At 36.6% G+C, this 129,195-nt stretch overlaps 3 protein-coding genes, 1 long non-coding RNA gene and 1 other non-coding gene across 5 annotated transcripts; 2 read left to right on the plus strand and 3 right to left on the minus strand.

Annotated features, from left to right (window-relative positions):
• Positions 1-14,203: 14,203 nt before the first annotated feature.
• Positions 14,204-106,107, minus strand: LOC140167576 (polyamine-transporting ATPase 13A3-like). The gene is given in 31 exon segments (XM_072190876.1): positions 14,204-14,417; positions 15,235-15,419; positions 29,027-29,208; positions 32,000-32,150; positions 33,864-33,936; positions 35,064-35,160; positions 37,017-37,169; positions 38,907-38,986; positions 41,051-41,094; positions 41,097-41,154; positions 41,448-41,617; positions 42,782-42,906; positions 43,469-43,589; positions 45,132-45,285; positions 48,982-49,059; positions 50,962-51,063; positions 66,727-66,933; positions 67,519-67,707; positions 69,706-69,755; positions 71,078-71,188; positions 73,131-73,304; positions 73,986-74,117; positions 74,955-75,021; positions 87,038-87,172; positions 91,724-91,793; positions 92,483-92,655; positions 93,620-93,812; positions 95,184-95,266; positions 101,789-101,956; positions 103,136-103,236; positions 105,969-106,107. Coding segments are annotated over 31 exon segments (3,834 nt in total). The 5' UTR covers positions 105,988-106,107; the 3' UTR covers positions 14,204-14,228.
• On the plus strand, positions 25,305-28,424 carry LOC140168228 (complement C1q tumor necrosis factor-related protein 1-like). The gene has a single exon (XM_072191565.1). The coding sequence runs from the start codon at positions 25,396-25,398 to the stop codon at positions 26,170-26,172; it is 777 nt and encodes a 258-aa protein (XP_072047666.1). The 5' UTR covers positions 25,305-25,395; the 3' UTR covers positions 26,173-28,424.
• On the plus strand, positions 77,285-80,062 carry LOC140168230 (uncharacterized). The gene is made up of 3 exons (XR_011861163.1): positions 77,285-77,318; positions 79,292-79,367; positions 79,849-80,062. It is a non-coding gene; the product is annotated as an uncharacterized lncRNA (long non-coding RNA).
• On the minus strand, positions 105,771-105,844 carry Trnat-ggu (transfer RNA threonine (anticodon GGU)). The gene has a single exon. It is a non-coding gene; the product is annotated as a tRNA-Thr (tRNA).
• Positions 106,108-128,106: 21,999 nt separating the features above from the next.
• Positions 128,107-128,790, minus strand: LOC140167577 (uncharacterized). The gene has a single exon (XM_072190877.1). It carries the CDS (start codon positions 128,788-128,790, stop codon positions 128,107-128,109), a length of 684 nt encoding a protein of 227 aa, XP_072046978.1.
• Between the last annotated feature and the right edge of the window lie 405 nt (positions 128,791-129,195).

A 129,195-nucleotide genomic window follows, 5' to 3' on the forward strand; every position in this document is an offset into this window, starting at 1 on the left:
GTGGTACTACACCCTCTGATAAATTTTGTGACTAATTTTGCATGTTTCTCAAAAAATAACTACACACTGGTAACAAAAGTTATGTATATTATAGGGGTAAGAAATCCAATTACTTCACTGAAATTTCAGTGATTCAAGACAATTGGTTCATATGTTAAGTAATGATGTACATTCTAGCAGTACCTCTTTTCTTAATATCATAAATAACATACCACTTGTCTTGATCAAGTCACTGAAATTACAGTGTAGTAACTGGATTCCTTGCCCCTATAATATACATAACTTTTGTTATTTGAACTGACTGAACTCCCAGAAGAGGCAAAGTTCTCAAAACAAGATCAAACTAATAAATTGAGGCTATATGGTCATTTTCACAGTAAAGGGTGTAACTTTTGATTTTTTGGGTCAAAATTTCAAACCACTAAAATATGTTTCTGTTTACTGAAATCATGCATAGAAGCAACTTAAATTCCAGTAAAATAATGTTTCAAGGCTTAAACCTTTTGATTTCTAATAAAAAATTTGACATTTCCATAACATTTTGGTTAAAATCTAAGAAAAAATGTATTTTACATAACCTCAGAAAATTATGACATGAAAGCTGGAATACATGTGAAATCCCATTCCAAAGTAAGTCAACAGATACAAGTTAAATTTTATACCATGTTTTGCTATGTTTGTAATTGCAGTTTTGAAAATTTTTAACATCAAGTGTCATTTACAATGGAAATTTCCAAACCTTAAACATATTTTTTAAGTTTTAATTGGGTTCCTAAAATAATTTGAATGTCTAACTTCATGTACAAATACTACTTGATGAAAGGAACCTCCCAGCCAAGTTTCACAGAAATTGGAGTTATTTTTTAGAATTGGCAATTCAATCGATTTGTGTTTCGGAGGCTTCAGTTAACAACACAGGTGATCATAAAAGTAAAATATTTGGCTAACCACTACAAGTTGACATAAAAAAAATAGGTAAAAAATATCACAATTACCAACTTTCATGCTTTGCTTCTAAGTATTGAATTTCAGTTGTGACAAAAATTAAATTATCACAGCAAGTCATTTTTTTGTTTCGAGGCTTCATGTTAACAATTGTTAAACATTGCAGAAGTAGTTTTTTGAAAACAACAGTGTTGGGATCATCTAAGCTGTTATTTTCTTGTGTATATTGAATCAATGATTCTATGCGGCAGATATTGTAGATTTATCACATGTTAATTTTTTCACCCATTTGTTAAGTATGGTGTTTTTTGCATGTGAAGCCTCCGAAACAGGCTTTTTTGGATATCAGTATATTTTTCAAACATTAACCATAATGTCAAATTTTTTTTTAATTTATGACATTCTGCATATATCAAGTAATAATTACAATGCAGATATCAGTATGAAACACACCAATTTAGATATGCATAGATGATAATTAATCTTATTGTTGTTTCGGAGGCTTCATTTGTTTCGGAGGCTTCAATTGTTAACGGAAAGTTTGTATTGGGTCCCATTTTCAAACGGTGATATATATCTCCACGATTTAAAAACATGTGACTTGAGGATCTACTTTGCTACATTTTGATAAATAGATTGGATGAGCTCTTTTATTTATATTTGCACAAGCTTGCTGAACAGTTTGTTTCGGAGGCTTCAAAAAAAATAAAAAAAAAACGGCTCTTTGAAGTCAAGATTTTATAAAAATTTTAAAAGCTTGCAAATCGACTAATTTTTGTTACCCATTTCAAGTTAAGATAACAACTGTTATGAATCAAGAAGAAGTGAAGAAATAACCAAGAATTATGAACCAAAGCTACACCCACAAAGTTTGTTAACAATTGTTAACGGAAAATGAAGCCTCGAAACGACAAATATTGAAGTCCGGTTCTCAAAAATACAGGGCTGTTCACAATTAAATCTAATGTGGCAGTGTTTACTGAACATATGACTGTACTTTCAGGATAAGAAAAATTATCCATGAACTAACTGCAGAAAACACCGGGTTTTACAAAAATTTTACTGTTTTTTATAGTTTTTCAAAATGGCAATATTAAGTACATTTAAGCCTGCTAAAACTGAACGCAGTAACTCTCAAAGCTGATTATGCTACCCAAGGTAGCTGCTAACTAGATGACTTATGTGGCCAAAAATCATGGAATTCTATGGCTTTATTAGAACACTACGGATTAAAATGTTAAAAATCCAAAGTTACACCCTTTACCTTGAAAATGACCATATAGCAATAGCTGTACCCCCCTGAATAGGCAAAGGTCTTGTTATGTTTCCAGGGTCAAATTTTGGACAGGCAGTTTTGCTAGAAATGAGCTAAGACCCTGATGACCAAGTATGACCCTTTGCATTGCCATCTCTAAACAGGGTTCTAGTTGCAAAGTGTTGCTTGCTTGTATGCCTGTCATATGCATGCATTAATGACCAATGACCGTGCAAGCCATAACATCTAATTTGGGCGTAAGTCTCACGCCCTCTGCTTACCTATCCAAATATAACAATTTAGCTTACATTGTATTTTGACCAAATTATTTCATGCAACCTTATTTTATTGCACAATTTTGATGAAATTAAATTGTAAAAAAGCCTTTTCTGCCCCAACTACTTGCTTTGACAAGAATCCTGAAGAAATTATTAAGATCTCATGCTTTGCTTATATTTGCTCAAAAGTAAACTACCTGTATCCTGGGAATTTTTATAAACTTGTTTATTTATGTTATAATACTTCTGATATAAATATGTTAAAATGAAATTTATTATGTAGAAAACAATCCATTTATACTAAAGAAGTGACAAATAAAAGACCTAACATAGAGGATATGTAATGTTAGCTCTAATATTGCAATTATCAACCCCCAATTTATGTAAAATAAATAAAAATAAATGATGTACTGAAAATGTTTTATATTCTTTGTGTACAATCCCATAAAATATGTAGATCTTTATAGGCAAAGAGCCAAATTGGTTTGATCTTTTGATCAAGCATCGATGCAGGTCGATCCTTGTTATTTATGAAATCAATTAAGTGACTGTTGTTCATACATACTCACGATATAACGACGTTTCTGATTGGATTTGGGCCCTTTTTGCTGGTCATGACCAGTACGCAGGGCATAAACAAGCTGCGTCACGCAGCGTTGGAAACCCAATTAACACGACCCACGATTTGCTAGTGTTGCGTACACGCGCATGTCACCGCGCCTATCTCACGCGGAGCGCAAAAGATAACGCGTATCACACGTTGACTCCCGGCCGTTGACCTCATGAGCCGAGCTGCTTCCTGCAAGTAGGCCTACTCATTTTCTTCCAATTTATGAAGGAAAGCGGTATGGAAATGTTATTTAAACTTGTAAACCCTTATTATTTTCATCTGTATTGAATTGCTAAGAATGTTGGGTATGTATGTAACGGGGTTCATTCATAGGATTTCGGGCATGATCGCTGTTTATGCCCTCAATCTTATGAATGAACCCCTAATTAATTGTGATAACATGAATCTTTGCATAGTGATATTGACTAATACAAATTTACCATGTAATTATTTGATAGTTCATTTAAGGTTTTACCGTCGTCAGCCGAATCGACTTGACTATTGCGCCTGTTTACAAGGCGTGCGTACGCCGCGTCGTGTTCTGCGTTGCGTTGCAGAGATCGCAGAGAACGATGCGTGTTGGACGTGCCAATGCTATTTTTGCGCACCGGCGATAGCTAGGGCCAAAAAATAAAGAAAACAATGTTTGAAGAGAAAAAAAAAAGTGGTCGATCGCTTCTAATATATTAAATACAACATGTACAAACCAAATCTTGCCAGCGTGCTTCCAGTCAAACCGGACCTGGACCCCCTCCCCACAGTAGGCCTATACGACAGTAGGGTCCAATAGATGGTATGAAGTTATAGGCCTACCAAACAAACACAGAATCAGGTTTTTTTAACATTAGGCCTAAACGAGTGTTGGGTAAATTGGTTAATTCGTTTTAATAATATTTTGGTCTAAATGTTGGGTAAGCACTACGGTATATTGGCGTATTAAAGGTTTAGAACGTTTCATAATGAAACACGCTACAACAAAATTAAAAACATGTGAAAATGTTATTGTAGACATATTATTTTGGCAACATTGTTCCAACTAAGAATATGTTTTGCAGCAAGTGTTCAATGTTTTTGATTGTTATTTTCATAATGCATGCGATATAGACAACACCATCAAAACTATTCAGTTTAAAAAAAATGTGTCATACATTTACAAAAATGATATCATAATTGGCCAAACGTTTTTCTACAGCTTTTGGCAACCCAGCGTTTAACTTTGCTTTAAATTGAACTGCAACAATTTATGATATGAATCCACCTCGAGATAATTCCGAAGGCCTATAGTTTTGTGACCAAAAGTTTTCCTCTCGGTAAAGGCACTAAGCATGCTAAGTAGGCATATGCCTATAATAATTGTAGGCCTATTATAGTCAAACACTTCCGCGCATGGTGTCAAACGCTTCGCTTTAATGATGTTTAATAAATCCTCTTTTTGGTCATTCGAGTCAGGTGAACATAAAGCTGAAAATAACTCACTTTGTGTAACTTGATAACTCTTTGGCCCAATATCTTTGCAGAATGGGAGTCTTTCTTACACCCGCTTGTGACCAAAATACACCAAATTAGAATTAGGCTAAGATTTTTTTGATATTCTTAGCCTTAATAGTCGACATCATTATAATAGTTCCTAGGCCTATCTTAGGTAACTTTTTTTTACAGTGAAAAATTTCCTGCGTAAACAGACAATTCCGTTTTGTGGCCATATCGTAAATGAACGCTGATCCGGCATCAGATCGCGCTTCATACCAGCTGCGTTGATGCGCACCAAAATATCCATGTACGCAATTAACTACGCATGGTGTCGCAGAAAAAATGCATTTTGACCTATTTTGGTCAATTTACTGCGAAAACTAGGTCCGGTACCCCAATTTTTTTTCTGCGCGATTTTACAGAGCTTTTTCTTTTTCATAACATATATAAAATTAAAAAATTTTACATAAAAGGTGATATATTTTGGGCAAATTGCTGATTTTGCCATTGAAGTGTACAGAGATTTTGGAAATGTCCACCTCTTTTAAAACGGCTGTAGCTCAAAAGTGAGGTCCGGCACCCCTGTTTTTTTTTTTCCTGATTTATTATCTACACATATTAATGTACAAAATATGTCAATTTAAAAAAATTTCGTCGATAGGTTTAGTAACGACGGTAAAACCTTAAATAACAAGCATCGAAGCAGCATCAAAGGTTGATCCAAAGATTGAAAAAATTTGGCTCTGGTGCTGTACTCATATTTTTAATAACGTCTCACCACTACATGTATAATACTAGTGGCATCTTCAGCCTGGCAACCCATCACATTTGATCACATAATAATTAGAATACATGTAGTGATGAGATTTCTTGTATCATGCTTTAGTGATGAGGGAGAAGCTCTTACATGGGGGATATATGTGGGGAACACTTGCTATTTTTAGGGATTGCAGAAACATCTGAATCTAAGGTCAAGTGCAGCTGGTTTGAGTCGAAATTGATGTTGAAATAGGTTTGAAATCAGGATGGAAAATTGGTTGATTTTGCCTCCCCTGAAATTCACTTTGCCTCCCCAATGCTCCCCTCCGAACAAGAATTCCTGGCACCGCCACTGCGTGCCCATAGCCAGGATGTATTGGGGAGGGGGTGGTGGTTGGTGGGTGTTGTGGGTTGGTGGTGTGCACAGCTTCCAAATGTGGTTACTTTTTGGAAATAATCTGCTAGCATTTTTGTGGATTTTCAGTTTTTTTACAAACATTTTTTTTTAAAAACATTTTTACTCATGTTGAATTTTTCATCCAAATTATGACCTTTTTGGGCATATTTTAACATTGTTCACAAATTGTGCACCACTTGGATACTGGCCTGGAATATGGTATTTTTGGGATGCTTCAGTGAGCCCTACCAATAAACAATTTGCTGTCTGTTTCACATAATGATCTATCGTCTTTGAAATGGATCAGGTGGTGGTCGCATTGCATTCTCTAAATTCAGTAAATTTTCATCGTCAACCGTGTAATTGAATGGGATTATTTTGAAATTTTAAAACGCTTGAAATATCACAAACAAATAGGCCAATGTTGATAAATAATATAAATACAAGCTAAAACCGTTGGGGTTTGATAATGAACCCCACAAAACTAAACGAGTATATGGAAAATGCCATACGGCCGGGCGGTTTCACAAGTTGCCGGCTCGATCATGCCATTCGCCGCCTGAAACGGATGACAAATTTGACAATGTGTCCATGCCAATTGCATCAAGCAATATGTTCACCAGCTATATTTTTGAGTTCATTTGTCAAGACAAAATGAAAACTTTTCTTTCTACTGACAGTTTCGTTAGAAACATTCTGGCTTTCTCAAAGCATTGATGATGTTATTGATCCATCTGCTTGGAGTGGGAACCTCATTGATGGGAAGTTTTGATTTGGTCTCTGCTCAAGACCAATGTTGGAGACAGGAGTACTTCCAGTAAAACAACAACATCCGGCTGGGATTCCCACTCCAAGCAGATGGATCAATAACAACATCAATCGCTTTGAGAAAGCCAGAAGGTTTCAGGCGATACTGTCAGCAGAAAAACATAAGTTTTTCCTTTGGTCTTGGCAAAGAACTTTTATTGGCTATATATCATTTGACTTCAAACGATATCCAGAAGCGGAGTTATGGCTTGTTAAACTTTGCTCCTTCAGTAAAAGGGTACATTATTTTGGTGCTACATTATTTCTCTTTTTCCACATTGCTGGTATTACATATCAAATGGTCATAATTGGCGGTCACTTCAAATCATCCCCAAGTCAACGAGGTTCAGGAATGTCCTTTCATTGTTAATTGTTGGTTAACCCACCACTTGAACAGGATTTAGCCAAAGCAAACAATGACTAAAGCTATTTACTAATTCTATACATAAGTATAAGCCTGTTATCCTCTTCAACAATAGGATTAAAGATTGGTGTTTGACTGGACTAAAATGAGAAACATGTAGGATAAACATTAGGTGCATATAAATACAACCTTTATGCAAATTTTGCACTGTAACTCGAAATACAATTTGCCGACTTTACGAGCGGTTTGTGATGGACGGTCACATATGTGACTTAAAAAGAATGTGTTCTTGTTGTTCATGGTTTTCCTGACAAATGAACTCAAAAATAGCTGGTTTATTAACAGACCTGATGAACCTCTTCAACAGGCCTGCTCTTCAATCAATATTTTCACCACATCGCCCATGTGTTTGAGGGCATACCCACATCACTATGCATGTCAGTATATCAGTCAATAATATTTTTAATATTGCTAGATTATTTCAAATGCTTACTATTGAGCGCTTTTGAAAACATGAAATTGTACCAAAGTCTGGCACTTTACCAACTGAACTAATGGGGTTGAGACACACATTTGCAGGTTTACTTGTTCGTATAAAACTATTGATGATTTGCTCAAAACCCTTTACATTTTTGTGGATGGCTCTTCATGTTTTAAAAGCGCTCGGTAGTAAGCACATACATGCTATCAAGTTTTTACGGTAATAAGCAAATAAGTGTTCTGTTAATGTTATACAGTAAATATTGTATTGATGTTATTTATTTCATGAGATAATTTATAATAAATCACAATTTATATTTCAATGGAGTGATATATTTGTGTTTATTGTTGCTTGGTTATAGTACATTTATTGCCAGAAAATGACAAATTTCCTTAAGTTTATTCAGAGGGAAATTTGAAGACATTGTTTTGTATTGTATCTTTAAAAGTAATGATGATAAATACATAAAAGTATACATTTTCAGAAAGGAACTGATGGACGGAATCCAACTGGCATGGCAGATTTCTGAAAAAATTATCAGTGCCAAATTTGATTTTCCATTCCAATTTTCACCACCATAACAACTTGTAATTGATCCAGATCGATGAAATTGCATATTTATGTTCTAAAAACACAAAACTAGAAACAGTTTTTTGTTTCTGAAATTCTGAATGAGAACATTTTAAAATAAAAATGCAGTGACTATAATGATCGCAACCACTGTATAACCCAAGAACCGCAAAATTCTAGTTTGAATTTTGTACAAACTTTTCAATTTATTTTAAGGGCTCGGATAGCAACATTTTCACATATTTTTGTGGGTCCTGAGAGCACATCAGACATCGAATAGCATTATGAATACGAGGAATGTCCTGATACCAAATAATTTTTGATTTTTTGAAATTTGTGATACAATAAAAATTTTAGGGCAAATTATTAAAAAATTGATATTTTTGACATTTTTAACAGTCCTCAAAGTAAACTTTATAAATCTAATGATATGTACTTGAAAGTATCATCAATTGAAAATTTTGACCTTTCATATTGAAGATATACATTTTTTTCCCAATGTGTTTTTGGGAAAAAATCTTCAATACGAAAGGTCAAAATTTTCATATGATGGACGACTTCATCCCAGCTACATACACTTTAAGTACATAACATTAGATTTTATACAATTTACTTTGAGGGCTGTTAAATATGACAAAAATATAAATTTATAATCATTTGCCATAAAATTTGTATTATATAGCGAATTTCAAAAAATCAAATCATTTGATATCATCAGGACATTCCTCGTATTCAAAATGCAGTTCGATATGTATTCAAAATGCAGTTCGATATGTTTGATGTGCTCTCAGGTCCGGTCCCACAAAAAATACTGTGCAAAGGTGAGTGACCCGCCCCTTAAAAAGGCTTAGGGGGAACACACTTGTGTCAAATGAGGTGAGTCCAAGGTAATCTAGCAACTTCAATCACACAAATTGCACAACAAACAATTCCATATTTTGTTAAAGACAATTCATTGTCATAATTCTAAGATTTATTAAATTCATTGTTAAAATCATAAGATTTCTTAGTTAAATACAGAGTCAACTAAAAGCCTTAGACCTATTCAATTCATATCTTAAATGTGACACGACCTAATCCATGGGGGCCAAACAAATTAAAGGAGGCATTTTTTATTACTGAGTTACTATAATTATTACCTGATTTAAACATTAGGCTATCATATACTGAAAACATGCACCAACAGTCTAGCATAATTGGTTCTTAAGTTATAAAGGTTTGTGATGTGTATTTTATTATGTAGTTTATTGTTTTTTACTCCATATTTTCATACCTGCCAACATTGAAAACCTAGAAAACAGTCCATGAGCGAACGGAGGCGCTTGCGCCAAGTAGTATTACCTCTGAACATGACTGATAGGACACTGATATGATGCACAATACAAAGTTGAAAATTCAGAAGAAAAAAATCTAAGTTTTGGTGACTTTGGAGAACCACTAGGCGTATTCTGAAGTGCTAGGATCATTCACAGTTAATTTGAAAATAATTGGAAAAAAGTTACAAAAATATTACAGATTATAAATGCATGGAAAACCAATGCATGTATAATATATGTGATAGAAGAAGAGGTAAACATTAGTTAGTGGTTTGCATATTAAGGATAACAAACTGTAATTTTTTTCCAATTAACTGTGAATGATCCTAGCACTTCAGAATAGGTCCAGTGGTTCTCCAAAGTCGCCGAAAACTTTGGAAAAGAAATAAAATAAAAAATAAAAAAATTTTTTCCCCAGAAAATCGGAGTACTCCGATTTTCGGGGGTTTAAAACTCGGGAAATCGGAGTGACTCCGCGAAAATCGGAGTAGTTGGCAGGTATGTATTTTTGCCTTTTATCAATTTCAAATTTGCTGCCTTTGGCCCCATGGACCAGATCATGTCACAAATTGTTTGAATCCTCTCCACGCGGGGGTTGACTGAAGATGATTTTTTTTTTTAAAAAATTTCAGAATTGTAAATTTTCATGACCACATTTGGAATCAGTATGAAAAATGCATTAAAATGAGTACAAACGAGCTTATATTGGTTCAGTGGTTCTTAAGATAGCTCTTGATATTTTGAGAAAATATCTCTGGAACTTGTTGTGGTGAAGCCTACGGCTAGCATGCAGAGCATTAATACCCATGCTCAGGATAGGAAGTGTGTAGAAAACAAGGCGACAACTCTCTAGTCTGAAGGTTCCCTAGTCTGAAGGCTCCTTAGTCCGAAGGTTCGCTAGTCCGAACACATAATTTACCATTCGCTAGTCCAAATTCTGAAACAGGTTTGCTAGTCCGAATAATAAATATGGTTCTCTAGTCCGAATATACAATAAGGCTCGCTAACCTAAACCCTAACCCTTATTCTATATTCGAACCTTCGGATTAGTGAACTTAATTTGGTTTTCGGACTAGCGACCCTTCGGATTAGCGAACCTTTGGACTAGTGACCCTTCTAACTAGAGAGAAGTCACAGAAAACAAACAGTAACTAACTTATTCATGCAATACAAGGGGAAGCACAATGTGAAACAAGACATTTCAGTAGTGGCTCATATCAGGATACTCAAGCAGAAGCACTGGCATCACGGTAGCTGCTGGGCAGCTGGGGGATGGCACACACTGAAGAAAATTGGCCATTAAGGCCATCCCCTTAATGCAGTTACAGACCTGTTTCTGTGTACTTCTTCAGCTAAAATGTGGGTGAATACGTATATTGTTATCTGAAAACAGATGACGACTTACATTGGCCATGCAGCCACCTGTACATGTATATGAAATGTTTATACCGTAAAAACTCAATAGTTAGCATAATTATGTGCTTACTTTGAGCACTTTTAAAACATGCAAACATGAAGTGCCCCATCCACAAAAGTGCAAAGGGTTTTGAGCAAATCATCGATACATGTAGTTATATACTAACAAGTAGACCTGCAAATGTGTACCCCAACCCCATTTGCTCTGATGGTAGAGCGCCAGACTTCAGTACAATTTCATGTTTTCAAAAGCACTTTATTGTAACTTATGCTAACTATCCAGTTTTTACGGTATTTCATTGAGGTGTAGGAATACGTGAAATTGGATTCATCAATAAATAAAAAAACATATTTCACACATTTGTCTGTGGTAGTGGTGTTGCTTGCCCACGAAAAGCGCAAAATTAATGTGCCGCAAAGAATTCCACATTTACAATATATGAATGTACAGTAGTACTGTATTCGTTCCTTTAACCACCCAGGGCGCTTAACAGTCATAGGGGGTGCTTATTTTTATATACTGTTAACATAATTGCATATGCAAAAAAAGCTCGTAAATATTGGTCATTGCAAGTATGGATCATGTGTAGTTGAATCTTGCACATAATGGAGAATCACGTGTAGTTTTATTTTGCACATAATCATGGAGGATCATGTGTAAAGTCACTGGGTGGGCGCTTATAGGGGTATGAGTGGTTAATGGAATGAATACGGTAATTGTTAATCGGTCAAAAGCACCAATAAACACTTCATTCCCGCTTTTAAGTATAAACAAAAAATCAACCTCACATACATATGTAACACTTTGTCGCCTGGTTCACTTAATGTTGTAATGCTATTAACATACACAAATATGTTGTTACATTACAAATTACATTGATTGTCCATGCAGTCATCTGTATATAAAACCTAAACATTTACACACAGATTGGTCCGCAAAATTGGCCAACAGTATTCCAAAAATATGCTTTATGTAAAATAAATAAATTGTTGATAATCAATTTTACCTGATATTCCTTTTAAATAATCAGGCTGATAATTGTTACATCTTACATAACCATGTATACATAAAGTTTATAAATCCACTAAAAAAATATTCATACTGTTCACACAGAGAGGATTTCTTACCTTCCCAGAATTCTTTGCATCATGATGATGCATCACCTCATTTTATCAAAAGACACTCCGAATACTTTGAAAATAGACTGGCTAAACATGGGTTGATGATCAAGAAATAAACATACTTTGCAAGATTTGGATGTGCTCTGAGGTACATACATTTCGTCATTATCAACCAATGTTGCACTAGATAGCAAATTAGTACAGAAAATTGAAATGAAAGAAATGCATTATGGGAAGTGTATGATATCTCCTCTGCTGTTCACCTGTTTACACCTACAAGACAGGTGATATAATATGTACACAATTTGTGCTTTCAACCAAATAAATATAATTCAAAACCACTTAAATGTGTCCAATATATACACTCTCTTTGGTCTAACATTGCTCACTTAAAGGTACATGTACATTATTCAAATAAGGCCGAGATAAAAATATTGGGATGTCCTCCACAGTTGAAATCCAAACACCCCCTATGGATGACATGACTTAAAATCTCCCACACATGGGGTGTAGATTTCAAATGGAGCCACCCATTCAGGTAACCTTATTTGAAATTCACACTCCGTGTGTGGAAGAATAATTTCATGTCTTCCATAGAATTTTAACTGAGTAGCCCAATGTCAAAAGATTCAATGTAAGTTTTTACAGCAGTTTTGAGCCCTTAAAACTGCTGTTTGGTTGAAAGTTGAATTCTGAATTCTGATTACCAAATAACATGTGATTTATTCGAAACAAAAGAATTTGAGCACCTTTTTTGCTAGTAACTCAAAATCAATAATTAATATTAGTGACATTACATGTGGACTCATTGTCCTGTGCATTCAATTTTGACATTTTGGAGCAAGCATAAAATGTGCTAATGATAAATGTTTGATTTTATCATTAGTCAGTAGAATATGATAAAAATACACTTTACAAAAATAAGCCTCATTTTGGTGCCTTCTATACATAAGTCAATTGGAGTTTGACACATCATATATATAACTATAGAGGCCGTCAGCCTTTCGCCATCTTGTGGGTACAAATGATTTGTGTGTTCATGCGTCAGACACTACGCGCAGGGCACAGCTTGCCACGCAGCGGTTATCGCGCATTAACGCGGTGATTTGGCTGTTCACGCATGGAGATCGAACGACCATCACAGCGTGTACCCACAAGATGGCGGCATATGACATCACGCTGATGGCCTCTATATTGTATTGGGGTCAGCTATTGTCAGCACCCTGAACCTTCTACATACAGCATTGACACTTCCTCTAATACCGACAGAATTCTGTGCTGTTGCAATGGTTCCAACTAGCAGCCAGTAAGGATCCAATTGCATCTCATTACCTATAATAATCTTGTAAAAATTCTTGGGGTCAGCACTCTCACCTGTCTACAGCTGTGGCACTACAGGTAAATTCTTGGCCAATATCAAACATTATGAACGCAGTGGCCCTGTGATAAACATACGCGCACATAGCACGGTACAGAAGAAAGCATACACACGCCTTACATTGCATTGCGTACATGCTTAGTATGCTACATGGATGCAACGCAAATGTTCCAGCTTGGCCAAGAATGACTTAATTTACCTGTAATACTGATAGAATTCGGTTTTGTTGTGACAGTAATCATTATATTTTTGACCTGAGTGTGCAGATGCAAGTTGGGAGTTTTGAGACGTTCCAACTGTTGTTGAGTTGGTGTTCTTTGCTTGAAGACGCATGTACTGGCAGTGGTATGTCCTTTGTGAATGGGGACAGAATTGAATATAGAGTACAGCATAAAACATGAGTAAAATTCTGGACTTGAACAACATAATCTGATATTTAATTTAATCATATCAGTCCTGATGAACTCATTCAAAGAGCATATTATGTCTCCCCATTCACAAAGGACATACCACCGACTATACAGGTGTTTTCAAACAAAGAACACCAACTCAAAAATTGGAATATCTTGAAACTCCCAACTTCCCACTTTACGCTCATTTCATGGGAGCAGGTCACTTACGAGTGCAAGAAAGTTGTATGAGAAATAGCTGCCTTTTGTAATTTAAAATATGTAGCACTGCTAAGGTGTTCAGTTTGAAAGCTGTACGTGTGACTTGATATGCTTCCAGGAGCTCAACCTCAAAACTGAAGACTGATGACAATGGGATAAACATGGTCAGTTCTGACTTCTTGGATTCATCTGCAAATGCAATTTCAAATTCTAACATCAGGCAGCTATATTAATTGCACCATGGAAATATAGATTTCCATGATTGCACATACAGCTTTCTTTCAATCACATGATGAGGTCCAACTGGCTGTCAGTGAGGATCCAACTGGCTGCCAGTGATGATCCAACTGACTGCCAGTGATGATCCAACTGACTGCCAGTGAAGATCCAACTGGCTGCGAGTGAGGATCCAACTCCATCGATAATACTGGGGTCCTCTAATGTCAGCATCATGACCCATCGACAGCATTGATACTAAAAATTATAGAATTTTGTGTTGTTGTAACAGATCCAACTGGTGGCCAGTGAGGATCATTCTGCATCTCCTTATCTATAATCTTGTACACATTCTTGGGTCGTTTCTTACAACGGAGAGAATTGATGAATGAACGGAAGGCTTGGCTGTCTACTACGCATGTCTGAAAGATAGAACATAGGAAACAGATTTCATGATAAGGAATGTATTTAATCGCCCCCGACTCAGACTCGGTCAAAAATATATATACAGTCTTCTTTTTCATTAATAATAATAATAAAACAGCCAGTGGTGATGCCACTGGGATGCCACTGGGGGGAATGGGGGGAATGGGGGGAAATGGCACCTGCCAGTCAGAATTCTTGCCTCCTGTTTCCCCCCAGTAAAAACCCAAAATTACCAAAAATTTCCACTTTTTGCCGCAATTTTGCGCAAAATTTGTTGATTTTGCCCCCCCAAAAAATTCCTTTCGCCGTCACTGAAAACAGCATTTATCCATGCTTTCTGGATTATTGCATCCCTCAAAGCCCGTAAGGGCAGTGCAAGTTGACCTCAATGCTGAGTGTGACAAACAAGAGGCCCAGCTCGTCTGGTACAAGGGACCACCATTTTACATGCATGACTCTCTGAACCACAGTGGTGTCTGCACGTTTAGGGTCACAATGAGTGGGATAGAGGAGAAATGGGAAAGCTTCTGACCGATAGCCTAGCGCACAAACTACATCACCACCCTCTAGCACTATGCACGTCACACATGAAATATTTTCACTAACGCATTCTTCCAACACATGCCTTTCAAATATAATCAACTGGACTCACAGGTCAATGACCTTTTTGCTGCCAGATCATCATCATGCAGATGGACTGAAGATGCACCCATAGCCCCTCAAAATAAAAGTGAGTCCAATTGATAAATTTTATGATTCCAATCTAATGTTCTGGTCAACCTTCATAAAGGTATGCTACTAATTAATACCCACCTCCAACAAAAACGAAATAAGGAAATTGCCAGCAATGATGGCTCCGATGATCAACGTATAATGCATGTGATCGATAGCAATCTGCACAAGCTCCATAAAACTGGTGAGGAACCCCCATGGCACTGGGAAAAACATCATGAATGCTGTAGCAGCTGCTAGACCAAGCATGGAACACAGGAATATAACTAGAAAGAAAAAAACCATAAAAAATAACATAGATTAATCATAGTCAACAAGGAATATTTTAACCAAACATCCCAGCAAAACATTCAGAAAATGTTAGAAAAGATTGCCAGGAAACTGTTGGGTAATACATGTGTAAAAGGGTGTATACGGATTTAAAAAAGGATTCAAAAATATTTTTAGAACAAAATATATTATATAAGAGTTGACAATATTTTTTGCAAACATATTTTACCCGGGAGTGGCACCATAAGAGATGCCAGTGGTTGATAACAAAATTCTGAAATGGTTGAAAATTTACTTTTGTGTATACTTTAATTGCACATAAACATCTGAGCAAAATTTCCTGAAGTTTGTTATATACTGAGTGATGCAGTAATCCTGCTCGGAATGAGTCCTCCATTCAGAAAAGCATCAAAATGTCTGCTGCAAAAAAATCTGTTTTTGTCAAAAGTAAGCAAACTAATAGTAGAACATTTGCAAAGGATTTTCAATTATTATTATTATTATTATTTGGAGGGGGAACTGAAAAAATAACTAACTTAACATTGATATCACCAGGAAAAAGAATCATCTCTTTGTCTTTCACATTAGTTGATTGATATTATAACAAAGTCAGGTTACATTCACTGCTAAAATATATGAAGGATATAGGATACACATGTATGTACAGGGTGAGTCAAAAAAAGTGCAATGGAACAAAGAATCGATAATTATGCAAGAGTCAAGTTGAACTTTCCCATTATTGAAATTTTTATAAATGCCACACTCAATAGTCACCTTCTGTGAAAATATGAAGTGAATCACGACTACTGTTTGATTTTTATGAGTCCTTTTGCTGCGATACCCAATTTCATTATTTGTCCACGAGGTACCATGTATTTTGAATGAGAGCACACAATGCACGATAAAGGCACCCGGTCTGAAACTAACTTTAACTTAAATAAGATTGATTTTTGCGTTATTTTAATTTCTGTTTTCTTTTCAAACAAATTTTCTAACATTACTTTAAGTCCTTCATACCTCACTCGACTCCAACTCAAGTTTCTTTTTTAATCCCAATATGTCCAACTTGCTGGATTTGCGCCCATTTCATTTTGACATTTGAAAAACCCGCCTACAAATTTGTATGTTTTTGATAGAGAACAAGCATCTTCAAAGTAAAGGTAAAATGAAAATAACAACAAATAATGTTTCTTCTCCTTTAACTAGACCAAGGGCAATAACACTTTGGGTGCTCCTTTTTATTTCAATGCCAATGAGGTTAAGAAAATGGCAGTTGTTCCAAATGTACCTTACACTGAGTGCGCTGACATTCAAATTTTAGATGTCTCTTGGACAAACATTAAAATTGGGTATCGCTATAAAATGTTTCATAAAAACAAAACAGTAAATGCTAATTTCTTGATTTTTTCACACAAGGTCACTGATGGATATATAAGATTCAACTCGGTTCTTAGATTCTTTTCTCTATTGCACTTTTTTGCTGAACCATGAAATGGTATCAGCCTATATGAGTGAATGTTACTAGCTTACTTACTTACTAGCTTACTTACTTACTAGCTTACTAACTGACTAACCATTTGGTCTGAAATGGACATATCTCTAAATGCCACGAAGGTATGACCCCATGAGTGGTGTCATATGAAAGAGGAAAACATAAAGAATATAATAAAAATATTTCCAAACGTCAGAGGTCATCCTGGGGTCACAGGGGTCAAAAAGGTCATTTTAACCGGAAATGCTCGATTGAGCTCAAATTTAAATGCAATGATCCTTATGACATTCTAAGCATGTTTAAAACATTTAAACATTTATTTAAGGTCATTAAGGGGTCATAAAGGGGTCAAAGGTCAAGGTTTTCAAAATGCTCCAATTGAGCTGAAATTTAAATGCAATGATCCTTATGACATTGTAAACATTTAAAAATATTTTAAAATTCATTTAAGGTCATTAAGGGGTCATAAAGGGGTCAAAGGTCAAGTTTTTCAAAATGCTCCAATCGAGCTGAAATTTATATGCAATGATCCTTATGACATTCTAAACATTTTAAAAACATTTTAAGATTCATTTAAGGTCATTAAGGGGTCATAAAGGGGTCAAAGGTCAAGTTTTCCAAAATGCTCCGATTGAGCTGAAATTTAAACATGCAATGATCCTTATGACATTCTAAACATGTTTAAAATATTTTAAAATTCATTTAAGGTCATTAAGGGGCAATAAAGGGGTCAAATGTCAAGTTTTCAAAATGCTTCAATTGAGCTGAAAATTAAATGCAATGATGACAGTGGTATAGGCCTACCACAATATACTGCCGAAGCCACATGGTTCAGCTATGGTGCGGTTATCGCTCTTGTTTTACTCACCCTGTACTATCAAAGGTTTTACACAATGAATTGTTATAATTTGTCAAGTTTGAACCGTTTCACTTGCTTTAAAATTTTAAGCTCCTTACATTTACTTATACACAAAAGGAATATATTAGTGTGTTGTTATTTTCACGGTAGTAACTTGGAACGGAAAACCTTGAAAATGCAGCACAAAAATATCCACTTTTACAGTGTCTGTGCATCTTTCACAAGTAAAGACTGTAGCAATTTTTCATGAAAAATGTAATTTTGCCTCATTGTCTATTATAAAGCCAATTTGCCAACTTTAATAAAAGTGTTTCATAGAGATTTAAAAATGTTCAGTCTATTAACAATTATTGGAAGTGCTATCTTACCAAATTGGGTGATTCCTTGAATTATTCTTTGGTGATTACTGAATTAACTAAAATACCTCAATTTAGACAATACTGGGTGCTTTTAAGGGATCTAAAATGAGCGTTTATTGCGTTTCGACAGTATTTTTTGTGCGACATGAGAGCACCTCAAACCTATCGAATTGCATTCTGAATACGAAGCATGTCTTTCTGATATCAAATAATTTTCATTTTTTGAAAGTCACAATATAATACAAATTTTATGACAAATTATAAAAATGTGATATTTTTCAAATGTTTGATATATAACAGTCCTCGAAGTAAATTACATAAATCTAATGATATATTCTTAAAGTGTATGTAGCAGGGAGGAAAAGCCGACGGTCAATTGAAAATTTTGACCTTTCATATTGAAGATATGGATTTTTCCCAAAAAGACCTAATTTTTTTGGTGTTTTGGGAAAAAAAATCCATATCTTCAATACGAAAAGGTCAAAATTTTCAATTGATCGTCGGCTTTTCATCCCACCTACATACACTTTAAGTATAAATCATCAGATTTATAAAGTTCACTTCAAGTACTGTTAAATATCAAAAATATCAATTTTAATGATTTGCCATAAAATGTGTATTAAATTGCAATTTCAAAAATCAAAATTATTTGATATCAGAATGACATTCTTCGTATTCAGAATGCAATTCGATATGTCTGATGTGCTCTAATGTCCCAAAATAAATACCGTCCAAACGTTCATACCCCAGCCCTTAATGAACACCTTATAAATCAGGCAACTGAATTATTAAGAGACACAAAATGTTGTAGTTTGGCAGGCTGATATTTATTGCTCCTTAACACTGATTTGGCAACACTGATGATGCATGACAGGGGAGATGTTTTTTTTGGCTGGGAGTATAATTTAACATTTCAACACGTATATATGACAAGTTTATATGTAGGACAAATTCATGTATCGCAATTTCATGGAACTTTAATGCAATGTGATACAGCAGCATGTAGAAAGTATCATTGTCACACAACCCTGGATGATTATCAAAGACACTTAAAGGGGGTATTCTTCACTTTATGAATGTCTCAATGGTTGTAATTCACACCAGGAATTCACAACAACATTCCTATAATAAATGTCAATGCCTCCGCAATTCATATAAATAATTATACCGAGTATACTGAGGATATTATTGTCAGTTGATACAGTTTATTTTTACTCAATTTCACACAAAATGTGCAAATAAAAGGAGGGGGACTTTTAAAAGGGACATTAAGAGATTTTGACAAATTACAAATTTTGTACAATTTGATGGTGATTTTTAATAGGGCCTACATATATACATTTCAAAAGCTAAATTTTAGGAAAAATCATTTTATGCCTTTCAAGACCATTGTTTGGATCTCACAATATTGCAATTATACATTTTATTGGGTTTAATTGTGTGGCTTTATAATGAAGGATGCTTGTATTCACTGTATTAATGGACCTGTTGCTTTCATAACCACTAAAACGAACTCTAAAAAGGCTTTTTCCCCATCATTTTCAAGTCCATATACCTCTGGACATTTTCATTTGTCACTTCATATTAACCTTGGGATATTTACCTAGTAATGGAGCACATAATGAAGTGAAAATAAATACTTTTGAAACATTTCTGTCAATCACATTTCTGTCAACCACCGGTACAAAATCTGAGAAATGTGCCTTTAAAACAGTTGGGTGGTATGTACAGTACATGTATGTAAATAGTAACTAATGTTACCAATAGAAGTACAAGCTATGTCTGCAATTTAATGTATCATATCAAAGCTATAGTATGTCATTCTGTTTATGATCAGGCTCTATAGGTTATATACCCAGGGGGGCACTGGTCATTGACAAGTTGGTATCCGAGGCTCCAAAAGATTTTTAATATACATATGGGGGGCATCAATGAGGCCTTCTCCGAGGCATGAAACACTGAGGGGGCAGGTGCAGGTGCCCAAAAGCTTTTGAAATGCATGCATTTTACATAAATTGCTCCTTAAATGATGAATCATACCTTAAAATTATGAATTTTACCCTAAATGTATGAATTGTACCATAATATTATGACTTTCATCTTAACTTATGTGGGGGGAGGGTCCAAGGGTACTTGCCCCCCCCCCCCAATCATTGGGAGTGCCGGGCCTCCAGGCCCACCGGTTCGGTAGCCACTGGGTATTATCCATGAACAAAGATTCATGTAAAAATGGTCATTTTCAGTATTAAAGCATTATTTATACGTAACATGAATAGAAGGGTATCTCAAACAAGCAAATTTGAGAAAAGAGTGGCTAAAAAATCATACATATTTAGGATCCTTTGAAAACAAAGTTGTATGAAATCATTATTTATTTATTTATTAAGTCATATTTTACCAGGGTAGCCCAGTCAGTGCATAGCACATGATATACATAGGGGCCCTGGAGAACATATACACAATATAAAATTAGATTGTTAAAATTACACAATTATAATTATACAAAGCTCAATTTAAATACATAAAAACTACATAACAATTTAAAACACAACAATAATATTATTATATACAATTATTGTTATATGAGTATTGATAAAAACTAAAATGGCAAAAGAATAATAAAATATTATCATAGCACACACGAAGGAGATACATAAAACATAAAATACATTAATAATAAAAGATTAAGAAGTAAAAGTATCACAGACAGCTATACAGTGCTCGATACCAATAAATGGTAGAGCTATTTTAAAAATATAGACACAGATATTAATACATTTCACAACACTGTGTTTCACGCCAAAGCGATCTTCAGGTGAATAAATTAAAATGAAAAACACGATAAAAGACATATAATCTGAATTGCCATTATTAACTGAGATGTTCAAATATTGTTGATTTAAATGAATATAACTTATTTATTGCACGAATATGATGTGGTAATTTGTTCCATTCTATTGCACCTTGGTATTGAAACGAGCGCACATGACTTTCATTGACGGCATAAAGTTTATCATTGAACTCTCTGACATAACAAGTTGAACTCTCTGACATAACAAGTTTTTGTGCTTTTCCCCTTGCTTTATAATGCAGAGTTTAGAGTAAAGAAAATTTACTTGATTTTAAGTAGATTATGCCAATGCTTGTTTAGGGTATAGAAATGAAATGTTTACTAGGGATGTATTTTCAGTTCAATGCTTATAGATGTTTAGGGTGCTTTTGAAAGTCCATATTCACAGATGGTACCACATTGTCTGTGTTAGGTGACCCCCTGGGTTACATACATGTGTAATAGTATTTAATGTTAAAAGTAAAAGTTCAGTATTTGCATATGGCTATACTATAACTACATCATGTGAATTCTGTTTACGATAACAGAGGAAAGCTTCTCTTGCCTTTTATGGTTGCATTGCTTGTTCACCAAATCATATTGCTTGCTTGCTTTGGCTCCTCAGTTATCAAGTGAAGGAGAGTATTTCTCTCCTTTTATGGCTGCATTGCCTGCGCAATCGGCAAATCATATTGCAGCTTTGGCTTCTGGATTTTTTAAGTATAAACTATACAACACATCCTGAACTTGCAGCAACTTGAATCATTGTAGAGCCAAGTCACGCTGTATGTCAGATTGTCTTAGAACTTTGTTACCTAACTTTGTGTGAACTGGAACAGAATTTACAGAAACTTTCATATTGTGTATTTAACGGAATAATATTTTTGGTGAGAGATCTTACAAGCATAAAACTGGGCAACATTTACTTTTGCTGTTTCACTTGAACTTGGAAACCAACTTTAATTTCATCTAGGCAAACTACAACTCAAGTGCATAGTAATAGGGGTATACAAAAGTATACTAGCTGAGTAAACTGAAGTGGAATTGACAACTTTACTTCACCATCACATCTATAGCTCATTTCTACAAAACTGAACAAGAACTTTGCAAACTTAAATCAGCAGCAGCAAAATCACCAATCTTGTTAAGATTTTTTCTTCAGTGCAAACAGGAATAATGAGAGGTAAGTCTTAGGTTTGTATGCACAAAACAAGTTGGACTATATCTAACTTTAGACATGGTCTAACTATGGAGAGAGTCCTACAGAGAAGGAACTTTTTCGTATTTACATTACCTTTTTCTATATTATTGCAGATACTGTTAAGGGCAAATACATGTAGCTTAATATTAGATGGCTGCAGGTTAACTTTAGGACTTTGCTAGGAGTAAATGAGGAACAGAAAAGATTTCTTAAGTCTAACCTCTACAAAAATGTATAGTTAGACTTCTCTAGTTTGACATGTTCTAATTTGTTTTATGCATATGATTCTTACAGTGTTCCACAAGTATTGTTACAATTTTAAAGTTTTATATAAACCTCACAAAAAGTACATTACAACCACGCCTTTAACTTTAAGGGAGAGTATATGGGAGAGAACATGGACCTTTTCCGACTTCATTATTTCTAAAGTTTAAATCCAAAGTAGGCTATATAAAACTTCAGTCCAACGTTCTTGAAAAAATTACAAAAATACCCTTTTTTACCCCAAAATTGTTGTGACAACGCACACAAAAAAATCAGTTCTGAGTAGGATTTTTCTGCTAGCTTTTCATAAGGCCAAAACAAATATTGTTGTGTTGCCCTCAAGTGGGAAAAATGGGAAAGTTAGGTCGATCGGTCGGATTTCTTTAAGACTAGTATTTCAATAAAATATTAATTTTAAGTGAAAAAAAATTGATTTAAAAACAATTGCGACCCTGATTTTTCAGGATTTAGGGACGGTCGATTGAGGGCAACACAACAATTTTTTTGCCCTCAAGTAGAGACACAAATTAATAAGGAGGTTTTTTTTTTAATTTCTTTTTTTTATTCGCCTCATTTTTTGAAATATTAAAAAAAAAGATGTGTAAAAAGCAAATTTTGTCACTATATTCGGGAAAAAATTGCACATAATGGTGTATATTTTTGTTTAAAAAAATAAATTTTGAAAAAATGAGAAATCCTTCCCTAGACTTTGATGTGCTCTGAACAATAGTGCAAAAAATTAACCTTTTGCTTGCATATTTTTTGAGTTATCATGTCACAAAAATTGTGCAATGTTGTCAAAAGTGAACTCTGAGAAATCAATGTTTTAGTAAAAAAATGCTAAAATTATGCATAAAACGTCCTTATATTTTAAAACGGTAAGACTTTCATGCTTATAAAAGCTGCATCTGGTGCATGGTCTAAATTTACATCTTTTTGCACCAATGAATCCATAATGTGTAATTTTAATGCGCCAAAATCTGAGTGGCCTTTTGACTGCAAATTTGTTTACGGTTTACACACCTTGCTGGCGTTAACAACATACCCAATGCAATTTGATTGCGTTGAACTTACATGCAGGTTTGCGCAGTGTCCACGTGCATGTCACGCGACAAGTATCGCACCTGTAATCACAATAAGTTTGCATATAATTTTCATATGTTTATGTTTGTAAGGCCAAAAAGAAAGAGGTTTGTCTCAAAGCTTGTGCACACATTTGTAAAATCGTATGCGACTTGAAAAAAAAAAATTAAATTTTTCCGAAAATACCATAAAAATACCAAGTCGGGAAAAAAAAAAGCACATTTCGCATTTGTTTTCAAACCACTCATGAGCTTTGAGACAAACCTTTATTTTTTTGTCCTAATATGACATGGAAATAAATTTGATTTTTTATAGTTTGTGTTTGTTTTATTGCTCTTCTCTTTTTGTTCATTCTTTCTTTCACTTTGTGTATGCTTTTTCTTTCAATTTTTGTTGATATGAAGCTCATATGGCATTCCCTTTTTGAGATGCGAGATAACAACAAAATTTAGATGGCATATTATGGATCGGCTCAAAAAAAAAAAAAAAAAATAGTTAGCACATGTTGACAATATGTTGGAACTCTTTACTACAGCTCTGATAGTTCAGTGAAATTAGTATAGCCATGTTTGATGAGAAGTACAAACCTTCCCCTTTCCCCTTCCCTCCCCCATTCCCCTAAATCAATGTTGGGGAGACTGGAGAGCCCAATGGCAAAAGTGTTTTCATCAACATTAAACTCATTTTACTAGATGTCCTCACATGTTTACTTTTAATTTGTTAACTGTTTTGTTTACTCCTAATTAACATATGAATGAAAAAAAGTACAGAAATTAAATCAAATACTGGAAATTACCTTTCACTAACACAACGTTTCGTCCGAAACCATCGGACAACATCAGGTGACCGATTTAGGTCACCTGATGATGTCCGATGCTTTCAGATGAAATGCTGTGTTAATGAAATGTAAGTTCCAGTATTTGATTAATTTCTGTACTTTTGTCTTACCAACTGGATAAATAATCTACACCTAGATATGAATGAAAAGTTTGTTGGAATAGTCCATTCAACTTACAGGGCGATGTGGATTTCTCTGTGTAAGCACGTTTACATTAGTATTGGTTACAGGTCCATAAACCAAAGGACCATTAGCCCAAAAACCCAGTAACTTATAGTTATAAAACCTAACCCATAGCCAAACCCTTGCCCCAAATTTCACCCTAATGGGCATTTAATACAAACAATACAGTATTGTGGATGCAAATGTTTTGCAATGGTCTACAGACACATTTTTTTCAGAAAAGGATGAGAACAATGCATCTGTAAGGAGGACACATTATTTTAAAATGTTACAGGGAACACTATTGTGATCACAAATGCATGCCCCAAGGGTGATGGTCTCACATGGTCCCCATGCAACGTTTCCAGCAGGGTCTAAGCTAGAAATTGAGGTTTGCCCATCATTTGAATAAAATTGCCTGCCCTTATTTGACCTTTAAAACATTTACCAGACTTCTACAGCCCATTCAGGGTTCAAAGAGTTAAAAATATGTGTTGCTATGGCCTTGTTTTGCCAACCTGGTCTACTAAAAATGTCAACAGCCTTTCTCAACACCTACAATTATAATGTAGTATCTGTCAAGTAGCATACTCTCCGTGTAAATGACGGGCAAACAGGTGGCTAGCTAAGACACTGGTTTCCAGGTCTCATATGGGTATCTCTTCAAACAGGTGGTTCTATATTATTTTACCCTTTCCCCCTTGGATTATTTACCTGAGCACTTGTGCAAGTTGCTCCACTGTCCATTGTTTATTAACTTTTATTTTGTTTTGTTTTTCTGCCTTGCAGGTTTAACACCATTACTGATCTTACTTCTCATAACATTGGCATGTGTGTACAACACAAGAGCCACAGTGACTGTCTCACCTGAAGGTCAACAACCAATGCCATGCAACAGTTGCTGTCAAGGGCCAGCAGGGAGCCAAGGGACGCCTGGGATACCTGGTGTACCGGGAAGCAATGGGATAAATGGCATTGCTGGCTCAAAGGGAGATCGAGGAGAGAGTATCAAGGGAGAAGCTGGACCAGGCGGAGAAAAAGGGGACGTTGGAAATCCCGGGTTGAAAGGAGAAAGTGGCCTGACTGGTTTAAGAGGTGTCCCAGGAAAGGTAGGGCCTGCAGGATTTGCTGGACCAGTTGGATCTACTGGTCCTGCAGGAATTGCTGGACCAGTTGGAGGTCCTGGTCCTGCAGGAACAGCTGGTCCAATTGGAGCTTCTGGTACACCTGGCATAAAAGGCCAAAAAGGTGAGATGGGACAGAGTCGTCTGTCAGCATTTTCAGCTGCAAGAAGCAGCAGCTTCACACCATCTTCAGCTGGACAAGCTTTACCTTTTGATGTAATTCAAACCAATGTTGGAGATGACTTTGACACAACATCAGGGCGATTCACCTGTGAGATCCCTGGCATCTATCTGTTTACATACAATATTATGACTTATAGGAATCAACCTCATATTCATCTGATGAAAAATGAAGCTATCATCAACACTGTGTTTAGATCTGATGAAGATCGCCATGACATAGCCAGTAATACAGCTGTGTTGCAGCTTGATGCTGGGGATCAAATGTGGTTAAAGTGCGTATATCCAGGTCATAAAATTTATAGTGATTCTTGGGATTACACAACATTTTCTGGTGTGCTTATACATGAGGTATAATAACAAGAATTAATGCACAAGTCAATTGAACCATGCGTTGAAAGTGCAAATGAATGAATGATTCAAATAACGATGCACTGCGTGCCAACAAACCACCTCTGTACGCGTGCATATACACTCGGCGCGTTTAACTTGACTGATTGATTGATTGATTTTATTTGGTTCCATAATACAAAATACAAAAATATATTATATTGCACAGATTAAAATACATTACATATATATAACACTTGACAAAATAAGAAATTAATAGATATACAATGTGAAGATAAAAATACACTAGGAACCGGGATAACCCATAAAGCCAATGTTTCAGGCTTATTTCCAATGGGGTCCTTTACGCACGACTCAATGCTGCGGCGAGCAAAATACACACATACATAGTGGTGTTATCGATAGAGATTTTGTGTATCGCCATGTCGGAAGAAAATACTTCCGACAATCGACATGTATCGACAGTCAACAACCTGACAGCATGGGAAATATCTTAACTTGCCCATTGAGCACCAACCTCCAATTAAGCTTACCCAATTCATCAAAACAAATACTCTGTGATTAAGATCATTACCTCTACCTCACCTGATCTGCACAGTAGTGAACATTATGTCATGATATTCCAAAGCTGTAATTGGTTGGAAGGTGCCCATGTCACTGACATGATATTTACATATATGTGTTTGTCCATTTATTATGTTATTATTCACATCACTGTGATGACTTCTTTTGCATGTCACATAATTTGTGAATTCTATGCTCCTGGTTGAGGGGGTATGTCTTAATATAATGGTGTATAATTTTTCTTGAACTGTGAACTTAAGGTCAACAAACTTAATCAGCGGCTAGTGGCTTTTGATGTTGTGACGGTACATCGTTTGTGTATCGATACTACCATTGAGTGTTCCAACATGTCGGAAGTCTGTGAATTTTCCGACTATCAACACTTTCGACAGTCGATAACAGGCCTACACATACATCATTACCGAACTTGAGGTGACCCAAATTATAGTTTTCACTTCACTTGAAAAATGAAAAAACAATTATATTTCACTGTGTCAGTGCAATAATGGGCTATTCCAGTTGAAATCCATGCACCCCTGTGTGGAAGACATGACCTTAATCTCCCACACAGGGAGTGGGAATTTCAAATGGGAGTCATCCATTCAAGAAGCCCCATTTGAAATCCACACCCCCTGTGTGGGAGATTAAGGTTATGTCTTCCATAGGGGGTGTATGGATTTCAACTGGAATAGGCCAAGAAGTGACTTTTCAGTGGTTTTGCAGAAGATTGTTTGTGTTTCAATTTGTTTACTTATCTATTCTTTTTTTAACATTTTTCATAATCAATTGAATACCTGAGTGGAAGAAGGGCCCACCTCCATCAAAACTGTTTTTGAGATAGTAAGAAAAAACTTAATATTTGGAAAAGTTTTATAGACAGAATGTTTTCATCTTCAGGGGACCTTTAATACATGAACATATAATATTACATACATTCGAAATTATATATGATGTTTCCATGGCAACGGTACATGTCTTAATACGAGCTGGAGTTGGGCCCTTCTTCCACTAATATACTTGCAAGTGCCAGTTCCGTAAGCAGATGTGTTATAAATAGCTACAGAAATTAGGTAATCATCCATTAATTGCACAAGTAGAAGCATGTAATATGTTAACAAGAAAGTTTATTGTAGTGAAAAGCAGATTTCATGGATGAACAAAATTCCTCTTTAATCCAATATTTGTGGAAGAAGGGCCCAACTCCATGGAGTTGGGCCTTTCTTCCATGAAAACCATGATTAAGTTTACGTGGAAGACTATTTAGAGAGTGAATTTTGGCTCATCTTTCACACACAAGGAAGAACAGTCTGCTGGCAATAAAATGCTGGGTCTAACTCATTTTTGTAAAAAATTGGAGTTGGGCCCTTCTTCCACTCAGGTATTCAATTAATAACTTCATTTTGCCTAAAATGTCACTTACAAGGTTCTGGCACTGACACAAAGATTTGAAACTGTTATTTTGTTCATCTACTCTTCATTAGCAATTTTCAAATTGAACAAATGTCAAATTCCTAATAACAGATTTATATACCAACTCACCGATGATGTTGACTTTTGACCCCTTGTATGGTTATCTCAAAATATGGTTAACTACTTTAGAAGTGTGTGTTGCTTGTGCGAGCCTCTGTCATGATTTCATGAGTGCAAAAATGCTTTATAAAATCATTCTGATGCGTTGTGTACAAGCATGCAAGGACACACACACAAAACACTATTGTGCCTGTGTTTGCATGTGGAGTCTAAATTGGTAGCAAGAGGGGGGGGGGGGGGTCAGGCAAAAATGGCAAAGGGTCAATATTAATTTTAGATGAAAGAGGTTAAGAAGAAAAAAACAAGATCAACTGACTATCAAGAGAAGTCCAAGCTAATTACCATCCATTGCGCTATTCCATTTAAAATCCACACTACCCCTGTGGAAGATTTTGGAAATATCTGTCACAGGGGGAGTATGAATTTCAAATGGAATGAACACATTAGGCAGCTCCATTTGAATTCCATACACCCTATGAGAAAGATTCAATCTGAATCTTCCCCTGAGGGAAAGTGAGATTCAAATGGAGCTGCCTATTAAATGGGTTTCCATTTGAAATTCATACTCCCTTGTGGCAGATATTTCCAAAATCTTCCACAGGGGTAGTGTGGATTTTAAATGGAATAGCCCAATTTATGCACATGAATAGAGTGTAATCAAAATCATCAGTGCAAATTTGACGAGCAAAATCTAGTTAAAACAAATCAATATTTAACCAGGAGTGCTGAGCAATTATAGGTCTCTTTGAGTCTTCCAGAAACTTACCATTGGTCCATATCGGTTGCCTGTATGGTTTCCCCTTGGAGAATGCACCTGCTAGGATTATATACTGGAAGCATGACACAAAGAATACCACGGTGTTCTCATAACACTGGATGTTTTCTGAGTAGAGTGTAGTGTTAGAAAAGTTGACTACATCTTCACCGGTATAGTGTATTGGTGTAAACCTAAACACAGGAAAAAGGTAAAAAATATAAACAGTCAAGTGAGGTTGGTAATGCACTAAAGCTGAATTTATACTCGATCGCCAGATTTTACGATGCATTGCTCATCGCTTTTGCAGTCATACTTATCACGGCGATTGCGATTGCAGACGACAATTAAATTATTCTAAATGCCACAAAATACATTTTTAGAACATCCATTGCTGTCAATAATTATTGCTTTGAATTAATTCATCATCGAAAGTTAATAATCGAGAAAGCTAAATTAATTAGCAAAATAATAGATCCAGTTGGTTGTGATGCATTCAAGTGTCAAGCGATATCACTCAAAAGTTCTCTTCACCTCGCAAAAGTGACGACATTTTTGTCTTGGCGATTTGTATCAATTGGTCGGCTTGACGCTCTAAAATGGAAGTAAACTTTGAGCATGTGAGCGATCGAGTATAAATTCACCTTAATAGATTCCAGTATTTGTGAATGTCTAATGTTTGCTAATCTGACAATAAGGTTTGCTAGTGCCACACCATTTGGCCTGATGACGAGTCTCAGATGAGACGTGATACGAGGGCCGGTCAAAAAGTTCGTAGAACTCGGTATGTTACTTTGAATTTGGTCTCATTTGAAAGCTTGTTCCTTCAAAACATGACTACAAAGATATTATATTTTTGCATCACTGTATATGGGCAGGACACCCTTCAGAGGAAGCCTACCTCCATGAATTCACAGGTACTACCAGAAGTGAATACAGGGTCATCATGGAATTTTCTCCCGACGGTGGTGAAAACTCAAATAAACTTTAACATTGTACAGTTGTTGTAAATGGTAATGAAGTCCTTGGTATTCAACAGCAACGAAATGGTTCTTAGAGTTCAAGCATGGAATAAGCGTACTTGAAGATCATCCAAGGTCCAAAAGACTTGCTGACGTCACCACTAATGATATACGCGCTGGTACAGTGGCATTGATAATGAATAAAGAGCCAAATAAGAAAGATGAGATAGCCATAAAATATGACAACTCTGATGAATGTGTTTTCAATATTAATCCATTAACATTTGGGTATCCCAGGGTGTATTCTAAATGGGGTCCCAGAATCTTCATGTACAACATTGATACCAGTTGTCATATTCAGGTCCACACCTTCTATACACTTAGAATGAGGACCAAGGCAAGTTTAATCTATATGTGGCTAAAGGTGATAAGGCATACATTAATCACTGGAAATATAGGTGAATTTAGTGGAGGCACCTGGATCTCACACCCCTAAGAAGATCATCACTCGGTCACCGTAGTGCAAGGTCTTCATCGTTGTTTCTGAGATCCAGGGATAGTCTTGATGACAGATCATTTGCCAAATGAAAGTACAATTATAGGCTTATATCATACAATTTTTATAGCAAAATTGAGGCAAGCCATTGTGTGAAAAAAGTGATGGTAGGAATGTGGCTGTTCTCGGATTGTGTCCTGTACGCTATTCTTAGTTTGTCAAGCTGCCATTCACGACAGAGGGGTCGGTTAATTAAACTAACCATATTGTGGTTCAGGTATGGCCTTCAGTTAGTGAATCCTATTTTAGAATTTTAAGTCCTACCTTCATAATACCAGGTTTGCTGGTGATCAATGCTGGTGAGCCTTCACTGAAGAGTGGCTCAAGGAGCTATCGGAAGACTTCCATTTTGTTGACATAGAAGGTTTCAAGAAAAATTGCGACGGGTACATTAAGGTATGTATTTACCATGCTCAAGGGAGAGATTGAATGAAATTGGCTAGTACTCTTTCAAGTACCTTGTTCTACGAACTTATTGACCGCCCCTCGTACCTTAGCTATCAAAAATAGTAAGGCAAGTCGAATGAAGCCTTTCACTAGGACACAAGTATTCATGCACCAATTACTGGGTTGATTCCAATTCAGTGATTCTTTTTGCTTCTCATACAAAGGTCTTTATGTATGTTGAGTATTGAGGATGGTAATGACATTTTCATTAAATCTAACTGAAGATTTTGCCAATTATCATAACCCCATGAGAACTATCTGCCGATCGGCCAAAAAGAAGTTTTCAATATCAATTGGCCCAATCAGCAACATTGTTTGAATAATTTCACCACACAAAAAATTGGGGTGAATTATTTGCAAAGCTCGATTCTGATTGGTCATTAAAGTGAAGATATCATGTAATTGACCAATCAGAGGCAATGTTAGATCGGCAGGTAGTGCTAAGGGGTTTAAAGGCAAGGGATTAAAATCATTGCATCTGATCCAAAGCCTTGTGTATCAAAAGGGAACTGCCAAATGCTGGTTGCATACTGCATGCTGCTTACCGCTAGCAGCGTGATGCTTTATCATGCTACTTGCATTTATCAGCAAGTGGTAGTCACCTAGCTGCATGCTGCTGAGCGGCAGCACATGACTCTGAAAGCCAATGTTGCTGCTCTCTGCTTGTGGCCAAAATTTTTTTATCCTCATATGTCATAGCGGCACCACTCCCAAGTTGACTTGAGTTCAACTCCTAGCAATCTGCCATTTTGCCAGTGGTGGACTGTTCAATATATCGGCTTGCCGCAGGTCATCGCTAGCGTTTCTGGTGCGAAGCAAGATCATTTATCAGAGTGATGGCAAAGGGGAAAGCGGCAGGAAATTATGACACCAGATTAAGTCCTGATGAGCAGCTTTAACATTTTGTTTACTTTGTGTTTGAGAATTGTACATAAAGAACTGTTATTACTATGGCCTCATTTCCTTTGAAGATTTATGCATAATATCATCATAAATTTCTTACTTGCATGATTAACTTACCATGACTGGGTATAAAGTGAGAAGTATGCCACCAGTTGGACTATCGTTACTAGGACAACTTGAACGAGAATGGAAAATAGGATTGTGGGTGATACCAAACTCCCAGGGGGTCGCCGCCTCACTAGTTTTGGATATGCTGCATTTTTACCCACTGTAGAAAAAGATCAAGATACAAGATGTTCTTTAATGGATATGTTTCATCTTCCGAGTGCAAGATTTCATCAATAAGGGGGAAAAATTGTTTGCTTGCCCTCCACCAACCGACCAAAATTGGCCAAAATCAGGGTTGGCCCTTTTCAAATTTTGTTAATAATTTGTTTATAATTTTAATATTTTTTTATTACTTTTTCTGTGTGCAAAATTTCATTTCAAAGCTAAATTTGACAACCAACATTTTGTTAAAAAGAAAATCATTACAGTAAACTCATAAAACATTTCATAACTGTCCATTCCTGCAGCCATGCATCTTATGCCTTTAACTATTTAGTCACCCTAATTGAATCTATTTCTATGGTGTGTCATGGGTATTGATGGTCTTAAGTATTGATTTATCTTTCCACATGACCGACGCTCATTGCCTAGGCCTATACAGTAGTGAGTCATTAAAAAATATTTTTCAAACCTACTGACCCACCCCAAAAATCCCACTGGAGGGCAAGCAAACAATATTTTGTCTAATGCACCGATCTAGCCGTTGCACCTGCTCTGACAATTGACCTTTTCGGTAAATCCCATAAGCCTTTGCGAGTACACCTGAGATGCCGTCATTTGACGTCACGCCGTACTGCAATGCGCAATAACGATGTTTGATAAACAATGTGTGCTTCGGCCCAGATTAGGCCTATAGAAAAATTATTTAATTTGTGTAAATGTGGGAACATACTCTTTGTGTGGCTGTGCGTAGTAAGCTGTTGTACGCAGATAACCTCGCTAATATGGACGCGCAGAGTAGCGTTGTATGCTCGTGTATTAGCATGATTAGTCGTGGAGTAACAGGCGTAGTTGAATGTTCCACGATGTACACAAATTAAATAATTTTTCTACAGTGATGGTCAGTAAGGCCCCTGCACTGTCACCTGGCTTGGTCACGGGTCTTGTCAGGTCAGTTAACTGCTCATTGCCACAAGGATGATTATTGTTGAATTAGTGGTCACACTTCCAAGACCTTGTTGACAGTTTATCAGTAGGGATCAGCATGGGTACAATTTTATTTCCTTATTCGTAGAGCAACTGGACTATAGGTGCCCAGTTCCGTCTGATTTTGACAGAATGGGTCACAAATGTCCTCCTACCTCAATATAAAGAATTAAACAAAGAACTTGAATTGATATGAAACTTAATTGTTTCATATGTGACATGATCAAGGGGAATGAGTCGCATGTCGACCCTGGTCGAAAATGAGTTTTACATACATACATTTCTAAAGAGGACGTTTAGAGCTTTCAGAAATTGAAAACCCCATGTTGATACAACTTTTCTTTGCGAAGTTACATCAATTTATCAATCGCTGAAAACAATATAAAACAAAAGAATTTTAACACTTTCTTTGCCAATATCTCAAAATCAATATTAGCGACATGCGACTCATTTCCCTTGATCGTGTCACATATTACCTGTTAGGGGTAGTCACAGTCATTACTGATGGACCCTGCGCCACTTGTAGGCTGCAAACGTGGTTCCGACATATTCTAATGACGGCGGAATAAATGTAAAGCGCTTTGAGGCTGTTTAAGGCATAAAGCGCTGTATAAATATCTACATTTATTTTTTTTAAATTTTTAATTGAGATGTAGTATCTCAATTAAGTTTCATATCAATCAATATATCAATCAATAATTAAAATATTCCTTTGAAGTTTACTTACTAAATACTGCTGCTGTAGTTGTAATAACCAAGTCTATGTAAAGAAACTGAAAATCACCCAGATTGGAATCAAGCTGGGGAAGAAAATAATAAATATTGATACGAGCTCATAATTCATGATAGATTTGAAGTCATCAGATCTTGGTCAATATTACCATGCAATTAATTATCTTTGTTTTATTATAATAATTAATAACAATCAACACCTTTCAAGGGAACAATCAACCTATGCAATGGGCTATTTCAGTTGATATCCATACACCCTCTGTGGAAGACATGACCTTAATCTTCCACACAGGTACTGTGAATTTCAAATTGGGTTACCTGAATGTGTGACCACATTTGAAATCTACACCCTTGTGCAGGATATTAAGGTCATGTCTTCCATAGAGGGTGTATGGATTTCAACTGGAATAGCCCAATTTTAATTTGTACCAATTATCAATGACACAAATTTACTTTGGTCATAACTACCTAAAGGAGCGTATCCAGGATCTGAACCCCGGATACAATCCTGGCCTGTTGGCTTGTTCAGCGCTACTCCTTCTACTCAGTTTGTCAATTATTTGATTTACCTTCTGTTTGCTCTTGCAATTTAACATCTACAAGAGCAAACCGAAGGTAAAAATATATTGTAATCTGTATCAGGCTTTCCTTATTATCCCTCAAACTTGAATTTAAATTGGCTATTCCAGCTGAAAGACATATACCCCCTATGGAAGATATGATCTTAGTCTCCCAAACAGGGGGTGTAAATGTGTAAATTTCAAATGGAATCACCCAATCAGTAACCCCATTTGAAATTCACACTCCATGTGTTGGAGATTAAAGTCATGTCTTCCATAGGGGGTGTATGGATTTCAACTGGAATAGCCCAATGACCCTATAATTTACTTATATTATTTATTCATTTATCTCTGAATTCCCTTATGATGAGCATACTGTAAAACAATATTTTTGCAGCACAAAATGTTCACAATTTAAAAAAAAACATAATTTTGTGTCACATAAATATCGCAAAACTAACACATATTCTAAAAGGCTATATGAAAAAAAAATGCGTATTCTAAAAGGCTATATGAAAAAAAAAATTGCGAGCATGAAAATTTCACGAACCTATGTCACACACACAAAAAAAGCAATGAAATTTTCATCCACGTGAACATATCATGCTTTACAGTATAAGAAATAGGATCCTTACCCAGTATAAAATGACGACAGTAACAAATTGAATAACGCTATACAATGCCATGTATTTGAATACACCAAATGAGGAGACAAGTGCTGCTCTGCCCTCTCTGAATAAAAGAAGACGAAATCATAAAAAAAGACATGCAATTATAAAGTGTACATTATAAATGTTCTTGAAGATTTTCATCAGGACTGTTCATAGTAAAAAACATCATCAGCTGTACACAGATTGTCATTGCAACAATTAGCCTTTTCGATGTATGGCGTACACAAAAGGAGGGCAGTCTTCAATCTGGGTAAAACCCGGCAAATTCAAAAGACTTTACCCACTTCGTACAGCGCCATCCTATTGTGTCCGCCATATCTTGAAAAGGCTAATAGCATTGATAAAGAAACTGTTAGTTTTCAAATGTCTGCATGTAAGTGGAATTTCATTGGACTAGCATGGATTTACTAATGTGACTAGATCTGATCGAATCAGGCTAAAGTCAGCAATATTGAAACTGAGGTATAGGCAAAAAGAGAGAAGAAAAAACATAAGAAAATGGACATATAAAAGGTTCATAACTTTGCAACCAATTATTCAAGAGACCTGGGGATTCAACATCAGTAATTGTAGGTACTGATCAAGTTAGTAATGGTAGTAACTCAATTGTCAACTTTTCTGACTTTGGCCGGAGTGGACCAGATTGGGTCACAAATAACAATATATTATAAATTGCAATGGGGGAGGAGGAGGAGGGGGTATTTCCCTCAGACTTTTTAAAACTTTTTCCTAGTTGCCCCAACCCAGTAAGAACCAAAAATCATTAAAATCCCACTGGGGGAGGGGGGCAAAATATGCATATATTTTAGATTTTATGTTTTTGGTTTCATTTTGTAACCCTGTTGCCCTGAAAACCAAAGAAATCTGGAACTAAAAAATACTTTGAGAAAACCACATTAAACAAAGCAAATCTAATAACCATACCTAAATAATACAAACCACATTGCTGAGCAACCAGCATCTGTAGTGACAAGTAGATTGTCCCAAAAACAATAGTGTAGAGAAAGGGACAAACAATTTTTCGAATTTTTTTTTATTAGTTAGGAAGTACTATGAGTAACTACTATCTTACATCCTTCCAGCAATTTGTCCTTTTGTCCTGCCTTTGAAATTTGTTTGGTGAGGGCAAGAAACTTGTAAGTGCCATTTTTTGTTGAAATTTAGTTGCCTTCAGATCAAAATATCAGGTCTTTCTATATATCATGGAATATTTGAACGCATATATTTTTCAGATTTTGTACGTGTTTGACTTTGGACTTGTAATTTGAAGGGGTACGCAAAGTGTGCTACTAAAGAAAAATGCTGACACAAACACCGATTACGCTTATTAAAATTAGCAAAGATGACTTCCCTTTAACTTACCTAATAACTGTAGGTACACATGATATATTGGGTGTCTTTGATGTGAAGGGTGATGCTACGGATGCTTCAGCCTCTGACAGGGAGATACCAGCATGAGCCGTCTTGACTTACCTAATTACTGTAGGTACACATGATATATTGGGTGTCTTTGATGTGAAGGGTGATGCTACTGATGCTTCAGCCTCTGATAGGGAGATACCAGCATGAGCCGTCTTGACTTACCTAATTACTGTAGGTACACATGATATATTGGGTGTCTTCGATGTGAAGGGTGATGCTACCGATGCTTCAGCCTCTGATAGGGAGATACCAGCATGAGCCGTCTTGACTTACCTAATTACTGTAGGTACACATGATATATTGGGTGTCTTTGATGTGAAGGGTGATGCTACTGATGCTTCAGCCTCTGACAGGGAGATACCAGCGTGAGCCGTCTTGACTTACCTAATTACTGCAGGTACACACGATATATTGGGTGTCTTTGATGTGAAGGGTGATGCTACTGATGCTTCAGCCTCTGATAGGGAGATACCAGCGTGAGCCGTCTTCACTTACCTAATTACTGTAGGTACACACGATATATTGGGTGTCTTTGATGTGAAGGGTGATGCTACGGATGCTTCGGCCTCTGACAGGGAGATACCAGCGTGAGCTGTCTTCAATGCTCCGCAGTCATTTGCACCATCACCACACATACCAACACAGTAACTAGAAAAGTAAATGTATCGAAAATTATTCAAGACCTGTTGGTACACCACCATGGGGGATGAGACAACTACTCCCCATTCCAGAAAAATACAAATGAAACATCTCTCAATCCTAATTATTCATTTAGTCCTAACTGGAGATAAAAGAAAAAGTTCACTATTTTACTAATTTCTTGAAAAAAGAGCCAAAAACATGCATTTTCGGCATGTTTTCTGACAATTGAGTCACAAAAATCACAGACTTGGAACAAGTCTAAGCATTCAAAATCTTGAGTATATGCCGAAATTTTGCTATAATTTTCACTTTTTTGTGTTACTTTAATTAAATGGTTGGTTATAAGAATGAAACATGTCTTTTCAAAAAATTAGAATGTATAAACTGAAATTAGTCTTAGTACAAGTCTTTGGGCTTGATTGTCACAGCATACGAAAAACACCCTTAAAATGTTTTTAGCCCTTATTTCCAAAAATAAAACTTTTATTGCTAGTTAGAACTAAAGGATTAGGATTTAGCTATGTTGTATTTGGCAAAACAGGATAATATTTTTTTAATCCCAAACAATTACTGCTGTATTTTTCTGGAATAGGGATTACATTTAGGCCTATACCATCAAAACAAAATACATCTCTAGGCCTAATTTGTTTACTGAGGTCGTGAGCAAAAGGCAACCTTTTTTCGGATACTAAAATCTCAATATTTATGGAATAAAGTGTGGAATAAGTCTGTCACTTGGGTCACCCATCTTTAAATAAACACAAACAGTGATAATAATGTCAAAGAGAAAAACATATATGAGAAGATTTTGACTGTTTCGAAAATGGAAGCAATTTGTCATTTTATTAATTTTAAAATGCAATAAAATTATGACTTCTCATCACTTCACTTCAGGCAACAACAAAAAAGTTTTGTTTCCTGTAGGCTGGGCACATTTTTCCAGCCTAATTGTTAGAGGAACTGTACTTTATTTGTCTGCTTTATTTAAAACATCCAATGTAATTTATTTTCATGAAAAAATAATAATGAAAAACATAAAAAAACTATAAAAAAATACAAAATCAACCTTCAGAGGTGCACTAAATTGTTTTCATATTAAACCTATTTAACTAAATCAAACAACATAAAACCTCAATTCACAAAGCATCTACAAGCACAGGTATCATATGTGCCCATCCACCACAAACTGGTCGTAAAGTCGGCATTTTCCATTTTGAGATACAATCAAAAACAGTAATGGATTTCTATGTAAACTATATTAGGAATTTGACCTTTGATGAACCCTAACTTCACTTCCAGATGTCTGATGAAGCTTGTTGAGGTGTCATTTTAAAGCTGAAAGTGAATTCTTCCACAATCTGCAATAAACAGAAAATGACCTAGAGCCGACTTTACTACCACTTCGTGGTGGATGGTCACATATGTGTTGCCATTGCATCACATGCGAACAGACCTATGGGCACGGAAAGCTTGGCTGACCAAAGTAGACCCCAGTGGCAAGGTATTGTCGTGCATGTGTCTGGCACCGGGGTATCCTTTCCCAAAGTTTTCTCTTTTTCTTCTAGCCTTCCCCCTTGCCAAAATAGGCCTAGGTCATTTAGGGTTAATAATGGACTTGGCCGTCAATTTGTGCAATTTGAGGCCTATTTTAGGATAAATCCTGATCTAAAAAATAAATACAAAAAAAAATGCATTTTGCATTTCAGACAACAAGAAACACATTTTTTTGCCTTATCCCCTTACCCTAATTCCTGCAATGATTCCACTAAATGTGTCTTCTGATCTGGTGACATGCGAGCAAAAACAGTTCCCTTCTGTACAATCTGAAATGAAAAATAGTGAACCAGTTAGTACGTTGATGTGTGTTGGTTGAGAATGTTTTTCAAATTCTTTTTAAAAAAGCTCACTGTTTGTTTGAGGTGCAATCCAAGAATCATACAAGGTATTACTAGCAGGAGTGAAAATTATAGCTTTTTACCAGGACTCAGTTGGGGAAAAAGTTAGTACTGGCTACCTGAATAGTTCTAGTCCAACTAAAACAACACTTGCTATGGATGTTTCAAAATCTGTCAGAAATTTTTATCAACACTGATGTTGTTGCGATGACCTTCTGTTTACAGGTTGCCAGTTGGTTTCTTCTTCAGAATGATGCTGAGCAACTTGTTGTAAACAGAAGGTCGTCACAACAACATGAGTGTTGATAAAGAAATCTGGAATTTTGAAAAATCCACAGTAGGTGCTGTTTTAGAAGAACTATAGAACTATGAATTTTGTCTCTATTTATCATCATTATGTATATCTGATGCTGCATTTTGATGTACCTAATTGTTACAGGTTCTGTAAAATTGCACCCCTTAAACTTCTTCATTTCATACAAAATTACTGCAAATGCCCATATCATACTAGCAAACGCAACATGCGATAAAACAATTGCTATAGAAAAAGCATTTTATTTGTGTATATTGTGGAACATCGCTTGTTACTCCATGACTAAACAAGCAAAGGCCAAAAAAAAAATTGTTTGTTTGTCCTCCACAGCTTTGAAAGAGGATGTGTGGGCGGGCAGATTTTGTTTTTATTATTTTTTTTTTTCAGATTTGGCGTATTCCTGGACCTTGCTAGAGCTAAATGATACAATCATTCATGGTGACTTAAAAAAAACAAAATTTTCTTTCTTTAATATGCAGTTAAAGTTATATACTCCAGATCTGAAAAAAAAATTGAATTTTACTAATTTTTATATAAAAAAAAATAGAAAAAAAAAATATTGGTCAGGCCTTAATCTGAGGAGCGGGCGGTGGAGGACAAACAAACAACTTTTTTTTGGCCTAATACACGAGCGTACAACACTACTCTACGCATCCATGTATGCAAGGTTATCTGCATACAACAGCTTACTACGCACAGCCACGCAAAGAAGTATGTTCCACGATGTACACAAATTAAATAATTAGAGAATAAAGGTATTGTTTTTAGCCGCTGGAGTGCATCTATCGTCTCATATAACATGGGCGACATCATTATTTTTAGCGTAAAACAACTCGGCGGAAAAATAATGATGTCGCCTGTGTTATATGAGATGATAGATGCACTCCAGCAGCTAAAAACAATACCTTTATTCTCATTCTGAAACACTTCAATTCAAAATAAATAAAAATATCATAAGTATTACAAATTTTAATCAAATTAAATTCTACATTTTACAAGGAATTACCTAGGGCTTAAAATCGACCAGTCCCGTTGTTGCAGTGCGCCTCCCATTGGTTCAAAAAGTGAGTACGCGTATCGTGTTGATGCACACGCGCTGACCCGTGTGATATCGTGTCATATCACATGGGTAAGAACAAATAAGATTGCAGGAACATTCTCAAGTGTTTAAGAATTTTTCTGTAAAGATCACACGCCTGTAATAATCACTAAACCAGCATTCAGTCATGACTGTCAAAGTTAATTGCTTTGAAGTCAACTGGCTGCGATTTAATGCTATAATGACAGATAGAGATAAAAAGACTAAATCGCGTCTGACGTCAGGGCAAAGGCGCGCTGTGATTGGTTGCCGACCTGCGCAGTACGGCATTTTCTGTCTAGATGTCAGAATTTTAGACGTGAACTAGTCTTTTTATCTCTGTCTTTCATTATAGGACATCTAATCGATTATATTGGCAATCGCTTTTCCAATAAGACCTAAAAAAATTGTTTGATTGGTGTTAACATAAAAAAAATTAGGGTAGGTCGGTTGGCATTTTTTCTTCTTTTTTTTCTATGCTTTTTCAGCTGTAAATTGCGTATGATAAAGGCTTGGGAACTTTTTTTTTTTTTTTTTAATTTTAATTGTTTTTATATGAAAAAAAATAAGAAAAAAAAGGTTAAACGCAACATATGCTTACCTTTGGTATAAGTTCTGGGAAATGTGTCCTGAGTATTGCGAAGATTTGCCGCTCACAGCAAAATGGTAATTATTTACATCATGCTCTTGGTCCCGATGGTATGACTGTCAAATATAAAACAGACAAAATAAGACAAAAAAATATAAGTCTTTGTTGACTGTGGGATGGACTGACCACATGTATACACAAATGATATAATATTGGAACCACACCTTATAAGTTCCCCCTAATGCGTTTTGAAATAAATAAAAAAAAAATGAACTGTAAAATGTATGTCTCAAATTTTGAGATGCTGTGACAAGCTTAGGTACCACTTTAGTATGCGAGTGAACCCCCCAGGTCTTCTGGCACTAATCCCTCGATTTGTACAATATATTACCTGTTCATGTATATGCACTTCCCTGCTGCTTTGTTCCATGCCTTTCTCAGGAGCTGTATCATAACTCCACTCGATCTGTGGGGGCACATCTCCTCCAGGCGCTGTGGCTGTCACCATGATGACCTTTGACCTGGCTGATACCATCCCACAATCCCTTGCTACACTTACTGCTGTCAGCATATTATCACCTGAAATTTTAAGAGATTGGTTACTTTTTACTGATACATATGATTATAGTGTTTTAAAATGAACACAGAAAGCAGGCAAGAGGTCCACCTAAGAAGGACTACATCAAGATGTTGACAGAAGATACAGGACTAACAGGACCAGACATCAAAAATTGTGTGCTGGATACAGCAGTTATGGAGAGCCATTATGCGAGTCCGACTACAAGAATCGACGTAAGCAAGCACGCAAGCAAGCAAGTGCTTTTTTCTATACGTGGCCCAGCATCACCAAAGGATCACCTATCATCGCGCCTCTACAAGCGTGTTGCCGTGTTTTTTGACAGTGCAATATGCACTATTTGCTATAGCTGTGTATTAGATTTCCAGGAATTTCCAGGAACTTTATAGTCTTTCTCGTCTCATGTTGAGAGTAACTTCATGTTAGATTTTGCCGTGGCAGATTCCAATCAGTGCATTAACGTGACTGCGTTTTCAGCGTACAAACAAATCGCCCTCTACACTACGCTTTTGTATATGCCCGGCCGGATTAGGTTAGCGTGTGTGATTGGAATCTGCCACTGTGAAATCTAACATGGCATTACTTTCAACTTGAGATGAAACAGACTATAGTGCTTGCATGCTAAACCACACACAATGTATGAAAATATAACATAGGAGCAAGGCATTCTTTCATGGGAGTAGATTTGAAGACTAGCCCGCTATGTCGAAGGTTCACTATGTTGAACAATGAAATAAGGTTTGGTATTATTTTGTCAAATCTAACCCTAAACCTAATCCTAACTCTATCCCTAACTAACTTTATATAATTTCACCATAGTGAATCTGATTTCATATTGACAAAGCAAATTTTATTTCATATTCAACATATAGCAAACTTTATTTTTGACATGGCGTTTGAACCTTCAACATAGCGAAGTCATTAAACAAGCATAGCAAATCTTCAACATGGGGGGGCTGACATATATTTAGCTGTTCCAGTTGAAATCCATACACCATATGGAAGACATGACCTTAATCTCCCACACAGGGAGTGTGAATTTCAAATGGGGTTAGCTGAATGGATGACTACATTTGAAATTCACACTCCCTGTGTGGGATATTAAGGTCATGTCTTCCATAGAGGGCATATGGATTTCAACTGGAACAGCCCATTTGAGTCCTTACCTGTAACCATAACAGTCCTGATGTCTGCAGCCAGTAGTTGTTTTATGATAGGGGTGGTCTCTGGTTTCAGGGCATTTTGCATGATAAGGAAACCCAAAAAGTTTAAATTGCACTCTACATCGGTCCTGTAAGATAAATACAATAAATAGATACAAATTGGGCTATTCCATTTAAAATCCACACTACCCCTGTGGAAGATTTAGCTAAAGTCTTCCACAGAGGGAGTATAAGTTTTAAATAGAATAGACAATTGGGTAACTTCCATTTGAAATACTCACTCCAGTTGTGGAAGATATAGGTAGAGCCATTATACAGGGGGAGTATGGGTTTCAAAATGATTAACTCTGACTATTTACATTTGAAAAACATACTCTCTCTGTGGAAGATATTTCCAAAATCTTCCACAGGGGTAGTGTGCATTTCAACTGGAATAGCCCAATAAATCAATACAATCAGTTTCTTGAATTAATATATTCATCAGGATTGCTCAGACAAACTGTAATGTTTTCATATACTGTAAAAGTGCAATTTTTTGCGCTACATTTATTTTTGCGCTCCAAGCTGCTATCATGAAAATAACAACACACAAATACATCAATTCAAGATTCAAGCCTATACATGTAACACAAGAAAACAGTACAGTCTTTATAATTTTTTGTGTCAAATTCAATTTTTGGGTGAACCCACCTGGCTATATGCTGGGCTTTTCTCCATGAAAAGTTTGCTTCCATGGGTCTCCATGCTAAGGCGATGACACGAAAACCCTGCTGGGTGTACTTCTCTAAAACTTCTTGAAAATCCAAAGGCACTGTAAAAGATATTCGTTTACGATAAAATATGAACTTTTATTTGATTTCAAACTTAACTGTGGGTGGTGCGATTGTTACACATGGTGTTCTTCTTCTGCGTTAAGTCGATATCGGCAGATTATACTGCATTACACCAACTTTTTGGGTCATGGGCACGGCTTTTGGTGTGTCTCAAATTCACTGTTCAGTTTGGTTCCCTTAGTAAGTCGACTCTTGAAATTTTCATTGTGTTTGCCTTAAGGGCTGGGGTATGAACGTTTGGACAGTATTTATTTTGGGACATTAGAGCACATCAGACATATCGAATTGCATTCTGAATACGTAGAATGTCATTCTGATATCAAATAATTTTGAATTTTTGAAATTAGCAATTTAATACACATTTTATGGCAAATCATTAAAATTGATATTTTGATATTTAACAGTACTTGAAGTAAACTTTATAAATCTGATGATTTATACTTAAAGTGTATGTAGGTGGGTTGAAAAGCCGACGATCAATTGAAAATTTTGACCTTTTCAGATTGAAGATATGGATTTTTTTCCCAAAACACCAAAAAAATTAGGTCTTTTTGGGAAAAAATCCATATCTTCAATATGAAAGGTCAAAATTTTCAATTGACCGTCGGCTTTTCCTCCCTGCTACATACACTTTAAGAATATATCATTAGATTTATATAATTTACTTTCGAGGACGGTTATATATCAAAATTGAAAAATATCAAATTTTTATAATTTGTCATAAAATTTGTATTATATTGTGATTTTCAAAAATGAAAATTATTTGATATCAGAAAGACATGCTTCAGATTCAGAATACAATTCGATAGGTCTGAGGTGCTCTCATGTGCCACAAAAAATACTATCGAAACGCAATAAACGCTCATTTTAGATCCCTTAACTGTTTCTTCTACTGTTGCATTCCACCCTATAATTGCTCTTGGAAAATAGCTGTATCTATATCTGTTCAGTCTTGCATAATTTGTTTTATAGTTGCTGTTCTTCTTCTTCCTCGTTCTTGTTTCATTGATGGGCTCCATAGGTGATGTGCTCAAGCCAAATGAATTTCATTACATGCGAAATCTCCAGAGCTATATTTTGCTGAAAACCCCTTCATATTGGACTTACGTTTCCAGCTAGAGATAGGGCCATTTAAGTAGCAAAACAATAAAGTACAAAGGAAGTTAACTGCTATTATTGGCTATATCTTAAACTCAATATTCCCGACATCCGACTCATTTTGCTTGATCGCATCACATATATGATTATTCTTGTTTATACCCATATGTTATGTGTTATCTTATACATCATTGCTATAGACAAAATATATAATTCTCGCACAATCATGAGAGGATGTACCTTCTGCGTCAGGGTACTTTTCATGGAATAACACAACCGCGCGACCTACATGACTGAACCTTGACCTTGCCTAGCTCCAAAACCTGATTGGTCAATTTTCCAAAGCTGTGTATGCTTGACGCAAATATCTGTGCGTATCCAATTTGGCTCTCATGATCAAGAATAACTGAATTACCACCTACCTGTTTCTTTGTTGGCCAATGATGCCACCATTTCTGGTGAACCTTTGACAAACACCTCCATATTCTTAGCCCCTAGTGTTCTTGTTATTACACTCATTCTTTGCAGGCTTGAAGAGAAAGGAAACTGTCTGATGATACCAATCTCATAGGGGTTCTGAAATCAAACATCAATAACAAATATAATTAATCAGGGTTGTAGCTAGGATATTTTTAGTGCTGGGTGGCATTTGATGAAAATCTTGCATATATGGTTATTTGTTGCCAAAATTGAGTAAATTCTTGACTAATTCAACAAAATTGTGCAATTTTGGACTCTGAGTGGTAGTCACCAATGCTAAAATTGCAGCTGAGTGGTGGGCTCCAAAACTGAGTGGTGGGCTGTGCCGCCCAGCCCACTGTATCTACAACCCTGACAATGGTCATCTGATTATAGTTCCACATGTTTGAAAATAATCCCACCCGGTAATCTTTAGAAAACATGATAAATTGTTATCTGATTATAATCCCATAAGTTTTGGAAACCTTCATGTAAAAGTGGAAATTTTTGCGCAATTAATTTTTTGCTCTTAATTTGCCAATGTTGAACTGTTGCCTTTGTTTTCAAATTTGCGATTTTAAGTTTCCTTACATTGACCTATACACAAAAGGAATATATTCATGTGTTGTTATTTTCACGGTAGCAGCTTAGAAGGCGAAAAGTTCAGAAATTTTTTAATGTAGTATAAATTTCAACTTTACAATAAATGCCATATAGTTGAATCATTGGTTGTCATGAATTCTGCTTGATGCCTGGAAAAATGGTCAATTGGTTTAATAATATGCGTAAAGGAAGGTCTTAAAAAGACATCACCAAGCCAAAATTGTTGTATAAGCTTAAGAAAAATAAGACTATATCTTGTATCGTGTACTTTACACTGCAGTAAAAATTTCAATTGAATGAACGTAGCTATTATGTGATCCGAACGTTATTGTATGTCTCATATTTCAAAGCACAATGTGAACACATGACCTTGGATACAATAATGAAAATATTAACCAATCATGAGTGAGTTGGCATGGTTGCATGGATTCACTCGGCGGGCGTTCATCACACTGTTCACAGCTGTGCTCATTCAAATGAAATTTCTACTGTAGAATTTGTAATTTGTGATGCATGCTTCCAATATCAGTTCACCTGTGTCTATTTGAGTATTTGTTAGTACTTCAGAAGAAATCTGATCTTTGCCAATGCAAAATGTGACTATATAAAAGAGCCCAAAGGCCTACAAAATATTGATTGATTGGCATAACAAGCCCAAGTAATCAGGGTCGGTTTTTTTATTCTTATTTTTTAATTTTTGAAATGTACTTTTTAACTTACTGTCTTGTTTCAAAAGGGATTAATAGTCCTGCAGCGTAGTGACATGATCATGCACTTTTGAAGAAAAGCATGAAAATTCGGATAGCTGTAGAACTGGATAATTCTGGGTACAGGGCCAAGTGAAATTTGTCAATTTTTTTTTTTTTTTTGGTTGCCAAATCCCTTTTTGTGATTTTACTCTGAATTTTTACCACAAAATGTCAATATTGAAATAACTTTAACTTCAAGAGCAAGAGAACAAACTTCACTGTGGAGAATACACATCACAATGCTATGATACTATATTTGGGATCAAATCTCATGTTTTTGTGACTTTTGTCAAACACTCTGAAATGGAATGATATTTGGCATCTTAATGATGTTATGATTTTCATGTGTAATACTTAGATGTAAATGGCTTCAGTATAATTTAATTGTTGTGCTGTTATATTTTATATTTGAATGAAATAAAGATGAATGAATGAATCAATCAGTTCTACTGGTTGCACTGACTTCCGGTCTATATATTGGCCAGTTGCTTTTTCAACAATGACCAGAAGTAAAACGCAAAACATGTCACTCAAAATCTTGTGCTCATAGTGACTGCTTAATTAGTATGACTTTGATATGACCTGCTTTGTGGATAACATTTTAACAATTAATCCCAAAATTATATCACATGCCGAGGCGTAAATAGGAGAAGCTCGAAATAGACCAAAAATTTAGCTTTGATCTGGTTTTTAGACCACTAGTCCTCATTTTGGCATTTTTTTTGCAAAATTTTGTGGGCATTTGTCTTGGTAAAGTATTTTAGTAGCGGGTCAGTGGGACAGTGTTGAATTATTGCCTCCTATCTTGGTGGCCATGGTACATCACTGATCAGATGACAGAGATAATTTGTGACCATTTCATTCAAGGCATTCTAGTGATGGGAAAGAGATAAAAGAGCCACGGGGGGCACTGTTAGCTACTGGGGGCACTGTTAGCTACTGTTGACATTTCCACATGTGTCAAATACTCATACAGGAATAAATTAGCAAGATTAGACATCATGCAACTCTTTTAATGGTTTAATTGGCTTTATAGATGGTATTTAGACTAGAGAGATAAGAGTATAATATATGATAATGACAATATGTGACACGATCAAGGGAAATGAGTCGGATGTCGCTAATATTGATTTTGAGATATTGGCAAAGAAGGTGTCAAAATTCTTTTGTTTTATATTGTTTTCAGCGATTGATAAATTGATGTAACTTCGCAAAGAAAAGTCGTATCAACAAGGGGTTTTCAGTTTCTGTAAGCTCTAAATGTCCTCTTTAGAAACATATTTGAAAACTCATTTTCGACCAGGGTCGGCATGTGACTCATTCCCCTTGATCATGTCACATATTAGCATGTTTATGGTAAATATATTGAGTTTTTTAAAAGCACATCATTTTATGGCAGCTCTAATATATACACTGCAAATGGTGCTGTGTAGTGCACCAATACCCATCTGTTTAGAAGGATATTGATGTACGGTACATTCCTGACATGTCTGTTGCATTGACGGAGTATATGGAAAATATTTGACTGCACTGAATTCACGTACATCGGCTTCCACTATAAACATAATGCATGTATATGGTGCAATGGTAGTACTAATAGTAGTATGTTAATACTATTTATAGTCATAATCAGAATAGTACTACAGTCTGAATGATTATTAGTTGAACAAAACAAAGAAAAGAAAGGGAAAAATATGAAAAGATTTATGGATACTGTAGGTCCAAAAGGACTTGAGTAAGGCTACAAGTTTGCTGAACTACAATGTATATGGTCAAGCAAATATTCTTGTTAATATAAGTGGAAAGATTATTTTTTGAAATTAATCTAATACTGGAACTCATTTCGCTACGTTGCATCCGATACCATTGGACTTCATCCGGCATCCTATTAGAGAATAATAACTGCACACCATCTATTTCGAGGTCATCGTGGGAAATTGGGGGGCTTTGTTTTGGGCCGAGGTATTTTTTCCAAGGGCGTGGTAGCGCTTGAGGAAAAATACAGAGTTAAAACAAAACCCGACACTTTCACACAATGAACTCAAAATATATGGGGCGCAGTTATTATTGTCTTATCAGATGCCGGATGAAGTTATTATTATCATTCATTACCGTCATATCTGATATTTTGAATATATCAAAATGGCATTTTATGTTATTTTATGCCATAAAACACTGTTAAATATTCACACTCTAATAACAGTTTTACCCTGCAAAAAAATCGACCAGGCTAACTTGACATTAGCGCCGACAACAAGAGCTACCAATCCAAGATATTCCATGCCATCTAACGTCACACCAACATCAATCAGATGCCTGATGAAATCCAATGGTATCAGGCCCAACTTAACCAAACCAGTTGCAAATTTTAGTTCCAGTTTAAGATTAATTTAAAAAAAATGCTTTAAACTACCGGATGAATAATCTACACCATTACTGGAAAGAATCATCGTAAACCTACATAGATCCCAAACCCCTGGAACAAGTCTACATTTGAATCATCAATTTCACTTGGCCCTGAAGAGCCTGTGGCCTGATCCTAAGACAATACAACAAAAATAAGGAAAAATGATTAGATAATTAAAGAGACAGCGATAGATATTTGTTTTTGTTTTTTCATCAGGTATTCCGATTCAAACCATATAATATTATGCTATGCATTCCAGCTCCAACAATTTTCATCCAAAACTTTTATAAAAGACATAGAAAATTTCAGAAATTCAAACAAGAGTTCCTTAAAAATAGCCAGAAAGTGGGTTAACTTGTTTGTTTGCTTACCTAGATTGGTCTTTAAGGGACACACACTTGGGTCTATGGAAATTCTACGGTCCAGACCTAAGCAAAATTCACAAGCCAGGCTAGTTTGGCCTATGTAAAAAGCATGCTGGCCATTATATAGACCACAAAAGAATTAAGATCTCAGTTATTTTTACCCCTGTAAATCCGAACAAAGGCAGATCTATCATAATTATAGAACAAGCAGCCAATAGCTGCTTATTTTAGCTCAGATTTAAGACCTCATTTGTTGAAATCAGTCAAGAAACAAAGACACAGTGATCCAAAATACCAAGGAAGATGCAAATTCAAAAGCTGACCATTAGGATGTCTATTACCATGTACACAAAGCATTCTTGAACAAGAACAAGAGAACCAGTGCAGTGCTTTCCATTGATTAGGACATTAAAGTGCAACTTTAGATTGTATTTGTATCCCTTCCTTGGTTTGTTGATCATCATTTCTTTAATTATCAACCAATTTCAGCAAATGAAGACTAAAATCAGAGCTAAAGGGTACAGGAAATAACTGCTGGTTTTAATTTTGACATAATATATGTTTTTATTTATGATATATATAGGGGTGAACATAACTGGTACCTTAATTCTTTTGCGGTCTGTAGTAAAATACGACTGGATTTCAACACCAACTGAACTGTGTTCAGTTGGATTTTAACATGAACCACACAAAATAATCCACCCGGATTCAATAAAAGAGGAAAAAAAGTGTGATGAAAGAAGGAACATTTTTATGCAAGCAAAGACGAAAAAAGGAGGGACAAATGTTTCAATTACATGCATAAAGAACCTCATGCAATGCCATAACAACAAAGAACCAAAAGCATCTTAAAACTATAGTCAATCCAATCCTATGTAGCAATACCGGATGGAATTTAGTGCTATAATGTCAATGCAAAATTAAATAATGACAACATTTACAACATTTAACTTAACCTTATTTTGTGCGCAACAACAAAAATTACCATCATAAGAATTTAAGAAATAGGAACTTTTCCTTTATTTACTTCTAAAAACTAAAAACTAATTCCCAAAAAACTAAAATATGAACCGATCCCTATAAATAGGACCAGCTGACATGTATGGATCTCTTTTCAAAACAAAACAAAGAAGGTTCAGATAAAAATGAATGTACTGCAATAAAGTCTGCACAAAAAGTAACGCAGCTGTTATAAATATGTATATGGCTTTAGAACTAGTAATTGTTTCACAATATTTCAACACAGAAAGAAGAAAGACGATTTATTTACATGTAGTTTGATACCCCACTTGTACAATGTCGTTCAAAATTTACAACACAGTAGTCCTGTTAAATAAAAATGCATGAATTTAAAGTTGCAATTTACAGCAATCAATGCTTATTTCGCAAGCATTGTAGCACGTAAAACCAACCATTATCTTCCGCGCCAACTTCATATACATATAGCTGCAACTTTTAAATTTGGGTATTTGTCTTTAAAAACACTGCTGTGATATTAATATTGAATGAAAAGGGACAAATGGGGTATCAAAATGCGTTAAAACAATTACTAGTTCTGAAGCTATAGGCGTATTTGTAACAGCTGTGTTACTTTTTGTGCAGACTTTAGTTCAACTATACTACATGAATTCACAGCAAATTGAATTTCTTTTCATATAAACCATGTTACCTCAATATTCTCAGCTAGAAATGTATCGCTAGTAACAGGCTTCACTATAGTAGGGATGATGCTATCAAAACGTGTTGTCTCTTTGCCAGGCTCTATCAGCATCTACATTTAAAAATAAAGTGGCAAGGTGGTTATTGGAAAACGAAAACGTCCTACATTGGACAAATCGTCCTACTTTTTATCTGGCACAACAATGGAGAATTAGTCTCACAATCTTTTATCTTCCACTTAAAAGTAGGACGCAAAATAAGACGATGCCCTCCAATATAAGACGGCAACCACTTGAATGTAGGATGGTCACACACTTCAATGTAAGACGCTGGAGTGTTTTGGCACCCAATTTTGTTTTGGGTGCTCAGCTAGTTTTTCCTGAGTTCAGCCCGCAAGAGCAGCTCTTGTTACAGTAACCATCGGGTATCAGCAAAATAGACCAAGCAGCTCAATCGCATCCAATCGATAAAGCGGTCACTAGTGGGCCAGACCATGCGTGTAAAGATAACAATGCTTGACATTTATCACCTGTCATTTGCTCTTGACTGTACTGAATGTAGGACTAATGCTTTATTGCAAAAAATAAATAAAGTAGATTTTGACAGGCATGGTTAGTTTTTCCCTGGGTAAGGTCTACATCGTGTCGATCTTGACCAATTTATATTAGATTTGGCATTTATTTTAAAATTCATCGGAAACTCAAAAACATGACCAATATTTCGACATCATGGAATACTAATATTAATAATATAATTTATATACTAGTAGTAGGCCTATATGCAGTTATACTATCTGAGGTGATGTAGACTAGTTTATGTTTTCCGAAAGTAGTATTGCAGACTTCGTAATTAATTTCCAAATTTCTGTACAAGTTCAATTTTATTAATTTTCTGTACTCAAGCGATTCGTTCGGCTTTCCGAGTTACGAAATGAACGATCAACGCCCGGGTTCTGGTTCAATACAAGGGCTGTTATTTTCATTAACCTTCTCATCGATTTATGATTTGCAATTGTAAGGTGTGCGCAGTCTAAAAAACGTTTTTGTCTTTTTTTTTTTTGAAAGGCAAAATCCGTCCAAATCTAAGATAATATTAAATCCACGCTAAGGAAACAAAAACCTCGTGTGAATTGCGAGACCACGCGGCCCGGCCTAATGTACCGGCGGGATCTACCGCGGCGCCGGTGGTCGGGAAGAAATGGCGTTTGGTGTCCACGCTGCCTTCGAGTTCATTTCTTATCTGACATAAATTTGCTATTGCATTTTTACCCGTTTTATAACTAATAGACAGAAGTTTCTTTTCCCGTTTCTTTAAAAATTAATCTATATATCTATTACATTTAATGTTCTGGAATTATTCTCACTTGCCTGATCAGAACGGCCACGCCATCCCACGGGCTTCATTGATCACTGCTTTCCGTCCGAAAAAATATTTTGATATAGGGCCTATCATGATGTCGACACGGCCAAATTCTCACGAAGTGTCTGTAAATGTTCCCATCAATATTATATCCGTATTAAAATCCAAAGATATTATAATTCTTATGCAAGCTTCTTGTGCATCGTAAGTCAGGGACAGTATTATGATTCCAAGTTAAAACTTCCAAGCAGTGATGGCAGATCGTGGGAAATACCGTGCTCCGGGAATGACTGACTGACCTACTTTAAAACATACCCCACTTGACCTGAAGATGAACTTTTATCCAGGGCCCAATTGCGGCGCTGTGAGGGGCGTGGCACGCATTGTCTGTCAAGCACACAATCGATTAATGCGACAGAGGTCTCTTATTTATAATATGGTACATGGTTTGTCTTGGAAATTTTAATCAAATCATTAAATTGTCGCAATTATAATAGTAACATACAATTGAAATTTTGGTATATAAATATTTATTATCTGAAATTTAATATTACAATCAATTACTTTCTATTTCGTCAAAATGGGGATTCAGATCAACAAAAAATATAAATTAATGCAGATTTGCTTAACTAATTTTAAACAAATGCAAAATATTGACAAATTTTGGTTGCCGATTTTTAGGATCATTTGTAAAAAATAAATATAGTTGGCCTTGGCTTAATTTAAGCTCATTACTTGCGTAAGGTATCTCCGATAAACAACATGTTTACGGCAGGTGAACATGCAGTATCCGCCCGAATAGCCGTAGCGTTTATTTGTGATTGTGTGCTCTTTTTCCCCTGCACTGTCCATAGCCAGTTCGGCCGGCCCGGATCCAGTTCCCACCACATGTAGTGTGATGAGCTAGTTATTTCACACCGGAAGTAAACACGGTCGGAAGAAATATTCTTCCAAACATTTATTTAAAATTATTTTCTGAAATTCTTCATGCATATTTTTTGTACAATTATATTCTTGATTATCTGTGAACTATATGTGAAAAATATTTTTTCTAAACCAGCTTTCGAAAAAAACCTGAACAAGGTCAATAAAGGTCATGGTGTAAATATGTGAGGCAATATATGCATAATATTAAAACACGTGCTCAACGAACATCAGTGCGGTCCAGTCAAAACATGCGTAAATGGGCCATCATGGGGTTTTCCTGACCTTCAGAACTACGTGATTTTATGACCGAGTGAGGTTAGATGAAAAATACCTTTTTATTGTATGTTGTATGTTCGAGCATTTTCGTCTCAGCAGTGAAGCGGATGAATGATGGCGTGTAAGCTTACTGACTTGCATAAAGTTCGCCAATTTCGTTCTTTTCTCTTGACACCATTTATTTAGGTCAAAAGTGGGATATTAATATATTGCGTCCGTGAACATTTAATACGGAGGGGATGCATTGTTTTCAAATCTTTAAATGGGACCCCGCCCGGGAACCCTGGATATCAATACCAAATCTTAAAATAATACCGTCATGACCGTCCATGGATATCATGAACGAATGCATTCATCCGAAATAAACTTCCGAATCGAGTCATTTGTATTTTTTGTTATATTGATAGTTTTAATATTTTTAGTTGGCGACAGACATTTGCAAGAACATCGTGGCAGGGAAATCCCCATGCACATACTTGACCCGTACCCGTTGAATTTTGATGACCTAGTAGTTGTTGGGAAGTGGATCATGTCTGGGGACCATGCCATGTGCATCTTTACCAGACGAAACGGAGCCTACACAGGTGTGGTGGGTGTGCGTGTGGTCATAAAAAGATAGCTTAAAGGTCCACCACCACATCTGGAATAATGAGCTATATAATTGAGTTATGTGGCCCAGGGCATATCAGTCCAGGCACCACCTAAGTCCAGACAAGTATACAAGTATACAGGAGTGTGATCTACAAGGACAAGGTCGCTGGTCAGTTGACCAGGCCAACGTTTGTTCCTCTTTAAACAAATATGCGCAGTGGCGACACCAGAAATTTTTACGGGAGGGAGGAGACAAGCCCCTCCCCCGTCCTCCAGGATCAAAGCCCATGGCACTAAATATTGGTCAGGATGTATTTTTTAATGATCATGTACGGATTATAGTATATACACAGTTAAGGGACGCACCATTATATTCTTATGGTGGGGGTAGGAAGTTTTTGAAAAAAACTTGTAGGAAGTTTTCCACCAAAAATGTCCCCACCAACACTAAAAAACCCTTTCCTCACCTAACTGTGTATAAATGCATGAAAAAAATTGCGGGAAGGTGGCGATATTCCTTTCCCCGACCCCAACTTCCTACCCCCCCTGAGTATCTAATGGTGCGTCCCTAAATGGGGAAAGTTTTTGTTTTTAAAAAATAAAAGTGGGGAAAGGGTTTTTTTTTTTTTTTTTTCGTGCTTACGTAGTGAGGGAAGTTCGGGGTGGGGAAGGGTGTGGGCAAAGTGAATCGTGCCGCAAAAAGTGAAACATTTCGTAATTTTAGATTTGGGGTGGGTGGGTGGGTAGGTGGGGAGAGTTATGACTGGGAGTATTGCCCTGTACAGTTGTTGGTTTTTTTAAAAATAAAAGTGGGGAAAGGGTTTTTTTTTTTTTTTTTCTTTTTTTTTTGCTTATGTAGTGAGGGAAGTTCGGGGTTGGGAAGAGTGTGGGCAAAGTGAATTGTGCTGCAAAAAGTGAAACATTTCGTAATTTTAGATTTGGGGGTGGGGGTGGGTGGGGAGAGTTATGATTGGGAGTATTGCCCCAGTGTCATAATGACGCCGCTACTGGAGGATATGGGCGGGGCAGAAAGGTTCCGGAGATTAAGGCAAGTTTCTACCAATGTGTTTATTTTTAATTTTTAGGGATGCTAATTGCTACAATTTTTAAGTTGATATTAAAATCAGTATATTAATAGTAATAATATATTAAAATGGAAAATACATCTTATTTCAGTACTTTTTCAATAATAATAGTATTGCAAAATGTCTAAGTTATATCATGTATATGTTTCAATATTTTTGATGTAATTTTATGCTAAAGGTCGACATGATATGGTCATTTGGTGTATTGTGAAGCCAATTGCACACACCCATACAAAATGTATCATACTGGTGCTCCTTCAAAAAAACGGAAATTCCTGGTATTAACTTTTCAATTTTTATGCCGGATGATTGTGTAGTTATGTAAGGATGGCTATGACAGCTGTACTACCGGACCACTATTAGATTTCGAGTTGGTTGATCAACTTGCCAATATTTACTTACAATCGGAATTTACAAAGAAATAAAATCTAGGAATTTACAAAGAAATAAAATCTAGCCTATTTTCTTGAACTTGGGATAAACTAGAATTCAATTCCATTCTAAAAACTTGACTAACACAGGATACGATGAAATTTTTTCGTAATTTTAGATTTATTTGCTTGAACTGAAAATGACAGAAATTTTTTAAAAGGGATAAAATGTAGAATTAAATTCCTTCTAAAAACTTGACACAAGTTCAGAGTCAGACATAACACACAAACCCCCTCTCGCTCCATTTTACAGTATCAATATCCCCACTAACAACTCTCGCTCCAATATCCCCATTAACCACTCATATCGAAATCCCCATGCACCCCTCTCGCTCCATGTTCTCATATCGATATCCCCCACTAACCACTCTCGTTCCACTTTATCATATCGATATCCCCCATATACACCCCTCTCGCTCCACTTAATCGTATCGATATCTCCATTAACCAATCTCCCTCCACTTTAAGGGCTGTGCAATCATTATGAGCCCAAAATCGCTTGCCCCCCTCTCTGCCCGCCAAAAATCGCTTGCGCCCCCCTGGCCTGCCAAAAAATTCTTCAAAAAAATGCTCAATATTTTGTAGTAAATCATTGTACAAGAAGAACAATTCACATTTTGTTTTCGAATACTAGTAACTCCAAGAATGAATCCACGAAAAGTTGAATTTCTGTTATTTCACACATCTGGTACTCTCCCTCATTTACGGTAATTATTCATACACAACCGCGGGAACCTGATTCTACCCATGCGCACGTTGAAAGTAGACATTTTTGGTAAACAACATCGTGAGCCACCTTGTACCATATATTTTAAATTTCTATGCTTGTACCCAGGGTAGTCCCTCATTAGATATTCATAAGTTCATTCAAACCGACCGTGGAAAGTATCAATCTATGAGCGTCACACCGTATTTGGAAGCATGTTTACCTGGGCATTTGCCTCGTGGGTCCTGGGAGCCGGGGTGATGACCTCACCTGCCACGTGTATTATTACCTAGCCGGGACACCGGCTAGGTCTTGTGATGCTATCGGATCTTTCTTCTGCTTCTTTCTTCTTCTGGCAACAGATTTCAAAATGCTTCTTCTCCTACATGTTACATCCTACAATGACGTCACTTGCACATATGCATCGGCTATATCCAGTGTCTATAGGATATTCACAAATTTGGGGTCAAAGGTCATTAAGGGGTCATTTCCGGTATAAAACCAAATATCTTCAAAATGCTTCTTCTCCTACATGTTACATGCTACAATGACGTCACTTGCACATATGCATCGGCTATATCCAGTGCCTATAAATTATTCACAGAATTTGGGTCAAAGGTCATTAAGGGAGTCGTTTCCGGTCTGAAAGCTAAAAATATTCAAAAAATCACTGTTTTTACAAATTACATAGCAGAGTGTTGTCATTAGCACACATGCATTGCTACTAACCAGGGTCTTTGGGGTGTCTACAGTTTTGGGGTCAAAGGTCATTAAGGGTCGCTTCCGGTCAAAAACCAAAAATCATCAAATATGTTCATTTTTTTTAGCTCAAAACGTAACCAGACCAGAGTTGCATAAACTTCATATATGCATAAGTGTTACCCGATGTGTGCACGGTATTTTTATTTTTTTTGGTCAAAGGTCATTTAGACGTCATTTCCGGTTTTAAGCTAAATAACTTCAAGAATTTTTATCTCCATAACTAAGCATAGTAGATTTTTTGTATTTAAACTGTAACAATGCATTTTCGTGGTGTATATGAGGTTTTTTTTGTATTGGGGTCAAAGGTCAGTAAGGAGGTCAAAACGTCAAATTTGCCAAAAAATGTTTAAAACTACGGAAAAGTAGCTATATCTCAGCCTATGGAAGACGGATAAAGCCCCTACATGCTACAGTGATGCACCATTAATGGTATGAGATGTCCATAAACTTTAAGACTGGCATTTCCGGCTCCGGCTAGGTCCAGATCTGTAACCAGATCTAGTTCATGTTGGTTCTGATTTTATTCTCTGAATATGGATTTTGTTTTTTGCTTTGGAGAGTTTACTGGGGCGCGGATACTTTTGCTAGAATCGGTCAAGGGTCACGGGGAAATACCCACCGAAGGTAATTAATCTTCGACAAAATCCGGACGTAGTAAACTACAACTTCATTCATAAAAATGCATATACAGCTGGCAAAAACATACCAAAATTGGCCGAGACGATGACATCATTCAGTCATGAATATTTTGCAACAAACGAAGCAATTACGACACAAGACGATCATCTTTTTGTTATTTTTTAGACAGATTTTTGCCCGGGGGGGGGGGGGGTAAAGGTACCCCAAAACCGGGGCACATCCCCGTATACCTTCAACCAGGAAGAACCCCCCCCGGGGATTTTTGTTGATTTGAAACATTTTTTTAACCAATTATTATCAGTATCTTAATTATTCTTGAATTTCAATGGGGCGATTTTGTAGCATCTGACTTTATTTTTTCGCCCTTGGTCAGTATTTCAAGGGGGCTAGTTTTTAGAATCGACGGGCGAATCGCCGTTCGCCCGTGTATTTTGATCGCTGATTTAAGCGTTTCTGTACTGTTTCCCTAAGCCTTTTTAGGGCGTTTTATTTAAAAGGAATGTGTGCCAAAAATCCCCTCTCGGCTTGCCAAAATTGCTTACCCCCCCCCTTCGGCTCACCCTAAAATTTCTTCCCCCCCATTTATCCTCCCCAGGGCTCATAATTATTGCACAGCCCCATATCGTATATCAATCACATATTAATTACCCTGGTTGAACCATCCCGGGAATCACCAACTCTAAACAGGTGTCTGGCTGATTGCCAACGATCTATTTTTAGTTTGCAACGCGATCTCTTGAGAAACTGGACCTGTGATTGGATGATCGTGATACACACCCCGAACACACCCACATCCAAATCGCGCCTGGGTCGACCAGCAGCTACCAGCTATAAATAGCCACATCCGTACGACCGTCGTCATGGTTAAAGTTGGAAGAAATGCAATAGGCTTCGCGCTCGTACCTAGAATAAATTGGGGGATGGAGGGAGAGGTAGACATATTTTAGAAGGGAAGACACTTTGTGAAAATACGATGGATGATTGTGAACGTCAAGTTAAAACATGTAATTTATGTGTAATATTAGGCCTAATTATTTATATGTAAACAAAATATTTTGTCATCTTCGTATTGAACTTGAGTCTTCGTTATATCATCACCTTCGTCAGCATCATCGTTATCCTCCCTCCAGTACATCCTGCACAGCAGCACGGATCGATAGTATCTGCATGCAGCATCAGGTCATTGTTAATTTTGCAAGCTCCTTTTTCGAGGATAGTGATTTGAACTCCAACCTCAGTAACCCTTTTGAGTGTTTATCATCCCTGGATGACTCTGACATTGAACTTGAAGTTAGTGTTCCATCGTATCCACTCAGTGCATCCAGTCCCAGGGGTGTCAAAAAAGTCCCCCCCACCAAGTTAACCCGTGATGGCGATGGTTGGAAATCACAAAGGGTTGACCTGTTGTTTCTGAAGAAACAAGAGAATGGTTGGACAATCGCCGACAGGAAAGGTCATCACAAGTTTGCCAATATTCAACAAAACCCTGCCAATAGTCAAAATTCTACTGATTTTAGACACAACTCTGCCAACGATAGACAATTCTCTGCCAATATTAGACAAAATTCTGCCAACCTTAGACAAAACTCTGCCAATGTTAGACAAAACTCTGCCAATGTTAGACAAAACTCTGCCAATGTTAGACAAAACTCTGCCAATGTTAGACAAAACTCTGCCAATGTCAGACAAAACTCTGCCAATGTTAAAAGTAAACCCAGTAGCAATGGACATAACATCAGCATTGCCGTTGTCAACTGTCGCAGCATTAAAGGGAAATCGGCCGTCCTTGAATCATTCATTGAACTTGAGAATCCTGATATCATTTTTGGTACAGAATCCTGGCTGGATGATAATATCAATTCCGCCGAAGTTTTTCCAGATCATATGCAAGTTTTCCGTAAAGACAGGAATTCGCACGGTGGTGGCGTATTTGTTGCAGTAAACAAAGACATACCCTGTTTTGAGAGAACCGATCTTGATACTGATGACGACACAGAACTGTTGTGGTGTCAGGCTTCTCTACCTGGCCAAAACGTCCTGATTGGAGGATTCTACAGACCCCCAGATGCAGGGTTGGACCCTCTGTTAAGTCTTGGTGATAGCCTTGCTAAAATAAACAGCAGTGCTGGTTCTGCGTACATCATCCTAGGAGGGACTTCAATGTCCCAAATCTTGATTGGTCATGTGAAGAGGAAGTGATACCCAGAGGTGAACTCCAAACTTCATTGATCCAAATTATTAATGATAATTTCCTGTCACAGAAAGTGAATTTTCCTACCAGGAAAGATGTGAATGGGACTGAGAACACACTTGATTTATTGCTCACCACTCATCCTTCTCTGATGCAAAATGTGAGGCCACATGCAGGCATAAGTGATCATTGCATCATCCAGAGCACCATTTCCACCAAAGCCAAGCTTCAAGTTAAACTCCCAGAAACATCCCTCTGTGGCGTAAGGTCGACGAGAGTGAGTTCAAAGCAAGATCGTCTATTTTGAGCGAAGAATTCTTTGCTCGTCTGCCGGAGACAAGTACCGTAGAGGGAAATTGGACCTGGTTTAAAGATTCTCTGAACTCGCTCGTGGTTGAACTAGTTCCACATAAGCGTGTTAAAGGTAGACCGCCGGCACCGTGGTTTAACTCCAAGATGAAGCGCCTCTGCAGCAAGAAGGAAAAAGCTTACGTGAGAGCAAAGAAGAGTGGTTTAACATCTGATTGGGATAAGTTCTGCAGTATCCGCAAGCAAGTGGACCGAGCTCTCCGGAAGGCACACAGAGAACATGTGCAGACAGTAGCTGAGTCAGAAGACCCCAAAATATTTTGGCGTTACATCAGATCCAGACGCCAAGATAACACTGGTGTGCAGCCACTGAAGGTTGACGGCGAGCTGTTTACAAGTGACTCTGATAAAGCCCAGGTTCTTGCTAACCAGTTCCAGAGTGTTTTTACAAGAGAAGACTCAGATCCGGAATCAATGCCCATTTTGCCTGATAGTCCATACCCAGACATGCCTGAGATTAAAATCCAGACTGAAGGAGTCGAGAAACTTCTTAACGACATCAAAGTTTCCAAAGCAATTGGACCAGATGAGATCCAAAACCAGGCCTTGAAACTGGCGGCTCACGAACTTGCGCCTATATTGACTTTCATATTTCAACAGTCCTTGGACTCTGGTTCATTGCCTCTCGACTGGAGGAGAGCAAACATAAGCCCCATTTTCAAGAAAGGTACCACCACCGATCCTGCCAATTACAGGCCGGTGTCCTTGACCAGTACATGTTGCAAATTGTTGGAGCACATCGTGGATAGCCAGGTGATGAGACACTTGAACAAGTTTAACATCATCGCAGACAACCAACATGCTTTTCGTAAAGCGAGATCCTGCGAAACCCAACTCATCCTCACTTCACAAGATTTGCTACAGAATCTGGACAGTAAACATACTACTGACTTGGGAGTGCTTGACTTCTCAAAAGCTTTTGATGTCATGCCACATAACCGGCTACTTCTCAAGATAGGATATTATGGCATCAGAAATAAAACCAAAGAGTGGATTGCTTCCTTCTTAACCAAACGTTTCCAGCGTGTAGTGGTGAATGGGAACTCATCCGACTGGAAACCAGTTCTCAGTGGAGCTCCACAGGGGACAGTTTTGGGTCCTCATCTCTTCCTCATGTTCATAAATGACATCCATGAAAACATCTCTAGTACCACCCGCTTATTTGCTGATGATTGCCTGGTTTACAACAACATCAAGTCAGCTGAAGATGAACACCAGCTACAAGCAGATTTAGACAAAATGGTTGAATGGGCCCAAACATGGGGCATGAGATTTAATCCATCAAAGTGTAAAACCATGAGGATCACCCGCAAGAGGAATCCAGAACCTTGCAACTACTCCATGATGGGAGTCGACCTAGAGGAGACGAATAATACCCAGTATTTAGGTGTCCACTTTCAACGTGATCTTCGTTGGAACAAACAGACAGAGTATGCTACATCAAAAGCAACCAGGGTGCTTAACTTCATCAGAAGAAATTTTTATCACTGTGCTCCATCTGTCAAGGAAAAATTGTACTTGACGCTCGTTAGACCCCACTTAGACTATGCCACAGCTTCTTGGGACCCCTTTACCAAGAAGAACATTGACACCATTGAAAGAGTCCAGAAGAGGGCTGCAAGATTTGTGTCCAACACTTATGGGCAAGATACCAGCATCACTGCCATCCTGAAAGAATTGAATTGGTCCTCGCTTCAGGAAAGAAGGAAGTGCCATCGGCTTACCTGCTTCTATAAGATCCTGAATGGCCACCTGGAGATTAAGCACTCCGACCACATCAAGCCCAAAACAACCAGACCCAGAAGAGGACACTCACAGCAATTCCAGCAGCAACACACAAACACAGATGCAAATGCAAACTCATTCTTCATCCGAACCACCAGGGAATGGAACAGACTCCTTCATACCACAGTAGAACAGCCTTCACCATTGACCTTCAAAACAGCTCTCAAATCCGACCCTGCAATTCACATCAATTAGACCACTCTCTCCGACCTCCAGTTAAAACTCTTTTTGGAGTATTTAGGAGGAAGAACTACCAAGTACCAAGTCAAGTGGGTATGTTGACACGTGACACAACTTTCTCACGGTCGATTGGTTTATTGTTTATATTGAACAAGACAAGAACATGGATTGATCTCTGATGGATGGTTTCAATCTCGAAAGCACATGGTGCACGTTTTTAGAATAAATATTTTTTTGCGGAACATCTATCGGACCATAAGATCAGATTCCGGGATCAGATTGAAGAATATTTTTCCGAGAACTTGGAAGATGTTTGCTTGGAACTTGGAAGAATAACTTGCAAGACCCCGCGGGATAAGACCACGGCGAACGACAGGATCTTTCAGTCCTGCATCAGTCCCGGATACGTAGGGCCTACGTCCGAATATATTCCTACATCCATATCTAGGCACGATTGAAAAATGATCGTGATGATAGATCGTGCACGATGTAGAGGATTGATCGACTTGATGACGATTTAGTTGTTTACTGGAATCTATTAAAATTGGAAATATAAAACTGTTGCAACAATTTGATCATGGAAGGATAAAAACCCGATCATCAATAAATCTGTGAAGCGCACGGTATAGCGCTCCAGTATGCAAAAAAGTATGACTGGACTACATTGCATACCTGACCTATTCCAGTGCATGCTTTTTGTGGAATTACCTTATTACGTATTTTGAAGATAAATATGGGTATTCAAGTTCAAAATATCATGACTTGAACCCAGGATGAATGAGATCTCAAGGTCCCGGTCAACATGATCGAGCATGGTGAGTTCGATATCAAGATTTATTGTAAGAAGCGCAAGCTACTAGATATTATGAAATTCATCATATTAGGCCCTATCATATCATAAAATTATGATTTCGAATATGATAAACGTGCATCTTTATACAATCAATAATTGCAGACCTAAAAAATAGTACGCATTTGGCTGGTCAAGGTCAGATTCGTAATTCTGCATTTTGTTTTTCCTCTTTCTACATTTTTTGTCATCTTCTTTCGGTCATTTTTAAAAATAAATGGTCTACTTTTTACCTTCAAAACATGGTTATTTCCTAATTATTTCTTTAAATAAGTTACATTTATAATAATTTTTATTATACCTGTGATAAAATCAAGAAACCAGAAGAAACTTTAATATATTCACGTTTCATAAATTATTTTTTTAATGCTGGTATAAAATCCCCGACCCCGTGACCGAAATACTGAATTGGAAAAGCCTGGGTAGCGATCATGATCAACAACAAATCTATTTTATGGCACACACTTGAGCTGGCTCGACGGAAATGGTTCCTATCGATCGATTGTATCATGGAAATTTCTTTATCTTTGGTTGATGCTTAATGTGGTCATTTACTGGTCAAAAAATAATGTAAAATCAATAATAATTCATGATCTTACATGAAAATGATACGATTCATATTATTTATTCACATGCTCATGGCGCGACATGGGACATAATATCAAGAAAATATACAAACATCAGTATTTAATAGGCCTATCCTTACATTAATTATGGGTGTTATTATACATGAATATTATTATTTATTCATTAATGTTTTTAATATCATGTTTAAGTAGGCCTACTGATTTTTATGATATGGAATCCGTCACTGACTTGCTCAGATGAACGGTAACGGTCCCGCCGACCATCTACATGATCTATGCCGTGACCGTGATTATAGCCATCGCGCCGGCCGTGATATCAGTGTGATATTGATGACCAGACCATAGATCCTCCACTATCTATGACCAAGACACATTTACGATTTACGAAAGCGACCTGTCATGACAACATGATAGCGGTCAATATAATTGTCCCCTTCAATTATAACGGTCCTGGTGACAATTACAGTAATAATATTCTTTTATTCAAGTTCATCGTGCACACACCATATCAGTGAGAGCATGTTAAGTGGTTCCCGTGCATCCACTGCTCACCATTCTTTGCAGAGAGTCGGGCAGAGAGTGTGAAAGCAGCTCGCCTCCTTCTGTATTGATTTTTTCATTGGGCGGCCAGTTTGGGTGCTCTATCGTCTCAAATGCCGTCCTACATTGCGTCCTACATTGAAGTGTCTCTATTGTGAAGCAGCACTAATTCTCCATTGTATGTGGCTTCTTAAATGTAGGACGATTTTTCCAATGTAGGACGTTATGGTTTAGCTGTTACCGTAATTTCCGGAATATAAGCCGCGGCTTATACATTATTTTTGGAGCCGCCGAAAGTCAGTGCGGCTTATACGGCGATGCGGCTTATACAGCAACGTTTGAAGCAGAAAAACACACAAGAAAAAAAAAAGCCCGACTCGACCGCTGGTGAGTGAGCCAATCGGCAAATTGTTCAAAGTCATCAACATCGTTTACCGTAATCCTCTTTTATGTCAGTTCATTCATGGAAATTTTGATTGACAGTCTCATTGATTGACTGACATGACTTGAGTATTATCCCCGGCAGGGTTCCCGTTAAGGGTTTTAAAATGTGCGTCATGTGTGACGCAAGTTTGCTGACAAGATTGAAAAAACTTGCGTCCAGACAGATTTTTGTGCGTCCATCTGAAATTCACGATCAATCATACCGGGAAACGCAACGGCAACCCCTCGTTGCTAACACATGTACCCCGGGTCTACCTCATCAAATGTTGATTGTTAAAATAACATTTTCGCCGTGATATTCCACCTCCAGTCGCAATGATAATTTTTCTCATTTCTGCATCAGTTTTTGTCCGAAACATGGTCAGAAACAGCTGCAAAAACATGCGCAAAGTCTGTCAATCTTTAGCAAATTTTCGTACTTTTACTTCCGGGTTTTACTTTTACTTCGATCCACGTGTTGTTGATGATGCTATAAAAGCTAAAACACGCGCTGCCACAAATAATACAAAAAAAGGTTATCATTTGGATTTTGTCTTTAAAATTGCTTTTATTCATCGTAACAATAATACTAATAAAGGAAACGTAGATTATTTATGAAAAAAAATAAACTTAAAATATTAAAAACTGAATATTGTCAGGTTGTGATAAATAACTAAATAAACATTAACTGCACGTCGTCAGTTCATTTGCGTCCTGGGGGCCGGGGTGATGATCTCACCAGGCCACGTGTATTATTCATGTTGGTTCTGATTTTATTCTCTGAATATGGGTTTTGTTTCATATACAATTATTTTTAAAGCAAGTTTATGGTCAAGAAGTTTATTTTTATAAAATTTGAACGAATTAAGGTTTTGTAATTTAAAAAAAAAAACTTTTCTTAACCATGCGATCAAATAAACAATGTGACGTGAAGGGGAATTCCTGTGATGACGATCGACGTTTGAGATACTTTTTGATGGGGTTTCCCGACTTGCTCATCAGGGCTAGCAGTAGCACATGGCGAACGACCCCAAGACCCGGAAGATGGAGGATGCAACCTCGCGGCGCGGCGTGTGTGATGGACTATTTCAGCTCAGAATTCGTCAATTGTCATTGGTATTTTGAATACATAAAAATCATACAAGGATACGCTATCGCTTACGGAATTGCTGAACTGGGATTATTTTATTAATTTGGACAGTACACAGACATTGAAGAACATTATTGGAAGATAATGATCGAGTACAAGTTACATTAATTACGTCATGGATCAATATACACACAGCGCGGTATTCCCCATGTTGATACCATGCTTGAGGATCAAATAAAACGCCGACGTCAATGAAATTGACCCAATTAGTAAGTTAGGAACAACATTTAAACCATTTTGCTGATAAAATGTTGTCTGATGACATAAACTTTTATTTATTCTTAGACTTCCATTTATAGATGCACGAAATTGGTTTTAATATAATATTGGTTTACTTAAAACAAATAATTACCTCACTCCTCAGTTTGCTTTGTAGCGCCACAATCGTGAAAATAGCGCATTACAGAAGAGTATGCATGTCAAAATCGGCCGTTTGTGGTGCGGCTTATATGGCGGTGCGGCTTATACGCCGCCGTTTGAATCTTATTTTAGCATTTTTTCGGACCTGCGGCTTATACTCCGTGCGGCCAATATTCCGGAAATTACGGTATGTGCTTATACCTTCTTGTCAGCGATGTCAGTGTGACAACATTAAATATCACATGTTGAACCAAACAGGTTTAGAGGCTGTGTCTAAATATGTAGGTGAAACAACAATCAGCACACCCTGATGTCACTGACTTGAGGAAGGTAAATATCATATAAAATTTGGTACATTATTTTCTTCAATACTTAGTCAGTATTTTATTCCCTATCTTAACATACTGCTGTACCTCCCGTATTTTTTAAGGGGGGGGGGGAAATTGCCCTTAACCCCTGTCTATTTTGAGTGATGGTGCAAACAATCCCATACAACACACATACCACTCACACAGACACACAACTAGAAGTCAACACCTACTGAAATCCACAACAGTAACCTACCCAGTTAGTAGCTTCAAACATCTTCAGGTCCAGTGGGTCACCCACTAACTCGCCCTCAATTTTGGTCAAAGAATGACATGTTGCCATGGCAGCTAAAAATGGTCCTCGGGTCAGCTCATGTACATTCTGCACTGCTGGTAGAAAATGTTGGTCTTGAAGGGGTACCACGCCCCATAGGTCCAGGCCATCCTCTGTTAGGGTCCCTGTCTGTAATGGTAATTAACAAGGAATGTAGGTGGTATTATTTCAAATGCAATTTGCAAATGTGACATTTTTACACAAAGCTGGAACATAGGTGATTGATTTGCTCAAATTGAACTAGAAGTTTCTTCATAAAGTGATAAAATCACAAACATCAGTTATAATTAATTTTCCATGGAAAATATTTTTACTTTGCATATAATTATTCTTAATTCATTTGTTCTTTGACAAAAGTTAACAAAATAGAGTACCAAATAAACAAATTTGTGATTAATATTCAAGCTGACAATTGAATAAGTATAATTCAGAGGCATAGCCAGCTTTCTGGGGGGTAACATATAATTTTTGTGCTGGCTTTGGTATGGGGTGGATGATAAACATTTTCCTGGTGTCCATCATTTTGGTCCACTATTATCGATGGTGTATATGTATACCAGGTATTTTTTAGAGAGACTGTAAAGTCCACCAGCTTGGACAATGTGCAATCATGCAAAACTTCAGGATTTTAGTTTTTTGTATTATTTTGGCCCATGATCAAGGTGAATTACGGTGGTAACTTAGTGGTAACTACTAGTTTTGATGGTCACTCACCTTATCAAAACAGATAAGCTTAAGCTTTCCACACACATTAATTCTTTGAGGACTAATACAGAACACCCCTTGCTTCTTGAGTCTCGTCTGTGCATACACAGTACCAATTGTCATGGCCGCTGGGAGTGATGGCGGCACGGCAACGGTGATGATGTCCAAAGCTTTGAATACTACGTCTGATATTGGTGCCTGTAATTATAGAAAAGGTAAAACAGTACAATAGCAAAGACTTATATTCATGTTGGTAGTTAGGGTTTCTTGATATATACGGTGACTTGTTACATATTTTTCTGGGTTTTATGATTATTTACACAGAATAAACTGTTTTTATTCTTCAGTTTGTATAGGATTTTAAGACAATCTATTCAATATTGGCATTTGGGTGCTTTTCGAAAACATAATGAATGGGGATCTATACACCTTTTCAGTAGGACTATTCCTATTAACACAGATTGTGCCACATCCAAGTAAAAGCAGCATGTTACATGATTGGTGTGAACAATCATATCAAACCAGAGTTATAGCCAGCACAATTTTAGTGCCGGCTAATTTTAGTTGCTGAGCGTGTTTAAGGAGGGAGATTAAAAGATGAATTCATCTGTGTATTAGTAGGGAGAATAAGAGATGAATTCGTCTGTGGACTGGTGTAGCTGTTCTCCCTCCTTCATGTCCTTCACACACTGCTACACCACGGACGAAATAATCTCTTAACCTCCCCACATGGACAAATTCATCTCCTACTGTTCTCTCAGGTAAAAAAACACAACATCTTGGTTGTAACCTGTGTATTTTCTGTGATTTCAGAGATTTTTTGTGCCGGTCAATGATCAATATATTTAAGCTTAGTGCCGGTCGGGAAGACACTGTGCCGGATATCCCCGACCGGTGCCGACCAGCGTGGCTAGAACACTGTATAAAACCTGTTGTCACCAGTGTGTGATTGGCTGTGATGCTTTGTTTACTGCACGCAACATCTTTCTGAACTAATTCTGAAGATTTCTGATCAGCTGCTGAAGAGTTCTATACCAATGGTGAGGCATCAAGACCATCTCTAATAGGTAAGGTTATATGACCAAGTCATCATGCAGCCTTATACTGGTAGCACACATGATAGAAGGCTGAAAACTGTTCTGCAAAACTCTAAACTAATCTTTGTTCTGCAGTTTCTACTTCCGTGTCAAATTTGAAAAGAAATGGTCAAATAAACAAGTTGTTAATTTGTCAAAACCAGCAGAAGAAACTTGCAATTTTCTTGCTGACAGTTTTGTCAGTGAACCACTGACTATATCGAAGCTTGTTGTTGTTGTGATCCAACAGCTGATGACTGGTGGGAAGTTATGCAATTTCTGGTAGTGATTTTAGTCTTACTCGCAGTCTCCAAAAGTGGATCGTAAACATGACTCAGATTGTAGACCCCCTCGTCTCTGTTCATCACTCCTTGCCCCCTCCTCCTGATCTGAATTGACTCTTTGATCCATCATGCTTTTTTGTCACGCTATCTCTTTTCACTTTTGGAGACTGCAAGTAAGACTAACATCACTACTGGAAGTGACATAACTTCCCGCCAGTCATCAGCTGTTGGATCACAACATCAATAGGCTTTGATACAAACGTTTTTATTTTGTTCTTACCAGACCTGATGAACCTGTTAAGAAATTGTCAAGTTTGATAATATAAGTTCAAATAGGTGACCCTTAAGGTTCGTTCATACTACCACCGCATTTGCGATGTGTTGCTTTGTGATGCCGATATATCGATTACTTTTGCCGCAACTCAACGCAACTCGTCGCACACCGACATCGCCTGGCTAATAATTATGTGCGTCGCATTTCCAAGTTAAAATGTATTTAACTTCATTGCGATATCGCAATGCAGTATTTTGCAGCACGATGGAGTGCGACAACGCACCGCATCGCATCGCAAATGCGGTGGTAGTATGAACGAACCTTTATATGTGACCGTACACGGACAATTTTGTTTTATTTCGTGTTTAGAAGATATACATCATAAGCTTTAAAATAGTATATCATTTGACTTCAAACGATATCCAGAAGCGGGTTATGACCTTCATGCACATTTAACACTGTAACTCAGAATACAATTTAGGGAATTACGGCTCCTTTGTGCTGTACGGTCACATATTTGCTTATTTAAGCACCCAAGATACTGACTGGATATTCAACTTACTTGGTGTTTAATGATGAGGACACAGACTGTGTAGATGATGCCAACAATTGCTGTGACAAAGACACAAAATAAAAATAATCCTATTAAATTAAAGAAATCTTGCAATCTAATTTTGTAATTCTGTCTTTGATTATAACATGTATCAGGGAGCAAGCTTATGATGGGCAACATATTAGCCAAGTCTAGTTTGTGCAATATGACCCAACTCTTTAAAAGTTTGTTTGGTTTATAATAGGTAAAATGTTTTTTTTTGGTTTCTGTTACTTCACACGTCAATGAAGTCCCAATCCATGCTTGTTTAAATTTAGCCTTAATGAAGCCTTCAATAAAGCCTTAATGTACGATTTCCGTCAAATTTTTATTTTGTTATTCTTTATTCAAAATGTTGAAATAATATTAGTAATAACTGACGAGAAGGGTTGCTGTCCATTTTAGGTTGAAATAACAAGGTAAAGTGAAAGAAATCCCACTGGTTATTTTGGCCATTTAACACACAGTTCTATGTCGAACTTTGCTCTGTTGACCTACAAAGACAACAAATTGGCCAATTCCATTTAGGTGCAAGTTGGGACATGTGTAAACATCACAAATATGCAAAAAAATCAGGTTTGAAAAAAATTAACCAATTTCATATTATAAGATCGTACATTACATCACACACGATTTCACACCACCAAATAGAATTATATCGTTGTGCGCCCTTAATTTCACTTCTTAGAAAAACCCATGCCTTCTCAATTTAAGCATTAAAATGAGCAGAAATTTGCATAATTTTAGCCAAATTTGGATTGGTCATGATTAATAATATTATTTCCTGCAAGTGTACCACAGATGGGCGAGATCAAATAACTTTTAATGATTTTAAGCAGCCTTTTCTTTACAGAAACACTGGCATGGTTTTGCCTGTAAAATAGGCAATTCCCACACATCGTAGACTTCGAGGGCCAGTCGTAAAAAATAATGACGGTCAACCTATATTTTTTCCCAGCCAGAGGGATCAGGCAAGGGCTGATTTCAACCATCACAGCTGTCGCTTAAAACTGAGTCGCTCCTGTGAAGAAAAAATGATGTTTTCTTAAGGCAAATTTAGCACATATCTCTATGGGACTCTGCATGATTTGGTGGTGTGAGATCACATTACGTAATACACAAGTAGCGTATGTGCTGTGCCCAACTGTGTGCATGCCATTCTATATATCAATACATGCTGCAAGGAGTCTTTTTTTTGTCAATTATAAGCCGAAAAAACTCCAGAAGCTGCACTATGATAAAAACTTGAATGCTTAATACACCAGCTTGTTATAATAATACACAGAGGCATTACATAAAACTGATTATGCTATTGTGTAATCAATAACTGTCAATGGCTTACCTAGTACACCTAGTAATCCAATGAATTTCAGGGCATCTTGATAAAACTTAAACCCAATTGGTTTAGGGTAGAGAATAGATCTGACCAATTCACCCTTCATGGTGGAGAATCCTGCAACAAAAAAGGATGTACAGCAAACAATGGTCAAAAACAAGGAATACAAACAAATATTATGCAATCAAGGGTAGCACTAAGTTGCGTTCTTGCGCGCCATGCGCAATTGTTTTCATTTGGGTGCATGAAGTTAGCTTTTATGGAATATTCAGGGATCCTGTGCGTGCAATAAATTCCACCGTAATAATTAGTATTTCTGACTGGAAAAAACAAATTACGATCATTTCAGACAAAATGTCAAAAATAAACACTCCACGAACTGTATCACATCAACCACTCTGAATACTTATCTGTTGAAACAGCGTGCAAGTAAAGGTTCTTCCAACAAAATAGTGTGACAATCAACTCCACTTGCAAGTTCAGGATGTCTGCCTTGTATAGAATGCCCGACTGGGGTATTTCCCCATTTTACTGCTCGATTGAATGCACGTGGTACATATATACCAAAGAAAATCATCATTTAACTCATATTCAAGTCATGCCAAGTAAAAATTGGAGTTTCCTCAACACATAAAATTTGTACTCCTTATTACTTGTGGTAATGTGGTATATAAAATAGCATTTTTTATTTTTTTTATTTTTTTGCCATATAAAATTATGAAATTCTGAGAAATATTTGGAAGAAAATTTACTTGATTACGTACTCACATTGTCTAGATATAAAACAACTGATATTTGTACTTGCAAATGTGTAAAATGAACAACAATTTTATGCTGTGTACAGGGTTGTAGCTAGCCAAATTTTAGTGCCGGCTAAAATCAAGAGAATTTAATCAGAATGCCAATTACTTGACACTAATGGCATTTGACAGCTGTTTTGAGGACAATTTGTCATTGTTGTGCTGGTCGGTAAGACCTATAATTCCCTTGAGTGCCGGTCGGTCAGGCTGAGTACTGGTTACTGCCAACCGCTGTATACTTTTGAACACTCAAATGACAAAGTTAAGTTAAAAAAAAATAAAAAATAAAACTGTATTCCACATTCGTTATTGAAACTGTCATGGGCTCTGAGACATAACATTATGTTTTTAGCCTATAGTCTAAGCTGTGGCTTATATTAAGCATGATAAGCTGATCATCATGCAGGGGTAGTGCTAACTTGCGCCATGGGGTCATAGGCGCATTCTTTTAGCTTTTGGCGCACAAAATTACCATTTAGAAGTTGCTAAGGCTGAGTTCACATAGAAGTATACGGTATACGGTATTCGCTATACGAAATACGCTCATTCGATCAGACTGAGTTCATATAGGAGTATACTATGTGAACTCAGCCTGATCGAATGAGCGTATTTCGTATAGCGATTAGCGAGTCTAGGCATGATAGGTCAGTTTACCAATTTTCTTCGTCTAATCAAATGCTTGTAAGTTTACTTCTTGAGGTCACATTGCATTCAATGAGGTGTCATAATGTGCAGAATTAGATAGTGCATCTATTTAAAAAAAATGAATTTACCCACATATGGTTTAGTTTTAAAATTAGGACCGTATACGCTGCACTAAAATCAAACACGCACGATTCCCACTTATTCCCACTATACTACTATACGCAGGTATACGGCCTTTTCGAATAGTGCCCTCTTATGTGACCCGGTACTGTGAAATTACCTTGCTCGGTTTAAGCTATATGCGTACACCTGCAAAACGTGCACCGTATACCCGAATAGTATACTTCTATGTGATCGTAGCCTTATGTGACCTGGTACTATGAAATTGTCTTGCTCGATTTAACTTCCCGCGTGCACCTGCAAAACGTGCACCGTATACCCGAATAGTATACTTCTATGTGAACGCAGCCTAAAGGGTCATTTTAACCCTTTATTTCTATTGTTTTGGATCCATAGTTCCATAAAATTTAAATTTTTGAACCCTTGTTTGAAAACCTAGCGCTACCCATGAGCTGATGATGCTTATATTCCATAATTTACGGTACTCATCTTACCAGTTCTAACGACAACAGCTTTGACATGTTCATCACCATAGTAACGAGTTTGCAACACTTGCGTGCCACTGAATAATGTGTGCCTCTTGTGGTGCTCTGGTGAATAGTACTCTATACCACCGGAGTCTGAAGGATGGCTGGGTAATGGTGTCTTGGTGATGGGAACACTTTCACCTGAAATTTCAACAAATATAGCAGTCAAGTTAACTCAAGCGATAAGGTGTGAGAGACTATGATGTGAGAGGTTAAGGGTTTGAACCCCAACAGTGGAAAATTCCCCTGGATAAGAAACTTTTTCCAACAACCATACCAGAGTGGAATAAACTCCCAGCTAACATATGTGATGCGATCAAGCAAAATGAGGCTGATGTCGATCAAAATCAAAATTCAGTTTTCAATTTCATTACATGAGCCAATCTCAGAGCTTTATTTTGTTGAAAACCCCATCATAATTAGACTTATGATTCCAGAGATGTAGCCATTTTAGTGTTGCTCAGAACAATAAAATACATAGGATGTTGAAAACTATTATTGGCTATATCACAAAATCAATATTCCCAACATCCGACTCATTTTGCTTGATCAGATCACATATTGTCAACTGTCCCACAATAGCATGCTTTAAGTCAGCACTCAACAAACATCTTCATCCTTGCACCAGACACCAGGTTTTGAGCAAGTTTCCATTCACAGAAGTTGGTGGAATACTTCCTTCGGGATGCCTTGCTTACTTAACCAAATCCAGATCCAGATAGACTGATACATACCTGTAAGCATGCTTTCATTGACGATACAATTGCCGCTTCTCAACACACCCCCACATGACATACACCCTAATGATAGACTGATACGTACCTGTAAGCATGCTTTCATTGACGATACAATTGCCGCTAGTCAATACAGCGTCACATGACATCATACACCCTGATGACGGAATGATGAGTACATCGCCTGGAACTAGCAATCCACTATTCATTTCATCCAATTCTGTTAAAACAAAATGTTTTAAAATGCAATGGCTATTAAGATTTCTGTTCATGTTCTTTTGATTTGAATTTGACAAAATTTCCCTCCCATTAGGACTCGGATAACAACATTTTCTCATATTTTTGTGGGACCTGAGAGCACATCAGACATTGATATCAAATAATTTTAATTTTTTGAAATTTGCGATATAATATGTATTTTATGGCAAATGAATAAAAATTGATCTTTTTAAATTTAACAGTCCTCAAAGTAAATTATATAAATCAGATGATATATACTTAATGTGTATGTAGTTGGGATGAAAAGCCGACGATCAATTAAAAAATTTGACCTTTCATATTGAAGATATACATTTTTCCCCAAATGTGTTTTTGGTGTTTTGGGGAAAAAATTTACAAAAAAAGAAAAAAAAGAAAAAGAAAAAAGGACAATATTGAGAGTTTTAACAATAAAACTAATAATGTTAAAAATGTTGTTTGAAAAATACAGACTAACAAAATTTCATGATTGCATCTGCAACTTGCATTTTCTTTCTTTTTGTTAACTTTTATCATTTTCCCACAAAACAATTTAAAAGATGGTATAATCTCTGTCTTAAGAATATCCAATTTCAACAAAAAAATGCAGTGTTGAAAAGCAAATTATTTCTATTTAAAGAATATGTAAAAAACTCAAAATTGACCCCTGCTTAGAAGTACTTCCCCCACCACAAATAATGCGATTATCGGTAAGTCTCTGACAGAAATCCTTATACGAAACAGAATTGAAGCAACTGAACTGACTTTTGGCATTACTATCATATGGTGCCACTGATAGTGTTATCAGTTTGTTGCTTACCTCCATTCTCTCTTAATACTGTTACACATGACTGGTGGGCTACCATGTCCCTTAGTGTTACTGATTGCTGTTGAAAAAAAAAATACATAAAAATAATGAGATATTTTTCATCTAAACAGAAAAAATGTAATTCGTTGCTTCCTCTCTGACATCTTCTCTGGTCTGACTATGCAGTTGGGCATCCTAAAATTAATTAAAAAGCTGTATCATATAATCGATTATCAGCACTTATGAACTATATTATATCACTCATACATAAATTCTAGACAGTTCATTGGTTGATTACCATTTATCATTTTTACTATCACCCTCTCCGTGTGATAGTCTTTACCATCATGTGCTCTGCCGTAGTGCGCCTGCGCCAAGCCGTGCGCTGACTCTTAGACTCGCCGATTTAGTTATGGAGTGGACCCCAAAATGTGAAGTATATCACGGCAAAACATGGTGTTATGTTGATGAAAAAATGTATTTCCTACCTTAAATAGTATTTTAGTAATAGAATTTATGCATGAGTGATATAAAACAAATATTAACTGTCTTAAATTCGTGTAATGGTCGAAATATAATCACTCGGTGAAAGATGTATTGTTCCATTCCAATCGTCGTTCCGGCTCGTGGAATGGAACAATCCATCTTTCACCTCGTGATTATAGTTCGACCATCAAACTCATAGACAGTTAATATTTGTATACTATCACACTCATAGGCATGTAATATTTGTATACCATCATAGTGCTGCGCCATAGTGCGCCTGCGCCAAGCCGTGCGCTGACTCTTAGACTCACCGATTTAGTTATGGAGTGGACCCCAAAATGTGAAGTATATCACGACAAAACATGGTGACTACGTTGATGAAAAAATGTATTTCCTACCTTAAATAGTATTTTAGTAATATGATTTATGTATGAGTGATATAAAACAAATATTAACTGTCTTAAATTAGGTGTAATGGTGAAATATAATCACTCGGTGAAAGATGGATTGTTCCATTCCACTCTCCGTTCCCGGCTCGTGAAATGGAACAATCCATCTTTCACCTCGTGATTTTATTTCGACCATCACACTCATAGACAGTTAATATTTGTATATTGTATTTTGAATGCCTCTAAGCAGAAATCTTTCATATGTGACACGATCTGGTCCATGGGGGCCAAAGGCGGCAAATTTGAAAGTGAGATGAAAGGCAAAAATATGGAGTAAGAAACAATAAAATACATAAGCAAAAACACATCACAAAACCTCATAACTTTAGAAGCAAGTATGCTAGCTCTTTGGTGTTTTCAGTATATGATAGCTTAATGTTACTACAAGGTAATAATTATGGTAACTCAATTTTTAAATATGCCTCCTTTGGCCCCCATGGAGCAAATCGTGTCACATATAGAGAATCAGAATTAACTGACTTTATAATACAATGTAGCTCAGTTTTGGCAACTTCTGACAATAGCCTTGTTGTATTATATTAATTCATGTACACTCCTCAAAGTAATTAAAGGATTATTATTATTATTATTAAACGACACTTAGAGCGCTATATTAAAATTGGATCAAAATATTTCATTCAATATTTTTCAAAAACAAAATTACCTTTCAAGATGTTTTTAGTACCAGATGAAACAGTCATGACATACCAAATATGTCAGACTAATAGATTTCTTTAATATTTTTCTTATCAGGCATAAGTGGTATACTAAAACTATACTTTGATCAGTCCGAAATAGGCAGGCCTTATAACATCGCGGATTAATATCTTTATTTTCATTTGGATACATTTCTTGTGTCATCTCCACATTCAAAATTATGAATTCATGCTCTATGTGTCGTCTGCTTTCTGTTACACACAAAATAGAGAACACATAGATATCACTTGTAAAGTGGGCCTACATTTCCACATAGTTTTAAAAGCTGGACAATTCTGACCAATTTGATACTGATCAAGGTATAAGGACGAGAACAGCATATCCTAAGGAGACATATGTGACTCGATCAAGCGGAATGAGTCGGATGTCGCTAATATTGTTTTTTAGGTATCGGCAAAAAAAGTGTTCAAATTCTTTTGTTTTATATTGTTTTCAGCCATTGATAAATTGCCCATAACTGGGTCCTATTTCATAAAGCTCGACTTAGGATTCATCCTAAGTAACTCTTCCTAACTTATTTAGGAAGAGTTACTTAGTAATTCATCCTATGTCAGGACTTATGATCGATCCTAGGATAGGAAGAATCCTATCTTGATTCGTCCTAAATAAAATAACAGTATGCCATGTATTTGTGGAAGAAGCTAATTTGCATATTCATGAGTTGCTCATCTAGAGAAGAATCCAAGATGGCCGCTTTTTCAATGTGCACACAAAAGTGAAAATGGTGAGTAAATTGCCTCAAATCATGGCTTATATGTATGATTTGAGGATTTTTCTTCATTTTCTGCTAGTAAATGACATTATTTTACCTATGTGCTTTTGTCTGGCCATAAAAATGTCAGAAAACGTGAAATTTTTAAGGAAGTAAATCGGCGTCTGTGGAGGCACACGAAACCCTATGCAAATGCATAGGGGTAAACTTAAGCTTTTTTATGTCTTCACGGCCGACTCGTATTTATTGAATAGGTCTTTATTTTTGCCTAAATAGTTTACCATACACATCGCGGTCAGGAATTGTGAAGTTTTCAGGCAGTACATTGCGATGGGGGGGTAATTTAAAATATTAGGCAAGGCTGATTAGTTGATTAGTACAACTTGGAACTACGACATGTACGATGTCCTCATTCACAAACTGATACTATCTGTCCATCGTATAAGACTGTTACCGTACGGCAGTGTGGTGAAGGAATATTACACAGTCAAGAATAGGCTCCGTCATTTTTTTGTTCTGATCCCTCCCAGTCTCCCAAAACATCAAAAGCGTTGCATGTTTACTTACTTAAGACTCAGACTGTCCTTTTTCATATAACGCAGACAAAGTAGGGCCATGCTACCTAGAAATGGTCAAATTTTGGCAAGAAATATCTCTGTGTAATCCTATGTAAGTCCCATATCACATCGTTATCAGCGATCGAGGTTTTTTTTTTTTCTGAGGTTTGGCTGGTACCCACCAGCGTCATGCATGTGACGTGACACAGCTAAAATAATCGACCGGAAATCGGGGATCATTAAAACGTCAACAAATTTCAAAACACAGAAAGCATTAAACTTAATGGCGAGGGGTCCGAATTTTGAGCCATACAAGTTTACGTGGTGAACTAGGCAAGGCATGCCATCCATGCCATGCCCGCCCATGCATAATTTTGTACTTGTAGTGTACGGTAGGGAGTACCAAATTGAAATTCCCTTATCATGCCTGTACTGCCATGTCCCGACTATTGTTCCACCGATAGCGTTCACACGTACAATGAGAACTGTTATCGAGATTTTAGGCCTAGTAAAGCTTTGACTTTGAGTAAAAGCAACAGAACATTGAAATCAATTAAATTTCAATGTTCCGTAAAAGCTACGGCACATTGAAATCAAGGATTTTATCAAGATTTTAGGACTCGTAAAGCTTTGCGTAATCAATTAAAATTCTTCAAATTCTCAATTTTAATTTTATCAACAGTAAAATCAAGAATTTTATCAAGATTTTGGGCCTCGTAAAAGCTTTAATAGGCCTAAAATCTCAATAAAATTGAAATTGAGAATTTTAATTGATTCCAATGTTCTGTAGCTTTTAGGCCTACACAAAGCTTTAGGAGGCCTAAAATCTCGATAAAATCCTTGATTTCAATGTGCAGTAGCTTTCACGGAACAGTAAAATCCAGAATTTTATCGAGACTTTAGGCCTCGTAAAGCTTTATTAGGCCTAAAATCTGGATAAAATTGAAATTGAGAATTTTAATTGATTCCAATGCTCTGTAGCTTTTACGCAAAGCTTTACGAGGCCTAAAATCTTGAAAAAATCCTTGATTTCAATGTGCCATAGCTTTTACGGAACAGTAAAATCAAGAATTTTATTGAGATTTTAGGTCTCGTAAAGCTTTATTAGGCCTAAAATCTTGATAAAATTGAAATTGAGAATTTTAATTGATTCCAATGTTCCGTAGCTTTTACACAAAGCTTTACGAGGCCTAAAATCTTGGAAAAAATCCTTGATTTTAATGTGCCGTTGATTTTAAATGCGCTTGTATGGACGTCAGCACATGAGTGAACACTAGCGATTAGAAGCTGCGCCCAAATACGCAGTGACGGAGCCGGGCGGACCCATGGGCAACTGGCAGTTGAATTTTGAAGCTGCCCCTTATAAAGTTTGATTTCTTTATTTAAAATTAAGTGGTCATAATGCTTGATTGTGTGTTTTATTTGCAGTTGATGCTGCTTGTTAAATGGATCGGTTTGATATGAAGAGTCTGTGAAGACACAGTGGTCAGTGGATCTGTCAATGGTAAGTAGAATAATGAATGCCAAGAGCAAACCCATGCAGATAAAAGATAACAGAGAATTAAGAATTTAGAACTCTTTATTTACATGTATGGTGAAATCAAGAATATGAAGAATGTTGGAGAATTGGGGTAAAATCTCTTGTAAAAATTTACCTTGTATTTCTTTTTGATCTGTGTCAGGTCCATTTAAATCAACAGTATTTTTCAAATTTAAAGAAATTAAAAATAAAATTAATTGGGATCTTTTTAAGGTAAACAGACTTCAGTACAAATGATGTAATAATATGCGTCTGTGTCATGACTTAAAAATAATTTCAGATGGTGATTTCATTCAATAAATTGAAATTCATGTTGGCAGAATTTGATACAAATTGCATAATAGCTAGCTAGCTGAGACCTAACCTATTTAGAAACATGTCAAAACGTTTTCCATTTAATTCACACTTTTTAATATGTTCTTACTATTTTTGTCTTATTTTACAGGGGCATGATTTAAAAATCAACCTTACGGCTGCCATGGTTGCAGGAAAAACAACACAATTTGAGACTCAAGACTAGACTGATCATATTCTTGATGATTATGCAATCTACATGTCCCGGCTACATGACTGGTACAAAGTAAATTCTTAAATGACACTCACTATAAGTATAAGGATTGGATAAATTATCTCTAAAATTGGAAGTAAATGGCAATACATATTACCTGACTATCTTTAAGAACTTTAAGGACTAGAACTTAAATTTACAAATTTTATATAATTTACAATTGTAATGTAAAATGCACCTACAGGTAAGTGCAATAACACTGTTCATGTCCATGGTTACATGAAAAAAAAAATTGTTGTGGTAGAGGTGATATTCTCTCAAGTGGCAGAGCCATTAGGGGCTGTGCAATAATTATGAGCACTGGTGGGAGGGTAATTTTTTTTAGGGGGGGCCAAGATATTTTTGGCGAGCCAGGGGGTAACAATTTCTTGCAAGCCGAGTGGGGGGGGGGGCTTTTGACACACATTCATGGGGGCTGTGCATGTGCAATAAAATTTCCGAACGGCTCTACAAAATCACTTGCCCCCCTCACGACCTGCCAAAAATCACTTGCCCCTCCTCTCGGCCAGCCAAAAAATCTTTGCCCCCCCTGTTCAAACCTTCAATGGTCTAGATACATGTTGCGAGCGCAGCAAGCAGGAAAATGTGCATATTTAAGCGTTTCCGTACCGTTTCCTTTTTTGGTGCCCCATGAATGTGTGCCAAAAATCGCTTACTGCGCCCCACTCGGCTTGTCAAGAATTGCACGCACCCCTCCCTTTCAGCTGGCCAAAAATTTGTTGCCCCCTCCCATTTTACCTACATGTACCCTCCCACCAAGGCTCATACCGGTAAGTATTGCACAGCCCCTAAAAACAGTACGGAAACACTTAAATATGCAAATTTTTCCACTTTATACAGCAACACCATGATTTCTTATTCTTAAGGATCTCATTTGGCAGGAAATTTTTATTTTCACTCCTATCTTTTCTATGAGTAAAAGAATGGCACTCAGTATTATTTTGAAAATTGAATAGCTTTTTGATGGAGGAATTGTTGTTTTTACTAGCCGTGTGAACGGTGTGATAGAGGTAAGGCAGGTCCAATATTTTGAGTTGTGGATGCTGAATCATGCTGGCGCATTTCGAGGGTTGACAAACAGAAGGCCTTAACTCAAAAAGTGCCTTTTTGAGAAAAAAAAGTAAAAATAATATTTTGCATTGAGATGTGACCAAGTATTATTGTGCTATAGATGCAATAGGAAGTTGAATTGAGTTAAGGTTTATGATTTTAAGAATCTGTGGGTATTACAGATTATTTTGGAACCAAAATCTCAAAATGGCCAAAAGTGAGTTAAGGCCTTCTGTTTGTCAACCCTCGATTTGCGGTATCCATTAAGGCAAATTATTGGACATTTCTACACACATGCAGTTGATGATAGTAAAAACAGAAATTCATATAGTTTATTCTCATTCTTAGTCAATTGAGAGGGGTCATTTGACACTGGTGTGGGAGGTCCCCGATCCAACACTAAGGCCACTAAGATTAGAATATTGGACGTCTTCCTCGAATCCTCGCACATAATTGCTACATGAAGGTCCATGTCTATTAAACGGGGTCTCCGGCAATCATAACATTATGCCTTATATGTTAGAAAAATAATTATCGAGCATGAATCACATGGTTTTATTTGAAACTCATATTGACCATAAAAACAAATAAAAACAGTCGGCTCTCAACATGCGATATTCAAAATTCCCGCACCAAAAGTGCAATGACGTAATGGTTACTTGTGCTCCATTGTCGTCAGCCTTCATTGTATTACTGAGATGTCATTGCACTTGACGTTTTTATGGTCACTATGAGTTTGTTTTAAATAAAACCATGTGATTCATGCTTGATAATTATTTTTCTTATATAATATGTGATCCCTCAGCACAACTGAGCCCGATGTCGCCAATCATCATTTTTGAGATATTCAACCAAAATATTCTGCTTGAAATTAGCTTTAAAATGATGTATATCATGTCTATAGTACTTGACATTTAAGTAGTGAAAATCAATAAAACAGTCAATAAATCCTTTGTTTCCTATTGTTTATTGTTAAGTTCAATGGAGCATATCTCAATAGTGGCACTGGCGACATCCGGGCTCAGTTGTGCTGAGGGGTCACATATAAGGCATAATGTTGTGATTGCCGGAGACTTCCTTTAAAGAGGAACCCCGCCAGAGCAGTTCTTCTGGGTGAACCAAACCTGCCTGGTTATCAAATTAATCAGTGACATTGACAAGGTCATCTCTGAATTTGATAGGTGCTAATTGATGCAATTGCCAATAACATTAAAACATCAATTAGCCCTTGTCAAATTCAGAGATAACCTTGTCACTGATTAATTTGATAACATGGCAGATTTGGTTCACCCCAGAACTGCTCTGGTGGGGCTTCCTCTTAAAGGTTATCATAACAATCAAAATGTGAAGCAAGTTTGTAGTGAACATTTATGCAATAAACAAAATGATTTCCAAAATGTACTTATGATTTAAAGTTGCATTATGTTTTGTGTGTTTTAGTGTTTTTGATAATTGGTATAAAAACTAGTTAAGGTTATACATGTAGGCCAAATCACCCACCACTAATTGCAACAGAATCCATTTTGCATGCATTGCATCCATCTCCCAAAAGCTAACACAAAAGCATATCAACGGTCCCCAATAATGCAAGTAGTGGAACAGTGCCTAATTTGCATAAATCCAAAATGGCCGTTTATGCGGGGGGTGAAATTTCAAATTTGGTCAATTTTTGCTAAAACCACAATGTATTCCTCTCAAATCATAAGGATTCAGAAATATTATAGTTTGACCTATCTCAGATCTACATTTCTTGAGTTACAGGGGAAAAGCTTAATATATGAGGTATTGTTGGTCGAAGCAGCCAAAAAATTGATTTCCATTATCTGAATCAATATATTATTGAAAAATAACACTTTGGTGTTTTGCAAAAGTTCATTCTACAAATCATATGCTTTGAAAACTTGCTTAATTTATTGTTGTTAATGAGTTATGTACGTTTTACAAAAGTGTTGTTGTTTCAGCCCTCTTTACAACAACTCAAGAACCACAGGACCTACATAGTATATCTGTGATATTTGAATTCTTCTACAAGCTCGCTATGAATTGAGCAATGCAATATTTGCTAAAGCTCACTACCATTCGCAAGATGCTGCGAAATACTTTTTTTCTGCTGCTTCAACCAACAATACATCGTACCCTTAAATGTCAAAATTTGGACTCTACAGGGGAAAAAATGAAATATTCTCAGGTTTTGAAATAAATGGTCTCGTATTGTTCCACTTGCAAAGCATTTAATAAAAAGAATAGTTTGCCATATATCAAGTGGTTTGTTACCCTGGTAACATGGCAAAGATCAAATTCCATTGACCTTGACCTATTTTTTGATACTACTTATGTAACAAAACATCCAAAACAATGAAACTTTTCTCATTTTGATTTATTTTTGCCAAAGGAACAACTTGAGACCAGTTGGATTAAAATTGGAGCATATTTCCATTGTAAACGCACTGTGGACCCAAAATTTGACCTTTGACCTGTTTGCCTATAACTCAAGAACTTTATGTCAGAGACTGGAAAAACTATACTTTTTCTGTATCCTTATGATGAGAGCAAAACATTGGTATGGTTTCTAACAAGATTTGACCAACTTTGAAATTTCACCCCTGCATAAGCGGCCATTTTGGATTTATGCAAATTAGGCACTGTTCCACTACTTGGACTTTTGATATTTTCTTTAATAGGCCTATACTTTTCTGAAATGAATGGTGATTAAATGGTTTCTGTTGCAGTTAGTGGTGGGTTAAACCCTGATTTTCCTTAATTTAAAGAAGCCATCCCACTTTTGGGTTCAAGTTCCTCTATGTGAATTATGTTCTGTCTCATCATCAAAGTGAAGTATGTCAGTTCCTCTGTTATGTGGAGTACTGACCAAGTACTAGATGCAGTAGATGAATTTTTGAATGAGAAAACGGACATTTTGATGGTTAGCTATTATCAACCTTGACATACCAGTAAAGTTTCAGATTTGAATTCCTGAAAATAACGTTAGACTAATTTTTTACCAAATCTGTGGATTTGTAACATGTTACCATGGCAACAGAAGATAGTGAAAATTTATGTTTCACTTTATTTTACTATATATGGTTATCCTTTATCAACCTTGACACACCTGCAAATTTTCAGGTTCGAATTCATAAAAATAACGGATATAGACTAATTTTTTACCAAATCTGTGGATTTTAAACATGTTACCATGGCAACAGAAGATAACGAAAACATAATGTTTCACTTTACTCTACTGTTTATGGTTAGCTAGTATCAACCTTGACATACCTGTAAAGTTTCAGATTTGAATTCCTGAAAATAACGGAGTTAGACTCATTTTTACCAAATCTGTGGATTTTAAACATGTTACCATGGCAACAGAAGATAACGAAAAAACATATGTTTCACTTTACTCTACTGTTTATGGTTAGCTATTATCAACCTTGACATATCTGTAAAGTTTCAGATTTGAATTCCTGAAAATAACGGAGTTAGACTAATTTTTATAAAATCTGTGGATTTGTAACATGTTACCATGGCAACAGAAGATAGCAAAAACATATGTTTCACTTTACTCTACTGTTCATGGTTAGCTATTATCAACCTTGACATATCTGTAAAGTTTCAGATTTGAATTCCTGAAAATAACGGAGTTAGACTCATTTTTTACCAAATCTGTGGATTTGTAACATGTTACCATGGCAACAGAAGATAGCGAAAATATATGTTTCACTTTTTTTGACTATATATGTATAGCTTTGATCAATCTTGACACCCCTGCAAAATTTCAGGTTCGAGTTCCTAAAAATAACGGAGTTAGACTCATTTTTTACCAAATCTGTGGATTTTAAACACGTTACCATGGCAACAGAAGATAACGAAAACATATGTTTCAATTTACTCTACTGTTTATGGTTAGCTATTATCAACCTTGACATATCTGTAAAGTTTCAGATTTGAATTCCTGAAAATAACGGAGTTAGACTAATTTTTTATAAAATCTGTGGATTTGTAACATGTTACCATGGCAACAGAAGATAACGAAAAAACATATGTTTCACTTTACTCTACTGTTCATGGTTAGCTATTATCAACCTTGACATATCTGTAAAGTTTCAGATTTGAATTCCTGAAAATAACGGAGTTAGACTCATTTTTTACCAAATCTGTGGATTTGTAACATGTTACCATGGCAACAGAAGATAGCGAAAATATATGTTTCACTTTTTTTGACTATATATGTATAGCTTTGATCAATCTTGACACCCCTGCAAAATTTCAGGTTCGAGTTCCTAAAAATAACGGAGTTAGACTCATTTTTACCAAATCTGTGGATTTTAAACACGTTACCATGGCAACAGAAGATAACGAAAACATATGTTTCAATTTACTCTACTGTTTATGGTTAGCTATTATCAACCTTGACATATCTGTAAAGTTTCAGATTTGAATTCCTAAAAATAACGGAGTAGACTAATTTTTTTACCAAATCTGTGGATTTGTAACATGTTACCATGGCAACAGAAGATAGCGAAAATATTTGTTTAACTTTATTTTACTATATATGGTTATCCTTTATCAACCTTGACACACCTGCAAATTTTCAGGTTCGAATTCATAAAAATAACGGAGTTAGACTAATTTTTACCAAATCTGTGGATTTTAAACATGTTACCATGGCAACAGAAGATAGCGAAAATATGTTTCCTTTTTGACAATATATGTATAGCTTTGATCAACCTTGACACACCTGCAAAATTTCAGGTTCGAGTTCCTAAAAATAACGGAGTTAGACTCATTTTTACCAAATCTGTGGATTTTAAACATGTTACCATGACAACAGAAGATAGTGAAAATATAAGATTCACTTTATTTTACTATAGATGGTAAGTTTATATCAACCTTGACATATCTGCAAAGTTTCAGATCCAAGTTTCAAAAAATAACGGAATTAGACTCATTTAAACCCTTTTCCCCTTGATTTTCATCAAAATCACAAAAATCATGTTTTTTTGACGTTTTAGCTAAGATAGGGACTCTAGGAAGAATCCCCCAAAGTTAGGACACCTCCTGACCCCTTCCTAAGTTAGGAAGAAACTTAGGAAGGATATTCTTCCTAAGTTTCTTTATAATATAGAAGATAGGATCAATCCTAAAGTTAGGAAGAGTTCAAGACTTAGGAAGAATCAATTCATCCTAAGTCCCACTTAGGATGAATCCTAAGTTTTATGAAATAGGACCCAGATGTGCGATTTTTGATGGAGTTTGCATTAAAATTGAGCATTTGTAAGCTGCCAGAGAGTGGTGTAAAAAATCCCAAATTAAAATTGCTGACATCCGACTCATTCCGCTTGATCGCGTCATACATGTGACGTGAGCAAGGGATATTCATCAAAAATATTCAAAGTTTTTTACATCGGCTAATAGCTCTTCAAAAATGCTACATGTTGATGCAAACCCTATGAAAATTGAACATCTGGTTATAAGCCACCTTAATTAAAATCTGAGTTTCCAAGCTTGTGAGAAATTGAAAACCTAATGCAGAATGCATTTTTTTAATTAATTAATTTTTTTATGTGTCTGTACAGGCTTTGGGACAAGTACTTTGTGCAAAAAGTATCCAACATCTATAATGCAAATAACAGCAATAATTGCAAATGTTGGAATAGTAGCCCAAATAAAGTCACTGCTACAAAATAATTATTCTCTGTGTAAAACATCAAAAACTTGTTGAAACTTGAAATCAAATTGGAATTTTGAGTTTTATTTTCGTCTTTCAAAAAAAAAAGATAAAAAAATCAATTTCTTGATTTTCAAAGAGGATAATATGAATGCTTTGAGACTCGGGTTTTAATTAAGGTGGCCTAACCAAGTAGAAGGTATACATGTAGGCAATTTATCATTTGCTAAAAACAATGAGAAACAACAGAATATGAGCATACCAATAACTTGAAATAAATATTAGCGACATTAGACTCATTCCCCTTGATCGCATCACATATGTCTGATAAATTGTTTTGTTGCTACTAACCTTTCTGGTCTCATAGAGAGACACGCCTATTGATATGAACATAATGATAACGATACAAACGGCGTAATAATAATACACCTCTGCAAACCACAGGATTACACTGAATATCTGGAACATGTAGAAAGGATTCAAGATCTGAAATTGAAAAGGTAATACATCCAGATAAATATGAGTCACCCTATTTATTTAAGAATAAAAAAAAAATTACAAAAGTTGAAATTTTTTGTCACAAATATGTCTGCTGTATTAATAATTATATAACCATGCTTGTAAAGCGCAATACACAATTAAGTCTCAAAGTTATAACAATTATATTGTATTCTATTACCCTCTCACAACTCATTATTCCAAATTGTGCATTGCGATTTGTTAAAACACATGTGAGAGCCCTTTATTCTGCAATAATGGGTTAAGCGCTGTAACACATTAGGCCTATATGCATAGCATTACACTAGGTTATGCTTGCAATATTTCTGCAATACGCACTGACACTTACAGGTTCGCGCTCCACCTTAAAGTAACAACTTAAAATATTTAGGGAAAAAAGTTATATTTTCTCTTGTGGTAATACATGTAGAATAGAAATAAAGGGTGCACATTCAGTATCCTGGGTTCGGCTGCACCTCACCCATTATTTACTCGGACACATTATTTGGGTGTAAAGGATACTGAATTACCCTTTATTTCTAAAACAGTTTTATGATGAGCATCCATCAAATATTTCCTTGGAGAGTTCAGATGCAAAAAGCTATACTCCATCCCTGCCTAGTGTTTTTATTTTATATACATGTATATTAATATTAAATGATATGGGCTACGGTCTAAACGTTCCCCACCCCAAATTCAGGAAATGGTAGGATTTGAGCGCGACATTTTGGACATGGTAGAAAACATTCAATTCAAGCGGGCCAGCAATACCTTCCAGTCTACTCTCAAAGAGGATGTTAAAACACCTCAACTCATGAGATCACATATTTGTTGAAGCTGACAAAACTAGGAATATGTACAAGATGAACCCCACTGACTACAATAAGCTCCTCGCTGAAAACATCTCTCAAAAATATGAAAACGCAAATCCTAAAATCACTGAAGAAATAGATGCTGAATTCAATGACATAGCAACAACGCTCAACATTTCTGACAGAATAAATCAAACTTCTGAAAAGCCTGCCTTTGTTACGATCAAAGATCACAAAGAAAACTTCCAGACTAACACTAAATGCAGGCTAATAAACCCATCCAAATCAGAAATGGGTCGTGTCAGTAAAGTCATACTTGACCGTGTGAATACCGCCGTTCGTATGAAAACTCGCGTTAACCAGTGGCGAAATACTGGCGCGGTTCTTGAATGGTTTTCTGACCTGAAAGAAAAGGAAAAGCTAACTTTCCTGCTATTCGACATTTCTACCCGTCAATCTCCGAAGATTTGCTCACCAAATCCATAACATGGGCCAAACAGTTCACCACCATCCAGGACATTGAAATAGACGCCATCATGCACTCAAGGAGATCGCTGCTACATGACACCCACGGTAAAACTTGGGTGAAAAAACACGCCCAAAAGCAATTTGACGTCTCCATGGGTGCTTTTGATGGCGCCAAGTCTGTGAACTGGTCGGTTTGTACATCCTCAACGAGCTCAAGAAAAAATGAAATTTGACAGTGTAGGCCTATACCGTGATGACGGCTTGGCTACCTTGAAATCGTGCTCGGTAGCCAGGCTGACAGCGCAAGGAAGAAACTTGTAAAAGCTTTCCAGAGCTGCGGCGGGAAAATCACGGTTCAGACGAACTTAAAGTCTGCCTGCTTCCTCGACGTGCACCTAGATCTCAACACCGGCTCGCATAGACCCTACAGAAAACCAAACGATGACCCAGTATACATTAACCGCCTATCTAACCACCCGCCACCCATCATAAACAACATACCACCTGCCATTAGCAAAAGAATCTCGACGCTGTCATCAAACCCAGGCATATTCAAGGATGCAGCACCTAGCTACAATGCAGCTCTAAAGAAAGCTGGATACGTGGAAGAAATTGTCTACACCACGAAGAGCAGCGATAAGAGACAACAAAAAAAGAAAAAGCAAAGAACAAGAAAAACAATATGGTATAACCCACCATTCAGTAAGAGTGTTAAAACCAATGTGGGAGTGCGCATTTCTTAAAACTCGTTGGCAGGCATTTTCCAAGTGAACACAAGTTGCATAGAATATTCAACAGAAATAGCATCAAAATCAGTTACAGCTGCATGAAAAACATGCAACAAATTATCAAGGCTCACAACAGCAAAACCATGGCGAAAAGTAATCAAAATACCACTGAAAAATGTTGCAACTGCAGGCAAAAAAATACCTGCCCCCTCCGTGGAAAATGCCTTGCCAACGATATAGTGTACAAAGCTAAAGTCACAACTGATGAAAAAATTGCCAGCTACATTGGACTAGCAAGTGGTAACTTCAAAACCAGGTATAATAATCACAACAAATCGTCGTCCGTCATGAGCGATACTGAAAAAGAAACAGAACTTTCAAAGTATGTCTGGGACTGTAAAAGAAAAAAACTCAACTATACTCAATCTCATGGGAAATTCTCAAGTATTCTAATCAGTGTTGTAGGTCTCGAGACCAGGTCTCGGTCTCGAGACCATCTCGAGACCTGGTTTTGCAGTGTCTCGGTCTCGGATGTCAAGGTCTTGGTCTCGGACCTCAAAAGTCTCGGTCTCGGACCTCAAAAGTCTCGGTCTCGATTTTTTTTTGTTCGAGACCTGTCGAGACCTGAAGAAAAAGATATGATTTTCTGTTGCTGTTCATTATTTATTCCTTACCCTAAATTTCAATGACTGTTGAAGAAATTGTTAAGAATAAAGATACAGAAATCATTTTATAAAGTTATAAATGAATCATAAGTGAGCATGTTCGTATGTGTGCTTCCAATTTCAGTTCATGATTAAACATAGGTGGGCAGGTGGCGGAAGCGAGGATCCCGCTAAACTTTTGCAAGGAGAACATTCTCCACAAAAGCATAATAGATGAAGAAATAGTTGCTCTGTGCAGTGTGCATCTTCTTTTCAACACAAAAACAACACTGTGGTAAAATTGCTCAGTTGCTCACTGGCCCTTCATACACTAGCCTAATTTTGCCTCCACTGTAGCCAACATTTATGAAATTTTCTCAACATTTGGAGGAAAAATGGTAAAAATTAAGACAAACACATGTAGTGTTAAACTGCGGGTCCAAATTTCTTGAAAAGTTGGTACAATGATGGGTTCTCTTTCAAATTTTCAGCGGCACACCCGTACCCGTACCCAAACCAAACTTGAGCATCCCCCAGGATTAAACCAAGGTCTCGGTCTCGGTCTTGGTCTCGGAACTTAGAGGTCTCGGTCTCGGAAGGGGTGGTCTTGGTCTCGGAAGGTTTGGTCTCGGTCTCGGTCTCGATCTCGGACGGGCAGGTCTTGGTCTCGGTCTCGGTCTCGGACATAGAGGTCTTGACTACAACACTGATTCTAATACCCATAGGCGCAGTTCAGGCCAATGCAATCTCTGTATGGAGGAAAAGCTCCATATCTTATACAGTACTAGACACGATTCAGAAGTCTCAATCAATAGGCGTAATGAGCTGGTTTCTAAATGCCGTCATGGCAACCATCGACGCATAAACCGCCCGACCGAAACAAAAAAAAAAAAAATGATCTGTGTTATCAAACATTAGTTGCCTGATGATCGCCGTACTGATCGTACACAAAATGTTTAATTAACGTGTATATTTATATATTTTATTAGGCTCTACACCAGTTGTATTGAGCACTCTTACTGCATTTCTGTGACTCTTATATATTGTATATTAATATATATAGTTTAATAAGAAATATCACAAGAAAAGATTTCCTGAATAAAAGATGATATACATAGAAAATAGAAAAAAACTAAGTACACAAAAATATTTAGACTAAAAGAAATTAATTACAATATTTATTATATGACTATTACAAGCTATGGCATTTTGCAGGTCAAACTTTTCATATATAACTGGTAGTAAACTGATTTATGGATTTTTTATGGGTAATTAAAATTGTACAGATTAAATTGCACAAATAGAGCTGATATAAATACATGGGATGGAGTACCGATTGTATTATTTGAATTTTGAATAGAAAATATGGCTTTTACGTATATAATTTGGTTCACTTCAAGTTCAGTAGTGACGTATGTGTGTATTTTAATCGCCACAGTACCTAATTGCGTAAAAAAAAAAAAAAAAGCATTGATGTCACTACCAAACTTGTGGTGAACTAAATTATAGATAGAATACTGCCTCAGAGTATTATGTTTTACTGGCACTCACTACATTGGGCTATTCCAGTTGAAAGCCATACACCCCCTATGGAAGGCATGACCTTAATCAGGGAGTGTGGATTTCAAATGGGGTTACCTGAATGGGTGACTCCATTTGAAATCTACACCCCCTGTGTGTGTGATTAAGATCATGTCTTCCATAGGGGGTGTATGGATTGCAAATGAGAATAGCCCACTGATTTGTAACCTACAAAAGAACCTTCTCTAAAGTTCCCCATATGAATTGACTGTAATATATAACAACAGCAAAACTAACAATGACATGCATAAACACTATGCACTAGCAACAATATGAATATATAAAACCTGCATTCATTTCACTAACCTCTTGTATAAATAACTTGCCATACGATTTGACCTCTATGTCTATTGTATTTTCCCCATAAACGGTGCTCCTGTTTAAAAGGAAATTAAATGAAAGAGGGGAAAGAGAGTTAACATGGCAGATGAAATTTAAAATATAATATGTGTCATACAAATAAAAAAACATACCAATTACAATTTATGGTAGCCATGATGTATCTTCTCCTAATTCCATTATGATTTTTATGAAATCTAATGTCACACTTCCGATGGATGGTTTGGATAGAAAATCTCTTATGGACAATCACGTATATCCCCACGGGGACCACGGCCGATGGGCGCAGTTTTAAACAAACATATTACACAATGAGTACGGTCCAGGAATCAAAGAATATCGCGATGATATTATGACTTATGCGTTTGAATCATGACCTTTCAAACATTGTTTATCTCATTTCTCAGTTGCTTTATAGTGACACATACATGTGTAATGCTATCAGAAGTACACAGACACTTCTTTGATTTTTGATGTTATAATTGTTTTTAAAAAAAACGGAAATTTAAATCTGTCAGAAAAATGAAAAAAAAAAAAGGATTTCCACTAAAAATCAGAGATCACACAGGCCTGTTAAACACACATGACACCTTCTTATCCAACCTGGGTTTATCACCAGAATCAACTTGAAAGACATTCAACTAACTGGTTGGATACTTCTCAATTTAAAAGTAAATTACAAATTATAATTCGTTTGCACCACCCAGACAAAAATATACTTCTTACCTTTTATACTGTTGCTCTTCACTGTACCCATGGAATTTTTGGTAGAAAGCTTGACATGGAGTAGAGTTTTCTAAACCATGTAATGGTTCAAAAAGTTTCAATTCATCATTCCATAAATAATGCACATGTTGATGAATGAAATATCTCACACTTAGTAACACTTCTCGCAGGTCCTATCAAATAGGAAAAACAAAATAGAATAAAGACATTATTATATGGCTAAATGTAAATATGCAGTTTAAACAGTGGCTTTTTTCGATGGAAATAAGCAAACTATGGTTATATTTGATCAGTTTTGCTGTTGCACAATTATCAAAGGCAGAAATGTGATCATGATTCTGCCCGAAAACTGAGCCCAGGACCTCAGTTTCACTAACCTGAGGTCCTGGGTTCAATTACTGGGTGGGATCATGCACTATTCCTGTTTCCTCCTTTAATAATTCCTTGATTGCAAAGCTTATAAAATATCATCATAATATCAGTTTATACTATTTACTGACTTTGCTGATGATTTTGTTGATTTGTGTGACATTTCATGTTCTACACTGTGGAATGGGCGGGAAATATGTGCCAGCCCTGGGTAAGCACAATATTTTTGTGGCACAAAATTTTCACAATTTGACAAGAACTATCATTTTTGTGGTATGTAATTTTTGCTAAATTGATACATTTAAATAAAAAAAAGGCCTAGGAAAAATATATATTTCTGAGTGTGAATATTTTGGGAATGCATGTCACTCCTAAAATTTTGCATTATGTTCATGCAATACACAGCATGTCATTCTGTTAAACTTCAACAAGAAATACGCACTTCTGGTAATTGTCATTGCCTGCTGTATCCTATGTCATCTTTTCAAAGAGTGAGTCAGTGTTGCCAAACCTACAATTTGGTAGCCCAATTGGGTGACTTTTGAAGATTTTCCCCGCAACTTCTGACAATTTCCGACGATCATAGTAATCAATGTTTAAGTAAAATTGGGCGACTTTTCAACATTGGCTCCAGCGACATCCAGTAGTTTCCTGTCCTGCCCCATAGAAACCAATAGTTAAAAGAAAAATTTGACAACTTTTTCGATTATTTGACCCGCGATTTGGGCTGAAATTTGTTGGCAACCCTGGTAGGCGTTTCCACCTTACCTGCTTGAATGTGTTGAGTAGAGCAGTAGTGTCTGTGTCCTCCTCATCCTCCTCCTCCATGGCATCACCTCCACCACCCATCCCAACATCTACTGCTACTATGGTAACGGTTGTGTCTCCATGGGAACCAACATTGTTACCTAACCCTGCCGCTCCATCTGGAGTTGACTCACTGGAGGGACTGTACAGAACCCTGGTGGTTAGAGAAGGTATTGATGAAGGGAATGGGTAAGCCATGATGGGAATGAGGAGCAGGGGAATGAATGAACGAAATGGGGGGATGGTAAATTTATGAAAGGAAATATGTTGGAGAATTTGTGTATGTGTTGGGAGGAATGGGTTTGGTGGAATTACGAAAATATGAGAGTGGAATTCAAAGGTTATGAGACAAATAGATACATTTTAGGATAGGTACATGTAGGAAAAGTGCAACGATAATGGATATAGGTTGAAGAATTTGTGTGTATGTTGGGAGGAATGGGTTTAGTGGGATTAAGAAAATATAAGAGTGGAAATCAAAGGATATGAGGCAAATAGATACATTTAGTAGACAGGATGGTGATGAATAAGGTACATGTAGGAAAAGTGCAAAGATAATGGATATAGGTTGCAGAATTTGAAAAGAGTGGAAGGATATGAGAAAAATAGATATATTTATGTTAAACAGATATTGTTGTGAGAGAGATAACAAAGAAAGATAATTAGGCAGGGGAGAGCGAGAGACAGAGAGGAGAACAAGAAAAGGGAAGATGGAAAGAGAAAAGGAAAGGCAGAGAGAAAGGAATAGGAGAGAAAGAGTGACAGATAGCAAGATTTAATAATGGTAAGAAATAATACAGATGAGATAAAAGATGGAGAAATAAACAAAAATTGAAATGCTAATTGCCAATGGATGCAGCAGTAATGGGCATGTGAATGAATACATAAATACACATACCCTACACACCTACATTTGTGCATAATTTCATACATCCCACCCCACACACTTACATGCTAGCTTTAAACATTGCTTATAATTTAAGTGCACTTTTAAATAAAGAGCAAAAATTAACAAAATGCAAACATGTTATTCTGGCTAATAAGTAATTCACTATAAGCATATAGTACATGTCCAATATCTAAGCTATATAATACATATACATGTAATACCAAATCCCAGGAACTCTACAGGGTCTTCAGCTTGCTCTAGCCCATATTTGATTAAAATAAGAATATAAAATCTAATCACAAAATTTGATTTAGCTCCCCTCCCCAAAGGTTTGTCTCAGAAGAAAATGGAAAAACCCCAAAGTGCATTATATTTAACACACATTCTTCCTATTATGTGCTATACCTCTTTTTTGAATAATAGGCCTATATTGCATAGGCTTTATGTGCACAATTTTTACCTATGCATGATCCTGGAACTTAAGATTTATTGCAGATATGGGCAACAAAATCTTTAAAAAATCCTTGAAACATGGAAACAAAATTAATACATTAAAATTTTAAAAGCTAAGCATGCAGTCTTCCAAGACAAACCTCTTTTGTTTTGCCTTAATTACTCATTTTGTCATGTCCTTACCCGCTGTAAACTGGTTTTTCAAATGGGTTTTCTTCTACATGCTTAGTTTGGACCTCTCTCACAAACTTCTCAGAGTACTGATTCTGTAAATGAAGAATACGCAAAATATTTAGTATTAAAATAACACACAGATAATATGTTCAAAATTAAAGCAAGGGTGGACTGTGAAACTTGGGATCAGCCAAATTTGTTTTCTACGGAACAAGCCGCTATGAATCCCAAATTGAACACATGTATCAAGCTGCTGGGAAAGCATAGCGTGTTCTGCGATCAACAACGCGTAATATAGTACACATTTCGGCATTGAGTTCCAACTTCCAACTATGCTATAATATAACATAAAAGTTCTGATTCATGATGAAACAAAAATATCCTAAAAATCAAACCAAACATTTTTAACCAAATTCTTTCCATTTTTCAACATTGTTATTTTATGCTTGTAAGTTTTATTCCTATAATGATTAGCAAATTCTGATGCTCTCATGATTAACACATGATTGATAAAACCATATGGTGCATTCTGGTGTTTTCTACCTTGCCTTCTTTTCAGTTTTGCTTTTGTTTACTTTCGGAATCAAATCAAAACAGAACTTGTTTCTGCATTTGCTTGTTTGGTAAATTATGAATAGATAATCAAATCAAATCTCTGTTGACTTTTGACATTAATTCATACACTCTTAGATAGCGAGAACCAATCAGGGTAAACATTCGAAAAATGCGAACTGTGCATTAATTGTGTATAATGCACAAGTGTACTTCGTGTATTAGATACATGGACATCTCAGTACAAGTGCCTTATTTGTACAATTTCACTCCCAATGAGTGTTACATGAGTAGGGTGCATCAAACGCCCCTCATGTCAATGTTATTTTTTGCTTGAGTGATTAAAGTGTGCCACTTATCAAGTTAAATAAGTGCTCCAAATTTAAATTCAAATGGAGGTCGGGAAATGTGTCCCGCGAGCTCAAAGTTTGAACGTTATTTGTAAGTATAACGGTAGAACTACAAATGAGGCAGCTATTTAGTTTTACGCACTTTTGACATGTAAAATAAAGGCTGCCATATTGATTCTGCATTAAACAGTGTGTTTGTAACTAAAATGTGTCACCAAATCATAACAATCATGCTAGGATGATGTCACAGGTTAGACATGCCTTAAAATGAATAGCTGCCCCATGTATTTAAATACATAATAAATCACACACTTCTCTTATTTGCGTTAATTCACCTGTTACTATCAGAAAGTGGGCAATATAATAATCATGTTGTCATAATCTTTCAAGTCATAACTGTCACTTTCCTTTTAGAAGTTATTAGTATAGATAAAGTTCAGTTGCATCAGAAACCTGATGAAGTGATGGTCACACCAACTAATCGGTATGGTTCAGGCTTTGGCAAGCCAAAGTTCTCTGGTGAGAACATCACACAGACAACAGCTTCAGCTGATTTTGCAGGCAGAGCCTCGCGGCTTACTATGAACATCTTATAGATTAACGATGAGTTAACAGATGCTGTAGACCCATGGCCAGAGTCCCCAGCATATCTGTCTTCCCTAAGCAATGTCAAAGCCGTCAATGTGGTTAATGACGCAGCAGAACGCGTGTGAAACTTAGTGCAGATTTCTTGGCTACAGCCCACAGTGAGAAACATTATCAGAATGTTTTGCAGGTGGTTGAACAAGATAGGAAAAAAACCTAATCTCTGAAAGCGTCAACTGTATAGCTGCAACTGAACTTTAGCTATACTAATAACTTCTAAAAAGTGACAGTTATGACTTGAAAGATTATGACAACATGATTATTATATTGCCCACTTTCTGATAGTAACAGGTGAATTAACGCAAATAAGAGAAATGTATGATTTATTATGTATTTAAATACATGGGGCAGCTATTCATTTTAAGGCATGTCTAACCTGTGACATCATCCTACACTGTAGCATGATTGTTATGATTTGTTAAGTATAAGGTGACACATTTTAGTTACAAACACATTGTTTAATGCAGAATCAATATATGGTCATTTTCACAGTAAAGGGTGTAACTTTTGATTTTTAGGGTCAAAATTTCAAACCACTTAAATTTGTTTCTGTTTACTGAAATCATGCATAGAAGCAACTTAAATGCCAGTAAAATAATGTAAAATTTTGATTTCTAATAAAAAAATTGACATTTCCATAACATTTTGGTTAAAATCTAAGAAAAAATGTATTTTACATAACCTCAGAAAATTATGACATGAAAGCTGGAATACATGTGAAATCCCATTCCAAATTAAGTCAACAGATATAAGTTAAATTTTATACCATGTTTTGCTATGTTTGTAATTGCAGTTTTGAAAATTTTAAACATCAAGTGTCATTTACAATGGAAATTTCCAAACCTTAAACATATTTTTTAAGTTTTAATTGGGTTCCTAAAATAATTTGAATGTATAACTTCATGTACAAATACTACTTGATGAAAGGAACCTCCCAGCCAAGTTTCACAGAAATTGGAGATGGAGTTATTTTTTAGAATTGGCAATTCAAGCGATTTGTGTTTCGGAGGCTTCAGTTAACAACACAGGTGATCATAAAAGTCAAATATTTTGCTAACTACTACAAGTTGACATAAAAAATAGGTAAAAAATATCACAATTACCAATTTTCATGCTTTGTTTCTAAGTATTGAATTTCAGTTGTGACAAAAATTAAATTATCACAGCAAGTCATTTTTTTGGTTTGAGGCTTAATGTTAACAATTGTTAAACATTGCAGAAGTAGTTTTTTTGAAAACAACAGTGTTGGGATCATCTAAGCTGTTATTTTCTTGTGTGTATTGAATCAATGATTCTATCGCGGCAGATATTGTAGATTTATCACATGTTGATTTTTTTTCTCTTTTGTTAAGTATGGTGTTAACTTGCATGTGAAGCCTCCGAAACAGGCTTTTTGGGTATCCGTATATTTTTCAAACATTAACCATAATGTCAAAATTTTTTTTAATTTATGACATTCTGCACATATCAAGTAATAATTACAATGCAGATATCAGTATGAAACACACCAATTTAGATATGCATAGATGATAATTAATCTTATTGTTGTTTCGAGGCTTCATTTGTTTGGAGGCTTCAATTGTTAACGGAAAGTTTGTATTGGGTCCCATTTTCAAACGGTGATATATATCTCCACGATTTAAAAACATGTGACTTGAGGATCTACTTTGCTACATTTTGATAAAAGATTGGATGAGCTCTTTTATTTATATTTGCACAAGCTTGCTGAACAGTTTGTTTCGAGGCTTCCAAAAGTTAACGGAAAATCGGCTCTTTGAAGTCAAGATTTTATAAAAATTTTAAAAGCTTGCAAATTGACTAATTTTTGTTACCCATTTCAAGTTAAGATATCAACTGTTATGAATCAAGAAGAAGTGAAGAAATAACGAGAATTATGAACCAAAGCTACACCCACAAAGTTTGTTAACAATTGTTAAGGGAAAATGAAGCCTCCGAAACGACAAATATCGAAGTCCGGTTCTCAAAAATACAGGGCTGTTCACAATTAAATCTAATGTGGCAGTGTTTACTGAACATATGACTGTACTTTCACTCAGGATAAGAAAAATTATCCATGAACTAACTGAAGAAAACACAGGGTTTTACAAAATGTTACTGTTTTTATAGTTTTTCAAAATGGCAATATTAAGTACATTTAAGCCTGCTAAAACTGAGCAGTAACTCCCAAAGATGATTATGCTACCCAAGGTAGCTGCTAACTACATGTAGATGACTTATGTGGCCAAAAATCATGGAATTCTGTGGCTTTATTAGAACACTACGGATCAAAATGTTAAAAATCCAAAGTTACACCCTTTACCGTGAAAATGACCATATGGCAGCCTTTATTTTACATGTCCAAAAGTGCGTAAAACAAAATAGCTGCCTCATTTGTAGTTCTACCGTTATACATACAAATAACGTTCAAACTTTGAGCTCATGGAGGACCCATTTCCGACCTCCATTTGAATTTAAATTTGGAGCACTTATTTAACTTGATAAGTGGCACACTTTAATCACTCAAGCAAAAAATAACATTGACATGAGGGGCGTTTGATGCACCCTAACGCAGAGCTATTAACCTATAAATAATGAACACATCATCGCAGAAGTCATAACATTCAATTTTTGCTTTCTGCAATTTTATGCGACATTCAAAACCTTCATTGTGATGGTCAGTTCATAAAGGCTTTTTACATACAAAAACTTGGCGATTAAACTGCCACGATTTACATCTATATAAAATTGGGTTAATACAAACTAGCAGGGTTGCCAAACCCGCGATTTGAAACCTTTTGAAGATTTTTCCGACTTTTGACAATTTCCTGTCCCATAGAAACCAATGCTTAAGAAAAAAATTGGGCGACTTTTCAACTTTGGCTCGCGACTTTCGATAGTTTCCTGCCCCATAGAAACCAATGGTAAAGAGAAAAAATTAGGCGACTTTTTCGATTACTTGACCCATGATTCGGGCTGAAATCTTTTGGCAACCCTGCAAACTAGTAGACTTCTTATCAAGACGCACCAAATGGATTATGCAGCCAAAGTCATCAGCGTCGAGCCACTTTGGCAAAAACAAACCAGATCATTTGCAAGATCAGGTGTGCTCTTTTATCATTGCAATTCTTTTTTTTTTGCTACATGTCGGAAAAATAGTTACAAAACCCAGCCAATTTCTGTCATTACATGCAGCTTAAAACCAGCCATGCTGAATATTATAAAAGCAGGCAACATGTGGTGCTGAGTAAATAGGTTAAAAGTGAGACTGTGCAGCATAACAGCATCATGTATGATCATGTATGGTAGCCCTACAAGTATCATAGGACCTTTTGTTAAAACACGCTGTCCTCTAACACACCAAAAACCAGAGTATTGATAACATCCTGTGACTGAAAAAAAAAAAAAAAAATGGGTAGAGTGGTCACTGGGTTTTAGCAGTTCTCAGGGTATAATGTGTCTCGTAGTTTAGCGTGTTTAAAAAAAAGCCCTGTAATAGGGCTAATGTATGGTGGGAAGAACCAGATGTCTTCACTTGTGGATGCTCAATCAGGTTAATACATTTAAAAAATTTGTATTTTTACAGGTGCTACAAGAGCATCACAAAATATTTTGTTGTATTTAAGTCTGAATGTAAATCTTTTTATTTGAATATATGCTTAAAGGCCCTTTCAGTGATTTCACAGGAACATTAAAAAAAATGGAAATTTGTCAGAGTTGCTTAGAAATAAAGAATAAGTCTACAGAATTTCATTAAACCACCTTTCCCCTGAATACATCGACAAATTAGTCAAAAAACAGAAGGTTTAGAAAGGTTTTCTACTTCAACTCAGATCGACTCGAGAAAATCGAGATTTTCAGTACAGTCGCCACCAATCGACTGGAAAAACTTCCTAGTCCAGTGTTTCTAACACGGGGAAGTAGAGTCTAAATTGATTTAAAACAGGCGCTTAATTTTTGTAGTAGAAAACAAAATAAGCAATTAAAGGTCACCGAGGCAAACTAACGGTCAATTCAAATATGAAAAACAGTTAAAATTGTGTATTTTGTTTAAAATAGTAGCTACTGATGTAATAGGTAGTAGAAACAATACGCAACGTGTGTTGATACGGTGTAGAGTGAGCTTCTTTTCGATCTCGAGTGGACTTTTTGTACTGTCAGTATCAAAAGTCCAGAATCATGCAAATGCTTTATTTTGTCTAAAATACACGACTTTCGACCGAACCACTAGCAGGCTATGTTAGCACATCTATGCCAATTACAAAGGTACCAAAATCTGAATTTTGATGATTTTTACGATCGTCGGATGAGCAAATCACTGAATGGGCCTTTAAATGATCTTGTGGTATTTGACTTATATACTTTCAAATACCTGTATTTTATGTATAGGCCTATATTTGTTTCAAGATTTCATAATGGTTTTATTTTGAGAAATGTATTTTTTGCTATTTTATGTACTTTTAAGTTTTAACTATTTATTCATGTGCAGGATGAGTGGGCACTTATGTGTTTGGACTTTTAGCCCATTCACTCATCCTGAATTACTTGCTTTTTGTTTAAGAAATGTAAAGTCAAATGTACTGTTATTTTGTTACTTTTGTATTGCAAGTAATTCAAATAAATATTATTATTATATTACAAAATTAAAACAACAAAATGTTTTGCAAGCTGGTTTTTGAAAAGATTTGTAGTCTGCCATACATGTACGTATGTAATACTGCTGTATTGCCTTGTGTGAAACCAGGGTTGCCAAAAAATTCAGCCAGAATCGCGGGTCAAAGAATCGAAAAATCATCCAATTTTTATCTTTAACATTGGTTTCTATGGGGTAGGAAAGTACCGGAAGTCGAGGGAGCCAATGTAAAAAAGTCACCCAATTTTTTTCTTAACCATTGGTTTCTGTGGGACAGGAATTGTCAAAAGTTGCGGGGAAAATCTTCAAAAGTCGCCCAATTAAGCTATCAAATCGCGGGTTTGGCAACCCTGTGTGAAACAACAGAGGGCGCCCTAGATGTAAACATGTGACATCATAGGTTAACTCATCTATACTTGACATGAAAAGACACATACCTTTAGTAAGACATACTGAGCCTGTCCCAGGGGGCATATGGAATAAGTACACACTAATTTCCATTCTGGCTTCCAGTAGAAGATAAGCTGAAGGGCTCCAACAGTCAGAAGGGTGAGAATACATGAGACAACTTTCTTTGGTAAACTACTCCTATACCCAATACAGACCTACAGCAGATGAGTGGAGAAAACATAGATGCATCAAATTATTGGAGTATGATAACGATTGGCTGTTCCAGTAAAATGTATACATGTATACACCCTCTATGAAAGACTTGAACACAGTGGGTGTAGATTTCAAATGGAATCACCCATTCAGGTAACCTCATTTGTAATTCATACTCCTGTGTGGAAGATTAAAGTAATATCTTATGGGTTTTATGGATCTTATGGAATAACCAAATACTAATACATGTAGGTATTACATGGAACAAACCAAAAGATTGAGGTACAATAAATAAAACTGAAGTTTTCTTTAGAAGACTGACCCCTTTCCCCTTGTAATTGGGGATCGAGCCATGCAGGGTTGGCAAAATTTGAGCAGTCTACACGAAGAACACGAAAGGTTTGAGGGTGGTTCTTGGTTAATTTGGACAGATGATTCTGAATCAATTTTGGTTAATAAAACCATACCAAAAGTAGGCCTATTCCTCTCATTTTATGGATTCAGAAAAACTACAGTTTGACCTATAGACCACCCATACGCCAAAATTACACCATTTTATTGAATTAGTCAGAAATTTTGACATTTTTGACAAAGAAATACTAAATATGCAAGATTTTCAACAAATGCCAACCAGCACTAAAAATATCTAGCTAGATATAGAACCCTGTGCAGATATCACAAAAGGCACTTACACCCATCAGATTGTAAGCACTGACCAGTCATGATCAAGTCTGCTTGTTAAAATATCAAGTTGATAAATCCTGAGTTCTCATGATCAATAGATGTAATAATACAACTTTCAAATACTTCCAGACATATTTTCATGCAGATCGTAGAGCTCTGCTCTTGTCAGTTAATTTTCTTTTGCCATCCAATTGACCATTTCAGTAAATCCCATAAGCCTTTGCGAGTAGGCCTACACCTGAGATGTGGTCATTTGACGTCAGTACGCGTCAGGCCAATATGTGCACATCGTTTAGCGAACATTACTGCGCATTGCAAGTCGGCGTGACTTCAAATGACAACATCTCACTTGTACTCGCAAAGGCTTGTGGGATTTTCCGTAAAGGTCAATAGGCTGCTTTGACTATAAATCAAAATCAGACCACTTCAGTTTTTATTACAAAACAATGAACACAAACAAGCAAACAAACAAACAAACAAATACAATGTATTCTTACCAGCTCTTCATCTGTTCCGGCATAGAGAACATAAGAGTGGACATCCACAGTATGTGTAGCCTTGCATCTATGATCTGCAGGCCTTGTACTGGTACTGCTATCTGCAAACATAAACAGACAGGATGATGACTCAGGGATAGCATATCCTCTATGACAATGATTGTGGGGACTGTACTTGAAGTTGCACAACTGTGAATTTTGGTAAGTACAAAAAATGTATAATGTACAACCAATTTCGTTGGCTTACTGGTCGCATGTCATGAACTGGGCATAAAAAGTGTTTCACATAGTATTAGTAAACTGACAAAAATCACACCAATTTATATTCAACTGAACATAACTTTTTATTTTGTACATATCATGTATAGGAAAGTACACATTTTTAGAAAGCCTACATTACAAGGATTTGATGTGACAAAAAACGAAGACAATATTCAGGGTGGGCAAAATTTATATAGGGGGTGTAACATAATAATAATTTTAAAATAAATGTAATTTAATAAACCCTGGTATTTTTCCCCCAATGATGAATAAGTAAAAACAGATATTGATCTAGAAGGATGTAACCATGACCTTTTAGTTAAAAAAAAAGTCGGGTGGTTGATTTCATTCTGGTTAGAGCATATACAGGGTGGTCAAAATTGTATTGAAAAATAAGTTTTCAAGCTATATAATCCCTTTAAAGACTTGTTTATCTAATGTGTGATCATTTACTATTTAGATAAGTTTTAAAAAATCACAACATTTGCTTAAGTTTCCTTCTGCTTAGTAGAGCTCACCAATAGCTGTTATCGTTCCACACTGGCACACTATTTACTGATCCACAAAGTAAGTATCTTGTCGTTGTGGATAGTAGATACAATATTTCACGATCAACCCTGATCGTCTGGCTCCACTTTCACTTTCAGTTTCATGAGCACTTTTATGTCCCAGCCCATTATATTCCAAGTAGAAAGTTGTTGAGAAGGGAGGTTAAAGGTCAAATTTGTCAACATGTGGTGGCGTGTTTACAAACTTACACCTTGGGCTGTTACCAGATAGAGCAGCATCGGCGTGATTGTACAATTTAGTATCTATGTAATAATACTCCTAAAGTCCTCTACCTCCAAGCGGTGGGTGATTGGGGATTGTTAAATTTTAAATGGGAAAATTGGGAAAACAAGGGGCGTGAAAATTTTGAGCGGACACGAGGGGTAACGCAAAATTTTTTTGTCAATATTTTTTCCAAAACGCCCATTCCAGTACCCCCTGCCGTAAATAACGATCGGCCCCTAAATCGACTTAAAAATTTTTGGTGATTTTTTGGCTATTTGGACGACATTTTACATCTATTACCCGCGACTTGGGCTAAAACGTTTTGACAACACTGGTCACAAAAATTCACGGCATGTAAACAGTATGAAACGAAATGTGGAAAGTCCAAAAAAAAACCATCAAATTATACCATTTTAAGCACTCATATCAAGCAGTGTTTGAAATACTACATATCAAAGTTACATGCATCTGTGCATGTAGAATTTTGCCTGTGCATGTAAAATTTTGTGAAAATCAGCCAATTTTATGAAAAAATCAGAGTTGTGCAAGGAAGTTTTATTTAGTATTTCCACCCCTGATATCAAGACATCAATATGCGGGAAGTTTGTTGGAGTTTCTGAAGATCACATTGGACTACATTCATGACATTTTAGCATTATGTGACCCCTCGGCACAACTGAGCCCTGAAGTCGCCAATCATCATTTTTGAGATATTCAACCAAAATATTCTGCTTGAAAATAGCTTTAAAATGATGTATATCATGTCTATAGTACTTGACATTTAAGTAGTGAAAATCAATAAAACAGTCAATAAATCCTTTGTTTCCTACTGTTTATTGTTAAGTTCGATGGAGCATATCTCAATAGTGGCACTGGCGACATCCGGGCTCAGTTGTGCCGAGGGGTCACATATATGCTAGGTGAATTCAAATTTGCCATCAAACTGCATCATTTTCAAATTAAAGCCCTTGAGTAAAGAAAGCCAAAACTGAAAACCTTTTCGTCATAGCACTTTCCGTAGCAAAGTTACATCTTGTCAAAGATTGACTTTCATCAAAAAGATTCTGATAGTGCTAGCAAAATTCCCCAAAACAGCATTTCGGTGGTGTTTCTAGATCTTAGTCTCATGATGATAGCAGCTTCTTTTATGGAACTGCTATCAAAATCCTCTAAAATTCCATGTGCGATTGTCTATCACCATAAAAAATCATATATTTGGGTCAAGTGAAGTATATAGACAACATATTTATAATTTATGTAGGTTTCCTTGACCAGCCTGTCCAATCTGTTCTTTTATATTTCTATGTAAATATGTATTGTGTTTGGGCCCCGGTCTAGGCGAATTTGGGGTGACTAGCAAATGTGTTAACTAAGGTTTGCCTCTCATACCTACCGTAAGTTAAATGTGGGTTATACTTTAGTCTAGAGAAAGAAGAAGTTTAAGTTAAATTGGCAATCGGTAATCGAATAAGCTTATAATTTGCGAAACAGACCCCAATCAAGCGCACTGTAACTCAGAAATAAACTAATGTCATAATATGAGCAAAGTTTTTAAGTCAAGTCCACACATACATAAATGACAGCCAGTGAAAAAATTTCACTGACTATCCAGGATTTGAACCTGGGACCTTCGGATCACCGGACCGATGCTCTACCAACTGAGCTAATAAGTCATAATGTCATAATGTTAAATAAAAATTACGGAGTTACAGTTACTGCAATACTGGAACTAGCATTGCCATTACCATTGCAGTTGCTTTTTAAATATTAAATTAAGTTTAACACTGTTTAAGCTTACCTGAATGGCGGCTCATCATACATGTAAATTTCAAGAGAAACTGGACGCATTTTTAGTATCTACTCATTCCTTGTATGAGCATTTTCAATATTCATTCAAACTGTCTTACAAATTGACATTAATTCGATAAATTTACGGTGTTTTAACTACGGATTTTTCATGAAATTCAACAGTCGCGAACAATTATTGCAACGTCGTCGTTGTTCGCGACATACGAAAACGGAAACTGAAATATCGCTTCAATTCCGTGGTTTACCAGGCGACGAGCTGTCGGTATTATTTCCCCCTATTGCATTGAAGCGATATTTCAGTTTCCGTTTTCGTATCGGAATCGGATGGGCCTGCCCCGGGGGGGCAAGCGGCTAGGGGACGCAGGGGTAACCTTGTCAATCAATGGTTATTCTATTGTCCGCCAAACTTTAAAGCCAGTGACATCACCGATACGTTTATCCATGATCAATCCAATCGATAGGCAATTATCCCACTAGTGCGCATAAACTTGCATGGAATAAAAGTTAAATAGGGGGCCCTAAATATAAAATAGGCCTATTACCATTTGAAATGAATAACAATTTAATAATGATAACAATGAATAGTTATCACAATGTTAAAATAATTCATTCATTAATTTTTTATTTCATATATCACAAAACATATAGGCCTACTACATATTAAAAATAATAATATTGGCTACAAGCATCATCATCATCATCATCATCATCATCATCATCATCATCATCATCATCATCATCATCATCATAATCATCATAATGATAATAATATAAAATAAATATTAAAATTGTAAACTTTCAAACTTTATGTTATAAAGTTATGTTCATATAATTATAATATAAATAAAATAATCATTGGCCATTTATTTATAGCCTATAGTATAAAGATACGGTTACCACATAAATACGTATTACTAAAAAAGAAGAAATCTTACTATTTCTATAAATTTGAAAACACATAAGATTTAATATCCTGCTTTTAAAAAAAAACCAAATAAACGTTTTCAACTGAGATGTAGGCCTAAGTATTTTCGTCTCAGATTCTCAAGTTAGGCCTATATAACAAGTTTAAAATGTTCATTCTGTCAGTGTACCGGACATTACATACCAGGCCTACAAGATGTTACGAAATGGTATGTTTAATTAGGCCTATGATAATAAAAACAATGTTTTTCTTTAATTTAAAAAAAATCCTGTATTATACTACAAGGTATACCTGGCTGAATCGTAAAGTTTTAAAGCATGCCGCCATAGCTCATCCACGATCTTGATCCTATTTTTATCGATATACATCGATCACTTATCGGATTAAGTATTGGACACAATACCGTAAACGTTCGCCTAATGGCGCTATGGAGTGCATGGAAATGAGAGAGCGCCATCCCTGTAAAAGCCGACTATTATCACTGATCATTAAGGGTACGTGTAGTTAAAGGGTGAAACCTATCGACACATACATTATTATGAACAAGATCGAACAAACTTGTTCATGATAATGCGGTAATCATTCACCTGATGCGTTGTGGCCCAGTGAGCAGAGCATTAGACTATAGTGCGAGGATAAAGGGAAGATTGATGGTTCGAATCTCATGCAGTAATTTCTGACAGATTATGATGTCTGTCAATGTTTTTTTTTCTGATTTGAGGAAATTTTATTCTCTATTATATCTTTAACATTGTTTATATAATTTTATTATTTTATCTTGTATGTGTCTTTTTTCATGCTTTGTTTTTATCGTTTCATTTTAATCAAATGTTGTAATGAACCTATTTGATTGTATAAGCATTTGTTATGTGTGTGAGACGAACTGTCGTGTGCGACAAGTCTTTCAATTCGCGCGAGTGTCCTTGCCTATGCATCAGTGGTCATAAGAGGTATATCATTTTATTCGAAGGGGGGGTCCCAAATATACTGGTGTCATAAAGTCTTGGAAAGAATAATAGGAGGGGGTCATAAAATGTTTTATGACTAAAATGTAGGGAGTCACACGATGACCACAGAAAGTGTGTTATTTTATTCAAAAAGACAATTTTGGGGTTTGGGATCATAAAATTTTTGTTGCCGAAATAGGGGGTGCGCAATTTTATTGACGCAGATTTTTTGTAAATTTGGGACCCCCTTCCGAAAAAATGATAGCCCTCTAAGAGGATTCAAAAGATAACCTCTGCCCCAATAATCCCTAGCTATTGTTTGAAACTGTTCCACGGAGGATGTATCATAATAGGCTCAGTCTTCAAATGATATAAATAAAATTTGAATGAGTGAACGAACAAAATCATACAACGACCAACTGAATAGAGGCTGTGCATATGACGTATCATCCCGTAAATATGGCGGACTACTCAAATGCATTCAACAAAAGCATGATTGCATCTACCGCGACTGTTTGTCTCACACACATAACAAAATGCACTACGATCAAATAGGTTGATGACAACATTTGAATGGACTCCACTGCGCCATGATTACAGGGAAGAAACCGGTTCAAATCCTTTGTTTGGAGCCAATCGATAAACGCAAGGCCTCTATTAGCTATCATTGAATACTGGCTTCCACTGGATTCCACAACACAATGAGAACATGTTATAAGGCGCTTTGGAAGGCACACAATACCCCAATGGCTTTCCATATTATGTGCACTCAACAACTATTCAGTATCGAAGCCCGGTATCGAAGTTACGTAATGTTACTATGTCAATCAGTACACAAAAAGGCATACCAAAATAGCGTGATCGTAATGATCGCCATACAAACAGTGCTTGGTTCCGATACCATCACGGAGTTACGTAACTACTTCGTGGTCTGATAGTTCAGAGAAGATGAGAAAAGAGGAGATCGCTCGAACATATAATCCGATTACCCACAGTTAACCTCAATTCACTTTTCTTTGTTTTGGGTATTTAAAATACCACTTGAAACTTCCTTTGTGGTAATCTGTTCATCCGACACACGCTCGACTGATTCGGTAGTTCTCTTAGTGGAGAAAATATTCCACACACGGAAGTACATCGTTAAATTCCCAATTTCGCAGTCAAATCATGCTTTTTTTCTTTGAAGAAAAATAATACTAACCAGGGTGACCATGATTTTTAAACGAGTGAAAAAGCATCATATATATCGCAACTCCCATTAAAAAAATCAAAAGTTTTGTTAAGTTATGGAAAGTCAAGCATAATTAATTTTCCAGTAAAATTAATATAAGGTCAAAGGAAAAGAAATTTAAATGATAAGCATTTCAATATTTGCGGCAGCTTACGGAAACTTAAAACTAGTGTAATCAGTAATTCAAACTCGTGTCAGTTTCTCCATATACTCCCGTTTTGTGTCCAAACGTGTCCAAAAATGCTATTTGGATCCCAAATGAGGGCCTTTTTTACAGGGATCTCGGGTCAACCTTAGCAGTCGGTCATGCCAAACAATACAGAAATTATATTTCGCGGTCAACTGACGTAACAAATTGATACCCGGGCATGCGCTGTTTAGAGCTTGACAGTCGTGACTCGCAAAGCCACTTATCGTATTAGTTGATCAATCGGATTAGATCATTATTTCCATCAATAGGCGGATGCACACATTATTTATTTGATGTGGGCGGCGAGCGACCTCCTCTTTATCATCTTCTCTGGATAGTTATATGATCAATGGTCTGATCTACTTGGGTTCGATCCTTTTAATAAAAGAAAAAATAGCTGATCATTTATAATGCATAAATGAATAAAGTAATGTAGTTACACAATTTGAAACATTGAGGACGTTCTATTTTTCAAAGGTCATTTAACTGTTAAATGTAGTGGAATATATCACGCATTGATAGGTAGCAGGTGGAGCAAATTTTGTCAGCGGTTTTTGTTGCCGTTTGTTCGCAGTGCCTATTTATCTAAAAAAATAAGAAAATTAAAATTAAATTAAAAAAATTCACAATATTCATTCGTAAAATGGGGACAAAACTCTTCTTCACATAAAAGTGGAAGCAGAAATCAAGATTCGAACACGTACCATTCACCATTCAAGGCGCACCCTCTACCGACTGAGCTAACGGGTCAGACAATAGCAGGGTGTAATTTTCAACTGAAATTACAATGATATAAAAAAGATTTACCAAAATGAGTTAGGTATAACGTATGAATCGATTTACAAATTAAGTCAAATGGCACTTTGAGAAAGAATACCTGAAGAAACCCCAAAACATCTGCTGCTCTAACAACTAACCTAGTGACCTAAAGTATTGGGTCATGTCACGATATTTTTTCTGAGGCATTATGTCCAGGTTGCTCAATTTAACATACACGTATCCTTAATGCTGTTGAGATTTTACAAGGATGGCGCTCTCACATTTCTAAGAATCCAAAAGCGCCATTAGGCGAACGTTTACGGTAGAAGAAGTATTTGATTGACAAGGTTACCCCTGCGTCCCCTAGCCGCTTGTCCGGGGGCCTGCTCAATTATCTTGCAATTTAACTTTTTCTCTCCTTCTCTTCTCTTTTATGCTCCCTTTTCCTTCTCTTATATTCCCTCCTCACCACATTTCCTTTCTTTTCTCTCCCTAGTTTTCCTTTGTTTCTTAGCTTTTCTTGGGGGGGGTGAAAAAAAACGACGAGGCACATTCCTCTCTGTCAACGTAGCAAGCTTACCATGTTTATTTAAATTATTTTGCTTTCAAATATATAGCCAAATAGGCCTATACAGCTCTATACGGTGAAATTACATTTCGTACAATTTGCAGGCGAAAATCGATTTTGCCAAAATATAGTTATGCCAGTAGATGAGTGCCGCTGATGTAAAGGTGAATTCCAAATAAAAACTTGAAACTTGTCTAGAAATTTCGTTTAGGCCAAAAAAAATGTGTTTGTTTGTCCTCCACAGCTTTGAAAGAGGACGTGCGGACCCCGGTGCGGGCGGGCGGGCGGATTTTTTTTTTTTTTTAAATTTTTTTTTTTCGGATTTGGCGTATTCCTGAACCTTGCTAGAGCTAAGGGGCTGTGCAATAATTATCAGCCCCCGGGGGGGGGGGGGGGGAAAATTTCTGAACGGCTCGCCAAAAATCGCTTGCCCCCCTCTCGGCCCGCCAAAAATTCTTTGCCCCCCGCCCTTGAACATGCCAAATTTTGGGATCCCAAATTCCAAACTTTAAATGGTCTAGATGTATGTTGCGAGCGTAGCGAGCAGGAAAATTTGCATATTTAAGCGTTTCCGTACTGTTTTCCTAAGCCTTTTTAGAGCGTTTTATTAAAAAGGCGCCCCGTGAATGCGTGCCAAAAATCGCTTGCCCCCCTCTCGGCTTGCCAAAAATTGCTTGCCCCCCCCTTTCGGCTCGCCAAAAAATTTCTTGCCCCCCAATTTTACCCTCCCCCAGGGCTCATAATTATTGCACAGCCTAAAATGCTACAATCATTCATGGTGACTTAAAAAAAACCAACATTTTGTTTCTTTAATGTGCAGTTAAAGTTATAATTTGTGTTCATGTCATAGTCTTTTAATGATTTCAAATCCAATGTATTTTGAAATCACTAAAAATAATAGACTAGGCCTATGACATGAAGTTATAACTTTGCATATTGAAGACACAAAATGTTTTTGGGGGTCTTTTTTCTTATTTTCAACCATGAAAGATCTTAGCATTTAGCTCTAGCTAGGTCCACATCCAGAGATACTCCAAATCGAAAAAAAATTGAATTTATACTTATTTTCATTTAAAAAAAAATTGAAAAAAAAAAAAAAAAAATGGTCAGGCCTTAATCTGAGAAGTGGGCGGTGGAGGACAAACAAACAACTTTTTTTTGGCCTTAGGCCTATTGCAGTGATTTGCTCCGTCATCCGGAGGACCATAAATCATCAAAATTCAGATTTTATTAGTGTCATAAAATAGGCATAATCCTAGGGGATCATGGGGATAAATCCCCGACATAATTTGTACGGGGGGGCACTCCCTATCTGAAATGGCAGGGATGTGCCTCGGCCATGTTAAAAGTAGGGGGCATTCAGGTCAAATGTACAATTACAAAAATATGGGGTCATTCAGTACACAACCTGAATAAGGTCATTCGGTATGAAAAAAGGATGGTCATTGGGGTAACAAAATGTAAAATGGGAGTCATTGAGTACAGGATTGCCAAAAGAGTATCATTAAGTACACATAAATAAGTACCAAACTGCGTAAAAACAACTTGGCCACCTTGGAAATGTGAAATTTCATTATTTCTGGAGGAGAACACAAATACCACCTAAATTTGGTAATTAAAAGGGGGGTCATTGGGTATAGCAGGAAATACAAAAAGGGGTCATTGAGTACATGAATTTTTTTAAGGGGGTCATTGGGTAATAGGTAGGACCATAACACAAAAAAAGGGGTCATTGGGTACAAGCCGGTTTGAAAAAGGCCGGGGTCTATCCCGAGGCACATGATGCATATCTGTCATGGAAGTGCCCCCCCCCCCCGGGAATTTGTATGGGGTGTAGACCAAAATAACTAACCTCATATTTGGATATGCAGTTTTGCCCAAAAAGTGTCAACTTTTATGCGCGCTTTAATAGCTCGAATTTGTTCTTACATCATTTTAGCTTGACCTAAAATAGTCAACATGGCAACAATTCCCTCGCACAATACCGGAATGGAATGATCTGCCCTCTTCATTTATACTTGATTGCACAAAGTTGAGCCTCTTCAAAGCAGGACTAGTATGTAATATTGCATTTGAATTTGTTGTTTAATTATCTTTTCTGAGCTGTGTTTTTTGATGACCGGTGTCAGCACTAATGTTCTTAGTCAGATATTGCCTTTATGACAACTTTACAAAGTATAGTTGTAAATGTAGATGTAGATTGCTATGATTTATGGTGACCAGTCAGTAATTATGCAATTTATTACAACTGTCTACTGAAGACAGTAATTATCAATTAATTAATACTATCTACTGAAGGTAATAATTATGTAATCAATTATGGATTGCTATCTACTGAAGACAGCCATGTAATGTATTATTGCTATCAACTGAAGACAGTAATTATGTAATTTGTTATTGCTATATAAAAATAGTGAAGTCAGTAATTATGCAATTAATCACTACGGTAATATCTATACTGAAGACAGTAACTATGTAAAATTGCTGTTAGTTGAATCATTTTCTTACGATCCGTGACCATTCATAGCATACCTTTGTTTCTCTGTGGATTTGACTAGATGGACATATTCTAAGAAAAAATAGCTCCTATGTCCCTCCCCAAAATGGCGGGAAAATCTATTTATAGCTCATTTTTCAAAATGGCCGCCGGTGACATTTTGAAACACATGAATATCTATATAACATGTTCTGGATGGGCTATAATGACAAATAATATGCCGTTTTCCACTATCTTTGGCATGCCCAACCTTTTAAGATAAAATTCAAAGTGTTGAGAGGTCATCTTGACCCCTAAATCCAAGATGGCCGCCAGTTTCATATTGAAAAACTTGAAAATCGATATATCATGAAGTGGATAGGCTATAATAACAAACAATGTGTCGTTTTCAACTATATTTGGCATGCAAAACCGTTTAAGATCATATTCAAAGAGTTTGGGGTCACATTGACCTCTAAATCCAAGATGGTCGCCAGCGCCATATTGACAAAAACATGAAAATCTATATACCATGAAGTGGATAGGCTATACTGACAAACAATGTGTCGTTTTCCACTATTTTGGCATGCCAAATCTTTTTGTCATATTCAAAGTTTGGGGGTCATCTTGAACCCTAAATCCAAGATGGCCGCCAGCGCCATATTGAAAAACATGAAAATCGATATATCATGAAGTGGATTCACTATAATAACCAACAATGTGGCGTTTTCAACTATTTTTGGCATGCAAAACCATTTAAGATCATATTAAAAGAGTTTGGGGTCACCTTGACCCTAAATCCAAGATAGCCGCCAACACCATATCAAGTTGACAAAAACATGAAGTGGATATGCTATACTGACAAATATTCCATTATTTTTGGTATGCTAAACCTTTCCATGTCGTATTCAAAGTGTTTGGGGGCATCTTGACCCCTAAATCCAAGATGACTGTCTTAGCCATGTCGAAAAACATGAACATCGATAATTAAGATGTGACACACATGAGGCCAATACTTATTTTTACTCAATTACTTATACTATAGCTTTTGAAAGTGTTACCTTTGTTCTTTCAGGAAAGTTGCACGTTAAGAGCATGTTATGGAGAACAGAACAGACACTGAAGAGCTACAGAGCAACCAAGAGACTGATAAACTAGAATGCATGCTGAAAGATCATTGCCCTGTAAAAGACAGGTTAGAAAAAGCAGAGAAAGGGGAGAACACAAATGTTTACAATGGAAGGGCCTTGATAAATTTCAACATGTCAATACAACAGTGGAATGGGACCGGGGAATGGGATAAAGGACCTAAGGGTTTTCATAAGCATGCTACTTGTTGTACCACGATGTCTAACACACACGCTTACTTCCAAGCCACAAAACGCAAGCAGAAATCTGAAAAAAAAAAAAAAAAAAGCTGGGATGTCCGGTCAGCAATATTTATTATCTTTCTCAGGACCTCCTCCCAAGAAACTTCGTTCAAGTATAGGTGTTCTGCATGATAAGGCATTGTGTGTCCACAAAAGTCTGGTAACCGGGACAAAAACACTTTTGTTACTTTTGACACAAGATGCATGGAGAAGATTCAAGGCACACACTATCTACATTGCAGATGAGGATACAAGAGAGCGGATACAAGAGAGCTCCAAGATTACATTCGTATTACTTCAAACCACGAGCACTTTTCCCAAGAAAAATCCAGCTACCTCAAGGAACTTCGGATCAAAGAATTGGGAAAAGACATAGGATTTCACGTACGTATTCAGAAGAAAGTTAGTGAGCTTGTGTATGATACAAGCACTTCCGATACATACATCGAGGCCGCGCTGCTATCACTGGGAGTAACGGATGACCAGTTGATCAAGAACATGTCATCAAAACAACCACTAGCTGTTCCTTGGCACCCGTATATAGATGAGGTGGAGCAAGCTGAAAACTTGAGTGGGCTCATACTAAACTTCATTACCTGGTTGAAAAAACCTAACACAGGTCTAACTGATGACAACCCAAAGGTCCGATCAATTGCGTCAATCGTAGGGAGATATCGTTATTTACGACAGGGGGAATGGGCATTTTGAGAGGGAACCCGAATTTTTTATTTGATCTTGAGGTGGAAACGCAAAATTGTTTGTTGAACCAGGAGGGGGGGATTGTTAAGTTTAAAAAGGGTGAATCTGACAATTTTGAGTGGATGCGAGGGGGAAAGCAAATTTTCAAATTCCGCCCTTGTTTAAACTAATTACTCAATTTAAAACTTAACAACCCCCCTCCTGGTTCAACAAATATTTTCGACCCCCCCCCCTTCCAGATCAACAAAATCGGGTTCCCCCTCCACAATGCCAACCCTGTCGTAAATAACGATCGCTTCCTAAGATTGACGAAATTGATCAGACCTTTGGGTTGTCATCAGCTGAAACTGTATTAGGTTTTTTCAACCAGGTAATGAGCTTAAGTATGAGCTCACTAAAGTTTTCATTGCTCCAACTCATGTATGTACGGGGCCCAAGGAATAGTGGTTTTTTTGGTGACCTGTTCTCGAAGTCGTGTTGCGACATTGTTGACCAACTGGTCATCCGTTGCTCCCAGTGATAACAGCGGGGCCTCGATGTATGTACCGGCAGCTCTTGAATCATACACAAGCTCACTAACATTCTTCTGAATACGTTCGTGAAATTCTATGACTTTTCCAAATTCTTTGATCAGAAGTTCCTTGAGGTAGCTGGACCTTACTTGGGAAAAGTGCCCGTAGTTTGAAGTAATGCGAATGTAATCTTGGAGCAGTCCTTCAAGGGTGCGTATTTCACGAACTTTAAATATGACTTGTTGGATATGCATGTTGAAAGAACAAAGCTTGAGCCTCTCGAAGGTTAACATGCTGTAGATGCTCTGCAGTTATCACTGAGATTATCTCTCGCTTGATTGCTGATATTTTGACGCCAGCAATGACGGTGGTATCTGATTTCCAAGCCAAAGGCTGTTTGCCTGTCTGGGATTGACGTTATAAACGTATCTAACCGCTCTCTTGTATCCTCATCTGAAATGTCGATAGTGTGTGCCTTGAATCTTCTCCATGCATCTTGTGTCAAAAGTAACAAAAGTGTTTTTGTCCCGGTTACCAGACTTTTGTGGACGCACATTGCCTTATCAAGCAGAACACCTATACTTGAACGAAGTTTCTTGGGAGGAGGTCCTGAGAAAGATGATTGCTGACCGGACATCCCCGCCATTTTTTTTTTTTTTTTGATTTCTCAGATTTGTGCTTGCGTTTTGTGGCTTGGCAGTGAGCGTGTGTGTTAGACATCGTGGTACAACAAGTAGCATGCATATGAAAACCCTTAGGTCCTTTATCCCATTCCACTGTTGTATTGACATGTTGAAATTGATCAAGGCCCTTCCATTGTAAATTTTTTTAAATGTTTTCCCATTTCTTTACTTTTTCTAAACTGTCTTTTAAAGGGCAATGATCTGTCAGCATGCATTCTAGTTTATCAGTCTCTTGGTTGCTCTGTAGCTCTTCGGTGTCTGTTCTGTTCTCCATCACATCTGAAAAAACAAAGGTAACACTTTCAAAATCTATAGTATAAGTAATTGAGTAAAAATAAGTATTGGCCTCATGTGTATCACATCTTAAATATCGATGTTCATGTTTTTCGACATGGCTTAGACAGTCATCTTGGATTTAGGGGTCAAGATGCCCCAAACACTTTGAATACGACATGAAAAGGTTTGACATGCCAAATATAGTTGAATATTTGTCAGTATAGCCTATCCACTTCATGTTTTTGTCAATATGGTGCTGGCGGCCATCTTGGATTTAGGGGTCAAGGTGACCCCAAACTCTTTGAATATGATCTTAAATGGTTTTGCATGACACAAATAGTTGAAAACGACACATTGTTGGTTATTATAGTCAATCCACTTCATGATATATCGATTTTCATGTTTTTCAATATGGCGCTGGCGGCCATCTTGGATTTAGGGTTCAAGATGACCCCAAACACTTTGAATTTGACAAAAAAAGATTTGGCATGCCAAAAATAGTGGAAAACGACACATTGTTTGTCAGTATAGCCTATCCACTTCATGGTATATATATTTTCATGTTTTTGTCAATATGGCGCTGGCGGCCATCTTGGATTTAGAGGTCAACGTGACCCCAAACTCTTTGAATATGATCTTAAACGGTTTTGCATGCCAAATATAGTTGAAAACGACACATTTTTATGTCCATCTAGTCAAATCCACAGAGAAACAAAGGTATGCTATGAATGGTCACGGATCGTAAGAAAATGATTCAACTATGTATGGTGAAGACAGTAATTATGCAATATTACTACTATCTGCTGAAGACAGTAATTGTGTAATTTATTTAATTATATAATTACTGATCACTATTTACTGGAGACAGCAATTGTAACCTGTTTGCTATATACCGAAGAACGTGAGTAAATATGCAATTTTATATTGCACTTATTTAATTTATTATTACTGTATACGGAAGACAATGATTATGAAATTAATTGTTGCTGCTACTGAAGACAGTAATTATTCAATTTTTTATATACATTGAAAACAGCAACAAAAAAAAATTTGTTATTGCTATCTACTACTAGACTGACGATAGATATTTTTTATGTAGAACTACTACATACTAAAGAGAGTAATTATGTAATTTACTATAGCAATATTCTAAAGATAGTTATTATTTAAACACGATAGTAATTAGCAATTATAAATGTTTTATTACTGTCTACCGGAGACAGTAATTATGTAATTTGTTATTGCCATGAAGACAGTTAACAATTATAAACTTTTTATTGCTGCTAACTGAAGGCAATTATGTAATTTATTATTATATCTACTAAAAACAGCAATTACGTATCCCAGCAAACACAAAACGTTTTTAAAACGTTTTAAACAGGTTATATTTTTGGGTTTTTGGTTTCGGTAAAAAACAATTTAATAACGAGTTATATGAAGGTCATGAAAACGATATATATGAAAACACACTACAAAATTATTTTAAAATGTTTTCAAAATGTTATTGCAAAATATGTTTTGCAAACATTTTTGCCAAATATTTTGTCAACACTTAAATAACATTATGAATATTTGGCGGAAGTTATCAAAAAATTGTTTTTGAATGTTATGAAAATGTTTTATACCCTTATACCCTTTTATATATAACCCGACATTTAACCCGGCAACATTTTCTAACCTTTGGCGAATGATGTCGAAAACGTTTTGTGTTTGCTGGGATTGCTATCTACCAGACTTGTAGTGTGAGTACTTTTTCTGAGTACGAGTACGAGTATGAGTACCTTGGCCATGAGTACGAGTACGAGTACGAGTACAGCAAAATTATAAAGCATGAGTACGAGTACGAGTACGAGTACTTAGGCATGGGTACGAGTACGAGTACGAGTATTGATGCATGAGTACGAGTACTTAGGTATGAGTAGGAGCACGAGTACAATTGAATACCTGAGTGGAAGAAGGGCCCAACTCCATCAAAACTGTTTTTGAGATATTATGAAAAAACTTAATATTTGGAAAAGTTTTATAGACAGAATGTTTTCATCTTCAGGGGACCTTTAATACAAGAACATACAATTTTACATACATTCGAAATTATGTATAATGTTTCCATGGCAACGGTAATACGATCTTAATACGAGATGGAGTTGGGCCCTTCTTCCACTAATATACTGCAAGTGCTAGTTCATGGATGAACAAAATTCCTCTTTAACCCAATATTTGTGGAAGAAGGGCCCAACTCCATGGAGTTGGGGTTTCTTCCATGAAAACCATGATTAAGTGTATGTGGAAGACTATTAAGATAGCAAGACAAGAAAATGCAGTCAGATCTTATGTGATAGTTTGATAGTAACAACTTACAGGAAAACTATCATGAGTATTTTTTCATGAGTACGAGTACGAGTAGATTGGCATGAGTACGAGTACGAGTACAGCAAACTTCCAAACCATGAGTACGAGTACGAGTACGAGTACTTGGTCATGAGTGCGAGTATGAGTACGAGTATTGATGCACGAGTACGAGTACGAGTACGAGTACCAAAAAAGTACTCGTACTCGTACTCGAGTACGAGTATTGTACTCGAGTACTACAAGTCTGCTATCTACTGAAGACTATCAACTAAAGATAGTAATTAAAATGTATTATTACGATCTACTGAAGACAGCACGTTTATATTGCTATCTACTGAAGACATTATAAAGTGTAGTATTGCCATATACTGATGACCAAAATTATGCAATTGCTATACTATATAATGCTTATATAACAGATTTTGTTAAGCCTGGTCTGAGCATATATTTGATATAATCTTACCAGTAGGTTTATTAATTTCACCAATGTCATTAATATTGTTTTCATGTTTAATTACACAGGTTGTCAATGTGATTTGCAGAGAGGTGTTTAAAATTCCAGAGTGGGTAGCCATCAGGCTGATATTACAACCATGAGGATTTCCATAGGTCTACTTAAAGATCTCTTCGCCCTTGGCTTATACCTCTTCGACGTTGGCTCAGATATTACAGTAGGTGTGGTGTACATTGTTGAGGGAGAAACCTGGTGGGGAGGTCTCACCTTGGCTTTTGCTGCAGTGGCACTGGTAATTACAAACATCCTATCCGTCATGACGTATCTATATGATTATTTTGACTTTGAAGAATCATCTTGTATAATGATATGGAAAACAGTATATTGGACATTTGTCATACTACAGCTTGGAATGCTTTTTATGTAAGTACATCCGCATGGTTATCCTTTGTTGCCAACAACCATTCCGTTAGCAATTGTATATAAAATTCCGATATTGGAGTGACCCCCCGGGCATAGCACAAAATTCACAAATCAAGATCATAAATCAACAAAGCAAACCCGTAGCCTGAAGGTGCGGGGTGCGACGCACTTCCCCCACATGTCAATCCGAAATAAATCCTGGTTACGGGCGCGGGCCTGCAACAAATACTATTGCATGTCGGAGGGTAGCCGCGAGAGGAGAGCATGGCCTAGGGACATTTGCACTAATTATTTAGACAAATAAAGCCGACACACAAGAGGAATGGTATGGGTTCTATAAAGGAGATCTCAAAGTTTGATATAAGGCGCCACAGCCAAACTTGTTCGATCTTTGGGATTGACCGTCGGTGCTTCTTCGATACTTAATTGTTATAAGTCAACTACCGACTGATTAACTAAACTAATGGTAACATTTCATCGGTCAATACATTACATAATATACAAAGACTTAATGCCATCAAAATTAACAACAGTCAATTAATTGATATTTAATAAATTACAAGAATCGACCATTCATCGACTGTCGATCGAAAGATCGAACACATTTGGCTCCATCATGTCCATTTGCATTATCATGATGGTTCTTGGGAGGGGAAAACTTTAGTTTTGATATATAATATTATTGACTTTAATCAAAAGGGCATTTCGTGATCCACAGCATCACCGCACTCCCCACTTGTCTCAAAAAAAGTTGAGATTTTTATACCACTGGATACCTCTGGCTACATAATATTTAAATTCTTGCAGATTAATACGTTTATCAAAAATATCGTGAAATTTGAATTACAATACATTGTCTATGGAGCAGTACAATAAACATCATGACTCGCAAACGCAAACCGGAATTAACTGAAATGTTTGGAATAAGCTTTCTTCGTGGATATCTACTGAAAAATGTCATAAAAAGATGATGCTAGAATCACGAAATACTCCTTTAAGGCAGCTGTGTACTCTCAGACATGCATGTAGTAAAAGTGCAATAACTTTGTAATTATTCGCGCAAGACATATAAAAGTATACATTTTTATAAAGGCAAGACATCAATGAATCTTAATATAAATATAGATTTGGTGTAAAAACAACAGTTATGAAGAAAATCACAAAAAAGTGAGTTTTTGGCAATATTTGTTTGGTACATCATAACAAAAAAACACTCTTTCCAAAATATTTCATTTTGTTTTTATCTCAATCTTGAGGCTCCATTCCAAAAACGGTTTTTTAGTTTTTGATATTGGCCTTATTTTTGAGTTATTGACCATATAAGGCATCAAAATGAACTTTTAAAGTTCACAAACAAAGTGACCCAAGACAAGCGGTTCATTATTTATGATAAGAAATAAGGTACCGCTAGGATGTACCTCATTTCCAATCATATATACTGAACCGCTTGTCTTGAGTCACTGAAATTTCAGTGTAGTAATTGGATTCCTTGCCCCAATAATATACATAACTTTTTTTACCAGTGTGTTATTATTTTTTGAGAAAATGCAACAATAGTCACAAATTTACCACATGGGTGTAGTACCCCCTTGACCCTGATGACAATTAATTGTTGCTAACCAGGTTAATATACAGGCTTGGTCAAAAGGTAACGGAGGATAGTACTGACAGCGACATCAAGGCTGGTATACATTTCACACGTCTACTTGAAGCTTTCCTGGAATCTGCTCCACAGGTTGTTCTTCAGATGTATATCATGACACAGCTGACAGGTATCAAATGGCTAACAGGTGAGTTTGTACATGCTTGATTGTTGGGGTGTGACATGTGGGTGACTGGGTGGAGTGCAGGCAGAGAATTTTCCTGGGATTTTTGTTTTTTGTTTCCACGTTTCTTTATTTTTAGCCCGTTTGGGGGGCATTTTGGATTTATTCTACGCGTTTCCCCCGTTTTTTTACTAGTTTCTTTCTTTTAATTTAATTTTGAAAATACTTCCAAAATTGGGCAATTTACACAATATTTACCGATTATTGCCATTCCTAATGTATAAACAAAACCAGCCAAATCTGTCATAAAGGATAACTATAGCTGACAGCCATATTGCCAGAATCTGCTGGTTTATGCTAGGCCACACGGTTGTTTGATGGCATGTAAACTGTAGTCATTTTTAAGAAAAGGTGAACTATGATGGCGCTATTTAGGTGAAATCTTATTTGCATCTTTTGAAGGGGTAGACACTTGCAGTTGTATAATGGCATTAGAACATCAAAAAGAAAGAAAAAAAAACCAAACTAACAAGTGGCAAGGAAATTTTCAAATTTTATTTATCATTAAAGCCATATTATAACATTTCTGTAACAATAGATTAGTATTTATTTTTCTATAAAATGTTAGCTTTTCCTGTCAGATATGTCCCCTTTTAATTTTGAGCCGAACAAGTGAGGTAAAGCATAGAAAATTGGAATTTACTACTAGCGCCCATGCATGTTACTCCCGCGGTTGTAATACGCTACGATCCTCTGGGTGTGTGTGTATGTGTATCCCGCACGCCGTGTACGTACTGTGCATACGTGTTCGACTAATATTTCCATCGTAATAATAAAACGCCGGTTCCATCGTCTTAAAGTCCTAAAATCTTGATTTTTGCAGTATATCTATTGACTAAAGTACATTAAAATCGTGTAAAAACCAGAATTTAATTTTTTTGAGGGCGTTCTCCTCAGCAAATGTTATAATATGGCTTTAAATGTAAGGAATAACTCATATAATTTGGTTAATTTAAATTTAAAATGTATGTGAATAGCGCCCTCAATTTTCACACAAATGTGCAGTTTATAGAATAAAAATTACCACAAAAAAGCAGGCAAAGATTAATAATTTGATATAGAATCTGTGTTAAAACAGCTATAAAATATAATTATGTGTATGTTAGTGTCATAACCGTTGGTATTGTCAAGGTTATTTAAAGTTATTTGTCAGTGCAACGGTAACTTGACAAATGTTTAATAATAATAATATGCACATATTTATTAAGCGCTTACAAAATTAATCTCGAAGCGCTGTACAAAGCATTAAAAACATAAAAAAAATAAGCAAATATTATAGCGTTGCGTTAACAGGCAAAAATTTATAAAGATAATAAAAAACCTTGACAAGAAACATGATAAAAGCATGCAACAAAATGTAATAAAGGGCACGACAAGTGGGTGGCTATGGCAAGACGCACGATGGAAAACCAAGAGCCAAACCAACCACCCGTCGTGCACCGTAAAACAAAAGGGTTTACAAAGGGTTGTTTCCATTATAAACATCTCAAAAAAAGTACATAACCCCCCTTAAATAATGGTCATTATTCAAAAACGGGCGATTGTATTACAAATCTGTAAAATGCGTTGGAAGCAGAATTTATTTCTGCGCATTTTGACACCTCATTTGTAGCAATTGTCTAAATATTGACGCCGCGGCGTACATTTAAATCAAGGTAACCCAAGATTTGAAAGTTGCAGTAAATTCTATTGATATGTATTCAGTATGGAAGGAAATCTGATCGGCTTTCATGGGAATGTTCGTTTTGTTTCATGCATTTTGGGGGTCAAAATGTCGGGAAAATCAATATCAATTTTCAATAATCACTTAATCCCTAGGTGAAACATGAAGAGTTAACAAATTTTTAAATGCTCCGCCAAGTTGTCATTTCAACGGTTAAGTTAAATCAGGTTAGGCTGGTCATCTTCGTAACATCTTACCTTTTGAACATGCCAAAGTTACAAGAGACTTCTTCTTGATGGACGATAATGCAACTCCACATAGGGCTAGGATAACCAACCAGTTTCTTGAACAAGAAGGCATCAATCGTATGTTATGGCCTGCCAAATCTCCAGACCTGAACCCGTTGGAGCATTTGTGGGGATAGTTAAAGTACCGGGTAGACAAGAGGATCAAGCCAACAACAACTTTGATTGGACTGGAACAAATTCTGAGACGGGAATAGGCAGCAATAGACCAGGGACGCATCAGACGTCTTGTAGACATTATGAAATGGAGGTGCTTTGCAGTTATTTAGGCAGAAGGAAGCCACACCTGATATTAACTGATATGAAAGTGAACATTACAACAACAGTTACAAGAGACATGTGTAAAAACCATTAACTCATTACATGAGTTTAAAACCGAAAATGACAATGTGTGTTATGATATCTGAGAGTTTTGTATTGTTATAAGTGCAACTTTCAAATCTGGACCTCACTACATTAAATTGACCGGTGTTTTATTGTTTTCTAGGCTATCGTATCAAATGAGGTGTCAAAATGCGCAGAAATAAATTTTGCTTTCAACACATTTTACAGATTTGTAATACAATAGCACGTTTGTGAATAATTGTCATTATTTAAGGGGGGGGGGGGTTAGTTACCTTTTTTGAGATGTTTATGAGATCTTTAATTGTATGAAAATGAAGATTTGGGGTTTGACCCCCTCACACACGAAAGGAAATTAAGCTTTGATTTCAAGTGGCTGTCAGATTTCATCAAATTTACGCACTTAACCCTAACACGCCTGACTCCTGAGTACTACAAAATACTACTTGATAAATGCGCTGTTCGTGCGTGCATCTCACGTGGTGTGATGACACAATCGCCCTAAGTGATCCCGTACTTTGCATGCGAGGGGTCTCGGGTTCGAATCCCACCCAGGGCAAACAACTTCTTTCTTTATTTTTTCTCTTTATTCCTTCCTTCTTTCCCTTCCCGTCGCCAAAAATCCCCTGGCGGGTTAGGGTTAAAGTCCCATTCAGTGATCCCAGCGAAAGTGTTAAAAAATTAGAATTGTTTACAAATTACTTAAAAGTGAAGGATAGGCCCGGGTGGATAGATCATTCAAATTGTCATTTGGTATTATTGAAATGAAAAATTTACCGAAACAAGAAGAAAACAGCAGTATTGATGAAGATCAGTCAGTATATAAATTACAAGTTCATATAAAATGCCTTATTTTGTCTTAAATACACGGCTTTCGGCTGAACCACTAGCAGGCTATGTTAGCACATCTATGACAATGACAAAGGTACCAACATCTGAATTTTGATGATTTTTACGATGGTCCGGATTCGCAAATAATAATAAATAATAATAATGATAATAATGGAGCGTATTTATACCGCGCAAAAATCATCAAAAAGATCTCTGGGCGCGAAAACAAAAAAGAAGCAAAGGACACACAGTGAAACACAAAAAACCTTAGGAATCAGGGAAAGCATGTTGGAAAAAATGAGTTTTTAGACTACATTTGAATTGAGCAAGAGAAGTAATAATGCGGATGTTGTTGGGAATGGAATTCCAAGCTACAGGGGCAGCATAACGAAAGGAACGCATACCAGCAGATGATAAATTAACACGCGGGGTCCTGAGTAGTTTTTCAGATGATGAATGGAGGGAGCGTTGAGGAACAAAATAACTACAGAGAACCGCGGAGAGGTAAGACGGAAGGGTACCCTTAAAGTGCCGGTAAGCAGACACACACATAATGTAAACTGAATCCGGAATTTTATGGGAAGCCAATGAAGCTCATAAAGTATGGGGGTTTTTGGATCCTCTGGGATCAAGGCGAGACGTGATAAAAGACATGAAAGACAAATATGGACGGATTGTGCCAAGTTGTCTCAAGGATAAAAATAGAGAGCGACATATATCACTTATATGGTCAGACATGGACAGCGTTTGGTCCAGCCGAACACCGAGGTATTTAACAGATTGTTGGAAAGATATGTCAGAATTCAAAATCTGGATGGTATCATCTTCCTCTCTGTCAACTTGTTTTATGCGAGAGGACGTACCAACGGTTAAGATCTCAGTCTTGTCAGTGTTTAACATAAGTTTGTTACTATTCATCCAACTCAAGATGGAACTAATACAGTTTTGAATAGAAGATATGGTGAGCTCAAAGTTCATGGGAGAGTCAGATTGCGAGACTTCCGTGTCGTCGGCGTACTTGTGGAAAATACATTTGTGCATGGCAATAATGTCTGATAAAGGCTGAGAATAAAGAGTGAATAAAACCGGCCCAAGTACGGAACCTTGAGGGACTCCGTACTGTAATGGAAATGGGTCCGAAATCACTCCATTAATATTAACAGATTGAAACCTCTCAGTCACGTATGAAGTGAACCACTTAAGTACAACTCCTTGGACACCGAAAGTGGTCGCCATCCGCTCAATGAGAATAGAATGGCCGAGCGTATCGAACGCGGCGCTGAGGTCAAGGAGAGCCACGAGAGAAACTTTGTTCACATCAGTGTTGTTAAGAAGGCCGTCCAAGACACTCAGCACCGCGGTCTCCACGCTATGGCCTTTTCTATATTGGTGAACTTCAATAAGGTCATTGTCAAAGAGGTGTTTTGGAGCTGTTTAAGGACGACCTTTTCAAGAACTTTAGAAATAAAAGGTAAGTTAGAAACTGGCGAAAGTTCTTAAGACAGTTATTATCAAGACCGGTCTTTTTAAGGATGGGCACAACAATAGCACGCTTAAACTGAATAGGAACAATACCACTCATAAGGGACTTATTGATAATATAAGTAATCAAAGGTACAAGATCAACAAAGCACTGTTTCACAAGATACGTTGGAAGTGGGTCTAATAAGCAACCCTTTGTAGGCATACTATGGACCAGCTCAGAAATCTCATCTTCAGTGACAGGATCAAAGTGATCCAAAACACTGACAAGAATCAAGTTTATCCCTAAGATGCCGGATTTTGTCTGCAAAGAATTGGCAGAAGACTTGCGGGAGATCACTAGGAGCAACATTAGTTGGAAGCACTGAGGTTTGAGATTTTCTGAAAAGGTCATTTGCAATTGTGAATAGCTGCTTTGTGGAAGATGCAGCTGAGTCAATTTTGTCCGCAAAGTATTGCCTCTTAGCATTAGAAACACAGTTATTAGCATTATTCCTCAAACTTATGTACATTTCTTTATGAACAGTCAATTCAGTTTTCCTCCAGCACGCCTTTTCTCACGTCTTGAATCCCTCACTTCAGTCGTCAACAAAGGAGCCGATGGACGATCCCTCACCTGCCGAGTAGTCAGGGGTGCGTGTTGGTCAAGAACTAGTTGCAGTAGTTGCCTATATTGAAGCTTATTTCCATTGGGAGTCTATTTGAACACCGGGGCGGATTTCGAACAGTCAGGGCTTAAACCCCACTCTTTTCGAAACTGGCTGCGAGTATAGGTATAGCTCTCTGTATACTGGACCGACGGCTTAACGTCCCCTCCAAAAGACGGATACTTTCATGATTTATCTAATTCTAAATGAACCATGGGGAGAGCGGATGTCTGAATTTAATCTACAGAGGTCTTTTGGAACTTGTTTCCCTGAGAGTATCGATAAGAGTGAGTATAAAATCTATTACAATAAGCACTATTTTCTCATCTGATATTTTCTTATCTAACACAGCCTTTTTTAATTTGTTCTCAGTTGTCAGCGTATTCTTCTCCTTGTGTTCGTTGATATGGGTAACCAGATCATGGTATGTAGACACAGCCATCCTTTCACTGAAAGACGTAGATGGTAAATACAAATGGCTACTAGATCACGTCTGCTTGTTGGTGTGGCTTCTACTGACAATTCCTCCAACTGTGATATCGATGGCACTCTTCGCATCCTTTTACACCTGGATAATATGTCCCGTCATCGTTGTATATTGGGCTGTGAATATCATACAACTATTTATATTCGTTTTTCGATATCATGCTGTTAATTTACTACTCGGCTTTCCCAGCATGTTCATAAGTTTGCTTTTTGTGTTCGTCGGCGAAGATGACTTCTCCTTCAAATGGATTTTTGTTGCTGTGATAACACAATTCGTCGCCAACACATCAATGTTCACTCCTTGGTTTGCTGGTGGTGGTTATGATACCTGGTATGGTATACCAACAGCCGCGATAGTTTGGGGTGGATACATTGTAGGTATCATATTCATGGGAATGCTATTTTACTTGGCTGGAACGATAAACAAACTTAATGCAAGAGATCCTGTGTCAGATACTGGGGCACCTAAAAAAGTCAGTGTTGTAGCCGAGACCGACCTATCCGAGACCAAGACCGAGACAGATAGTTCGAGACAGCTAGACCGAGATTATTAAAATCATTGAAAAATATTATTACATACATACATACAGACATACAAGATTTATATAGCGCCTTTTACATAAAGATCAAGGCGCTTAACAGTGCATGACAAGAACATGTAGAATAGGAAACAAAGCATAAAATTAATAAGCATAAAAGTGAGATTTGAAAAGTTTCGTGAAGCTTGTAATTGAGCGTGCCTCCATGATGTTACGTGGGAGGCAGTTCCACAGTGCCGGTGCAGCAGCTTGGAATGCTCTGTCGGCAATTTGAATTCTGCCCACATGAGAAGTGATTTGAGTTTTGTCCATTGATGATCTTGTGACTAGTCCAGAATGTGGTTGTTTTAGCGTGACTAAATCAATGAGGTATTGAGGTGCGGATCCTTCCAGGCATTTGAAGATGTAGAGGCAAACTTTGAAGTTGATGCGTTCTCTTAAGGGCAACCAATGCAATTTATGCATAAGTGGAGATGGACTATCGCGTCTTGCGGCAGAGAAAATCAACTTGACAGCCTTGTGTTGGGGTGACTGCAGCCGATCAAGATCTTTAGATTTGGCTCGATATAAGAGGGCATTACCATAATCAAAATGCGATAGAACAAGAGCTCTGACAATGGCATGGAGTGTGTCATGGTCAAGAAAACGTTTAATGCGGCGTATATTGCGAAGTTGAAAACTGATGGATGATATCATGCTGTTAATATGCGGAGTCATTGAGAGACGAGAGTCCAATATGATGCCTAAGTTTCGGACAGTATCAGATGGTTTTATGATACTATCACCAACTTTAAGTTCAATTGGGCTAAGAGTACTGAGTGTTTGCATTGTGAGGCGACAAAAAATTCAGTTTTATTACTGTTCAGCTGGAGTTTATTTAAGCGCATCCAGTTATTCAGTTCACTAATGCATGATTCCAGTTTGCGAAGAGCTTCATCGAGGGCACCTGGTTGTTTAGGGTTGAAAGATGTCAGAATCTGAGTGTCATCAGCGTATTGGTGATAAGATAAGCGGGCCTACAACTGAGCCCTGTGGTATCCCATAACTCAGTGGACGCACTTCAGAGAAAAACCCATCAATGTGGACCTGCGTGACCCTGTTGTTAAGATATGAATGCACCCATTGGGCTATTCCAGAAATTAACGGCACCTACCCTATAGAAGACTTGGGATTCCCAAAATAAATTTTTTTTGATTTACGACGTCAGATGTGTCAAATTTGTCTTCTATAGGG

Source organism: Amphiura filiformis, chromosome 13 (assembly GCF_039555335.1).
Source record: "Amphiura filiformis chromosome 13, Afil_fr2py, whole genome shotgun sequence".
In the NCBI taxonomy this organism is placed as follows: domain Eukaryota; kingdom Metazoa; phylum Echinodermata; class Ophiuroidea; order Amphilepidida; family Amphiuridae; genus Amphiura; species Amphiura filiformis.

What these genes read in the sequence shown, in the direction of transcription:
- LOC140168228 (XM_072191565.1), top strand. Translation starts at nt 25,396, where the DNA reads ATGCCATGCAACAGTTGCTGTCAAGGGCCAGCAGGGAGCCAAGGGACG.
- LOC140167577 (XM_072190877.1), bottom strand. Translation starts at nt 128,790, where the DNA reads ATGCAAACACTCAGTACTCTTAGCCCAATTGAACTTAAAGTTGGTGAT.